We start from the raw sequence: 144,179 nt of genomic DNA on the forward strand, positions 1-144,179 counted from the left end.
GTTTCAGATAACCTACCCTATCCGTTTATAATTTATAGATTGTTTCAGATAACCTACCCTATCTGTTTATAATTTTTAGATTGTTTTAGATAACCTACCCTATCTGTTTTCTGTTTTTTAAGTTGTTTTACATAACCTACCCTATCCGTTTATAATATTTAGATTGTTTCAGATAACCTACCCTATCCGTTTATAATTTTTAGATTGTTTCAGATAACCTACCCTATCTGTTTATAATTTTTAGATTGTTTTAGATACACCACCCTATCTGTTTTCTATTTTTTAAGCTGTTTTACATAACCTACCCTATCTATTTTTTATTTTTTAGATTGTTTTAGATAACCTACCCTATCTATTTTCTATTTTTTCAGATTGTTTTAGATAACCTACCTATCTGTTTTCTATTTTTTTTAGATTGTTTTGGATAACCTATCCATTATAGTCTGAAAAGCAACATATAAGCTTCTCAACAGTAGTAATGCTACGAAAGCTATACATTGAAACAGAATCTCCAAAGGAGAATTAATAATAGTGACTCCCACACTGTATCGTCATTTCCAATAGAGACGTATTGTAATAACCGTTATGTTACCTAACGATTCATTCGCAAAGAATAAATATTACAATAACTGTTAAATTGTATCATAATTAACTGATAACAGGATACATTACGGTACCTTTTACACTGTATCATAATTAAGTGACAATAGAGATACGTTACACTAACTGTTACATTGTATCATAATTAACTGACAATAGCGATGCATCACATAACTGTTACATTGTATCATAATTAGCTGACAACAGAGATACATTACAGTAGTTATTACAATGTATCATAATTAGCTGACAACAAAGATACATTACATTAACTGTTGCATTGCATCATAATTTACTGACAATAGTGATACGTTACATAACTACTACATTGTATTACAATTAAGTGACAATAGCGATACATTACAGTAACTATTACATAGTATTATAATTAGCTGGCAATAGAAATACATTACAGTAACTATTACATAGTATCATAATTAGCTGGAAATAGAGATACATTAAAGTAACTGTTACATTGTATTATAATTAACTAGCAACAAAGGAACAAAGCAGAACGTACAACAAACATCTATTATAATAAGTAGTTCATTGTAGCAGAATTTACAGCACAGATTTATTACAGTAAGAATTATATTGTTGCAGACATTAGAATAAACATTCATTGTAATATTTATCACATTCTAGAGTAAAGTTCCTTTTTCATTTTACGAATTTCTCCAGTAAAACAAAATAAAAACAACCAAACAAATAATAAAGTAATCAAACTGACTCTTTTTAAAGTAATTACGAAATATCAGTCATTTGCACATCAGATTAAAATACAAATTATTCAAACTTCCAAAACTTTTAACAGTAGAAAGTAAAACAACTCTAATAAAAATAATCCATATCTCTGTAATGTGTGACTTTAAACAACAATTACCATTAGAGAATTAATATAAGACCAAGGTAGTGTTAAAAATTTGTTTTCAGAGCAAACCAAACTGGGCTAACTGCTGTGTTTTCAGAGGAGAAGTGAAACCCTAAGTTTGATTTTGTCAGTCCGTAAACTTCACGCCTTCCACTGGAGGACTTGTAAACAGTTGGAAAGTGTAAACACTTTGGAAATTCATATTGTAAAAAGTCCAGTAATTTTAATGTCTTTATGAATGTGTGACAATTTGTAAGTTTTCGTTTTGAAATTCGAACAAAGCTATACGAGGGCTATCTGCGCTAGCCGTCCCTAATTTATCAGGGTAATACTAGAGGGAAGACAGCTAGTTATCGCCATCCACTACCAAATTTTTGGTTACTCATTACCCACAAATAGAGGGATTCATCGTCATACTATAATGCCACCACAGCTGCAAGGGCGAGCATGATTGGTGGAACGAGGATTCGAACCCGCGACCCTCAGATTACTTCTCTTCTAACCATCACCACCTAAACACTGTTAATTGTTCTTCTCTTTTTACCATCACCACCTAAACACTTAATTGTTCTTCTCTTCTTACCATCACCACCTGAACACTGTTAATTGTTCTTCTCTTCTTACCATCACCACCTAAACACTATTAATTGTTCTTCTCTTCTTACCATCACCACCTGAACACTGTTAATTGTTCTTCTCTTCTTACCATCACCACCTAAACACTATTAATTGTTCTTCTCTTCTTACCATCACCACCTTAACACTGTTAATTGTTCTTCTCTTCTTACCATCACCACCTCCACACTGTTAATTGTTCTTCTTTTCTTACCATCACCACTTAAACACTGTTAATTGTTCTTCTCTTCTTACCATCACCACCTAAACACTGCTAATTGTTTTTCTCTTCTTACCATCACCACTTAAACACTGTTAATTGTTCTCTTCTTTCTTTTCTTACCATCACCACTTAAACACTGTTAATTGTTAAACACTTCTCTTCTTACCATCACCACCTAAACACTGTTAATTGTTTTGTTTCTTCTTTACCATCACCACCTAAACACTTAATTGTTTCTTTTCTTCTTACCATCACCACCTGAACACTGTTAATTGTTCTTCTCTTCTTACCATCACCACCTAAACACTATTAATTGTTCTTTCTTCTTTCTTACCATCACCACCTGAACACTGTTGTTCTTTCTTCTCTTCTTACCATCACCACCTAAACACTATTAATTGTTTTTTTCTTCTTTTTACCATCACCACCTTAAACACAGCATTCTTACCATTTCTTCTCTTCTTACCATCACCACTGCAACACTAAGCATTGTTAATTTTCTTTTTTCTTACCATCACCACTTAAACACTGTTAATTGTTTCTTCTCTTCTTACCATCACCACCTAAACACTTAATTGTTCTTTCTTTTCTTTCTTACCATCACCACTTAAACACTGTTAATTGTTCTTTCTCTTCTTACCATCACCACCTTAAACACTGTTAATTGTTCTTTCTCTTCTTACCATCACCACTTAAACACTGTTAATTGTTCTTCTCTTTTACCATCACCACCTAAACACTGTTAATTGTTTTCTTTTCTCTTCTTACCATCACCAGTTAAACACTGTTAATTGTTCTTTCTCTTCTTACCATCACCACTTAAACACTGTTAATTGTTCTTCTTCTTTCTTACCATCACCACTTAAACACTGTTAATTGTTCTTTCTTCTTTTTACCATCACCACCTAAACACTGTTAATTGTTTTTCTTCTCTTCTTACCATCACCACCTAAACACTGTTAATTGTTCTTCTTCTTTTACCATCACCACCTAAACACTTAATTGTTCTTTCTTCTTCTTACCATCACCACCTGAACACTGTTAATTGTTCTTTCTTCTTCTTACCATCACCACCTAAACACTATTAATTGTTCTTTTTTTCTTCTTACCATCACCACCTTAACACTGTTAGCATTGTTTTCTTTTTTTCTTACCATCACCACTTAAACACTGTTAATTGTTCTTTTCTCTTCTTACCATCACCACCTAAACACTTAATTAAACACTGTTAATTTTCTTCTCTTTCTTACCATCACCAATTAAACACTGTTAATTGTTCTTCTCTTCTTACCATCACCACCTAAACACTGTTAATTGTTTTTCTCTTCTTACCATCACCACTTAAACACTGTTAATTGTTCTTTTTCTTTTTTACCATCACCACCTAAACACTGTTAATTGTTGTTTTTCTCTTCTTACCATCACCACCTAAACACTGTTAATTGTTCTTTTCTTTTTACCATCACCACCTAAACACTGTTAATTGTTCTTCTCTTCTTACCATCACCACCTAAACACTGTTAATTGTTCTTCTCTTCTTACCATCACCACCTAAACACTATTAATTGTTCTTCTCTTCTTACCATCACCACCTAAACACTGTTAATTGTTCTTCTCTTCTTACCATCATCACCTAAACACTGTTAATTGTTCTTCTTTTCTTACCATCACCACTTAAACACTGTTAATTGTTCTTTTCTTCTTACCATCACCACCTAAACACTGTTAATTGTTCTTCTCTTCTTACCATCACCACCTAAACACTGTTAATTGTTCTTCTCTTCTTACCATCACCACTTAAACACTGTTAATTGTTCTGTTAATTGTTCTTTTCTTCCTACCATCACCACCTAAACACTGTTAATTGTTCTTCTCTTCTTACTTATCACCACTTAAAACTGTTAATGTTAATTGTTTTCTTCTTTTCTTACCATCACCACTTAAACACTGTTAATTGTTCTTTCTTCTTCTTACCATCACCACCTTCACACTGTTAATTGTTAATTGTTTTTTTTTCTTACCATCATCACCACTTAAACACTGTTAATTGTTCTTCTTTTCTTACCATCACCACTTAAACACTGTTAATTATTCTTCTCTTCTTACCATCACCACTTAAACACTGTTAATTGTTCTTCTCTTCTTACCATCACCACCTTCACACTGTTAATTGTTCTTCTTTTCTTACCATCACCACTTAAACACTGTTAATTGTTCTTCTTTTCTTACCATCACCACTTAAACACTGTTAATTATTCTTCTCTTCTTACCATCACCACCTAAACACTTAATTGTTCTTCTCTTCTTACCATCACCAATTAAACACTTAATTGTTCTTCTCTTCTTACCATCACCACCTTAACACAGTTAATTGTTCTTCTCTTTTTACCATCACCACCTAAACACTGTTAATTGTTTCGATCTCGTTAGCCATTTATTACGAGTCAAGTGTCTTAACCAGCAGGCATGTTGAAATTATTAACGTGCATTCAAACAAAACGAAGTAGACAACAGATAAATCAAACCATCTATTATTTTGCAGCACATACATTACGAAGATATTTCAGATTTACGCAACTTTCTGGAACTTCAAATGAAAACGTTTTTATCGTTTTCATAACAATGAAACGTTGTTCAAACGTTTACGATCACAATACTGTTTTATATGTTTTAGGGCTAATTTTATATTTACAAAATCTTGAACAATGTGTTTAATAATTATCAGTTATCAACTACAATTCGTGTAAGTAGAAATACTATTATAGTGACGTCACATTTTGTTACACCTGTTATAGTGTTATTTCTGAAATGTCATTGTTTACGATATTCTAACCAAATGGTAACAATCTTAGTAAAACAAACAAAGGAAACGCTTTTCAGTTTCGGTCAGTATAAGTGAAATATAGTTTTCACGGTCAAATTTAATCCATTTTTTTAAAATATCGAAATAATGGGTGAAAGGAATTTTACTGAATGATTTGGTATAATACATTACATAAACGAGCTGCCTGGCATGGATAGGTGGTTAAGGCACTCGACTCATAGTCTGAGGGTAGCGGGTTTGACTCCTCGTCACACCAAACATTTTCGCCATTTCAGCCGTAGGGGCGTTATAATATGACGACCAATCTCACTATTCGTTGGTAAAAGAGTAGCCCAAGAGTTGGCGGTGGTGGTGAAGACTACTTACCTTCCCTTTAGTCTTACACTGCTAAATTAAGGACAGCTGACGCAGACAGGCGTCGCGAGGCTTTGAGCGAAATTCAAAATAAACCAAACCGTAAAAGAACGAAGTATTTTAGTGTGTAGGAAGAAGTAAACAAGCACACAACTAACTTCGAGCAAATAACCGATAAATGAGCTGTTCGACTGGATCAGTTCGAAGATTATCGAACAATAAGATTCGTGCTTACTTTAAAAGTAACGTTATCGCAGTAAACTGAGAGTCAAGTATTCACCCTGAAAAACAGTTTCAGGCAACAAAATTATCCTTATAGATTTATATTAATTGCTTGGTTTGTTGGTGGCTGAGTATTTAATAACAGAAGGCACCAGGTATATCTGCGCCAAACAAGAAACAAAAGTTAATCTTCAATAGCCGCGGCACTTGAAATTCTTACAGGCATGAGTAGAATAAGTTAATCTGCGAAACCTTTCTTCCATTTTATTAACTATATTTTTGTGCGCCAGAACAAGAGAGGCAGAATAAAGATGACACAGAATGTAATTATGAATATCATTAAGTGTAATCAATATTATTCCAGGCCAACGAAGAGCAATGTTTATTTCGAATGGCGTGAATGGTAAATTATAGTTATACGGGCTCAAAAGTATTGTGGCAGTCTTTAAGCTCTGACAGCTAAGAATGCAGTGAAAGAGGTTAAAGGAAGTCCTGAATGGTGAGAAAGTCACTTTTGAAGGAAGTTGTTAATAACTTTCAAATCAACTACTCTTGATCATTGGAATGTAGGATGGAAAGAGGACGGAGGGTACGTTTCCCACTAATCTTTCACATATTGTCACAAACGACTTTGGAAATGATGGATGAAGAGATACTTGAAGCGAGATTAACCAAAGATTCCTAGTACTTTTGATGTGTTACCTGCCAGACGTGGATATGATCTCACTGAAAGACCAAGTGATTGTGAAGCACAAGATATCTATGGAAGAAATCCCAGGCCCGTTTCTAAAATTTCATTTCCTCTTGGCAGTCAGGAGCTCACCATAGACGAGGATACTACAGAAAGATACAATGAGTTACTACCTTCATGTAATGGTTAATAGTAGGGAGATTAATGACATCAAGATTAGAATCTAAGAGAATGGTGGAAGAGAGCCAGTCAGTCTGCTCCAACTTCCACCACACGAGTTAGGTGGCAATGCCTTCTACTAATCACCATCAGGATGATGGGAAAATGGTCACTCTCCTATGGGCCATTAACTGCCACCCAACAAAAAGAAGAAAGAAAAATAAACAGATTGACCTATGGTAGTAATAGAACGACTAGGGACATGAAAATGTATATAAGGACCATTACTGAAGTGAGAAAGAATGTGACCTGAGAATAACCCCTTCCTTCAATATCAGCACCACCCAAGTGTTGATTGCAAACATTAAAGGTTCCCAAGATAAAGAAAGGTAATAGCATCTGTTTAATAAGTATCAAGGTACTCTTCATCATAATCATTTCTCAGTGATAGGTAAAGAAAATAAATTGAATGTTATGGCCAATGGAGAAATGTATGGAAACAGCTGCCAGTGGCATACCGTGTGTCAAAATATAGAGGATGTATGCAAGACAACCAGGAATATCATATTGGCATGTACACTACCCAATCTATCTTTACTGAACAAGGACGTCTCATAAGCGGTTTCTATAAAGACGTCGTTTATGTTTGCTTTGAATTTCGCGGAAAACTACACGAGGGCTATATACTCTAGCCGTCCCTAATTTAGCAGTGTAATACTACATTACCACCCACCACCAACTCTTGGGCTACTATATTACTAAGGAATAGAGGGATTGACAGTAACATTATAACGCCTGATAGGGCGAGTATGCTTGATACGACAGGGATTCGAAGCCCCGACCCTCGGATTGTGAGTCGAGTGCCTTAACCACCAGGTCTTAAAGTAATCTAAATTACAATGGAAGCCTCAACAGTTTCACTGCATTAAAATAGGTATTTTTATTTAGATTGAGTAGGAAAACCAAGTGGAGGGCCTTTTTTTATTTTTGTTTTGACTACAACATAGAATAGGTCTATTGACCAGAGGCAGTGGTACACTGGCCTAGTGCTTCCATTATTTTTTATAGTATGCCGAATCCCCAGTTGGTGTCTTAAAACATCAGAATAAAAATGTAATCCATACCATATTCAAACACCAAATATTTCCGCGTCTATGGACCCGAGCCATGAATATTTTAAGTACCAAGCGACGTCTCCACTGTTGAGTTCAATGGATAATGCGTTAGGTCAATGGAGCATATGACTGTTAGATGAACAAAAATCGAGTGAGTGAATGTATGACCGAATAATGGTTCTGCATCTGGGGATTAATGGAGAAGTTACTGGATTCAGCTGTAGGGACAGAGGTAGGAGTATAAGTTGACCTGTCTACTCGTTTAACCATAGAGAGCAGAAGGCCTTTCACATGGTTAGAGAAAGGCTGTTGAAACAGAGTACAACAGCATGTGTCTGAGTTAGAAGATGGAAAAACAACTTCTGTATCTCACGTACTTAAAACTACTTAACGGCTGTTTCCTCTGTCTATTGAGGACCTGAATGAAAATAGGAAGGATGGGAACAATTACTGTTAACACAAGCGAGGCAATTTTATACTTTCGTGGCCTTCACCACCATAATAAGCACACGTCAAAGTACCACGACAATATGTGTTCAAGTGGTCAAGTTGCAGACACTGGAAACATTGGAGAGCATTTGAAACATATGGCCAGACCTTACAGTTAAACTAAAAACTAACCTGTCTTAACAGTGGAAGGTGTATGTGGTGAGGTAAACAACTCAAGGAGTGAATTAAATCACTTTAAACAATCACTCCTTTTATGGAATTCAGAGTATTGTATGGGTAATTCAGTAGAAATATCCTCAACAGACTTCGATTTCAGGAAGAAGTTGCTATGTGTTTCGACCAAGATGTGCTCATAACGTAATTTCTTTACACACAAGTACCTCTAATCTCTTCTAGATGGGAAAGGTAGAAGGTATCTCTGGCATTAAATGCAAAACCAGAGAGGAAGCTACAGAAATGCTAGAATACTGTGATTGTCGGGCAGAGTCTTCCATACGTGGTTGTTTTTTATATTTTTTTATTTTATTTAAGTTTATATTTTTCATTATTCATAAAAAAAAATCAGTATCCATTGGCCAGACACCCCATGAAGTTCTATAAAAGAATACTCTACACATAGTTTCGTGAGTACTATACTCTAACAACAGTATCGTATATAATACCCATAACAGACGTTGAAGACATCTGATATTGGCACTCGGCTGACTCTAGGCCTAAAAGACCATCCAACTGATCCTGGCGGGTCACCTCACAGCCACCAATTTACAGAAATTCAAAGTGTTGCAGGACCCCTGACACCATTCAGTCACTACGCTCCTCTTCTCCCCTTCACGGGTTCTCACACACGGCAAACAAGTGGATGGATGTTTGGATCCTCCAAGGAGGTAAACTATATAAGCAAAGCCTTCCCTGGGAAGTTCCCTCACCACGTACAGAAATCCACGTCGAGGGTATATAGAAAATCACTGGAAAAAATTTTATTATTGCAGTTATTGACGAGACGGCAGAAATTGTCTCAAAACTGAATACTTTTCGACCGAAAATGTTAACGCCTTGAACGTTACATGGTTCATCTTTATAACCTTGCATACTCCCAGTGTAAACTATGTATTTAAGTAGTTTTATTCCTAATGGCGTTAACGTTTAGTTCTGATCTTTACAGGTAGCTTGCCTTGTCAGAAATTGCTAATAATTCATTTAACAACTCGACAGACGTTTGTTCTTCTCCTAACCAGAGGAAAAAAAACCATTAAAACATAATATATACAAGATCTAATCAATAAATCACCATTGCAAAAGTAAAGGGCTACTGTCTATCGATTTACTATTGAAATTTCTCGATGTAAACCTCTTTAGTCACGCTTTCATAAAATACAAGTTGAAACACCTTTCCAAAGTTTGAATATAATACTTTAACTACTAAATCAAATCCAGAAATTATATTTACATAATTACTTTCACAAATAATTTACTTTACAACAACTTTATTACTTTTACTAAACTCTCTGTACAGTTCCACTGTTTGTTCATATTCCCGGTGTTTTTCCTTCTTCCTGGGCCACAGCATATTTCCTAATGGTTCTACACTTATAAACTGATCATGTGAAAAGTAAGGATATTTTAGATATGGCCGCTTTAAAGATCTGTGTGTGTTGGTCGCCATTTTCCATGGCAAACTTGTGAATATATGACACTTTTAATAAAAGAACGAAAAAATTTCCAAGAAAAACTCAACATAAAAAATTTAGTAATAGAAATTGGTCCAAACGTGTGGAGTTATTAGCCAATCAAACGTAGTTTTGCTGTGGACGTGGTCCACAATGCGTGGAGCCTGATTATAACCATTTTATGATAACGTTCTTAGTTCAATGTATCGTCTTATTAAGTTTAGTTGAAATTGGTCCAAAGATAACGTTTTTTGTTCAACTTGAAGCATGATAGTGGGTAAAACAATTCTATAAGTTTAGTTACCAGTTTGGCCGCCAGTCTTGACTTCATTTCTTTATGTCGCACACTCAATCCTTTTTTTGTCGCACCTTTTTTCACACCTAAGCTGTTTTTGATTAGATATCATAACGTTTTGTGAATAAACACCAACAAACAACAGCAAGCAAAAAAGTAACACTCGATAGAAAAGAACATTAACTTTAGGATCGCAACCGTATTATTTAGAACAGACCTATAATTCACAGACCAATCAGATTCTTTAACGTATTTGTGGTAGTTTTCTTCTCTAAAGCAATGTTAATAACTTTCTATAGTAACGCCATAGAATCTAGATTAATAGTTCCTTGTAACTACCCGCATGCACTCAGCACAGCAGTATAAAGCAGCATTATTTGCACTAATTACTTAAGCTAATATCATGTGACGCTAAATGTTCTTTAATTAAATTAATTTCATAAAATTTTAGCAGACTGTTACTTAGAGAATCAGAATGAATAATAACTGACCATCTGTGTAATTTTTTTGAAAACTTGAGTTAGAAACTGATAAACTGGTTTTCTTTGGCTAACAATACTTGTGCAATGCACGTGCTATCATCCAATGGTTTTACTACTCTATGTTAGCCGTCTTTAAGTTTAACGATACTAAACTGAAAACTGTCTACCTTTACAGCTAGGTGAAGTTGTGGTCAAAATTTTAGACCGACAGCTCATATGACATTTTGTAAAGACGTGTGCAAACCTTTTTGTCATATTTGAGCGGTATTTGTTGAATAAATTGAACATGTGAATTATACTTAGACTTTATTTGACACCTAATTTTCAGGTTCTAAATGTGTATCAACTTTGAAAAGTATCCGTATGAGATACATATGCTTTTCTATCAAATGCAGTGTTCAGCCTTTCTGGCAAAGAAAAAAAAAACCAGAATTGAAAGTTTTATACCTTGAAATTTGGTATGTGAGTTAAGGATCTAGTAGAACATACACACTGAAAATATGTCACATTTTAGATTACCAGAGCCCGAGATAACAGAGGAAAAACTCGCTTACTATCTCTTCTTTTAATAACACACAATAAGTCGTGCAGGTTGTTTTGGACGCACGACACCCTACCACGTTTTCGTGGGAACTAGACGCGAGCAACTACGTTTAATCAAAATTACAATTTGGTCAATAGATGGCAGTTACATTCAATGGTGATTTACGACCTTGTTACTCACATCTAATAACAATTTCATTTTAAATTAATAAATATATATATAGTATTCGTAATTGCGATTTCGACAGTTTTCTGATCTTCTGTAGAGTTTTAGAAAATGGAATAAAGAATAAATAATCGGAATCGTTCAGAACAGTGTACCCAAGAAATGTCCAAATACATAGATGTTTTCCTGTAAAAAAATCTAAAATTGTATCTTGTACAAGTGAAAAGTAATATCTAACTAAACATTGTTATCATATAAGTGTAAAATAATGCTCATTTCTTTTTTATGAATAATGGTTTAACAAAGCATTTAACAACTCAACATGTGTGTAGTCTATCCACCACTGAAATTCACAGATCAGTAGTAAATTTAAAAAAAAAATAATTTTGTTTGTTTGTGTTTGAATTTCGCGCAAAGCTACACGAGGACTATCTGTGCTAGCCGTCCCTAATTTAGCAGTGTAAGACTAGAGAGAAGGAAGCTAGTCATCACTATTCACCACCAACTCTTTGGCTACTCTTTTACCAACGAATAGTGGGATTAACCGTCACATTATAACGTCCCCACGGATGAAGGGCGAGCATGTTTGGCGTGACGGGGATGCGAAACCGCGACCCTCAAATTACGAGTTGAATGCCTTAACCACCTGGCCATGTCAGGCCATATACTTTTGACAAAAAAAACAACAAAACTTAAAAACATACTGTTCCTTATCGCATTGTGTTGAGGTGCCAATGCAATGAAGACAGTGTTATTTTAAGCTGGTTATTTATTAAATATCAAACAGACCACACGATTTTAACTAGTAAATGGTAAGCGAAGTATAGTTTTAGAATTTTCATATGAACTGCGTCTGGCTCTTTTGTATCAGATGACTGGGTTGACTCTCACTTTTATAAAGTGTCAACTGTTGAAGTTACGAAGTGCGTCTTAAAGCCGGAACCCTCAACCCGCAGTTCGTTGTCTCTAAATTTTTTCGCTCTAGGCCACAATGAGCACGAGCGAATAATTTAAGAAAACTTTCATAGAATTTAAGCAGCCTAAACTACTGGAAGTTTTGCACGACACTAAACCGTATCATTTGGAGTCCTAATGCTGTATGGATTAGGATGGAGGAACACGATACAGATGTATGCGCATGTGTTACAGTTTTCTAGGTAGGTTCACGTCTTTACTGCTTTTCATTAAAGTGATTATCTTCCTTCCTTTCTTTCTTTTTTAAGCAATTTAACATAATGTTAAATTACACATCATTCCTAAAGAGTCACACTTGTTCTTTTCAGCGCCATCAATTGGCTTGTTAAAGAATTAAATTATGTATAAATATATCCACCATTGGGAAAAACATCCGATTTAAGGGTTAGCTTATATATATATATACGGGAAAAAATTCTCTACTCATCTCTGTGTCTCCTAGCTCATTGTTTGCTGTTTCAGCAGTCTGTACATTGTTGATGCTCTGAAATGTTCCTCGACATCCAAGTTACTATTGCTGGTTCCACACGTGTTTTCCATTCTGAAATACACCGTAGTTCTGATGAGAAGGTTGACAAAAGGAAATAATTAGAAACGACACAAGAAATATATTCCAGTGAATGGTTTTTACTATATTTCGTTTCTAAAGATATGGTTTATGGTATTTTACGTTGAAAAACAACCTTCTTTAACTTTCATCAGTGAATAATAAAGTCTTTACTAGCAACAAGCAAACAGATATTAACTGTGCTACTATCTCCCACCAGGTGAAATTGAAACCTTTGAGAATTATTAAGCCTCTATAGGTTAGCTGTTCCCTCTCAGTAGGTCAGCAGTAGGCTTACCGACTTACAATGTTAGAATCAGAGGTTCGATTCCCCAAAATTAGTGAGCTGAAATAGCCAACTATACAGCTTTGCACTAAAACTAAATTACGAATCAAACTATAGGATAGTTAAGTTTGAAAGGACATCTTTAGTTTTAGCAGACATTACAAAACAATAGTCCATTCAGAATTAAAATTAACAAAGTCACGATATTTTAAAACGAAAAGTTATAACTTTTCAATTGTATATTAATTATCGATACAAGAAATAAACTAATACATCATTTTGCAAACTTTGAGCCTTAAGTTTCAGTTGGCACAGGAAATAACTGTTTTTAAATATAAATGTCACCAGGATATGTTATATTTAGATATCTCAAAGTAACAGGTTATGGCCAAGCGTGTTAAGGCGTGCGACTCGTTATCTGAGGGTCGCGGGTTCGCATCCCTGTCGCGCCAAACATGCTTGCCCTTTCAGCCGTGGGGGCGTTATAATGTTACGGTCAATCCCACTATTCGTTGGTAAAAGAGTAGCCCAAGAGTTGGCGGTGGGTGGTGATGACTAGCTGCCTTCCCTCTAGTCTTACACTGCTAAATTAGGGAAGGCTAGCACAGATAGCCCTTGAGTAGCTTTGTGCGAAATTCCAAAAACAAACAAACAAACAAGTAACAGGTCAATGTAGCTGATATTTAGAGTAAAATACAAAATGAAACGGAAAATCTTATTTAGACTTTCCAGATATTTAATAGACAAACATATTTCATGTATTAACACTAAACTGATGAATAATAAAAAACTTCTGAAAAACAAACCTAAATTATCTAATACGTTTCACTAGTTTCAACCAAATGTTGTGTGGGTTGAGAAATTGGGTTAGAATACTGTGAAAGAAATTGTTATAACAACTTGAACTAAACGACCTTATCAGGATTCTAATATCGTTTTAACCTATTTCTTAAAATAAAAAGAAAGTTTAGTGGCTATCAGTTGATGTCGTTAATTTTTGTTATTTATAAAAATGTATTTATTATATGTCACGTGATCATGATATGTGGTACGAACAGTACGTCATGTTGGTTTGTAACTTGATATGTGTTTGATATTAGTGTGAATTAGTTCATCTTTAGTTAAAGGTAAGACACAAAATTTGTACTTTCACGTAATTATAGTTACTGTTTGGAAATCGTATAACCAGTGGTATATAATATCATTCTATTATTTTGTCTTCTAGAGAAATATTATAAATCTTATGAAAGCATTGTAAGAATTTTCTGGACGTTTTCTACTTTTCGATTCTCGAAATGTATTATGTTTCTGGCGTTATGCTAAGTGGATGTTCTTTCTCTTTACCATCCTATTATTGCATTTCTGGGTCTACTTAAGCCTTGGCTTTTAAATTGTGTGTACTCCCGTTTTCCCCACAGCAAAACTTAGGCATTGGATTTTTAGATCCCAGCCCAGACAATTTTCTTGCCAGACCCTGATTCGGGTCGTTTGAGTTCGTGTTCATATTTACTTTGACTTCTGCCTTTCGGGACGGGACCTGGCCGTTCTCTTCGGTGCTGCCTTTGCCTCGGTCTTGGATAACATTAAGAGTGAACTCCTTCACCCAAAAAAAGAGTAAAAAATTATTTAATAAATAAATAAAAAAAAACAACTAAACCTAATAACCTTTCACGAAAGGGGACGAAGAGGAACCACAACGTTCCTGACCACCCCAGTTGGAGAGAGAATTCTTACGATTTCTCTCTCTCTAAACTAAACCCCTGCCACGTTAGTTTGCGTTTGTGTTACACAAACTAGCTGAAAAATACAGATATAATAAGTGTAGTGTAGTAGCATAGTTATTTTGTTGGCGAATTTTTTGTAGTTTCAAATATATTTATATAATTTAACTTCTTGTCCACGTAAAACGTTTATACAAACTTGAACACCTGTACACTGCAGTAAGTTGCTCTAAGCCTAAGTTACAAATGGCTTCAACTAATATAAAACAAACTAATTTATTTACATGAAGTAAGTATAAAATCTGAAAAACGGAAATAGTTTTATCAGATTTATAACGCTTAAAATGAGGCTCCTACGTTAACACTTACTGTGTGCAAGCCCACTAATATATTGCTGAAAACAATTTATATGTGAGAATGCCTGTTGTTTAACAAAACGTTTAAATAACGCACCCTACAACAACAACAAAAAAAAAAAACACGTAATTCTGAGTCACCCAATTAAACAAAAATTTACTCCAAATACGCAAATATAAAACAAAAAAGTTTGTTTGTTTGTAATTAAGCACAAAACTACACGGTGGACTATATTTGCCCTGCCCTCCACGAGTACCGAAATCCGGTTTGTAGTGCTGAAAGTCCACAGACATTCCGCTATGCCGCTAGGGACAACATAAAAATTTAGGAAAACTAACTATAACCACAATTAAGAGAGTTTATTTTTCCAATAAATAATATCGGGAAATATCTGACTCTTAAGTGGTAACTTCTTTACTGCAGATATGAAGATGACATCACCACACCCCCACCTCAGTGGTAAACGTGCATACTTAAAATACTAGAATCGGGGTTTCGATACTTGTGGCGGGCACAGTACAGATAGCCTGTTGTATAGCTTTGTATTTAAAAACGAACACATCTTTGAAGATTATATTTTTACTGTGAAACACAAGTCTGTGACATTTGTTTTGGCTAAACATCGGGTTTCGATACTCGTGTTGGGTACAACAAAGATTTCCCTTTGTGTAACTTTGTGCTTAACATCGCGAAAAGACACTTTAGGATACTTACTGCATACGCTTCCGTTAAGTTCACAGTTTTTGTTTCGATTAGTTATATTCATTAGAATAAGTGTGTTTAGTAGTTTGTCAAAATTATTAGTTCTAAAAATCTTCTGTTTCGAAATCCTACTTATTGTTCATGCATTAAATTAATTAAATAATTTTTGCAGAAATCTAGAAAAAAATTAAACTACAAAAATAATGGTTCGTATGCTAACCAGTAGATGACACTACACGCATTTATCGCCACTTGCCTGTTGAAATTAGTTAATTGATAGCTTTTATCAATTGCGTGACGTCTTCGAGATAAACGACAGCGTGTACCAACTAATGGAAGTCTTGGTGGAAAGTTTGAAAAGAAAAAAAAACATCAACAGTAGCTATTACTTCTTTTGTGATAAGTGGTAATATGCATGATCTAGATTCTAGTGTTATAGTCGAGAGGCCTAACTGGAATATTTAGGTGAGATTGCTCGAGGGTCTTAATTTAGCCATTAAGTTATTAGTTATAAGAATTTCTCTGCAGGTTGCGCTTTGCTCCCAAAAACTACTCTCGTGACGGGATTTTTCTTATTAGTCAAATGAGATTTAAATAGTCGGTTTATTTTGTAAACCAAGGAAAAACGGACTTTGAAATTCCTCAAGTCGTGATTGTGTATTGGTTCTTTCGAGTTTCTTCAGAAGACGTAATTTGTTGTTTCAAAACGCCTTGTTAACGACACCTTGACGTGAGATTTCAACGCATGATGTAATCATGATTGTTGTTATAAATGTATTTATTTTTCAACTTTATAATGTAGTTATTATTCACAAGATGTACCTGAATTTGTGTTTACCAACGTTTTGTGCTACATGTTAAGTCAAACATGTTAACTTTCTTTGCTTTTCTTTATCCTGTTATATTGCGGGATAAATAACGTTAATCGCCGAGCTGTACTACGAGTTTAGTGGAGTTTAAGCCGTGTTACGTTCCTTATAAAAGCAGCCTTTGTTTTGTGCTAAAGTATTCGCGTCTACTTAAACGTCGTATTGCAAATATAACAAAACCTTCGTGTGTTATTCCATTTTAGACATTAGTGATGTGTTGTACTACGGCAAGTTAAACGTGATTTTTTTTAAATTTTTTTATCGTGATGTTGGTAGTCAGACATTCGGTCGTAGTTGTGGATATTCAACGTCACTTTGTGCTTGAAAGTTAGCTTCATTTTGGGCGTTATGTTGAGTGCTGAACGTGAACTGTCGTTTGTAAAGTGAATGGTTTTCTGATGAATGCTAAATACGAAATTTTGCAGCTCACTACAAGGTACACTTTTGATTTGTGGTTAAGTTTACTGTCAATCCGATGATTAAACTTCAGCCTAAACTGAACGTTTGTTTGTACGTCAACTTTCGTCAGTAAGTGATGATTTTAAGTCTTGTCTTGTGTCTCAAAGCCAGCTTTATGTCGATGCTGTACTCTTGGTTCATTAAAGATTGCTTTCGTTTTTTTATTTTCAACTTGAATGTGCGCCGTTCTTCATGACATATTCTTGGCGCGATGTCTTATCACGTGACACCAGTATAGTTTTAATTTCGCATGTTGCAATGATCATGTTTCTTCCTAACATACATGACCAAGGCAACCTAACAGTTAACGAGGAAGTAAGAAGAGATCTGTAAATATAATGATAGCTGTGAGGCTCCTCTTGAACCCTACAGAGACAGAGGGCAAAATGCACGAGCAAAAGGTTGAACTTTGTCGTGTCCATAAGAACCCAAATAATCGTTTCAGGAAAGACACCGAGTCAGCACACTGTAAGAAAACATCAAGCAAATACTACAGTCACTGGAAACCACGTGATCTCTCTCACCTCACCCTCACCACCACTACCTCCCAGAATACAACGACAGAAAAAATTGAATCAAAATCTGGATACCAGAATTGTAAACTGGACAAAAGTTTCATTGTTCAAAAATCTCTCAACAGAGGTGACTGTTACTTGGATGCACCTGACCGATGGCCACTAGTAACAAAGTGGGGTTGTTGGAAAACGAGGGACGTGGACAGCGAGGAGTGTAGCGAGAACGTTTTACAGAATACGCCTGTAATCACCATCAGTGATTACAGTTGTCAGAGCAACGATATTCTTCTAGATCCTTCTCTTGATGACATAACCAGATACATGTCGGCAAAACGTAGACTATCCACATGCAGCACGTGTTCTAGCTTATCATCATTGTCGTGGGATGAGGAACTGACCAGTAGCGACTTTGGTGAGCGCTCAGAGACCGAGGTAGGTGAAATCGATGCTCTTTCTTATGAATTACGAAAAACAACAACACACATTTAGAACTGTGTATGTTCTTTTTGTCATGCCGCGCGGTCGTAATGTTATCCACAACGTGCTTTACTTTACGAGCGAAACTGAACTACTGGTTGCCGGCTTCTCTGTTATATGTGTCATCTGTTTGTTATCCGTAACTGTTTTGTTTTCTAGAAAATCGGTTACGGTTAATGTTTTCTGCAAAACACATTCCGTGGATTTTCCAAAAGACAACACTGATACACCCTTACATACCGCAAACAATCTTTTGAAACTTGCACTAAACAAGCCAGTTTATATATATATTATACTAGCGTGTATTAACTAATTTTGACATGCTTATGCTGTATAGTTTTCTGCTAGTTAGTATTACACTGTTTGCTGCTGGTCAGTGTATAATATATCGTTGTCAAAATAATACTGTAAGTGATATATATATATATATATAGTGGCCAGATCTTTTAATTATAAGACAGTTTTTGTTGTCTTTACAAAAGGTGTAGGGGAAACTAACTGGCCAAGGCGTTACTTGACAAATATTTTGTAGATGGTTCGAGCTCGTGCTGCGTTGCTCGTGAGCCTGTTACTCGTGAGCCTCATGTTTCGAGGTCCACTTTGACGTCATCATTGACGTCAATGCAAGAGGAAGAGGATTTCTTCCATTGTTGTTTGATAATAAAGTCCTGCTAAACTTCATGTGGGTAATTACAGTAAAGTAAACACAGGTCATATATAACTTCCTTAAAAGTTGATTCGACTGTTAATGTCAGCGTTCATGTTGGTTGATATACAGAAATGCTTGTGCCCTAATTTAAAGTTAGACAAGAGAAGAAAATGTGTTGCCTAATTGTCAGTACAAATATTAATGTTTTAAGAACCGTAGTACCCACGTGTTGCCTAATTGTCAGTACAAATATTAATGTTTTAAGAACCGTAGTACCCACGTGATGCCTAATTGTCAGTACAAATATTAATGTTTAAAGAACCGTAGTACCCACGTGTTGCCTAATTGTCAGTACAAATATTAATGTTTTAAGAACCGTAGTACCCACGTGTTGCCTAATTGTCAGTACAAATATTAATGTTTTAAGAACCGTAGTACCCACGTGTTGCCTAATTGTCAATACAAATATTAATGTTTTAAGAACCGTAGTACCCACGTGTTGCCTAATTGTCAGTACAAATATTAATGTTTTAAGAACCGTAGTACCCACGTGTTGCCTAATTGTCAGTACAAATATTAATGTTTTAAGAACCGTAGTACCCACGTGTTGCCTAATTGTCAGTACAAATATTAATGTTTTAAGAACCGTAGTACCCACGTGTTGCCTAATTGTCAGTACAAATATTAATGTTTTAAGAACCGTAGTACCCACGTGTTGCCTAATTGTCAGTACAAATATTAATGTTTTAAGAACCGTAGTACCCACGTGTTGCCTAATTGTCAATACAAATATTAATGTTTTAAGAACCGTAGTACCCACGTGTTGCCTAATTGTCAGTACAAATATTAATGTTTTAAGAACCGTAGTACCCACGTGTTGCCTAATTGTCAGTATAAATATTAATGTTTTAAGAACCGTAGTACCCACGTGTTGCCTAATTGTCAGTACAAATATTAATGTTTTAAGAACCGTAGTACCCACGTGTTGCCTAATTGTCAGTATAAATATTAATGTTTTAAGAACCGTAGTACCCACGTGTTGCCTAATTGTCAGTACAAATATTAATGTTTTAAGAACCGTAGTACCCACGTGTTGCCTAATTGTCAGTACAAATATTAATGTTTTAAGAACCGTAGTACCCACGTGTTGCCTAATTGTCAGTATAAATATTAATGTTTTAAGAACCGTAGTACCCTCGTGTTACCTAATTGTCAGTACAAATATTAATGTTTTAAGAACCGTAGTACCCACGTGTTGCCTAATTGTCAGTATAAATATTAATGTTTTAAGAACCGTAGTACCCACGTGTTGCCTAATTGTCAGTATAAATATTAATGTTTTAAGAACCGTAGTACCCACGTGTTTTTTGAATAAAGTAAAAAAAAATACTTCCTTTATTTCTTTTATCTACAAAACTAAATATCGATAACTAGTAGAAAAAAAAACCTAAAATAAACCCTACAAAACGAAGTCCATTCTACATCTATTATTACTGGAAATACAGCTTAACGCCTTTATAATAGCGGTAAATTTACATTTAGTGTAACAAGAGTTGTTTGTTTTTTTGCAAACTTTTATTCTACCGACAACATAACGGATTTTAAAAGTGCTGAAAGAACTGGGTTCTGTTAACAGATAGCGAAAATACACTGTGAACATGACATTACACTGTTTGTCCGCTGGTCAGTATTACACTTTTTCCCGCTGTTCAGTTTTATACTATTCACCGCTGTTCAGGATTACACTATTTCCTGCTGATCAGTATTACACTGTTTCCTGCTGGTTTGTATTACACTATTCACTCGCTGGTCAGGATTACACTACTTCATGCTGGTCAGTATTATCCTGTTGCCCCGCTGGTCAGTATTATACTGTTTTCCAGCACTTAGTTAAGTTATACAACCTTCCTGTTTCACAACCCGTTGCCGAAAAAATACATTCCGCACTTTTAGACCATAGGCGCTCTACACGAGCGGCGATAAATCTCAGTTTTCGATCAGAAAGGAGATACACCGAAGTTGGCGGAGGGTACTGTTGAGTAGCTGTCTTCTCTCTAGTGTGTCAATCCATAATTTGATAGACAGACCTTGTGTAGCTTTGGGCGAAGTTCTGGACACAAAAACAAAAATATTAGCTCTTCATAGGCTTTCAACTTTTAGTCCAAGAGCTGTTGGTTAGAAGGTCACTGTGTCCTTCAGCAATGAACTTCGTCAAAATGTTCCTTACTATACCTTGCTGTTAAATAGATATATATAAATTGGGGCTGAACCTGCGATGGCTTGGAATCCCATCCGCTTGTGACACACAAAACTTTAACAGTTACGTTCAAGTATTTCAGTCGGTTACAGGATTTGAACCAACATTTTAACATGCTACTTTATAATGATGAACCTTCAAAAACATGTAACACTAAATAAAAAAAACGTTTGAACGCATGCCTTAAGCTAATATGTGGTTATTTCATTATATTGTGACTAACTCTAAACACATAAAGCTACTTCTAAGTGTCTCGATTATTTATGTGATTTCTAATAACGTGTCATTATTCTAATCTACAGTAACTGTCCGTGTACAGCAATGTATAATACAGTCTAGTTGTCCTGTCAATATACATATAGTCTACAATCTAGTTATCCAAGCTTTATACCACAATGTAAACTACACTTTACAGTGTCCAAATGTCGCAGTTGTGTACATGCTTCAAACTAACGTCTAATTATTCTACCATACCTTCGTTAACTCTGAACACATAAAGCTAGGTTCAACTGTCTCAGTTGTGTATATATTTAAACTAACGTGTCATTATTCTACCCTATTTTGGTTAACCCTAAACACACAAAACTAGGTTCATGTGTCTCATTTGTGTATATATTTAAACTAACGTGTCATTATTCTATGCTTTTCCTTGGTTAACTTTAAACACACAACGCTAGTTTCAAGTGTCTCAGTTGTGTATATGTTTAATCTAATGTGTCATTATTCTACTTTTCCTTGGTTAACTTTAAACACACAACGCTAGTTTCAAGTGTCTCAGTTGTGTATATGTTTAATCTAATGTGTCATTATTCTACCTTTCCTTGGTTAACTTTAAACACACAACGCTAGTTTCAAGTGTCTCAGTTGTGTGTATGTTTAAACTAACGTGTCGTTATTCTACTCTTCCTTGGTTAACTCTAAACACACAAAGCTAGTTTCAAGTGTTTCAGTTTTGTATATGTTTAAACAAACGTGTCATCATTCTACTCTACCTTGGATAGCTCTAAACACACAAAGATAGCTTCAAGTGTTTCAGTTTTGTATATGTTTAAACAAACGTGTCATCATTCTACTCTACCTTGGATAGCTCTAAACACACAAAGATAGCTTCAAGTGTTTGAGTACTTTAGATGTTTAAATTAACGTATCATTCAGATAGCTAGACTGAATGGTTTCAGTTGTGTATATGTATAAATTAACGTGTCATTATTATACTTCTGGGTGAATATCCGTACACAACCATATAGACCAAAGCCAATTTGTTATCCGTATACTATCATACTGAGTGCAGTTAAATTATTTTAAACATGTACTGACAAGTGGATTACAGTTTAGTTATACTAACGATATATTTGTTATCCTCTAGACTTCATCCTAGTTCTCCTAATAATACATTACCGTTTAGACTAATGTTTAGCTTCTCTAACCATAAACTATCACCTACACTACAGTCTAGTTGTTCTAACCATACACTCCCATGTAGACTTACATCTAGCTGCCCTGTCTGTATGAAGAGACATAGAATGGAGTCTTCTTGTCCTGTTTAGTTTTTCTAACCATGTATAATCACGTAGTCTATTGTCCTGTCCGCATAGAGCCATGTAGTCTACAATCTAGTTGTCCTAACCATATACTTACACCACGTATACTATAGTATAGTTATCCCAACCATATATTTACTACCATGTAGATAGACTACAGCCTAGTTGTCCTAATCATATAATTACTACCATGTAGACTACAGTATAGTTGTACAACCATATACGTACTACCATAGACTATAGTCTAGTTGTACAACCATATGCGTACTACCATGTAGACTACAGTCTAGTTGTCCTGATGATATTCGTATTTTCATGTAGACTATAGTCTAGTTGTCTTAACCATATACTTGGTACCGTGTAGACTACAGTCTAGGTATCTTATCCATATACTTGGTACCGTGTAGACTGGAGTCAGTTTGCAGAGGTTTTCTAAAAATGTAACAAAAAATGTTAGCAATTAATTTCTGGACAACAAGACTGTAAAGGAAAATAAATAGCGTTTTGAATCTGTAGCTAGTTTTTGATCCTGACAGGATCTGTACACTATGTATAGTATATACATTTATGCATGACCGAATAAAGATAACGAAATATCCAGATTATCTTGACTTGTTCTAAGTAAATCAACTGTCAGGTTTATCACGTGGTAATGTAGACGATGCAGGATAATCAATAGTTTTACTTTATTCTTATCCTCTCTCTTGATTCCTAGCAATGAGTTTGTTTGTTTTTTAACTATATATTTCTGATGACACAAGTTGTTGTGAGAAACTAGCTGAATCAGTTGGTGGAGAAACTTGAGTGCCCCCCCAAAGAAATATCAAATTTAAATGAACAAGTAAACTTTCGTCCGATTACATTCTGGCAGCTATTTAAGTTTTAATGCCTTAAAGCTGTGAATCAGGGCCCAAGTGAGAGAGGAGGTTAATGGCAAAATACATGTAGCCGATGCCAAATGAAAGAGATGTTTAATGCCATAGCATGGGTACCCTTACACAGAACGAACGGTTTATGTGGTACAACTCATAATTGTGGAAGGGACCGGCAAACACTCCTATTTTTATCATCACTTTTCATGTTCTGCAGTTCCGGGTACTACTACTATATATATCAGGTCATCCCTTAAGTAATATCCGATTGTAGGTTCAGGAAAAGAGAAAGGATTTCAAACACTTTTAATGTTACTTAATCAATAATGTATGTTCTATTTTTATTACTTACTTCCTGCCAACGGTTCACAAGCTTCTGAATGTCTCTTCTATAAAATTCTTGAGATTTGTAGGAAATGAATGTAGAGGGTAGTTTTGACATCTTCATGTGGTCCAAGTTCTTTTCCATCAAGATAGTTCTCCAAACTTCAGAAGAGATGATAATCAGGTGGGGCAAGGTCTGAGGAATAAAGAGGACGTGGACGTTTTTACCAGTCTAGCTCTTCAGTCTTTGCACATGTGATCCTTGCTGTATGGAGTCGTGCATTATCCTGGTGTAACACAAGACCTTTACTATTGATCAGGTCCCTTTTCTTTCCGTGCAACATTCAAGTGTGCTAACTGTTGACAATAGAAGTCTGATGTTATCGTTGCTGCCACTAAATGGACATATTTTACAAGCCTTTTCTAGGATGAAGGTCCATTTTGGGCTGTGCTTCAGTCAGTTTACCTGCACTGAGCTATTGTCTGCGGCGCTTAACATTTTTATAAGATATTCATTTTTCATTTCCAATCACTAATCTGTCCCAAAAAGGTGAGTTATGTTCACGAGAGTGCAGAGAACTGCAAATGTCCACTCTTTCTCTATGGTTGGCTTCTGTCAAATCATGGGGATCCTTTTTCCAAGTTTTGCACCTTTCCAAGCTGTTGCAGATGACGGTGAACTGTTGAATGGGTTGAATTAAGCTTCTGTACTAGTTCTTCAACTGTTACAGCACAATCTTCATCAAGTGCATCCAGCAGCAAATCATCATTAAACTTAAGCTGTAGTCACCTGATCTAAACTTCTGAAACTACGTTCGGAGTTTACTTTTATTGAGAGACTCCGCACCATAAACATCTTGAAAGTTTATTGTACTTTCTGCTGCACTATTGCTTTTTTAAAACTCATAAAGCATTATATACCTAATATGCTCCTCAGACACATCCATCTTCATAAGGGTTTATTTGATAAATGGTCTGAAAAAGTGGAGTTGGGTTAGTTTCTTTTATTTGTCTAAACATTTTTATACACGTCCTACGACATATTTTAGTCATTAAAGCCTTCTACAAAGACAGAAATGATGATGCACTTTCTGTATTAAATTTTCGAAAATTACTTATGGAATGATCTGATGTATGTACATATATTCATATAACGTGTATCAGAACTACATTTTGTAATTGTTTGGCACAGTGGTTTGGTTTGTTTTGAATTTCGCACAAAGCTACTCAAGAGCTATCTGCGCTAGCCGTTCCTAATTTTGCAGTGTAAGACTAGAGGGATGGCTGCTAGTCATTACCACTCACCGCCAACTCTTGGGCTACTCTTTTACCAACGAATAGTGGGATTGACCATCACATTATTACGTCCCCACGGGTAAAAGGGGCGAACATGTTTGGTGTAACGGAGATTCGAACCCGCGACCTTCAGATTACGAGTCGAGTGTTTTAATCACCTGGCCATGCTGGGCCTTGGCATAGTGTACTGGCATCGTAAATTGGTCGCTTATGAGGTCGCAAAAACAAAATAAACAATGATATTGATACACTGAAGTGACAAAGGTGTGTTTAATTTGTGGATTTAGAATTTGATAGATTTGGATATTTCCTGTTTTTAACATAATTATATATATAAACAAACAAACACGAAATACGAATCAACCTGGCATCAGGAACATCTAGGACAAGATATAAAGAATTCGTACCCCAGCGTGGTAAACAAATTGTGGCGCCTTTTAACAGGTGAGAATCCACGAAGACAAAGTTCAGTGGCAAGCACTGTCCACGTGACCCAGACAACAATTCCCAACATTACAACGAAGGATTTGTGTTTGGAAAAGTGGTGAAAGTTATGTGTAGACACGTTTATTCTATGACGTGTTCGTTTAAGTGACACATACGTCAAGCAGTTGGGTATTGAAACGTAAAAAAGACGTAACAGTCAAGTCACCGGGTTTCTATATGTTTGGACTGTTTAAAACAAACGCTAGGGAAAAGTCGACCTCGTACACTGGGTAAATTATAAAAAAAAAAAAAAAGCAGGGAGGAGTGGTGTGATTTAGATACGACAATCGAACTACAAACCGTTTATAATGGAAACTACCTAGCACGACTATTGTAAAGATGCACTGTTGTCAGGTAGAGTATGACTGGGCGCGGCAACATGGATAACCAAGTTATAATACTTCACAACAGTTGTGAAATATCATATTCAACATTTGTATATACAAACATATGTATAATGTGACAGTTTGTATTTTAAAGTGCACGTTATAATACATTTCTATACTATTTCACCAAAATTCCTTTCTCAATGAATAGGAGGGAACATCTTTCCCCTCTTGGGTCACTTGCACTCGACCATCGGCAATTCATTAAGTGTAAAACAGTAAAAACACATATTCACGTTAAAACTGTATACTTTGTTGCTGTTGTTTTTTCTATCATTCTAGTCTCTGTCTTTCTTCAGGTTATCGTAACGATACTAATTATACGGGTAATGTAAGGCTTGGTTTAGTGAGGGTTTTTTTCGTATTCACACTTGAATTAATAAACCTAAAGAACCATTGTGAGGAACATGAAAAACAAAAAGACTTCATGATAAATAACGTTACCCACACCCCTGTCAGCACTGCTCGAGGTTTCTGAGACTGCTATTTTTGTCTTCTACCAGTACAGCAAGAAATCCCATGTGGGCGTGAGTCCCGGACCTTCCGGCCCTTGGCGACAACTACACAGCTGTAGATCAGCAAACAGCCCAGTAGATTACGCGAGTCTTTTCAAAGCCCGAACGAACAAAACAGTAACTGGAACTCCTACTAGATGATCAAGTTAAGCCAGCTTTTCTGAAACGGATAGTTGGAACTATGTGTGAATCGCATCAGCACGCGTTTTTGTCGGACTTTGGACACCTGATATGGTCTTGGAGACTAGCGTTAATCTGAGCAGTTATATCTGGAGCTCACCTTCATCTATTAGGTTATTATATTTATTAACTAACGGATCGTTATCCGGATGGTTTCCATTGCTACTGAGGTTGAACTGTATTTTAAAATCTGAACATATCAGTTGCGTTTCACTTCTGCGTTACGACATCCGGAAACAAAGTTTATTTGTTATTCTAACAGGATCATTACAGATTAATTTTCAGTTTCTATCTGAAGAAAGTTCTAGTCATTCTTTTTATCGGAGTGTACCACAGAAGCAATAACAAACACATGTAAAGACGCTGCTAAGTGTTCTGCGAAACTTCTCTTTACGATTTAATTTACTATGTAGATAAGGTCGGATTTAACAGACCCGATTTAATAAACAGTTACAGTCGACACGGACGTACCCGAGTTTATTATGGAACGTCAGCCACTGTTTGGTTCACAATAGTTAATGTGTTCTGTTCGATATTTTATCACAGAATTCCTTTTTTTTTAATGTCTGGTTCGGAATGTTCTTCTTACTCTATGATTGACAGATTAAGTCGGTGTTGCATCTTTTCTTACGCTATACTATTGTAGTATTATATTTCGCACATTATTCCATAATAACAAATTGAAAAATTTTCCATAAGAAACAACGTGAATAGTTTCTCTTGACGTTTTAGTCAAGAGCAACGAATAGTCCGGTATGTTGGTTTTAATTGGTGCACACTTGGAATCTCGTGACGTTCGACCGAGTAGAGAAACATCGTTCAAACTTAAAAACTCGTGAACAGTTTCAACCTACTGGAAAAGTTGAGTTCTTAGCTAATTTAATGGCTGGGTACTTGGAACAGAAAGATAGCTTCTGCTATTGTGACGATTGTTTGTTAGGCATAACGGACGCCCTCTGTGAAGTCACTTGTCTCAACTTACGTCAGCCTATAAAACGAAAGGTAAGGCTTCAACTGGTTAAGTACGTTAGTTTAGGTAAGTGCTGTTCGAATGCTTGTTTGTTTTTGAATTTCACGCAAAGCTACACGATGGCCATCTGCGCTAGTCGTCCCTAATTTAACAGTGTAAGACTAGAGGGAAGGCAGCTAGTCATCACCACGTACCGCCATCTCTTGGGCTACTCTTTTACCAACGAATAGTGGGATTGACTGTCACATATAACGCCCCCACGACTGAAAGGGCGAGCATGTTTGGTGCAATCGAGATTCGAATCCGCGACTCTCAGATTACGAGTCGAATGCCTTAACACACCTGGCCATGCTGGGCGTGTTCGAATGAAAGAAAAACTTTGTAATGATAAAGAATCATTACGTTCTTCGAATTGTGTATAACGTACTAAGTTTATAGAAACACGTACATTGGGAAAAAACAGCCACATCCATGAAAAAAAAAACATTGTTAGACGTACTACGATAAAAGAAATTAACCATTCGTTACTTTTGTTTTTATCATCTGTGTCGTGTTCCGTGCTGGTATCAAAACCCGATTTTTAGTGTTATAAGCCCTCAAGCTTAACGGAGGGCATTAAAAAAATTATCAACTGAAAATAGTAACATAACAAACTGATATGTGGTTCCAGGAATGGAGGTTGTCTGCTGCTAATAGTATCAATTTTACAAGGAGAGTGATAATAATAATAATAAAACATTTTGAAAAATTGTGACGATCAAACTACAGCCTCGCCACAGTAAACTTTTGGAATACTGACATTTCTAGACACGTGGTGAGTTATTTTATAATCTCGCTCAAAACTATGCACCTAACTATCCTAGTTATTTAATTAATGACCATCATCAACGTTTGGGTGTTCTTGCTTAATCAAATAGCAGTATTTGACAGCCACTTTTACAAACGCTCCCAGAATGAAGAAAGAACTTTTTTTTTGCAACGAGTCTCAAACCATGAATATTCGAATTCTTGGTCCTTGTAACTCACAACCCAAGTGTTTTGAAGCTTGTTTGTCGAATTTAATGCAAATCTGTCTCTAATTTAAAAGTGATAAACTAGAAGGAACTCAGCTTCTCCACACACCCCGAGCAAACCTTGGGCTACTCTAGTTATATAGTCAGATGGAGGAGTATGATCGGTGATAAGATTCGAACCCATGAGCTGCAGATTGGGAAATGAGCGATCTACTAACTACCACATTAACCAGTATTTTCTTATCTATCTCATAAAGTACCAAAGTAAATTTGATTGTGGAAGTGTGAGAATTTCAATCCCAATATGAATATTAAAATTTAAGAGCTATTTTTTGGGGACTGAATTAATGTTTTATGTTACTTTATTGCAAAAAAAATGCCAATTTTTATTTGTTTTTTCAAAAGCCATATTCTAACACTCTCGAGCATTCAGAATCTATCTACCAAAGCTAATATTGGTGTTGGAAGGTAGTGCTACAGAAGTGTTGTGTTGATCTTGACTGGAACTGCTACAGACGTGTTGTGTTGTTGTTGACTGGTAGTGCTACAGACGTGTTGTGTTGGTGTTGATTGGTACTGCTACAGAAGTGTTGTGTTGATCTTGACTGGTAGTGCTACAGAAGTGTTGTGTTGATCTTGACAGGTACTGCTACAGAAGTGTTGTGTTGGTGTTGATTGATATTGCCATAGAACTTGTTACGCATTACGATTTCAAATGGGCTAAAACTGAGTTGAATTGTAATTTAAGTGTTGAAATTAATTAAATGTCAATACGGATCAAATTTACGATGTTTGCCAACAAGATTAATACACACAATCTTCTATCTTAATACAAATATATTTTAATATACAAACAATAATACAATTTATAATAACGGTTATTAAGAATAGTTATTAACGTAGATAATAATTTATTTACAAAAGTTTTACAAACTTATAAACAGTGTTGAGTCTTCTATTTGATCGAGAACTTCATTAATATCTTGTCGAGGGTTCACGATGAGCGGATTAAATTCGAGACATAATTCTTTTAACTAGAATCTAGTTAGTTCATCGCTGATAACATGCGACTGAAGCTAGTTAGTTCATCGCTGATAACATGCGAGTGAAGCTAGTTAGTTCATCGCTGATAACATGCGAGTGAAGCTAGTTAGTTCTTCGCTGATAACATGCGAGTGAAGCTAGTTACTTCTTCGCTGATAACATGCGAGTTTTTTTGCGATTTTCGTTATATAATTCAGAAGCAGTTGTTTATGAGCCTTGGAAGGCTAGACATACACTAGTCACGAGGTTTCCTTGGTAAGTAAGTTTGTGGGAGGCTGTTCCTTTTACAAATATGTTTCATTGATTCTTACGTCACTTTCACACGCCCCCCAGTGGCTCAGCGGTATGTCTGCGGACTTACAACGCTAAAATTCGGGTTTCGATACCCGTGGTGGGCAGAGCACAGATAGCCCATTGTGTAGCTTTGTGCTTAATTCAAAACTACAACTACTACTACACTTTCATACTGCAAAGTACACATTGTCAGAATTAATCTATATTTCTACTTGCCCCGGGCTGAGTTATGATGTAGTGTTGGATCCCTTAAGGAACTGGCTGGGAATACAGAATACAATTAAAGATTGTGTTAGCAAAAGAGTTTTCTGCGTTGAAAGGAAAAACCTGATTTTATCAAAAGTAATAAGTTATTGGGTAACAAAATCCTTAAGTTGTGAAACCCACTTTGCGTAATTATGTCTGTGTCAGTACGTACATCGAAGATGTGTTAACGACTACATCACTAGTGTGTCAGTACGTAGATCGAAGATGTCGTAACGACTACATCATTACTTGTGTGAGTATGTAGATCGAAGATGTCGTAACGACTACATCACTAGTTGTGTCAGTACGTAGATCAAAGATGTCCTAACTACTACATTCCTAGTTGTGTCAGTACGTAGATCGAAGATGTCGTAACGAGTATTTCACTAGTTGTGTCAATTAGTAGATCAAAAATGCCGTAACATTTTATAAAAATATACTTTAAAATAATTCATTCGTCAGCTTTGTTTTTCTCAAAGATCTACCAATAATTAATCATTTCCAGACTTCACAGGCATTTCAAAATAACGTACAAAATAGCACCTGCAGGAAATTTCAGGTACTCGTAAATGCAACAAAAATTTCGTCTACTCTTAAACTTGACCTAACATTTAGGTTTAGTGTGTTGTTAAGCATAACTCTGAATATTTGGCTATTAGTGCTCTGGACACCACGGGTATCGAAACCCGAGTTTACTGTTTTAAGCCTTTAAACTTAGTGGTAAGCCACTGTTAAGTGATAGGTCGTTACATGTTTAGAGCTCTAATCAAAATCTAAGGTTCTTGGTTTTGGTGACATGAAACACATTTAGAGGTAATAAGTTTCAACATAGTATGAATGGATAATACATTAAACTTTATTTATTTACAAGTTTAACATAATTACAAATGTTTCGACAAGTCTTTCGATCACCAGATACAAGTAGTTGGTATATAACATGAATATACATATACATTATGAAAACAAGGAGGTCACATAACCAGCTTCGTAAAGGCAAGTCTGGCACCCCAGGGTGTTAGTTTATAGTATAGCTGGTTTGTTCAATCGGGACTGCTTCCTTAGTACTTCCTATGTTGACGTTGGTTCCCTGTTTAAGATTACAGTGTTTTTGACAGATGTATACTATGTTTTTTGTTACAATAGTGGTGAACATGGGCGGGTTTTTTATTATTATTTTTAGTGAATATGGTTTCTAATTTTCTTCCGGTTTCTCCGACTTACAATTTTGGACAGTTACATCACATCATTTTTATTTAGCAATGATTAAATATTTTCAGTGAATTTGAATCCGAAAGCAGTTGTTTGTTTAACGACAGATTTTGTTCAAGTGTGAACTATTCTTCAGGGATAATTGGGAAACTATGGTGGAATGTTTCGTTGGTGATTGGTTCATTAGTAGTAAGGGTGTTTGTGAATTGAGTTTCACGAGAAATTTATTCGTGTGAATGAATGGATGCTTTATATGATCAGTTGAGCAGAGTTTCGAAGTTATTTCTATTAGTTTTTTTTTTAAGTATTTAATTTTCGTTTGGTTAAATGAGCGAAAATCCAGTGGATGTAGAGGTCCGTGTCAGTGTTCTTCTTCGTTTGTTTTTTTTAATTTCGCGCAAAGCTACATGAGGACTATCTGCGCTAGCCGTCCTAAATTTAGCAGTGTAAGACTAGAGGGAAAGCAGCTGGTCATCACCACCCACCACCAACTCTTGGGCTACTGTTTTACCAACGAATAGTGGGATTGACCGTAACATTATAACACCCCCATGGGTGTAAGGGCAAGCATATTTGGTGTGATGGGTATGCGAACCCACAACCCTCGGATTACGAGTGCCTTTACCACCTGGCCATGCCGGGTCGCGAACCTTTCAACTTTAGAGAATTAACTTCGGATATTAGTATTTCTACGAAGAGATTAGGTATTATCATCATTGACAAAAATTACGTGTGTTTCAAACTATCAGAGAAGTGTATCTGTATAAAGTATTAATTCGCCCTCCATTAACGTCCATAAAAGATCCAGTTCCAGACCAGATAGAATATTCAATACTGTTTGGGAGTATCTAAAACTATAGTATATAAACCACCGTTTGTATGTGTGTTTTCTTATTGCAAAGCCACATCGGACTATCTGCTGAGCCCACAGAGGGCAATCGAATCCCTTATTTTAGCGTTGTAAATCCGTAGACTTACCGCTGTACTAGGGGGGGTGGCACCGTTTGTAATAACTGTTATTATAAATTGTATTGTTGTTTGTATATTAAAAATATTTATGTTAATAAAAAACTGTGTGCATAAATTTTGTTGGCAAATATCATAAATTTAACACATATTAACATTTAATTAATTTTCAAACTGAAAAATGTTTTGGTCATTTGAAATCATGATATATAACGTAAGTTACGTAACATAATAAAAGGGAGACTCGTTCGAGATAAATTATTATACGTAACATAATAAACAAATTCCTTCTCAATACTAATGAATCACGCTTAATTGGCAGAATATGTCTTATTCCAACCACAACTGGTCCTGAAGCTAGGTCTGATGTTAAGTAAATGTTATGTTAAGAAACATTAACAAAGCCACTCTCAATATCCTGAGTAATAACAGACTCAGCAGTAGTAGAACGTGAATTGAAAGGCAATTCACTTTCTAACAACAATGAATTTGTCACCCCAGTATCACGTACAGTACTTATGGGTCTGGGATTAACATCGTCGTTTGTCAAAGACACAGAACCAACAGACACACCAAGATCTAAATTCCCCCATAACTAGACCATCCCTTTGATCAGTGGCCAAATCAACAATATTGGGTGATCTGGTGAAACTACGTCCATATCTGGACACGAACGCATTGGCTGTTGACTCCTTTTCTTTCAAACTCCAACAACCAAACATAATACAACTAGGTTGTGACGTAACACGACTAGGTTGTGACGTAACACGACTAGGTTTGTTTGTTTGTTTTTTTTTTACAAAATGGTAGAAATATCTTGATAATTTTGACGAAGTTTTATTATGACTGTCTGAAGATCTCGGACCACAGGAGCTAAATTTTTAGAAGAATTCCCAACTTTAGTGGATTGTAGAGATAGAGGTTCTTGCTGAGATGATGGGAATTTTCATTGGAAAAGAAGGGATGGCTAGCGCAGATAGCCCTCGAGTAGCTTTGCACGAAATTCAAAATAAACCAAACTAAATGCCAGCTTTGCTGTTGTGTCACTTTTCATTGAAGCTCTCGCTAATGAAGCTTGTAACATTAAAATTGATCTCTACATTAATGACCCTAATCCGTTAATCCATATGCCCAGTACACTTTTAGTCTCTCTATTTAAAAGTTATAAGAACTAAGACCAACTTCATTTTAAACAACAAAAGTTTATCCATAAAGATGGTTTAAGTCTGGGCAATCCTGTTTCTTAGGTACTAAAACTTATCTTGAACTTATCTTATCTCCGATTTATTATGTTACGTACGTTACATGTTACGATTTCAAATGACCAGAAAATCTTATTTCAAATTCAGAAATTAATTAAATGTTGTTGTGTATCATATTTATGATATTTGACAACAAGACTGATACACACAGTATTTACTTTCTTAACATAAATATATTTTAATATACGAAAAACAATACAATTTATAATATTTTATATTAAGAGTTTTACAAATTCACAAACAGTACTAAGTATTCTATCTGGTGGGAAATTGAATCTTTTATTGGAGTTCACAGAGAGCGAATTAATTCTATGTTGATACGCAGGTACACTTGACGGCTAGCTAGCTTGAAGCACATGCAAGTTTTTTCACCAACGAAAAAATATAAAGTTCTCATAGAAATACTAACGCCCGAAGTTTCTTCTCTAAAGTTGAAAGGTTCGTAATGCTCGAAATCTTAAAACGTTTCTGGTCAAATGTCTGTAGTTTTTCGATTAATAAGTGTTAATCACAGTAACAGCTTCCGAGGCTTATACTATACTGACTGTAGCGACCAAACAATCTTCTAAAACTGTCTCTTAGCGTGTGATTTATAAACTTTAAGGCGAGGTATCTAGAAATTACAGTTGGCAATCGTACGTTGTTGATTCATACGCTCAAGAATATTCTACAAATTAATAAAATAAGCGGGACTTGCACAATACACCTTTAACAATATAAGTCACATAGATTTCTAAATATATATCAAACTTAAACAATTATAGACCATTTTTAACTAAGGTATTATATATGTACATACCTTGATAACAATTCATTAACTAAAATACATTGTCAAAGAATTGCACAATTTCAAAAGTCATGAAAGCACATAACCCAGCCATACAAATAGCATGATGCTAATAAAATTACATAGCACGTGAAAGTGCTTGAACACAAATGTCTTTTTATTGGCTTAACACAATCAACAATCATACAACTGAGGTGTGCTTCAAAAGTTGATATAGGTTTCAAAGAAATAATCAGAATTTTCTAGTTAGGTGTTCCGACCAATTGACATGTATGACAAGTTTTACCAAACTGAGAGACATCTTGCCTAACCTTTTGGCCAAAAGAAATGTCTCATCCGTTTGTCACATGTCTTGTTCGTACCTAAATGGCCTCCCATGAGGAGTTCATGGAAAACTTTCAATATTTCAAAATGATAAACTTTTGAAACAAGAATTTGATAAATTACAATCTAGTCCTCTGAAGCTGACACATTGGAGGTTTTCACTTTCTTATAACCACACGATTTTTGAAAAAATAACCATTTGGAACGTTCTCCAGTTCATTTTTTCGATGCATACTTAAATAGTGAAGAGATTTGTAGATCCTTTTCTAGCTCAGTGATCAGTTTGCTTCCAGCAAATGGAACTTCCCCAGGTGAACCATATCCTCATGTTTATCATTGTCACTTACCAAGGAATTGTCAGTAGAACAATATTCACGAGATTCTTGTCAGATAAAAAAAAATGTCTGAGACAATTCTATAATGTCTTCATTTGAACACCTGTCTATCATCTTTTTTAGCCTAATTTCTTTGCCTGAGCTAAAGTCACAGCACATGAGGGAAACACTGTGGATTTTCCTCAACAACATTATCCTTAAATGAAACAGTGATCGGCTTGCTAACCATCGTGGGCTGGGCAACAACTTTTCCTCCAAGCAAATTTCTTATCAATTCTAATGAATCACGCTCAATTGGCAGAATATATCTTATTCCAACCCTAAATTAGTAGTGTGAGATCAGAAGGAAGGCAGCTAGTCATCACCACTCACTGCTAACTCTTGGGCTACTCTTTGACTAATGAATAGTGGGATTCGCCGTCACATTATAATGCCCCCACGGCTGAAAGGGCGAGCATTTTTGATATGACGGGGATTCGAACCCACGACTCTCGGATTACGAGTCGAGTGCCTTAACCACCTAGCCAAATCATTTAGGCTTAAGGGTTTACTAAATTGTCAAACAGTCTGAGGTTATGTGACCTCTTTATTTCATACTGCATATATATATTTTACTGTGTTTATGTAAACTACTTGTATTTGATGATGAAAAATACATTTTCAATACGTTGATACATTTGTTACTACGTTAAATCTGTAATAATATTTTTATTACCCATTCAAATAGTTTACAGAGTTTAAGATACTGACCGAATTTTTTACGCATCCTGAGTTGTGACCGAAACTTCACGTACTCGAAATTTATAACTGAGTGCTGAAAGTTCAGGCAAGCGAAGCACGGGCGGAGAACACCAAATCTCCTATATTTTTATAATCATGAATCATCATTGTGCAATTAAATAACGTGACCTTATTTTGATTAAACATAATAAAAATGTTGCATTAACGCTTCATTAAACACATAGCACAGAGTGGAGGTAAATGTGAGCTACAAAAATTAAAAAAATGTTTGAATTTGAGATCGAAACAGTTAAAAATTAACGTGAAAGACGAATAATGGTTATAACAAATTGTTTATGACTAATTACTACTGTACTTAATATGTAGTGTTGGACCATTACCGAGTGTTGCATAGCTTTTATCACAGTAACATTATTCCGTTCTTCTATCATACGTGTGCCTGTGTGAAAATAATAAAACGAAAACTACTAATTAACAGTAAGTTTTGTTTATGAGCATATATTATTTACAGCTTTCATAAGTAACAGTTTCATTTGTGGTCGTTAGATGGCAGCACACGTTGTTCTTATATATCAACTGTTTGTGACTTCCTTCCACAAGCATAATATCTACCACAGAAATCTGAGCAAAACAAAATAAATAGTAACCTAAACTATATTCAATGTATCAAAGAGATCAAATATTGATGTAATTGACAGATCTGTGTATATGTTATTGATATCTGAGTTTAAAAACACCATTTGTTTAATTATCAAAGCAGTAGATTATATATCACTCTACTTTGCTTCAAAGCTTTAGTAAGGCCGATCGTAACAATTGTGTGTGTATGCGTAGTATGCAGTCAGTTTATGTTTGGGCTACCATTGTATGTCAGAGAATTCTGCCTCTTATATGAAATTTAGGGGCTATTTATCTTTCATCATATTTTATTGTTTGATAACTTGAACGTTTAATTTTTGGATTTATATGGAACAATAAAACTGAAATGGTTGCATACCTGACACATCACCTTTCACTTTCCATGGAGGTGTTGGTATTCTGGTGATTCCCAACAAGTGCTTTGCTTCACACATAGATTTAACAAAACATAGTATTAAATAACCAGTCACCCCTGTCATTTTCTCAGTTACTACTACAGAGAGTTTGGAGTCATTATTTTAGTACACCGAAAACTCTTTCCACCCTACCTATTTTAATCCCCCTAATAAATATACTTCAGTTTCCAGGACAGTTCATTTTCTGATGCTGTTGCTTTTGATTTTCATACCTAATCTGTTTCTCCCCTGTATCTTCTTCTCACCCCTTTCTCTCCTCTGAAGATGGTACAGAGGGCACCTTGCATTTCTTGGAACAAAGTGTGGCATCGTTTCACCACTGTCAATTTAAATCGATATGTATGTAATTTATGCTGACAGATTGTCCACAACATTCCTCCTCTGAGGGAACTACAGGATATACAACAGCTTCCTATCCTATTTGTAGAGACCCAGTGGAGTCAGTGTTCTAGTGCTGTGCCCTTTTGCAGCTTCAGTTTGACGATGGTTGGCTCGTATCTTCCATCTCCAAATTAATTATCAGACCATAATTTGCCATATACCCATTCCAGTAGATCAAACATACTGTTTTGCTTTTTCATACTGTTTAGCCTTGGTGAAGCATATATTGTAGCTTACATGAAATAATATGTTTTTGACCATTTTACTGATACCATTTTTAATGTGTTCCATCAGGTTTGATGTCATCTTTCCCTCTGGATCGAGGCTGACTTTCTGCGTCTTTCTTCTAGTCGCTTTACTGAATTATGGTGTCCAAGATACTCTCCTTTGTTTAAGATTGTTGAAGAATCTATCAACTTATAATTCCCATCTGCCAACATGTCATGTACACTTATTTACAGTTTTGGTATTTTATTTTTAAACCCGGTAACTTATTCACTAATCTGCATTTTTACTTAGTCGTGTATATTTTTGTACCTAATTTATGTATTTGTATGTGTGTATATGTGTCTAATTGTGTTCACTTTATAGCATTTTAATTTCCCTCCTTTTAATGGTCTTACCAGAGGTTTTGTTGCTCCCACGTGATACAACGGTATGTCTGCGGACTTACAAGGATAAAAAATGGGTTTCGATACTCGTGGTGGACAGAGCGCAGGTAGTCCTTTGTATACCTTTGTGCTAAATTACCAACAAACAAACTATTTGTTATTGTTATATTTAATTATTTCTCTTATGGATATTACTTATTAATTATATTTAAATCTGATATCGTATGTCATCCTTAATCTCTGGTAATTATCTTTTTGAAATAGTTCGTGTCTAGCAACTGCTTTGTTTTGCTCTAAGCCTCGTACCTCATTCTCTGAGTTGCATTTTTCGTATTTCATTTTAAGTAATGTTTGTTTATACCATTATGTTCATTTACTTGCATTATTCAATTGTATATTCTTCGTATTGTTTGTTTTTTGCACTTATTGTATTGTGTTTTTGTTGGGTTTTTTTGGAAGTGAATAAATAAATTCAAAACTGATACTATAATCTTCCATGGCCTGGAATCTGTTAGATATTCTCATATGCAGTAAGTTAAGGTGAAGTCAGAAGGAGTAGATTTTATAAATTTCTCCTGAACATCAGTCCAGCACTCTGGGGTACTGGAGGAGCCATTCCAGCTTCACTGACCCTCAGTGTAATCCAAAATTACAGAAATTGATATCATAATAGAAGTATTTATTACCAACGAATTATAAGAATATAATCAGGTGTTTACCTACCAACCTAATTTAATGAAATTGTTTTAAGAAACAAGGAGAAGCAAGTAATAAAAATAAATTGGAAAAAATAAAGTTTTATTCAAACCTGAATTCATGCAACTGACAAACATTCCACGTTTAGTTATGGATAAAAGTTATTTTTGTACAATTTTGTGTATTCACCTGTTTGTATTCATTGTGTATTCGTCTGTTTGAACAATTTTGTGTATCCATCTGTTTGTACAGTTTCGTGTATTCATCTGTTTGTATTCATTGTGTATTCATCTGTTTGTATAGTTTTGTGTATTCATCTGTTTGTATTCATTGTGTATTCATCTGTTTGTACAGTTTTGTGTATTCATCCCTCTCTTGTTTCTGTAACTTATGGCATTCTTATCCCTAAATCGTATATAATGTTTGCAATTTTTTGTTTATCATATAAATAGCCTTCCAGCCATTGGTATGTTTTATCGTATCCCAGCCGACCTGAAACAACTATGGTTTGTTTTTAATTTCGCGCAAAGCTACTCGAGGGCTATCTGTGCTAGCCATCACTAATTTAACAGTGTAAGACTAGAGGGAAGGCAGCTAGTCATCACCACCCACCGCCAACTCTTGAGCTACTCTTTTACCAACGAATAGTGGGACTGACTGTCATATTATAACGCCCCCACGGCTGAAAGGGCGAGCATGTTTGGCGCGACGGGGATGCAAACCCACGACCTCAGATTACGAAGCTTGGCCATGCCGGGCCGGGACTGTTCAACTCACACAATTAGTCCTGGCCACACACCAACAACGAACTTAACAACTACAGAATGTTCAAAAGCTCGTGATTACAATCGTTGTGTCTTTTATTCACATACAAACAAAGATTAACTAAAAACTAATCGTCAGAGAAACTTGGTAAAATCGAGCTGGGCTTGTCCTAGTCGTCAAGTGGCAGGCTGCGAATCTGAAGGCCATATAACACGTATGTAAAGTAGAAACAAACAATCGCGTGACTTAAATATTCTAGAAGTGAAAGTTCTCAACAGGTAGTGACTAAATTTATTCCAGAAACGCTGTAAATTTTATTCCATCCAACTGAAAGAACGAGTCTCATATTTACTGCGTTCTTTAACTTGACATAACCTCCCTGGTGTACACTCTTATAATTCAAACATTTTATATGTTTCTAGGCTTCTAATTTTGTTTGCTGCGCAACAAGCTACTTTTAATGTTTACCTTTCTTTTTCTACTTTTACAAGACGTTACATTTACAATCAGAACTGTATTCTGTTAAATGCTGTTGTATAGTCATTCTTTTATTGGTGGATTCTTTTGAATTACCAGTGAAAATAATTCAAAGTCCAGACAATATAAACTAAAATAATTTAGTTTATTTCCAGGCTTGAACACTTTTACGCTATCGAAAATTGTTGTAGGCCTGCATTACAAATGGCGTTAACTAACGTAAAATAGATTAGCTAATCTGTTCAAAGTGACAGGATAAAAGCAATAGCAAACACAGATCCAAATGCTTCGCTGAAATTCACTGATTGATTAAATTCTTTATTTTGAAAGATGAACTCTTTCCAACTGTCTTATATTTATAGTCTAGTTTCGAATATACTAGAAAAAATTGACGTCACATCTTAGAACGTTTGAGGGGTTTGGAAATATTTGTATTTCCTGTGTCCTGTAGTATTTCGATCTGACTACAGTCGTATATAAGGTAGTGCGAGCGGTGTGCCCTTACTGAACGTCGAACTTTATGAGTACAACGATTAGATTTTTATTTCATTTATTTTTTGGGAAGAAACGCGTAATTTCTATTTCGCACAAGGCGCCATCTACGATCGATTCGGCCTAGGATCTGAAAAAGAGCAGTTACTCAGACGGCTGCTTTACGGAATAAGCTTTCTTTAACTTTGAATAACCCATATTAATTGCCATTTCAGTTGTGTGGTTGTTATAATGTGACGGTCAATCCCACTATTCGTTGATAAAAGAGTGACCCTAGAGTTGGGGGTGAGTGGTGATGGCTAGCTGCGTTCCCTCTAGTCTTACACTGCTAAATTAGGGACGGCTGGCGCAGATAGCGCTTCAGAATCTTTGCGCGAAATTCAAAACAAACCAAATAAAATCTATATTAATAATCCTGATCTTGTGCGTTCGTCTATATAGGCTAAAATATGTATAGGACCTGATTTCAAAAACATGTGACGTTTCTCGTTTTTATTACGCCGTGATTGATGTATTATCTTTTTTATTTATTTTACTCCAATTAACTCTGGATTGATGTTGTTTTAAGAAGTTTCTAGTACATACGTCAGTGACATACACATTATTGTACATATGGTTATCCACTTTATTTCACAAATACAATGTTAATGAATCTTGTATGTATGCTGTGGAGATTGTATTTTCATCATTCGAAAAGTAAATTATAATAAAACTACGTAAATAAAGTTCTGCATACAGAAACTAGACGCTTACATCAGAGTAAAATAAATAAATAAAAATACTATATATATTAAAAGAATAAATAATTTTTACGCAAAAGTGGTTGGTGGCAAAATTTTTACATCATTTGTCTTAATGCCATATAAATTTTAAACGAGAGAAAATATTACACATTCTGCTGGGCCCCATTCCGAATTGTGAAACTGGAACTATTTCACTTACTTGGTCCCCAAGTGGGACAACGGTAAGTCTATGAATTTACAACACTAAAATCAGGGATTCGATACAATTGTTTCTTTGTTGTTAAACGCTAAGCTATACGACGGGGTATGTGTGCCGTGTATGATACGAATATAAAAAGCCAGTTTAACCGAAAGATTTACCACTGGAGGACTTTTATTTACAGATATGGCAAAAGACACTTGATTGCAATACATAACCTTAAATGACCAGGGAGGCGGCGACTTCAAGATTTAGGTATAACTGTCACTTACTCTGAGCTATTAGCCAGAAAGAGGGTAACCTATTTAGATGCGCTTAACCGACTAGCGTAATTAACCGTCACTTTTACAACATGCCAACTGCTAAAAGAGCAGAAGCGTGTGTAGCAGCACGTCATGGGCTCGAACTCTTGATCTTTGATTCACAGCTGAACATATTATGTACTAAGCCTCGCCTGGAGCTTTATCATTAAATATGACATTTAAATATTTTTAAAATGATGAGAAATAAAATGAGAAAAAGGAAGGATTAACGGATGATTTCCATTAGAAAGCATTATGTTCAGTAGGTGGCGCTAACATTCTGTTCATGTGATTTGTTTTGGTGTAGTTGCTGTTAAACGTAGAGCAGCTACACAGTGGACTACCTTATCACTGAGCCATCTGGAAAGCGGGGGAGAAAGGTATATACTGATACAAGTACAGAAATAAACTTGAACATTTACACTGTGAACAGTCTGGAAATGACGTCACAGTCTTTGATGTAAATGGAAAACTTCACGAATGTTATGTAATATGAAATATTAGTAATGCATATGGAAACGTTGTTCGAAAACACCTGTGTGAATATGTTGGAGTTTAGTACAGTTTGAAATCGGTCAAGGGCTAAACACCTATATACTAAAAGACTTAACTACGTACATCTGTGACGTCATGCTAATTTATTAGCATATGCTGAACGTTTTATTATCCCTCTCTGCAACAACTACAACACTGAACAAAGAATCATTTAAAAGATGTCTTCTCGATATTTCTCATCAGGGGTCAAATTTCGAAGAAAAAAAGAAGCAGCTCTTCCCCACACACACCAACAATAAAAACAAAAAACTCCACGACATTTCAGTGCTAGTTACAAACATTAGAGTTATGGGCTTGGACCGCATAAGATATAACTGTATAGTTCATTAAATATGTCTGAAAGGTATGGATTGCTTTATGTATGCAGTATTTTACTGTCTTTTCTCGGTACAACTTAGTTTTTTTTGTTGTTGTCTTTGTCCCTGTGGCTGCTAAGCTAATTTAGGTAGTAATATAATATACTACTAGACGATCCCGGTCGCACCAAACATGCTCGCCCTTTCAGCTGTGGGGGCATTATAATGTGACGATCAATCCCGCTATTCGTTGGTTAAAGAGTAGCCCAACAGTTGGCGGTGGGTGATGATGACTACAGCTTTCCCTCTAGTCTCACACTGCAAAATTAGGGACCGCTAGCTCAAATAGCCTTCAAGTAGCTTTGCGTGAAATTCAAACCAAACAAAGAAACAAACATTATAGACGAGGTAGGATTCTCATACTTGTTTATCAACTGTCTAAATCTTTTTACCACACAAGAGACGTAATCAGTGTTTATTATTTATAAATGACGTTTAAATCGTGACCACCTTTTTTAAAATAGAAGTTTTATTTCCAGAAATTTGACCTACCGAGATCAATCAGACGCTGTTTGCACGAACGTAACTTAAGTGTAAGTATACATATTATTAAACTCTCTTCAAAGGTTTACAAAATGACGGATAACACGAGCTGAAATACACGTACATTAACAGATACCATCACCTGTCCGTTATCATGTCCAAGTACTTCAAAGAATATGTTTCAACAACTGAAAGGTGTCATTAGTTGTTTACCTGCGATCCTATCGCCAACTGCAAAGCTTCCTTTTTTGTTTGTTTGTTTGTTGTTGTTTTTTAATTTCGCACAAAGCTACAAGAGGGCTATCTGTGCTAGCCATCCATAATTTAGCAGTGTGAGACTAGAGGGAAGGCAGCTAGTTATCACCACCCACCGCCAACTCTTGGCCTACTCTTTTACCAACAAATAATGGAATTGACCATCACATTATAACGTCCCCACGGCTGAAAGGGCGAGCATGTTTGGTGCGATGGGGATTCGAACCCGCGACCCTCAGATTACGAGTTCAACGCTTTAACCCACCTGGCCATGCCGGGGCCTTTTGACTTTGTCGATGTTATTTTGTACATCTTCAACATTGTCATTGCAAACTTTCCACGCTTCTTCTATCTTGTTGTGCTAATCTTTCTGCACTCATTGATCTTGTCTTCAATTGTTTTTTATTTTACCTCTTTAAATATACGTTTATTTGAACTCATATTTTAAATATATTGTCAACCTCTTCTTATTTATCTTTCAATTTTCTATAAATTCTTTCTTGGGTTTTTTCAATGTTTTGCTTTTGTCTTTTAATATTCTGTTTAGTTTTTCTTATCTTCTTTATTTTTCTATCTCTTTCTTCGGGACAATATTTTATTTTTATTTTGTAAATTTCTCCTGATCATCTTTTAACTTTCTTTTCTTTCTTTTAATTTTCATTTATTCATGTGTACAAATTTCCTGGTCTTGTCTTTAAAAATTTCGTCATCTCTGGATTCACGTTCACTGTTTGATCTCTTACTGGCCATATCTGCAGTTAAATTTAAACTGAAGTAATTCAAAGTCTTGTTTTCTGCTCATCAAAATCCCTCTCTCGGTGTGAAATTATGTTGTTGTTGTTTTTTTAATTTTTAGGTTATTTTAAATTAGCAGGTAAAACGTTCAGTCCATGTAACGAAACGATATTAGTTTATTTAATCTTTTCAACATTTCGACAAACTTCAGGTTGAATACCGTTGTAAAATGCTGTAAGATGTTTAGGCCTACAAATGAAATTATACCCCTCTAATAACAGTACTAGGACTAACGTTCAATCAATCCACTTAAACTTGTATAAAGTAGAACGGTAACTTTTTTTTCTTTTGTACTATAACTCTCAACTATCTCGAGTCTTTGCAGAACTTCATTTTTATAATACACCCTTGTTCTAGATATTTCTAGGGCTATCTTGAACTTGATGTTACATTAAATCATTATAAATTTTCAGCTTCGCTTAAGAAATATATTAAAACACTAAAAATATATATACAACAAAACGAAAAAGGGGAGATTCTAAGCTATTTCGATTAATAAATAAACATGTATGTTTTTCACACAGTTTGTCAATTTAATAAATAGTAATGAGTACTATTGATATTCATAGGCTAAAAAGTAGATTTCTAATTTTCCTATTGAGATGACAGGATCACGCAGTATGCAATGTATACGAGGGTTGTTCAAAAAATACGCGGACTGACGTCATAAAACAAAATGTACTTTATTTAGAAGTTACAGGTCTGGGCCCCCATCAAAGTAATCAAAGTACTCTCCTCCCCAACGCACACACTTATCCCAACGGTGTTTCCACTTGTTGAAACAGTCCTGGTACGCTTCTTTTGTAATGTCCTCCAGCTCCTTCGTCGCATTTGCCTTAATCTCGGGAATCGTCTCAAAACTTCTTCCTTTCAAGGGTCTTTTGAGTTTGGGGAACAAGAAAAAATCGCAAGGAGCATGGTCAGGTGAGTAGGGGGGGTTGGGAGAACAGTGATCGAGTGTTTGGCCAAAAACTCACGAGTTCTGAGGCACAAATTTCGCAGCAACGCGGTGCATCTTCAATTTTTCGGTCAAAATCTCGTAACAAGATCCAACTGATATTCCACACTCTTCAGCAAGCTCCCTGACAGTCAGACGTCGATTTGCCCGCACAAGGGTGTTGATTTTGTTGACGTGTGGGTCGTCAGTTGACGTGAAAGGACGTCCAGGCCGCTCATCATCTTCAATGGACTGTCGACTATCCTTAAAACGTTCATGCCACTTGAAACATGCCGTACGCTTCATAGCAACATCACTGTAAGCCGTGTTAAGCATTGCAAAAGTTTCAGTCGCAGATTTTTCAAGTTTAACACAAAATTTCACAGCAAGTCGTTGCTCCTTCAGGTCATTCATTCTGAAATCCGCCAAACGAAAAAATCGCACTTCACTTAAAACCGCGTAGCTAATACACAAATGAAGATATCTGCAATCGGGAAATGGCGTCGTAATCAGCTGATCTGTGTAAACCTAGCGACATCAAGCGGATTTCCCTGGAACCAACTGGAGCCGCGCAATTCAAACAGTCCGCGTATTTTTGAACACCCCTCATATATCTACACTGTGTATACATTTTAACCCAAATACTTAAAACCAGGTTTCAATACTCGTGGTAGACACAGCAGAGACAGTCCATTGTTTATCTTTGTGCATAATTACAAACAAGTATACTTCTGACACCATACACAAGCTTTGCTTTTTCGACGTCCTCTGCTGGTACAGCTGCAAGTCTTTGGATTTACAACGCTAAAATCAGGGGTTCGATTCCCCTCAGTGGTCACAGTAGATAGCCCAGTGTGGCTTTTGTTGTAAGAAAATACATATACACGCTCTTTCGGCTTTCAACGGAACTTTTTAAATCGTAAGTTGAAGCTGAAAGAATGCAACGGTAATTTGACTATGGTGCGAGAAATGAGTAATGTTGACAATACCGCGAGAGAAGTGTGTGCTATTAATATGCGGCGAGAAACGAACGCTAGTAACATCACGCCTTAGGTGAAAGTTGTGTAATTTAACCTTTAACAGTATGTCCTTGTTGTTAAGTCGCAGTATTTCTGCCTTATTCTATATCATTATAACACAGTAATCAGTTGCTGTAAGTTATACAAATTCTGCCTAGTTCTATATCGTTATAATACTGTAATCTCTAGTGGAAAATCACGTCTTATACCACGTCTCCATAATATCCTAGAAAGTAGGCTAGTGCATACACTATGCTCTTATAACATTTTAAACTATAAGAACTAGGACTAAGATACGTCCTCATGACATTGTAACCTGTAATTGCAAGCCAAGAATTAGTCATTTTTCATAGCCTGCAGGGATTACGTGTAACTGGTATATGTTTTATGTATATTTTTAAATTATGCACATGACTAGTCAAAGGTAAGTTGTTTTTTGTGACTGAAGAATAAATTCTCGAGAAATAGCGTTCTGTATAGGAAGTTTGTATTTAGTTATTTATTTTAAAATCTATAGTATTATGGTGTATAAGACAACCTTAAACTTTTACAGTTATATATACATATATATCAACATATTTATTATTATTATTATTTCGTATTTGTATCATATTAACTCCAATATGAATAATATTAAACCAGCCAGAATCGTTATTTTTCAACTTTAGGGTTAAAAACTTTAAAACTCTTTAACTGGTGTAACACCACTAAAAAGCCTTATTAATCAATTGAATTTGTGGTGAATTACATAAATACGATTTGTGTTCTGTAAGCCTGAAAATAGAACAAAAAAAAAAACAACTAACATTTCAAACTAAGTTGTGTCACCGTTTATGTTTAGGCTGTTTTAAATATCCCTACTTTATTTTTAATGTCTCGTTATGTGAAACTTGTTTTTCATCTTAAAATGCAAATTTTTATACAGTATACTTTTGTAGTGAATTGTACCTTCGTGTTGATTAAAAACAAATTGACATCATTGTAGTAAACTCTTCACTTGCAATATTATTACGAATATATACATGAATAATCATACATGTTTAACGCATACTAACTGATGTTAACGTCAAACGTCTCCATTTCGTTAGAATTTTACATTATTAAAAATAAAAAGAAAATAGATAAAACTTAATTCTGAAAGAAAACTGTTTGAAGCATCGTAGCTACACTTAAGCCTTGCCATTTTGGAAAAAAAAAGCCCTAATGTAATACACCCATACCCCCCGCAAAAACAACAACAACAACTAAACTTTATAGTTAGAACTAACTTCAAAGTAAAAAATGTATATTACGTGAGCGATCACATATTTAACGTCGGGGCAACGCACCAACACATCCGCCATATTGTGGGACCCCAATGTAATGCAAATTTCTATGCTTATAACTGAACAATAGGGAAGAGTTCCATAAGAAAATTACACTGGGTATTTTAAAATGCTAAAAACACCTCTGTAAATGATCAAATATGATTATTAAACTATTATTATATTAAAAATTACATCTTTTCCAGCAAGGCGTAAAATTATTTAGAATAAGTACGATGTTTTGATCACTGGTGGGATCATTTTCATGTATACAAGTTTTAACCTTTACCGTTAACACTTATATACTTAAAACTGATCGTACCAGAGATCGAAATGTCGTGTACGTCATAAAAAATATTATTCTTTACTGTAAATGTAACCTTTAATAATATAATAACAAAGCTATCATTCAAAATATTATGAAACATTATCTTCATTTGGGTTCTTGGGTTGACCTAACTTCGTCATCTAAAACATTTCAGATAACCATATACATACATACATATTTTAATCGCTTGTGTTTCTTAATTAAAGAACGGTCACACCATGCACACGTAATAAATTATTTATATTTTGTAGTAACAGTAATTAGGTCAGATGTATCTCCGGTAGGTGGCAGCACGTTCCATTTATGCCAGGTTCGTTTAATGATCACGTGCTTGACACTTGTCGAATGTATCTTCGTGACTCGCTAATAATACGAATCCTCTAACCAGTTTGACGTGTATAGGGGAGCAGGTATAACGCATAACACTGCGTCTCAGAAGTGAGTTTCTCATTATCAAGAACGCTTAACACTCCTCACATTTCTGATAATGGCTGGTTTGAGAGACTTATGATTTATCTGAAAAGCACACCAGTCGTTAGGTCGTACAACGCCCGTGTTCCCATTCTCAAGGCCAAACAAGTCTCTTCTACCTTAGCAACGGGACTAGTTAGATTTACCTTGTTTTACTGGACTAAGTTGTGCAACACCCTACTTGACAAAGAACCATAAAGATATCAGCCATCTTACCAGGTAGATAAGCGTATTACTCTAAAGTAGAGTACTTGAAAACTGCCCGAATTTCTTTCCAAATCTCACACACACAAAAAGAGTATAAACCAGGACTTTCGCTTGGTACACAACCGTTATGGATAACCAAGTGGGTTACGAGGTTTACCGGCAGAGCTTACCACCTCACAGTGAAGAATACACTGATGATAGCAGTAGTGACGATTTGAGTAGTGATTGGGAAACGGAGGTGGAAGACAAAATAGCAAAGGTCTGCGCATAAAACGATGTGTTAAAATTTTGTAATAACCCCTAGGATTGTAATGATTTAGTTTGAGTCATAGAAGTAGCTACTTCCATAGCCGTGTTTTTTGTTTTTTTAACATTTAGAACTATTATTAATGGTAATATTTACAATCTTAAGCCTAATTTGCAGTAGTATAGTGCTAGTGGTAAAAGCTGTAAGTTTTTATTTAGTTAGAATTATTTATAACTTTTACTGAACAATGAAGATGCGTAACTGTCTTTAAATATTTCGAAAGCTAGTTGTTGATTAGCAAGCAAAATTACCGAGAATTCATTGCAATAACATAATAAGATTGCTGACAAACGTTTCTGGTCGTTGTGTGACGATTTGCATTATGGAATATAAAATGAAATAGGGTTAAGTAAGTTATATCTTATTAATACTGTTTATGACAATGAAATTAGCTATTTACAGTATTTTTTGTTTCCCTTTTAAGTAATTTGTATATGACATTGCAGCTTTAGACAAATGTTTCTTATATTTTACTTAGTTTACAATAAGCTCAGGGGCGGTTTTAGTTATTCTGGAACCGTGGGAAGTAAATGGGGGCCCCCATAATGATGAAAAAACCCAGTGTGTGAGGCCACAACTAATTGTCCAGCTTGTCTCTGAGGTAAGACCATCCCAGCTACCAACAAACTAAAAAAATCACGTGGTTTTAACGTCAAGGTTCTTCAAAACACTCAGACGGTATAAATTCACACCAAGGTATTCATATACCTGGTAGTCTATGAGGATCGATACACATGTTTTCATCTCTCTGTGTATACTAGCGATATAAATCGAAATATTTCATCAGACTTTGATTAGGTTTGATAGAAAGGTTGAACGTTCATTCCCAAGGGCTGATTGGATGTACGTTAAAAGCCAACCACTTTCGTTACAATGGAAGCCAAAAGAGATTTTTATTTGTTTGTTATTAAGTACAAAGCAACACAATGGGCTCTTTTTGCTGTGCCTGCCACATTTATCAAACCTCGATTTTTAGCAGTGTGAGCCCTCAGACTTACAGCTGAGCTACTGGGAGAAGGGAAATGAAAAAAATAGACGTACATTTGTGTGACTGGGGTATTATTTGGAATATATCAGCGATTCCCAAAGTGTGGTCCGCGATTGATTTACAAAAAAATAAATTAATAAAATAAAATGCTTGTCTGCAGTAAACTAGAAAAATTAAATTCATTTTAACCTTTTCACTACCAACCGCCGTTTTTATACTTTCTCCAAGCCCTTGTTATATATTTTAAAAAATTTAATTAAACCAGTTAATATAAATATATTATAATAAAATTAATATTTTCCAATACATTATAATTTAAATTTTCATTTCATTTAACTTGGAGTTCTCAGTATTTTAACTAAACTAGTGTTAACAGGAAGGAAAATTGAAAGTTTGTACTTAAGGCTACAAAACTATAGAATGCACAACTTGATGTTTGCCTTTATATCTTCATTCTTCAGGAATTAAAGTGTTCTCACTTAGTGCAATTCCCAAGATTAAGTTTTACGGTGGTGATAATCTTGAGATTCTTGTGAATTGCCATAAATTTAAACATGTTAGATAGAAAAGTCTTCCTGCTGAGTTCAAGCCGCAGCAGTACTATAAAACACCTGTATATTTTATAATCAATAATGTATTGATAGAACTATTACTTCCAGCTTGATGTTAAGGCTTAGCCATGTCTTAGCGGGTTATCTAATTAGATATTTGAGGAGGTCGGGCCTCATGAAAAATTAAAAAAACAAAACAAAACAATCTCTAGATGGAAAAGTTTGAGAAACGCTGGTGTATACTGTACACTCTTGTGCAAATTAAATGAAACAATACGGAAATTTACGATTTTTTCAATGTTTTGCGTTTTATTTCTGAGAATCCAAAAATTATTCACAAATTAATACATGATATGACCGCCTTTATTTTTCAGAAGATCATTAATCCGCTTTGGCATCGAGTCCACGAGTTGACTGTAATCTTTACTAATTTTTGGATCGCAGTACCACACCTCAATTATGGCCTCAATTAGGCTTATCTTTCGTAGTACAGTCTTTTCCCCGAAGTCTTTCTTTACAAATCGCCCAAAGATTTTCAATAGGATTTAAGTCCGGAGAGTTTCCAGGCCAGTCCAGCACTTTTATTCGCGTTGTAGTCATAAAATTCTTCACAACTTTCGATGTGTGGCACGGAGCCAGAACTTGCTGAAAAATGCCAGATCCATCTGGAAATTTCTTTTTCAATTCTGGAACGACTCTTTTTCTGCAAAACTTCAATGTACTGTGGTCCTCGCATCATACCTTCTACGATATGTAAGCCTCCGACGCCATAGTAGCTGAAAAAGCCCCGAAACATCTTCTTCAAAGGATGCTTTACGAACTGATTGATGTGAGATTCTCGAAGTTTCTCACCTGGAGATCTGCGAACATGCAGACTTCTTTGACCCTGTACGAAGAAATGAGTCTCATCACTGAATAACACCTTCCTCCATTGTTCTTACGTCCAGTTCTTGTATTTCCGACCCCATCGATACCGTTTTTTCTTCATTGAGTTGGTAAGAAGTTGTTTTTTGACTGGTCTCCTTGCCCTTTTAACGCAATTTCGAATGACGTAATATTCCTCAAAATTTCGTCATATATCCCAAAAATAGATTAACCGTACTGCAAAACACAGCTAATGACGCCGTCTGTGTGAAAAATAACTATGAAAGGAAATCAGCGGGTCCAGCGAGTCTACACAGACCGCCATGCTGAAAATATTGTAAAATGACCATTTGTTTCAATTAATTTGCACAAGGGTGTGGGTTGGTTGCAAAATTCAGAAAAGATGTGGGGTGGGTTTACTTTCTGTGTACCTTTCTAGTTTTCAATCTTAATTTTCCTTAGAAAATTAATCATTTTTCAGTCATGTGATTAGTCACAGGAAGGTAAGAAATTAAGGGCATCATAGTAAATTAGAAAATAGTAAATATATATGTGTGTGTGTATAAGGTAGAACTGATATTGTTATTAATAACTTGAAATTTTAATCATATTTGTTTTGTGTTAACGTGTATATATATGTACACAGTCTAGCCGTAATTTAATTTCTCACTAAGATTTCTTTATAGCGATCACAACTTTAAAATCGTGCAACATGGATAGAAGTATAGTTTTGACTTTAATCCGTGACATGGTTAAAAAAAAATATTGCAAGTCACGTAATGTGTTAAACTTAGAAGTTTAAATGATGGCATTCCAGCAGTTTTTGAGAAAAGTCACAACTGTTTCCTAGTTCGTTTTGTGCAATAGTATTAAATATTTTACCCATTGTATAACCTTTGTTTTAATCTTCAAAAGTATGATATTTCACCACACATGAAGTTGGAATTTTGTACTATGATGAAGAATGGTTTTCTCTTCGAACTTTCCAAAGTTTAACAGTTTCAAGAAGTAACGAATAAAATGTAAAGATACGCCTGAAACTTGAAGTGTTCTTTATCTATAAAAGTGAAAGAGTGTGTTGCCCGAGAATAAACTCGTTTTTATTAAATAAAGGTAAGTCAATTTTACTATAATATAGTGTGTCACGTGTATCCCATAACTTACTTTCTTACCTCACGTTTTCAGAGGAAACTTTCTCATGGACGTCATGTGTTCAAACAAAGCTGACTAATGTCATAACCTCGACTTACGTCGCCTAATAACTATTCGACCGAGTTACAAGGAACTGTTGATAAACGTTTCACAACAATTTTTACCTACACAATTGCGAGGTTATGTTGGACGTGTGGGTTTCGCGATATCTGGCTCGGGCCCACGACAAACAGTTCGTGCATTTTAAAACGTTCCCGCTCTTCTGTCTGCTGTACTGATTGTTTGCTCGAATTTCGTGTTCTTTATTGTCAAATTTTGACTAAACATTGCAAATTTCCAATGGATCGTAAGTTTCTAAGTGATTTGATTCCTTGTATTAGAGACTCAGTGTGAGCTATAAATCAGATGTGTAAGAAACATCTGATTAATGTAGTGTTAACACAATACAGTAAAAGTCAATTTATGTTTGCTATTTTCATGGCATTAACATTTTTAACGGGAATTTTATCTTCACCACCATATATGTTGGAAACAGTTTTCATGCAAAAGCTAAAAGTGTTTATCGGAAATCGAGAATGTTTGTAACCTTGAAAAACGGATTCCCAGTTTGGTCATATTTAAAATACAACGTAAACAAAAAAAAAAAAAACTACTGAACTATTATTAACATTGCAAGGTTGGGTGTTTCACCAGTAAAAATTGGTCAGTTGACCAATTACGTATAATGATCAATAAACCTTTATTTTTTCTTCTCATTTTACGCGAGTTTTTAAATATATTGTAGTTCCCTTGCTAGATTATTCTGGAGTCATATTATGTAGAATTTGAATAAAGTGTTTTTATTTGTAATTGTAACAACAATCTCACTAATAAACCCATCAAAAGTATGTCAGTGTCATATTTCCCCGAAAGGGGCCAAAGGCTACCAGGAGTGATCGCCTGTCTTTAGCCCCACTCACTTTTATACTGTAGTGTATTGTTTGTTAGTCAGTCAGTAGACACTAAATTGGCGTTACAGTCATACAAAGGACGCCTAATATTGCAGTTTTTATTGTCATGACGTCAGTAAAACGTCTGTATGCCAGGAGTAATGATAGTAATTACGCACTGTTGGCTACAACACAACATGGTAATGAACTTAAAAAGCAAGAAGTGAACATATTCAGTACTTTTAATTTTGGTTTTATTTACTCTTGAAACAAAACACTTTTGGGGACCCTGCGGAAGTACATCTAGTCTGTAGGTGTTTTACTTGTCCAAGTTTCTTATTTTATTTTTGTAGAAACGTCCTTACCTCATTTTTACCCATTAAAGGTGAGAATTGCAAGATATCTGTAACATTTAAAAGATTCTAAACAACATGTAAAGCTTGTAATGAGATTTTTAAATTTTCTTCATCTCTTCGCAGATTTCGTCTTCCATTGTCATCTCACTAGTTTCTGATTATCACGCTTCTTCTCTCTCCCTTCTCTTTACTATTTTCAAGAACCTCATTCTTATCAGATACAAAACCAATCTGAACTTCTTCAGGGAGCATTCACATAATTTGGAAACTATGGTGGACAGTGACCGACATCTCAGCTTCAAACATTTGTTAATCATGTTGTATCATTGTTTATTAAGCACTGTTCCTTAAAGGATTAATTTCACAAAGTACATACTGTAGTGCAAGGAAGAAACATAAGGACGCTGGGTGTAGTGACTAAGAAAAGGAAGGAGGGCGGGGGGGAGGTATAAATCTTAACAAGAGAAGTTTTCATAGTAGGAGTCACATCTCTTATGGTTTTGCAGCCAAATGAATCGTGTCGTGATTGAAAATGAGATAACGGTGTAAGAAGAGTTCTTGTTATGATGAAGTCATTGTTATTCTCCACGACTTTAATGTGGTCACATCATGTAGTTAATCCCTTGACAATAAACTACAGTAGTTAGTTTCTTTTGTAATTTTGGGATATTGACCTTCTCAGCATTGGTGAGTGTACGTTTTTTTTTTTACTTGATCATGTATATTTTGTCGTATGATGAAGAGTTCTTGCTTGGCATCAAAACATGGAAGTTATTTGCTTCCATCCTTTAAGTTAGTTAACTAAAGTCTCAAGGGGGTTGGATGAGGTTCGAGTTTCTCCATCAGAACATATTTTTCTCGAGAATATCAGTTTGGATTTTTAAAGAACATCTACCAGATACTGTTTCTTCCGCTGTGTGGTTTTCCTACAGGTTTAAGTAATGGACGAAGCCCACCAAGGTTCTCAAGACTCATTAAGCTTCGATAGAATGATGAGGTAATGGAGAAGTCGATCCTTCAGACCGGATATTGGCACCTGTTTGTTTTTATTAACTTTACCTATTTCTTTTCCCTTCCGTAAAATCGATGACAATATTTGCAATTTATTAGCATCCTTGAAAAATAAATACATTGTATGTCCTACACACCCACAGTATTGGAAGTATGTTTACTCATTTTTCATTATTGGCTATATTGTCTGTCTCATTAGTTTCCAAGTGGTTTTCCTATTAGCTACATTAATTCGTCTCATTAATTCCCAGGTAGTCTTCTTATTAGCTATATTGTCTTGTGTCATTAATTACCAAGTGGTCTTCCTATTGGCTACGTTATCTTGTCTCATTGATTACCAAGTGGTCTTCTTACTGGCTATATTGTCTGTCTCATTAATTCTCAAGAGGCCTTCCTATTGGCTACGTTATCTGTCTCATTATTTCTCAAGTGGTTTTTCTATTGGCTACATTATCTGTCACATCACTTTCTAAGTGGACTTTTTAGTGGGTGCGTATTTGTTGCACCACTTCCCAAATAGCTTTTTTATTGGCTGCGTTATCAGTTGCAATAGACACTAGTTTGGATGGTCTCAACTCAACAGTACTGTTTGAAATAGATTTGTAATGTAATTTATAGGGTGGCGAAATTTGTCGGTGCTATAAATTAAATAAAGGACCAGCTTTGGACTGGTGCTATAAATTTATTGTTTCTTCATTGCAAACATCGTTTCAACCATAGCTGACGTGAAGTGAATTCTTGATTAGGATGCTAATATTCTGATGGGTATCGGTGTTTTGAACGCTGGAAGGTTTCTCGCTAGCTTGATTACAGCTTCTAAAATAGTACTACATATTTGAGCTTTAAACAATGCGCAAAAAGAGTAAAACAAACAACCAGGTTTTCGTTATTTGTCGTACAGAATTCTTTGCATTAATTTAGTTCTCAACGTCTGTAGTGGTCAGAAGCCATAGGAGAGACAGCAAGACCTAGTCTCATACTCAACTGAATAGTCATTCTACGTAGCTTTTAACTTTATTTCTATCTTGATGGTGAATAAAAGCTTCCAAAACATTGCTTTGTTTTATTTGTTCAGAAATAGGTTATCAGTACAAAACTTACACTTTCACTAAAAGTCACGATTACTTCTTATCTCTTAACTTTCTATGAACAAACACTCGGCTTTCATATAGAACGGTGTTTAAATGCGTACCTAATGAACTTCTTTTAGAAAAAAAAAATTCAACCAATAACAGCAGATTTAGAATCAATTTCATCCAGTAAACACAATTCCAGAGAGATCCAACTTTCAGATAAAACGTTCAACTAATAGCAGCAGTTTCAGAAATTTTCTCGACCGGTAAACGTTCAGTTCCAGAGAGATCCAACCACTTAAAATAAAATTATAACTCGCCAGCCAATCAATATGAAAACCTCCATATATATTTAAGTTTCTTAATTTTATTTAACTACCTGCAGTAACGTAACTCCAGTTAACAATCATTTCTCTCCCCCTTCCTTCAGTGGTTCATCGGTGAGCCTTAAAATTTAGGGCCCAACATGGATAGGTGTTTAGGGTACTCGAGTCGTAATCTGAGGGTCGCGGGTTCAAATCTGCATTAAACCATGGATGCTCGCTCTGTTAATCCAACTATTCGTTGGTAAAAGAGTAATCCAAGAATTGGCGGTGAGTAGTGATAACTAGCTGTCTTCTCCCTCTAGTTTTACATCACTAGATTAGAGACGGCTAGTGCAGATAGCTCATTGTATAGTTTTGCGCTTAGCAACAGACAAATTCTACTTGCTCGTTTAAAGAGTTTTTTAACTATTATGTTAAACAATCAACCCAGTATTCGAAGTATTGAATTGTATAAACGTTTTAACACTCAAATGTATTTAACAGTAATGTAGTATATCTTTGGAATGGTTCATCAAAGTCTAATCAGCTCTTTTAATTTTGTACAAATCACAGATATTTCTTTTTCATGGTGTTGTTTAACGTTCCACCACCAGGAAAACCGTAGGAGGTACTTCAGTTAAACAGCAGATGCCTATCTTTTAAGGATTAGCTGTAATTACCTAGTAGTACCTAGCTCAGAATCTACAAATCAGTCAATGTTAAAAGACACAAATATCCAATGTATATTTGTTTGTGTGATGAATACAAATATTCATACGTTTATTTTTTTGTAATGTGATTGGTAAAATTATGCTATGCTACTTATTTTCAACGATATAATTTGAAAGTATTAAAAACTTCATAGCGAACTGACTTACTAGTCCTTTGGAAACAAACAGTAATGGATACATACACAGCAAGCGAATTGAAATGTGTGGGTGAATTTGAAATTATGACATTTAAAACAGCTTGTTTTAGTTCTGTTCTGATTTCTTCTACTATTTATCAGTTGCTAACGAAAAGTGGTAAAAAACAACAACAAACAAATCAAATTACATAATGCATTCAGACACTAAGATTAAAATTACGTGTTGTTAGTCCAAAATTTGTTTGAAGGTGTTGGTGTACACGCGCATTAACGTCACAGCGTATAACGACTAATTCGAAAATGTTGGCTTCTACAGGCCTGACGTCAATAAGTTTTTTCTTTTTTGTTTTAAATCTCTCTCTCTTTCTTCCTTCTTGGAGCTTGTTAATTATCACCCAGTTGTTATCTTGACAAAAGAGAGAAAAGAAAAAGTTCAAAACCTAACTACGCTGAAGAAAAAGTTCAAAACCTAACTACGCTGATGTAACAAACAGTTATATTGCACCTCATAATACCAACATTTTTATCGAAAATAATGGATATTTTAGCATATGTTTAAAGTTTTAGTCGTGAAAGAAAATGCTTATCGTTTGTAAATCATGATATTTTATAATCTAGTAATATCCAAGATGCATGATAAAGCAAAATGTTTTTGATTTATTATCGTTTTACCGTCGATTATAAAATATTGAGAGCTCGAATCTTCAACATAGGCCTATTTTCTGTTTGTCGAAACGAATAAAACTGCCACGACTACACCAGTCCGTTAAAATATGTTTAGTTTCAAATTCATAACACAAACGCTATCTATTTACACAAGATTGAGTTGTATTAAATACATTTTTATCTGGTTGTAAATCTGAGTAATAGCAACACGAACATTTCGTGTTTTTAGTTGACGTACATTACTATATCTCCGTTATACATAACAAGAATGTCGCAACATCCACTTTAAACAAGTATTATTATTACTTGAAAGGCTTCGAAACATTTTATAACAATTGTGACACATGCCACAGACCAAACCAATGAACGTCTATGAGGTAATGAAGCAGTGCAATAACCTTAATTATGCTGGAATAAAATAATGTTTCTGAGCGGATAATTAAATGATAAACCAGGAGTTTGTTTGTTTGTTTGTTTGTTTGTTTTCTAATTTCGCGCAAAGCTACACAAGGGCTATCTGCACTAGCCGTCCCTAATTTAGCAGTGTAAGACTAGAGGGAAGGCAGCTAGTCATCACCACCCACCGCCAACTCTGGGGCTGCTCTTTTGCAAACGACTAGTGGGATTGATTGTAACACAATAACGCCCCCACGGCTGAAAAGGCGAGGATGTTGGGTACGAGGAGGATGCGAACCCGCAACCCTCAGATTACGAGTCGCACGCCTTAACCCACCTGGCTATGCCAGACCAAACTAAGAGTTAGCAGCTATGATAAATAAACTTGGTTTCTAAATGCCAGTCATCGGTTTGTATTCGGGCAACTGCATATTGAGTTACACCTTGTTAAAGTTTCCATTATGTGGTCGAAAATAAAGAAGTTTTAACGTGGTGTAAAGTTCTGTAAGAGAGGGTGGGTGGGTGTGTTTGGCGTTTTATGGCGCAAAGCAACTAGACTATCTGCGCCTCTAAGAGTAACTCTCCAATTTTATTAACCCGAGGACCCATTTTAACTTAATGTTTTTACACGAACAACTAATCTGTTGATGTTTCTTCTCGGGTTTATTTGAAGATTTCGTGTATATGAAAAGCTATATTCCAACATTACATGTTTAAATTTTCCAAAAAAATATATTTTTTTTATAAATCACATACTTTTAAATATTGTTATGAACTTCGGACGGGACTTCCGAATCCCAGCTAGACAAATACTGTTTTATAGTATATATTTTTAATTAACTAGATTTTATTTGTTTGTTGTTAAGCACAAAGCTATACGATGGGCTATCTATGTTCTGCCCTCCACGGGTATCTGAGCTTGGTTTCTATCGTTGTACGAGGTATGATCAAAAAGATCAAAGATTTCATTTTTATTCCGAAGAATAATGTATATACATCATTATTATATGCTATACCCTTCAAAGTAATCTCTCCCAGCTGATACACACTTGTTCCAACGTTCCTGCCATTTTCAGAAGCAATGCTGGAAGTCTTCATGTAACTACGTTCTGCATTCACATTATTATGGATGGTTGGAATGTCATCAAACCTCTTTCCTTTTAACTTCCCCTCGGTGTGGATTTCTGTACGTAGTGAGGGGTTCTCTCTCAGTAGTTGTTCTTATACTTTACTGCTATTGATCTCTCAATTTGCTCCCTTCACTATTCTCCCACTTTTAATGGAGGGTTGACAATAATCCACGAGGCAGTGACCATTTTCCTATAATTTTGAGAGAGACTGGCCGTGGTCGATGCCATCCGACTCGCGTGCCCCAGTGGAACCTGGATCAAGCCAACTGGCCCTATTTCACTGAACAGTAGGCGACTGTGTAGCAGCAGTGACTGACTGTATTGTACAGGCAGCTGTTCAATTTTTCCTAAAACCTCGACGCGCTTTCCATGATATCCTCGTCCGTAGTGAAATCCTGCCTGCCACATGGCACGAAAAGTTAAAAAACGGTCCTGGGATAATTTTCATAGATATTCCACACTCTCGAACCGCATCACTTTCCAGCAAGCTTGGCAGGTAAGACGTCAAAGCCAGAAGGAATCTTGGATTAAGTTCACAACCAGCATCTCTTTTACCACCAGTTCCAAAGTCATATGGGACAAGATTAGAAAGGTCAGTGGGCAGTATACTTTTGTTCCCCATTCGATCTTGCTCTCTGTTGGCCAGAAAGTAGCTGATAAGCAGAGCATCGCCGATACTCTCGGTAAAAGCTTTTGCCAGGTATCTAGCACTTTTTCTTCATCCTCCACATTCTTAGCCATCAAGAATTGAGCAGAGCGATCACCTCTTTCCTTTGGGGCTGATCGTCTCTATGACTATAATCGCCTCTTTACACTGGTAAAACTCAAATTGGCCTTTCATCGGTTTGGCAGTAAATTGGTCAGACTTGATGATATAACCAGATGCTGCGCCATCTGTCTTCTGCTTTTCATACTATTCTCTTTATTGTTTTTAATTGGATCTGGCAGAAGAATGTTTTTCCTGATGCCTGGTGCCAGGCTGTTGTCCTACCTTTCTCTAAGCCTGGGAAGGATCCCAAAATTCCTTCAAACTGCTTTGACGAGCTGTCTTAATAAGACCTTAGAGAGGATGTTTAATGGATGTCTTGTTTGGTTCTTCAAATCAAACCTCCTTTCGCCCACCCAGTAAGGGTTCTGATGACAGTGCTCCACCATGAACCACCTGATTCGACTTGAAACATCAATCAAAGAAGCCTTTCTCAAACGACAACATCTTGTATCAATATTCTTCGACCTTGAGAAGGATTATGATACTACATGGAGGTATGACATTTTGCCAGACCTCCATATATATGGGTTACGTGGCCATTTGCCCATTTTTATTAAAATTTCCAAGAGATTCCAAGTTGGTATGGGTTCGATACTTCCCCGTTCTTTTCTACAGGAACTTGGAGTCCATCAGAAACTTAAATACTGTTTACTAGTCATGCTTTGGGTATGTGTGTCGTATTGTAAACAGCTTTGTTTGGTTTTTTTAGTCATGCTCATGATATTTTTAATCGAGCTAATGTTATTGTGATGAAAATCACAAAATGCACGCGCACACACACACGTATAAATTATTGCACGACACTGGGCTTTGTGAGCCTTGAGCAACGTGACTTTCCAAGACTGCTAATAGATCAGGTCTTGAGGTCACCTATATATACGTAAAAGTTATTGTCAGTACGGCTGCTGTTAGAATTTCTATTTCTATTTGAATAAACATCAAATGTTATTTTGAAGTGTAAAGTTTAAATATTTAAAATTTTCTGTTTTCATTCACTGGGAAGTGAGATTATTGAAGTACTTCATTTGTCTCGTTATCGTACAAAAAGTCTTAAAAACTGATTTAGAAATATGACTCAGAAATGTTATGATATTGTTGTAATTTCTTTCTCAAACAACCAGAGGGGCCTGATGGTTGGGACACTCGACCCGTATTCTGAGTGTCTCGGGTTCGAATCCCTGTTACCGAACATTCATGCCCTTTCAGCCACGAAGGCGTTATAATATTACTGTTGGTCCCATTATTTCTTGGTAAAAGAGTAGTCCATGAGTTGGTGGTGGGTGGTGCTGAATAGCTGCCTTCCTTCTAGTCTTATCACTGCTAAAGGAGAATAACTGAGAATTAGTTGAAGTACAAAAGAGCTTCAGAAAGTCGCAGCAAACGGCTGACTCCCTCAGTCAATGGTCTCAGGTTTCGAATGTACTAAACAGACCCACCACGAGGCGTTTTTCACTGATTATCTAACTTTTTGAACAATAAAAAAAAAACGTAGGATTAATTTGGGAGAGGGAACCTGCTCAGATTACTTTACTTCCGAGGCAGGTGTGCCCCAGTTTTCCTATTTTATTCATCGTATATGTAAGCGACAAGCCATTAATAGTCACGAATTCTGCCTCAGTTCGTGATTTGCAGATGACGTGGCAATTGGTTGGAGTTCCCCGACACCGTCCATAGCAGAAACTTACAACCCGTGTTAAACCAAACAGTAGAGTGTTGCAAAAAAACAAACAATATAAATGAACGTCCCTAAAACACCAACAGCCTTACATTGTTTAAAAGTTCCAAAAAACACAAAATCTGTATCCGAATGGAACTTTCCTCCAGCCTGCCACGTCATATATTTTTTTCGGTATTATATGTTGCTCTAAATTAAATCAGAAAACCCACATTAACCAGATTCGAACCAAATCCAAATTATTTGAAGATCATGTCAGGTAAGATCTCGGGAACTTCCCCATAGAACATTAATAAAATATACAAGCAGTACGTATGGCCAATAATAGAATATAATAGTCGAACATGGATAAACATTTCACTAACCCTAATCAAAAGACAGTTACAACCCATACAAGACTTGATACTTTTGTAGCATATAAAGAAGTAAGAATTACAAACTTGTATTTCTCACACAGATACTGAAGTATACAGACAGTAAACAGCAGGCTCTGACAGCGCTTAGAAAATCATTTTAAGACAGATACGAATAAGAACTAGTTACTGTTTCACGATATTATGTTAAAAATGTCACATTTCTTATCAGTTTGTGTGCTTTAAGAATAGCAAGAGGTCACCTAGCGCTAAACTTTAAACATTTATGTCTGATTCTCTTGTCATGAATTCTTGGAATGTGTGTGTGTTCCGATGTATGGGACTATCATGTATGGGTATATACACACCTAGAGAAGAAATGTATATTCCGATACAACGTGTTACACGTGGCCTATGAATGGACACGGCTTTGAAAGGGATTGGTATAAGACCACAAACAGTGCACAGCCCTTGAATGTAATTCGTTTAGCATTTAGCAAAACACACGATGGTGTATCTTAACACCAACTATGCAGAAGGGAAGAAGAGGTCTCCGAAACACCTGATCTTCCCAGATCCCGACAGAACGACACAAAATTACATTTGGTGGAGTCAAAACAGAGATTTGAAGTTTGAATAAATAAGGTTTCCAGTATCTCCAAATTTTCCCCTACTTTGTTATATTCCCTGTTGTTTTTTTTATCAACCTTGTTTGCTGGCTGTTCTTATGCTCAGTTATAGACAAAGAATTACATGACATGGTAGTTGACTTTATACGTTGTAATTATAATAAGCATACCTAGTATCTAGTCAATACGGTTTTCGCTTCATACGTAATGCAGGGGTTGGTTCCTTGAAGATACTGATTGTATAGTGTACAGAGTATTGAGTGTCTACACGTTGCAGCCGTCTGATGTTCATGTATGGTGATTCAATTTCACCCTACACTTAAGGTTTTAAAGGAACAAGAGATGTTTGTAAGAAAGCTAACATCAAGGGGTAATGATAGCAACATTTATAATGGAATTATGATGTTTTTGTTTAGCGTATGTAAGATATAGGAGAAACTAATTGACTTTTCAATAGACCTACGACTCTTGTATTATCTAATTTAGTATTCTACAGAAGATTTAGATACAATGTACCAAACCATTTTGTTGTAGGTGGCAATAAAACGATAATGAAAAGAATTATAAATGGCTATTTTGAGCGGATTATTTTCTCCTTGTAAAGGTAGCAAGTGTACTTTTTGTGGATTTTTATATGTGCTCAGCTTTATCAGCCACTATTAGTGGTTTTAAAGTGTTGTTTGAACTGAATCTTTACTGTCTAAGGCGCTTTTTGTCTAAACGTTCTATTATTTCCTCAGTAGCATAGCGGTATGTCCATGGACTTACAAAGCTAGAAACTAGGTTTCGATACCCGTGGTGGGCAGAGCACAGATAGCCTATTGTGTAGCTTTATACCTAACTAAACAAACAAACGTTCCATTAAAGTTTAGTGTAATTCCTTAGCGATCCATCCATATTATGAACCACTATCATGGTTTACGATATTCTTAAAATTTTATGTTTGAATTATACGTTCCATATTAGTGTAGGTTTTGGTTTCAGTTGATCTCCAGGTATGTGCCTTTGTTTGGCTTTAGGAATATTTCTAACAGAGATTTCATTTGACTTCTGTATCAAATTATTATTTCACTGTAAAGTTGTAGACCTACTGATACGAATAAATCATCATATTATGTACAAGTTTAGAACGTTACAGACGGCACTACATTTATTGGATCATTGTGACTGTTACGTTAGGTTAAACAGTTACAGACGGCACTACATTTATTGGATCATTGTGACTGTCACGTTATGTTAAACAGTTACAGACGGCACTACATTTATTGGATCATTCTGTCACTATATTCCGAACTGCTATTCTATTCATAGAATTAAATACAAGGAAAAAGCTTTTCTTGTATTTTGTGTGTCTGTGTGTATTTGACTACGTTCATATTTGTATTTTTACCTGAAATTAAACACTATGGCTTCGGATGGAGAAACATGGCTAAACCAGTTTCTCATTTTTTGTGTAGCCGTATATGGTTTCTTTGGGTGGCATTTCTTACTGTGTTGAAGATAATCGAACCTGTAGTTTTTATTTCATTTTTATATTACCCATCCCTTAAGGTATTACGTTTCATTTTGTAGCGAAACTTTCCACACTTCGGTTGTCAAAATATCATCAAATTATTTCAGTATGTTAAACCTGTTACAGGCAAGGTTGTAAATCCGGTCTCCTCTGGTTACTCCTGTCATATTTTCATCTCAAATTTCACCATGAAACTACTGAAGTGTTGCTGTTGCTTGATTCAGAACACAGACAAAAGATGTTTTAAACCAGTTCGACGTGTTTACACTTTATAACAATGCGTGCTTTAATGTATCGAATAAATACCTATTAATACCGCATTAGAGGTACAGTAAATATTCAATTACTTTGGTGTAGAAATGATTTGTTGGTGTAGGGTGGTATTGTTATAGAAGTATTTTGTTGGTGTTACTGAGTATTGCTATAGAAGTGTTGTTAGCAGGTATTGGTGTAAAAGTGTTGTGAACAAATATTACGATAGAAGTGTGTTGGTGTGTGTATAGAAGTGTTGTTTATTGGTGTATGTGAACAAATATTACGATAGAAGTGGTAATGTTAGTATAGAAGAATGTTGTTGACTGGTACTGTTGTAGAAGTGTTATGCTGGTGCTGATTGGTATTAGAATTTCAAATGGGCTAAAACTGAGTTAAATTGTAATTTAAGTTTTGAAGTTAATTAAATATCAATACGTATCAAAGTTATGTTATTTGCCAACAAGATTAATACACACAACTTCCTTCTTAATACAAATGTATATTTTAATATACAAAGAATAATACAATTTATAATGACGATTATTAAGAAAAGTTATTACCGAAGATAGTAATTTATATTCAAAAGGTTTGTTTGTTTTGAATTTCATGCAAAGCTACACGAGTGCTATCTGCGTTAGCCGTCACTAATTTAGCAGTATAAGACTAGAGGGAAGGCAGCTAGTCATCATCACCCATCGCCAACTCTTGGGCTACTCTTTTACCAAAGAATATGGGATTAACCGTTACTCTGTAATGCTCCCCACAGCTGAGAGGGCAAGCAAGTTTGGTGTGACGGAGATTCGAACCCGCGATATTCGGAATACGAGTCGAGTATCTTAAGCACATGGCCATGCTAGGTCTTATAAACAAAAGTTTTACAAACTTATAAACAGTATTTGATCTTCTGTCTGATCCGGAACTTCCTTAATATCGTATCATGGGATCACGATGAGCGAATTAAATTCAAGTTGATATAGACACAATTTTCTTATTTAGGAGCTAGCTGTTTCTTCGCTAATCACAACCGAGGTTTTCACAGTTGAAGTTATATAATGGCTTCTTAAAAATACTAACTTCCGATGGTAATCTGCTGAAGTTAGATAGTTTGTATGGTTGAAATCTATAAACGTTCCTGGTCAGATATCTAGTTTCCTGATTAGTGAGTGTTAATCACAGTTATAGATTCCGAGGTTTATAGTATACCAAATTTAGCTAACCAACATAAACTGTCTCCTGGCGCCTCGCATTGGTTATGTTTTATAAGCGTTAGGCGAATTTCTAGAAATACTGACGATACGCTAGTACTTTCGTAAAACATATACACTGCTGGCCAAAATCTTAAGGCCAATGAAAATAAAGAAAAAAATATGCATTGTGCGTTGTTAGACTCAACCAATTATTTGAGTAGAGCTTCGAAAGATGAAAATAAGAAAATGGAAAATAAAAATAAAAAACTTTTTTAGCATTTAATAGGGAAAATGTGAACACTCTGAAATTAGCCTAAATACTAGCTGGTCAAAAAGTTTGAGATCATACTGAAATGAAGCGTTAATCGGTAAACACGTAACGAAATTTAGTCATTTGTGTTCAAGCATTAGCGTTGTCAACATCTCCCATTGACATCTCCTGTGTTATATTGGGTAAAAACATGGCAAAGGCTAAAAAGTTGACAGAGTTTGAACGTGGCAGAATTGTCGAGCTGCAAAAACAAGGTCTCTCTCAACGTGCCATCGCTGGTGAGATTGGGCGTAGTAAAACTGCTGTTGCAAATTTCTTAAAAGACCCTGAGGGAAAAGGAACGAGAATTTTTTAAAGTGGTCGGCCCAAGAAAATTTTGCCGGCGTTAAGCAGGAGGATTCGACAGGTTGTCCGGCAAGACACCAGCCGATCGTCGAACCAGATTAAGGCCTTTACGGACGCAGAATACAGCTCCAGAACAATAAGACGGCATCTACGAGAGAAATGCTTTACAAACCGTAAACGTCTTCAAAGGCCACGCCTTCTTCTACACCACGAAACAGCTCGGTTAAACATTGCTGAGGAAGTACCAAACATAAGGCGTAGAAAAGTGAACGAAGGTTTTGTTCTCTGATGAGAAAAAATTTAACCTGGATGGTCCAGATGGCTTCCAACGTTACTGGCTGGCATGATATGGATACCCCACCGGAGACATTTTCTACAAGACATAGTGGAGGAGGTTCCATCATATCTGGGGTGCTTTCTCCTTCCATAGAACAATGGAACTTCAGGTTATACAGCGGCGTCAAACAGCAGCTGGCTACATTGGCATGTTGGAGAGAGCATCCTTATTAATTGAAGGCCCTCGCTTGTGTGGAAATGACTGGATCTTTCAGTAGGACAACACTGCAATCCACAATGCCCGTAGGGCAAAGGACTTTTTTTTATCGCGAATAACGAGATTCTTTTAGACCATCCAGCGAGTTCGCCCGAACTGAATCCCATTGAAAATGTTTGTGGGTGGAGAGAAATGGACGTCAATTTCAAACAGTGCATGATCTTCGTGAAGCCACCTTCACCACTTGGAATAACATTCCAGCCAGCCTTCTGTAAATGCTTATATCAACCATGCCAAAGCGAATGTTTGAAGTTATTTGCAATGACGGCCGTACAACTCAATAGAGACCTCTTGTTGGGCATTTCCTACCCTGTTTAGGACTTCTTTTTGGTATGGTCATAAACGTTTGATTGCTAGTATTTAGACTAATTTCACAGTGTTTACATTTTCCCTATTAAATGCTAAAAGTTTTTTTCTTTTTTCTTTTCTTATTTTTATCTTTCGAACCTCTACTCAAATTATTGGTTGAGTCTAACAACGCAAAATGCATATTTTTTTCTTTTTGTTCATTGACCTTAAGATTTTGGCCAGCAGTGTATTGTTGATTCTTACACAAGAGAATCTACAAAGTTAGTGAATAAGCGAGAATTTCGCAATACACATTTAACAGTACAAGTTACATTACACTTTTAAATATATATTTAACTGAAAGAAACATCGATATTAAAATAAATATGTAACAATAAATCCGTCACAAAGTGTTGTGTTCTTGTTGACTGGCATTGTTATAGAAATTTTGTGCTATGTTGATTAGTGTTGCAGTAGAAGTACTGTGATGTTAACAGGTATTGTTGTATTGCTGTTGATGGTGTTGCTACAGAAGTGTAGTTTTGACGTTGACACTTATTGATACTAGCATAAATTACAATAATTGTATACTGAAAGCAAGTTTTATATACTGTTTTTAATTTAGTAACGTTCTTTATTTTTATTCATCTAAAACGTTTAAAAAATCAACGTTGTTAAAGTTTGGTCCAGATATGATTTCCTTCTCTCTCTCTGTATGTCTGTTTTCTTATAGGAAAGCCACATCGGGCTATCTGCTGAGTCCACCGAGGGAAATCTAACCCCCTGACTTCTTTCTCTTTCGTTTCAATGTGCTATGTATCTGAAGGGCCTGGCATGGCCTAGCGCGTTAAAGCGTGCGCTTCGTAATCTGAGGGTCGCGGGTTCGCGCCCGAGTCGCGCCAAACATGCTCGCCCTTTCAGCCGTGGGGGCGTTATAATGTGACGGTCAATCCCACTATTAGTTGGTAAAAGAGTAGCCCAAGAGTTGGCGGTGGGCGGTGATGACTAGCTGCCTTCCCTCTAGTCTTACACTTCTAAATTAGGGACAGCTAGCACAGATAGCCCTCGAGTAGCTTTGTGCGAATTTCAAAAACAAACAAATGTATCTGAATGTCTGGAACTAGACAGGATCTATTAAAGCTAGCTTACAGTTGTATGTGTTGTGTCTGAAGTATTAGAATATCAAATGTTTTGAAAAGAAGGGTTCCATGAGGTTTTTCAAACTCAGCGAACACCACGTATGTGGTTTTTGGCTCATTGTTAATGAAGTCATTTTTTTTTCATGCGCCTTGAATACAATTATACCAACTTGAAAGTGTATTAAAATAAGAAGTAGAAGGTACGTCAGTTCCGTTCTTTCTGCTTCTGTTTTGCATCGGAATTTCTAAAGGTATAAAATGGAATTCGTTGTTTGGTTCTTATTACGGACTCCATATAAGTGTAAGGGAATGCGTGTGTATAGTAAAGTATTATGGTACACACACACAGAAATAAATTTATAAAATAATATGTACTTGGATGTATATGTGCAACAAAGTGGTTGTGGCTTTCTTTCCGTTACCACAAATATATCTAAAAATATATCCGTGCTCTGGTCTTTCAGTGAAGTCTTACCCTCGTTACGAACTGTGCCAGTGTTCGGTGTGGGTGGTATTGACTGCCTTCCCTATAGTCTGTCACTCCAAAATTAGTAATGGTTTTCAACAAATCCCAAATTTAACAAACAAACAATATACGTAAGAAAGAGTTGTCCCTCTAGCGGGAGTCACAAAGTTTTGCCACGGATTTGTTGAACCAGTTTCGATAAGATATGGCAGAAAATGGGAAGGAGCCCGAAAGATTGAGTTGACATAAGCGACCTGTCAGATGTTTCGAGTTTGGCTGCCTTAATTAACACAGTGAACGAGGAATCGACTGAGAGAGGAATACTCTCCTTAGATACCCGAGCTTAGACCGGTTGAGTTGCTTGAGATCTATTTTCTTAAAGTAAAGTGAGTCACGTTTGTTATTTTACTCACCAGATGATGATAAAATTTAAGAATATTGCGACAGTGTATACGTAGCTTTCGTTTTGTCTCATAATCTGAAGGTCGCGGGTTCGAATCTCTATATCACACTTAACATGCTCTTCCTTTCAGTCGTGGGGGCGTTATAATGTGACGCTCAATCCTACTATTCGTTGGTAAAAGAGTTGCCCAAGATTTGGTGGCGGGTGATGATGATTAGCTGCCTTCCCTCTAAATTAGGGACGGCTAGCGCAGATAGGCCTCGTGTAATTTTGCGCGAAATTCAAAACAAACAAACAATTCAGGTAGACATTGGATTTTGGCAATGTAATGGAAGGAGGAAGAGGTCTTGGTGTACCTAACCCTTCTGGGTATAAAAATTATATATACCCAAGTACGAGAGACAGACAGACAGCCATTGGAGTCCCGTGGTTCGAGAAAACTAAATTGTTAATTGGAGTAGAATCAGATACGTGAGTGGGAACTCTGTATGTTTTTCATTTGCTCGGACATCGCTGAAATGCAACAAAATGATAAGTACAACGAACCTTCTTTGCCGCAGCGAAAAACATAGAAACGTGTAGATCCATCCCTAGGTGATGGTGAATCTAATATGATCACAACTTGTTTTATTTTCGTTATGCCCTCCCCAACCCACAGTGGCACAGCGGTACGTCTGCGGACTTACAAAGCTAGAAACCGAGTTTCGATACCCGTCGTGGACTTTGTAGCTTTGTGCTTAACAACAAAACAAATTTCATAATTCTGTCATTTCCTAATCAGCTTCATTCTTTCTCTCTTTAATTTGTTCCTCAAGTATTTCTTTACTGTAAACACTTGTATGTGTGTGTGACACGAAATGTTCTTGTATACTTCTGTGACACAAAAACAATGTTTGTCTATATCACACGAATCTTGCTTAGCTATTTCTATCATACGAAAACTGCTTGTGTAAGACATCGATCGTTGCGCTTGGCGACTCGTATTATTTTATTAAAGGTACAAGAAACATACTAAATGTTTTCTTTATACGAAATATTCTGATATATTCCAACTTTCTGGCGAAACGCGTGAGCCACAAGTGCTGATAAAACACTTCAGTCAAAACTCTTTAGTCGTAACTACTTCAACTAATTATAACAGTTATCAAAACCATTCTAAACAAACTGAATTTGACAGTAGAGATAGTACATGTAACGTCATTGAGAGACACCAATTTGGAAGATGGTTACTGATCTTCATGTTGACTATGTTGTTAACCTCACATTGTCTAATCCATCATTCAGTCCTACATGTTCTAATCAGTGCACCCTGTTAATAATCCGTCTCTGGTTCTTTCTTCGTGTTCTGTCTTGTAAACTTTGTTTATAAACATACCTAACCAGTTACCGTACCTGGTGTGTATATTATTTTTGCTAAGATCAACAGTTATCGTTCAGAGTTGTATTAGGACTGAATTAACTGTGCTAATAAGTGTTTACATTCTACTAATCCAAGGTAGTGTTCAGGAATGTTTATAGTTAACTATCCTACATCAGGTTATTTACCTGGATATTATTACTTTGCTTGTCTATAACCATGGTAGTGAACAATGTTTATAGTTAACTATCCTACATCAGGTGCACATACCTGCAGATTATTGTTTTGCTTATCTATAACCATGGTAGCGAACGATATTTATAGTTAACTATCCTATGTCAGGTGCACATACCTGCAGATTATTGTTTTGCTTATCTATAACCATGGTAGTGAACGATGTTTATAGTTAACTATTCTACACTGGGTTTGTCAATAAATTAAAATTTTTATTGGTGTTCAGGTCGGTGACCTTCAGGGGTCACAGGTGAAGTATTGAACTCTACACTTCCTGGTAAGAGTGTTAAAGTTCACACTATTTCTTCTGGTATTGTAATATATTAACTTTGTAGATAAGTGAAGGCCCGGATTTGTATTTACTTGTGAACTGAACGCTTGAATGTTTTTATCCGGGGAAGTAATTAGCACCCTTTACATTTCAATCTCTCACACGGGTTTTCAAACTTACCAAGTTCCACTATCGGACGTATGCAACTATAGCGACATGAATGTTGCAAAAGCTTGTTATATTGACTTGCCTCTTATTATAACAAAAGGCACGAGCATTTGACAGGTTTGTTATTTTACAATTTTAAAGCAAAATATTTAATATTGCTATTATTTGAGCTCAAGGGGTTTGCATACTATTATTTGCCTTATTTCATATTAATGAAGACAGGTGATGAATTCAAAACTTATATATTGTTAACAAGTTCCATGTGAACAGGTCTGTGTGAATATATCATTCAAACAGCTGATTGCTTGTGACAGAAATTTCAGCAATGATTAACATAAAAAATCTTCCGAGTTTTTAGATTTTGTTAAAACTATTGGAACTTCATTATTTTATATATCAGTCACACCCAACATGCTTGCCTTTTCAGTTGTAAGGGCGTTTAAACGGAATGACCAATCCCACTATTCGTTGATAATAAGAGTAGCCCAAGAGTTAGCGGTGGGCTATGATGACTAGCTGCCTTCTCTCTAGTATTTCTCTGTTAAATTAGGGACGGCTAGCGCGGATAGCTCTCGTGCAGATTTGCACAAAATTCTAAAGAGCGATCATTGTTTAAAATACATTAACTTAATTATATAGTAACAAACATTTGATATCTCCTAGCAATAGTCGCAGTTACTAAAGTAATTCTAAGCAGTTATGTGTATGTCTAATTCTCTCTGTCCTTTATATCCAGTGCTATCAAGACCTTTTTCTTATTACTATGGGCCCCTCACTAGTACAGCTGTAAGTCTGCGGACTTGCAACGCGAAAATAAGGGGTTCGATTCCCCTCGATGGGCTCAGCAGATAGCTCGATGTGGCGTTGCTATAAAAAACACACACACCCATAATACTAGGGTTCTTGAGGCAGACAAGAACTGGTCGGATAAACATTGGCTGTTTGTTGTACGGCATATCTCTGGTAATGAACAAACAAACAAACTGTGTTAAACATTAAACTGTGTCTTACGTTTTCAGCCGATGCTGGTTGAGATACGTTATCGTAACATGCTATAAAGAGTACTTTTACAAACATCGTAATCAGAGTTTAAGATAGTCCATATCGCAAAACCATGACTTTCGAATTACCACTTTGGCTTTATATCGTTCACGACTGGTAAGGAATGAGTCGAGTGCACTCGATAGGTCAGCGTTGAATTACGGTTACTAAAATCGGGGGTTTAGATTCCCGGCAGTGGACAGAACGCAAATAGCTCAGGGTGGATTTGCGTCAAAACGAACACATTTCTATGTCCTGAATTGTATTTACTACAGCCTAGATTTTATTAAATGCCGTTGGTATTGATAAAAGTAAAATATGTTTAGGCACCAAGCTTGGCGTTAGTGTCTTTGTTTCTTTCTTTATACATTGTAGTTTGACTCAGTAGAAGTGTTCTGACGTTTCTGTCAGTTTGTCTGTTGTGTCCGATTAAGCTGTGGTAGGATACTCTTTTTAACATAATGATTAGATTTGCGATAATTTTGACGTTGTTTAACGATTGTAATTTCTTATTTTTATCTCATATATACTATCAATATAATATATAAATATGTTATATGTACAAAATACAACAATTGATTTTAAATCGCTTAGTATAAAAGTTACAATCTCCGATATATATATATATATATTACATAGTGCGTTATAGTAGCGCCATCTTTATTGCAAAAGATACAATAAAAGAAATAGCTGAAACGTCTGATTTATATAATACAACATTTAACAAAATTACGTGAAGATCCTTCATTACTTCTCAATTTTCTTTCTGTAGTCTTTTAACTTACTGTTTATGATTAAGTGGATTGAATATATATATATAACAGAAACGAAATGCCTTTGCTTGATCTTATATTTATAATAAATAAACGTTTTATAATAATATTTGAACACCAGATTCCGCGGCACATGTGTCATAAAACTGTGTGTTTATGTTAAAACATCATGCAAGAATTTCAGATCAGTCGAACACTTTTTGTTATAAACTGCGTTAGATTAGCTTCAAATTTATTGATTTTGATGTATCTACCCACATATTTGTGCTATTAAAAATATTCATAGTATATTTTTATCAACTTGAATTTAATTATTTGATTTAAATACTTTTTTGGCGTTGCTATTATTTGTACCTTTTCTTGTCTTTCAACCCATATTTTATTAAAATTTAGCCATCTGCATGGAGAAAAGTAAGAAATGTTGTCCATTGGTCACCATTTGTACAAACTTACAAGAAACAGAAGTATCCATGGGTACAGCTGGCTGGACATCAAGGTAAGACTTTAGTTGTTTTTTTTTTACATTGATATTAAAGTATGGTGTAACTTGTTTTTTCACCTGACATGACAGTAATCTATAACTTGTTTCTCATCTGGTTTTAATGGTAAACTGTCACTTATATCTCACATGGTTGGCTCTCTGATGGCTTATAATACCCAAAACTGAGTTTCAATACCCATAGTAGGCACAGTACAGATAGCCAGTTGTATAACTTTATACTTAGCTACAAACAAACAAAGTAACTCATCTGATTGTTACGGTGAGCTGTTGTTTGTTTTTAATCTGGTTGTATAGACAGTTGTATAACTCTATACTTAGCTACAAACAAACAAAGTAACTCATCTGGTTGTTACAGTGAGCTGTTGTTTGTTTTTCATCTGGTTGTTAGGGTAAGCTGCTATTTCTTTCTCATCTGGTTGTTAGGGTGAGCTGCCATTTGTTTCTCCTCTGGTTGTTAGGGTGAGTTGTCATTTGTTTCTCCTCTGGTTGTTAGGGTAAGCTGTCATTTGTTTCTCATCTGATTGTTAGGGTGAGCTGTCATTTGTTTCTGATCTGGTTGTTAAGGTAATGCTGCACTTTGTCTTCATCATGTCTTCAGTCTAAATTTTATTTGCTTCTGTATATTCTTCAAAAAAGATTGTTGCAAGTACTTTGATTTTCATTATATTAGTTTGGTTTTTTTTAATAAGCAATTAAAAAAACTGTATTCCATTACGTTTTTTAAATCATGTGATACAGATAACTTTAGTTTGAACAACTGCCATGTCAATTTGTTTACTGTAATCGATAAAATTACATAAAGCTATCAACTGTTAGAGTGGGTAGTAATTTTATCACTAAACAACTTTGTAAGAATTTGTTACAGTTTTGAGCTGATATAACATGTTTTGGTAGAGATTCTACATCTACTTGCTTTCATTATAAATGAGCAGTGCTGTTTGACTAACAGTCATGTACACTATGATTGGTATTTGTAACCTTGTAGGGAACTTCAAGTCAGGAGGACAGGGAACAATCCTGAAGAAATTATGTGGACAAGAAGAAATATGTCTCCATCAATTAATAGGTGATGTGTTACAGCCATTTGTTCCTGATTTTAAAGGAAGAGTGGAAAGCGATGATGGAGAAAGTATCTTCTTCTGCAAGGTTTACGTTTTGTTTTCAAGGATTGTGATACGATTAAAATAATAGATTAACACAGTGTAAAGTATTCCAGTTCTTGGACTTCTTATATTTGATTTAAGGGTAGATGATGCGAGAGAAGTGTAGAAAATATTTCAAAACATCAGTACTTACGTTGTCATTAGTGGCTTGAGGATTCTGGAAAACACTAATTTCTCAAGTAACTGATATTTGGAACCGTTGACACTTGGTGAAACTTTCTAAGTACTGATGTTTGCCAGTAAAGGCATTGTTAGGTATAGACTGAAATATTCTGTAACAGGTTTATATATGTTTAAACAAAGAACCTTGACATCGACCTAGTGACAAGTTGGGTAAGAAGTGGGAAGGAGCTCAACGTAACCATGGTCATGAATAAATGATGTATTTGTGAAACATAATTGTCATGTTTTTTATCCCCAGTTTTGTTCTTGTTTCTTATTGAAGTAGTATAGATGGAGCTATAAACTTTAATTTGTAGATAATTCATTTTCCAGGGTAATGCAGATTAAGGTTTCAAAAGCTGCTACATCAGGTTGATTTGAAAATTCTCATAATAAATTATATAATAACAGTGACATTAGAAACCTAAAAATTCAGTGAAAAATATGCAGAAGAAGTAATAAGGGACTTGACTGTAATTCTCTTCAATCACAGATATTTATTTAACAGTAACCCCAATAATTTTTTCAGGGATTGGGTACATGTTGGCTCTGTGGTTGAGCTGGGAAATTTGAAGCTCTTGAGCTGAGATCAAATCTGAGGGATAACTGTAAGCTGTGGGTTCATTATAAGAGTATCAGTCAGTCCCCTAACTGATACAGTAGAGTGCTGCTGACTGGCTGCATTACTTCTGGTTAACAGTTCAAAATTAGGGATGGCAGCAGATAGCCTTGTTATCTTTGCCAGAAATACAAGTATTCAAGGATTAGGGTTAGCATCTTAACTATATGTCTTGTTAAGAGAAACTCTGATGTATCAGCACATGAGTTCAAACTAATTCTTAAATAATTTATTTTAAAAGTCTAAGGAAAGTTTGATTACTATATCCTCTCCACATGTTCACACATTATAACCAATAAAAGGATTGGTTCTACTAGTTTCAGACAGGAGATATCTCTTCTAGTGAAAAAGAAAATGCTTGATTAATTGAATTATTATAGAGTTATATTGTAATGAATTTACCATCATTTTTCAAACAAGACTTTTAATTGCTTGAGCTTACCCATACCTGTTACTGGTCTTTAGTTGAAGCACACCTTTCTTTGTGCCTGCAAACACACCTGTAGGGTACAAGAGGTAATGTTGATTTAGTTAACATATCAGAACTATTTTATTAGGTAAAAGGTTTTGTGACAAAGTTCCTGAACTAAAACGTCTCAGTTTATCTTGAGCTTCAGGACTTGTTAGCTGACTTTGAAAGTCCATGTGTCATGGATATCAAGATGGGTGTTCGAACATACCTCGAGGAAGAACTGGCCAAAGCAAGGAAAAGTCAAAACTCAGAAAGGTGAACCTTGGACTTGAAAATCTATTTTGTACAGAGTACATTTTTGATGAAACGAAGTCCAACATAATTAATGTAGTGATATATTCCTGTTAAACAGTGTACATAGTACTTTTAGAAGTGATTTCCATTGTGTTTTCAAGATAAGAAAGCAAGTATAAAAGAAAGGATAGAAAGAAATGGTTCAATTATGTAACCATTATAGGACAACTTGATAAAAAAAAACCAGTAATAATGGGATGCATACAGGTATTAGAGTTGAAGTAAATGGATGATATAAAAATTGATTAAAGGTAAACAACTGAGGAATGGTAGACAAAGTGCATCAATTATCATAAATAAAAATAAACTAGCTGGTAATTTATTTTAAAATGTTTATGAAATATTAATGGTACTTGACATGTAATTTCCTACTGAGAACAAAAAACAAATTCTTTGAGTAATTTTAATACACAATATTAATTCCTTCCAGGACATGTATGAGAAGATGGTTCATATCGATCCTGAAGAGCCAACAGAGGAGGAACACAGAATGAAAGCTATTACAAAACCTCGATACATGGTGTGGAGGGAAACCATTAGTTCAACAGCCTCCCTAGGATTTCGTATTGAGGGCATAAAGGTAAAAATCTTTGATGAAACTGTTAATTATTTACACTTAATTATTTACTGGTGTGGGAAGAATAATACCAAACAAAAATCTTAACTTGAGTTAATCTTTATTCAAATATCCAGGAATTGTAGCTATCTATCTGTTTATTACATAATTAATTTATTATGTTAAAATGTCATTATCTACCTTCTGAAATATCTTACTTTTTTCTTTACTAAAGCTCTTCATTGGCTTTATGAAAACATTTGCAGTTTTATAAAAGCATTAAGTATAGGCTTACATATTTTGTTTTAGAACAACAACCTTTCAGTAAAAAATTAAAATTATATTTTTTTACATCCTTTATGTACCTACACATTTTACAAAGAAATTCCCAGCACCAACCAAAACATTTATTTTGTTAGCTTTATGTAGATGGTGAGATTGCCATCTCATCTTTTGCTATCACTAAACCAGCAAGAAGATTCTATGGTGATCAGTGGTTGGAAAATTAGAAAAACAGATATACAGACATAAGTTATTTTATTGTATATGTTATAAAGATATCCTTTAGTTACTTTATTAGATAACTTTGATATTGATGGCTTGAAATCATGTCTACATTTTAACATAGGCTGATCTACAGACATTTTTTGAAAAGAAAATTATTTAATAACCTGATAATGAAATCACAAGATACAGCAGTTTATTCGCTTTATGAGAATTGTTACATCAAATTTCTTATTAGAAAATTAATGAATCTGTATTATAGCTCTCTTGGAAGACTAAAAAAAACTTTATTTTTAAACAAATTTTATAAGATAAAACAGTAATGGATGCAAGATGGATGATTTTGTTTTCAACCTATAAATTAATACTATACATTAAATGCAACTTCAGAAAGAAATCTTTATTTTATATATCCTAATGTCCTAAAAGTGACATTGATCTTAGAGTGAGAACAGCACACGACTAGTTCCACATTTTATTCTACATAACCACTTGTGGAACAAAAGTAAATTATGAACTAATGAGATACTTCTTCTGAGTATTTTTCAGGTACTTGAATTAAATGTTTCTCCTATATTCATTTTAGCATGGTGATGGAACATCCACTAAAGACTTCAAGACAACAAAAACAAAAGAACAAGTTGCTAAAGCAGTGCGATTATTTACAAATGGTTATCCTGGTGTCTTGGTATGTATATTGTTATCTCTAGAACAAGTTGCTAAAGCAGTGCGATTATTTACAAATGGTTTTCCTGGTGTCTTGGTATGTATATTGTTATCTCTAGAACAAGTTGCTAAAGCAGTGCGATTATTTACAAATGGTTATCCTGGTGTCTTGGTATGTATATTGTTATCTCTAGAACAAGTTGCTAAAGCAGTGCGATTATTTACAAATGGTTATCCTGGTGTCTTGGTATGTATATTGTTATCTCTAGAACAAGTTGCTAAAGCAAAGGATTATTTACAAATGGTTATCCTGGTGTCTTGGTATGTATATTGTTATCTCTAGAACAAGTTGCTAAAGCAGTGCGATTATTTACAAATGGTTATCCTGGTGTCTTGGTATGTATATTGTTATCTCTAGAACAAGTTGCTAAAGCAGTGCGATTATTTACAAATGGTTATCCTGGTGTCTTGGTATGTATATTGTTATCTCTAGAACAAGTTGTTAATGGTTATCTAGATATCCTGCCATGTATATTGTTATCTTTAAAACAAGTTGGTAATGGTTATCTTGTCTAAATATTGTTATCTCTAGAACAAGTTATTAATGTTTATCTACATGTCTTGTCTTGTATGTTTTTCTTTCTGTGTTTAGGACCCATAGCCTAGAAAGATCAGTCATAACTTATTTTAATGATATGGTAAAGGCCAAAAGAGTTTAATTTCAGAGCTGCAAGCAAGGCAGAACTATGAAAATGATGGAGTTTAATATTTCAGAAACTTTTACAGAAGAAAAAAAAGGAACAAATAGAGATGTATTTGTTATCTGAACTTATTAAAGTGTAAAAAATTAAATTATATATATTTAAAGAACAGACATAGGAGTTTGGTGTGGATAGTGTATAGTATATATAACTCAGAAGCTTAACAAATGAGACTCTGAAAGTGTTTTTGTTTTTCATTTTGTTAAATCCTAAATATATTTTATTGTAGTTTTAGCCCAAGTTGAATACTTCTGGTGGGCAAATTGTGAAGGATTTCAACTTTTTTTCCTTTTTAAAATTCAGTTATAATTAATAATAGAATCAAATGGCAAGTAATGGAAGTTATTAGTAAATATACTCTGTTACAGTATTTACTTATTTTACAGTGTGTTTAACAACCTGAAAATTCACTTTTTTAAAAGAATTCCAGAGCATAAAACTATAATAATCTGATTATTGTAACAGCATACTTAATACAGTGTAATACTTAAGCTAAAGAACTGATGATGTATGATTATTCCTTGACATATCTCCAACAGAAAAGATACCTCAAAAGACTGGAAGCAATTCTTCTTGCTTTGGAATCTTCTGTTTTTTTTGCAAATAATGAGGTGAGATTTATGGGTTTTTGTGTCCTTTTTAACTCATTGTATAGTAACCTAAATTAATTTAGGTATATGTGTAATGTAATGGCATTGTGCCAAACTTATTATCCAATGTTATAGAGGGGATCAACTGTTTTGCTAATCCAAACTGTACTGATGAGCCTTAAATAGGTAACACTGCAATTTATAGTAGAAGGTGCAGTGAATCAAGGGTGAAACTAGACCTTTAAGTCATTGTTTATATTTCCCATTTTACTATTGGTGAAAAGAAAGGAAATCCTTAATATAATTAGTAAAGACTGTTTTCATAATCCTCTAACTTATATCAGTTCATTAATGATGATAATAATGTTAATAGCTGAGGTTAAGGTAGGAGGCAAGCTCCTCATTATGGATGACACAGATATTTGTACAAAGTGGTATGAGTTAATGAGGATTTTATCCCATATAATTGTTACTTGGAATAATTGGTTGCATATGTAGCATTGGATTATGATTTACCATACTTTATTGTTTTGTCTTAATTTTGATATGTTAAGTCTGAATTCCTTATGTCCTTTTCCAGTAAGGACATTCTAGGAAATCCTCTCATTATAGTAGCCAATAAGAAACAAAGAAAAAGTATAATCTGGCCAGTAGGTATGATGGAGAGCACATTATACTGAATAAAGATTTTGTTTATGAGTTCACTTTTATTTGTTTCTTTTCCTGGATGTCTGTTTCTTTGACTAACTTCCTGAACCTGTAGTTTTTTAATACACTTGTTGGATGTCAGTGGATCTAAATACAACAGTCAAAGCACCATGTTTCATTACTATTTTGGGAATTGATCGAAGACACAAGGATTAAGAACTAATCCATGTTTAATGTGAAAGCTACAAAAGTTATTTCAGCTGTTTTGTGTATATTGTGCTAATATATATTAGCAAGAACAAACTGTAAAACTAGTATAGGAAATGTTGTGTAGATATGAGCAACTAATACCGAAGCTTGTTACTACCTCATGATGGATGTACTAAGTGAAGACTACAGTTATTATTCTGTAATAAATTATGTTTTATACAGCTACTACATTATTATCAATTAAATATAGAAAAGTTTCCTTTCATTAGTTACACTGATGAAGTTGGCTGGTGTTTTTCAGAAACTAACTTGAGTTTAATTTTGTTACTCGGTTGTATATTTTCCTTTTCAACTACTAAATAGTGATATTCAAGCTACATTTCTGTAAATATATATTCCCCATTTACCATTTTTTATTTTTTACAGGTTCTTTTAAAGTACTGTGTGTTTTGTTTCAATTGTTTCTTCTTTTCTTTAGCTGATTGGTAGTTCTCTCCTGTTTGTTCATGACAATCACACAGCTAGCATTTGGTTGATTGATTTTGCCAAGACCCATCCAGCTCCAGTTGATATGAAACTTTCTCACAGGGATCCTTGGCAGGTGGGAAATCATGAAGATGGATACCTTATAGGTATCAACAGCCTCATTGAAATCTTCATGGACATTTTGGAGGAGAAATGTGATTAGATAGTGTCCTTCAGTATGCTGCAACAAGAAATCTTTCCTCAGTGAGAAGTATTGAGATTCATATATGTTAAGGTCATTTCACAGCTCAGACTTCCATCTGGAATAAACCTGGTTGTGGTTCTGGATGAATGGTGCTCAAAAGCCCAGTGATATTGGAGTGCATAACAAAAGGAGAAATAAAAACATGAACAAGTATTGTGAGAGCATCGGTTGTAGAGAAGGAGTCATAGACAATGTTAACATGTTATTAATCAAAAGAAAAAATAAAAGAACAATTAATTATGTTGAAAATTAAGAAGGAAAACTTGAATTAATTTGTGTAAAATATCTTATTCTTGGAATTCCAATGTTATTGCCCAAAAACCATGGACTCCAATTGGCTGGATAATAGCTATTGGGCTCTAGTGGAGTGGACATTATAGCAGCTGCTGGGATCTGGTGGTAATTATACAAGATATTGAGTCCCAGTTGCCACTACAACAGCTGTTGTGTACTAGTGGCCATTACACCAGCATCTGGGCTCTAGTGATCATTATAACAGCTGATGGATTCTAGTGGCCATTACACTAGATGTTGAGTGCAAGTGGCCACTACATTAGCTGTTAAGCTCTAGTGATCAATGTATAACAGCTGTTAAAATCCAATGGTTATTAAAGCAGCTGCGGGGATCCAGTGGCCATTACACCAGCTGTTGGGCTCTTATGATCACTGCACCAGCTCCTCAGCTTCAGTGGCCACTAAACCAGCTTTTGGGCACCAGTGATCATTACACTAGATGTTGTGCTCCAATGATAATTTAATCAGCTGATGGGCTCCTTTCACAAGAGGTTTGATGTCAGTTGCACTTCTGAACATAACTGTTAGGAGACTAAGTGCATCTGTATTGTAAGTTCTATAATAATCAATATTCTTCTTGGCAGAGAACACTTTTTTCAGTTTTAGTGGTATTTTAGTATGTATATAATTCTTTTTTTTAATGAATATTGACCAATAAAACATGACAACTAAATATCCCAAGCATTTTTCTATTGTCAGATATGTACAAAAGCTGAGTTTTTTGTTTTGAAAGTGAACATTTTTTAAATTAATGCAGTGCAATTTAAAAGTTGGAATCAAGAACCTCCACCGTACCATGTGCTTAGTATTTTATGCTTTTAAGTTACCAAAATGAACAATTATTATAAACATGGCAGTTGTTAGCAGCTTGGTGTGATTCATATGATAATAATATTGAGAAAAATATTCAAACACTATCTCATTTTTTATCTGGAGTATGCACTGTTTTGTAGTTATACATTTGTTGATTTGTTTATCATAAGAGTTTAATTAGTGATAAGTCTGCTGTTATGTGAAAATAAAAGTTCCTTTAATAGTAGCATTCTTAATTCTACAAGTTAACAATACACTGATTAAATTTGAGCATCTTTTCAGTCAGTTTATTAACTCTGCTGTACAGTAAACCTTTAATTAGAAGTGATTAAATCTGTAAATATAATACACACCCAATGTAGTTGAGATAAACCTTGCCCTTAGTAAGAAATGTATTCTTTCAAGTTTGTTTAATTTCTCACAGGATAGCTACACTGAGTCTGTGTTAGATTTTACTCGATTTGTGTTCACACCTTTTACACTTAAATATAAGATTCTCCCTTGTGTATTTTACTAAACCATTTGGTTATACCCTTATCTGGTTGATACAAGGACCATCTGGTTAAAGTTTCATCTGTATGATTCAGAACTATTTAGTTAAATCTTTGTCTGCATGGTTCTCTAACTGTCTTGTTACATTCTTGTTTGTCAATTTCAGAACTATTTAGCTATACATTTTTTATGGTTCCATCTTTTCTTTTATATACAATAATCAACTGTCTACACCCAATATTTTGGGCATTAAAATTGCCTTGTTACACTCTTCCCTGGATGGTTCCAAAACTTTCTAGTTATACATTTGTCTGTATTATTCCAGAACTGTCTAGTTACATCCTTGTTTGGATGATTGCAGAATCAAAGAACATAAAAATACCCCTTCACACATTTTTGAACACTATAAGTGAAATAAGCACAACATAACCATAGAAAACACCAACATATTAAGTAGGGAAATGAATACAAACAGATGCAAAGTGAAAGAAACCCTACTTATACAAGAACCCAAATCAAAATTAAAACAGTATAAAGGAACACCTAATATTTAACTAGTATTCTTTTTACAATCTTATACTCATTTGCACTCTTGTCTGTAAGACATGCACCCACCAATGGTCAGTTGCAAACTCTCTGTTAACCTGAAGATAATCTAAGAAGGTTGAACCATTGTTCTGTACTTTATTTTAATTAAAGTTTTGGTGCTCATACCAGCCATCTTAAGAATACATTGATAGCAGAACTGTCTAGTTATCCCCTTGTCTGGTCGATTCCAGAACTATCTAGTTACACCATTGTCTGTATGATTGGAGTTGTCTGGTTACATTCCTATCTGAATGGTTCTAGAAGTGTTTAACTGTGTCTTTTTTCTATGTTACACGTTGATTGATTTGGCTTATTCTAGATCTATTTAGAACACTCTTGTCCAAGAATTTCCTATTTGCTTAGCCAGGATTTTATAATATGACTTTGCAAATGTAAGAAAAAGCTATTATCAAAGAATTAATACTTAAGCATAACTTATCAATCAAATTATAACATACATTGAGATATTTGTCCTCTTTGAAGTGTGAATTATGATGCTCCAGTTTAGTTTTTACACCAGTAAATGATGTGAATGTTTGTTAAGTTCATTAATATGTTTAGTAGGTGACTTGAAGAATAAAGTGTAATATTTCTGTCAGTAAAACATAAACATGTATATGTATACATATATTTTCTGAGTCATGATTGAGAGAAAATTGTACTAGTTAATTCTTTAACAAATGTAATTAGAAGGTAATTCATGAAATGCTCATTCATTTTCTGTTTTGACATTTTACTTTTTCTTTCTGTTTTTATTTCTCTTTTCACGTGTGGTATGTACCTATTTGTAATGTATATGTTGTTGAAATAAATACACCCATCATCAGTAGCAGAGTATTCCATTCTGTTGAGTATTTGCGTTTTTAAAGATGCACTTTTTATTTTTTTTATGGGTATTAAGTAATTATTTTAAATAATTGTACTTAGTATTTCTTTTCCTGGGTCAGACGTTCCCATGTGGTTAACCTGAATTTGAAGATTAATGATTCTTATCCTGCTTCTGCAGAAAATAGTTTCTTTCCATCATTTGAGGTTGTAGATGCACTATAAGAATGATAATCAAATTTCACTATTTGGATGCTGTTGATTAGGCACGCCTAGCAGTTAAGATACCCAACTTTAAATCTGAAGGTCGTGGTTTTGAATCACTGTCAAGCCAAACATACTTATCCTTTTAGTTGGGGGGAAATTATAATTTCATGGTCAAACTCACTATTTGCTGGTTAAAGAATAGCCCAGGAATTGGCTGCTAGTGGTGTTGACTAAATATCTCCTCTCTAGTCTGTCATTGTTAAGTTAGGGACAGATAACCCTAATGTAGTTTTGCATGAAATTCAAAACCACATCGTTCTTTAGTTGTTGTCCATCTACTTAGTCAGCTTACAAATAGGTAAGCTTTTGTTTCTTTGCACAAAAATTCTCAAATAATCTTATTTCCCTTTCACTTTACACTGTTACTCATCACCCAAAGGGTGCTGAAAATGGCAAGTTGAAAGTAACTCCAATAGAGGTAAAAATAATTTAACCCTTAAATTACTGACTTTTTTTTTGTGCCCTCCATTCTTGTAATGTTTGTTATTTGTAGGGCTCATGTATTGCAACATAATGAGTAATTTTATTACACATTTGATGAAAAGAATTGATCATAAAACTGGGGGAAATCACTCCATTTGGTGTATACAGTACAAGGGTATTTCAGCAGTAATTAGTGAGACTAGCTGTATTTTTTTGGGTGTTATTCTTATGCTATCATCCAATGAAGGTATGGTATAAGTAGATTAGAGAAACGAGTTTTAAAAAGTAGATTGAACTCAAATGCCTCATCCTCAGATTAACAGTAAGTGTTGAAGAATTTAAAAGGATTGTTAATTTCGTAAGGTTTGTGAGCAAGTTATGATTTGATAAGAAACAAGAAAAGAAAGTTGGCCATAAGACTTTGGGTTAAAGATGAGATATCAACTCTTCTACATTCTTCTATTCACTGTGGTAGTTTCATGGCCATGTCTGCTGGTAGTGAAAGGCATTGAAAGATATATTTCTTCTTCTTGTTTCTGATTATGTAGGTATCTTGTTTTACCACATCCTTGAGATGTACGCATCTTATCCCTCCACTTATTCACCAACATACAAGTAAAAATTACTTAACCTGCAGAAGAAAACTATATAAACATCTGAAATATTTGTTCTACACCTTTTTATGCAATAAAACATTTTTACAGCAAGTGCAGTAATATTGTCTGCCAGCTGTGCCTCCTATTTTCAGAGACTGTAAGAACACAAAATAGCCTGTACTCATTCTTGGGAAGTCTGTTAGACCAAATTATCAGGTTGCAACTACCACCATATTGTTAGTCAAACTGGTTCATTTCACACATTGTAATGTTGTTTATGGAAATTATTCATTCCCTACATTTTAACTAGCTACATCTTGTTTGCACATCATAATTAACAACATATTGTTAAAGAATTGGATTCATTAACTGTATTAACTAAAATGCACCACAGTTTCTGTTCTATTGGGTAATTGGTAGAGAAATAAATTAACTCTAAAACACTTTTTAATGTTTTGGAATATTTTATGAAGCTACTGATGTTAGAAAAATAATTCGTAGCATTCAAATTGTGAAAACATAACAAGTTTTTATTTTCTACATGTAATATTGGTGTTTTTAAAACAAGACAGACATTAAAGTTATGATTTTGTTTCAAAGTTCATAATAATTTTGTTTGTGAACAATGTTCATTAAAAGTTACCTGATGAAAGACCAACTGATATGCTTCTTAATCCATTATATGTTTCATCTTATTTTGATCATTATATGAATTTATTTCTGGAGAGATTTTTATAGGGGGACCATTTCTGTGGAGCATTCGCTCTTCCTGTGGTTAATATCATTTGTTTATTTTTGGAATAAGACAAAAATATGAAATGTGTAGTCAGTGTTATTTGAATAGTTATCAAATAATGTAGGAAATAATAAGAGGAAAGGATCTTGAGACAGACTAATTTGTACATTTTAACCTTCAACTCTTCCGGGGTTTAACTTCAAAGGTTCCCCACTCAAACTTGCCTGCCTTCATTGCATTGAAAATGATGCTCCTTCATTTCTAGATATTTGTTTATGTGATACAAGGCATGAATTTAGGGATACAATCATGTCCTCTTGATATACCATTTGCCATATTTGCTGTAGGCAGTGTGTTTTTGATTGTTGTGCCTGTGCTTGTGTGCTTAACTGTTGTTGCTGTATTACAATTCCTTCTTCTCCATTTAACCTTAATCTTATCTAGTTTTGAAGTTAGCCATTCGAGTATTTATTATTAGCCAATAATTATTTTTTTACACTTGTGTGTCTGGGCCTGACAGCAATCTTAAAGGGTGAGCATGATGTTTGGTGATGGAGATTTGAACCCATGACCCATAGATTACTCAGAGTTGACCACCAGACCATTTCAGATCCTGTTGGTATGGTTTATTTTCTTCCTACATTATGCTGTTGTTGGTTTCAAGTACTGTCTGTTTCAATTTATAACAAAGCTTCTAAGTAAAAGTTGGATTCAGTGTGACAGTTTTTGGGATGGTGTAATACATTAACAAAAAAAATGAATTTTATTCAGTAGTGTTGTAAAAAAAAAATGTTATTCTCTTGATAGAACATTTTCATTGAGTTTAGTTCATTTTTATCACTAAAGTAATGTCGCCAGAGTCATTGTTCACTTTGGTTGTTTACTAACCATTTCTATGCTCCACTGCTTCACAAAGCATAGCAATGAATGGAGGTTTATCCCTGTTCATCTCTCCCAGTTTTATTGACAAGTTATCTTAAGATTTGTTGAATGGATTTTAACCCAACTTAAACAACAAGTATTAAATATAAAATTCTAAACATGATGAAGTTTTTAAGGTCATGTGTCAAAGGTTAATCATATTGGGGTTAAAGGTATATTGTAGCACAGTGCACACTTATTTGTTTTGCTTGTTTTCTTGCCAAACTTTCATAGTTGTTTTGCCTACTGATCAAAATTTATCTTCACATTTTGTTTGAATACTTGGAGAATACTGCCATGGTCTTTGTTGTTACTTCTTAATAATGTTATATTCTTCTCATATCATTGTATATTTTGTAAACACGTCAACCTTGTTCAGCGAACTTAATTTAACTAACATTTAACTAAAGTTAACATTTAACTAACGTTTATTTATTATTTACCAGTGTTTTACAATCTTATATTGTTCAGGCTGTATTTTTCCTTTATGTGTTTGGGTAGTAGCATGTACAATTACCTAAAACTAAATATTAATTACCTGATTTTTTTATTAATTACTAACTAGCTGTCAAAGTATTAAATTACAAAGGGCGTAGGCCTAACATCTGTAATACAAATTACTTTAATTGTAAATATTTGTTTTTTAATTTTGCGCAAAGCTACATAAGGGCTATCTGCACTAGTCATCCCTAATTTAAAAGTGTAAGACTAGACGGAAGGCAGCTAGTTATCACCACCCACCATCAACTCTTGAGCTACTCTTTTTACCAAGAAATAGTGGGATTGACCATCACAGTATGGTGCCCCAACAGCTGAAAGGACGAGCATATTTGGTGTGACTGGGATTTGAATCCATGACTCTCGGATTAAGAGTCTAATGCCTTAAGCAGCAGCCATGCCGGGCCTGCAGATATTTGAAAACATTGTACTTACCTTGTAACAAAACAATGTGTACAAATAGTATTTCAGATCTATCTTTAGTCTTCCACAAATAGCATTTAAAATTATTTCGTCTCTCATTGTCCAGTCCCTCTGATGAGTTGTGGCATTGAGCCAAAGGCCTGCTGGCCAGTATTTTATGAGAGAAAAAATATAGGCATTAAACTCTATATTTACCCACTTTTGGTTCGGAATCCATAATGGACAAGTTAAGAAAAATATGAAAAAGTAACATCACTAATTAAAATAATTTTTGTTACAAATGTTAGGCTTGTTTTATTTTCCATTTTTGTTGAATAATTTTTGATGAAGTAAATGTGTAAGAAATATCTATTTTAAGACTAACAGTATTCATAATAAGATATCTTTTGATGGGTCGCCAATAGATTTATGAGCATGTAACACTAAAATACGAGGTTTGATTTACCGAAGTAGATATAATACGCATAGCCCATCATGTAACTTTCTATTTAATAAACAATAACATGGTGAGACTTCTGTTAAGTTATCTTAAATGTGTTGTGCTACTTCAATTTAGATGTTAAGTTACTCTAAATGTATTGTAGTACTTTACTACATATGTTAAGTTATTCTTAAACACCTTGTAGAACCTTGGTTTAGATGTTAAACTAACGTTAAATTGTTGGAGTTTGTAATAGTGTATAAAACAAACTGGTAGTTGGTGATATTGTATGAAACAAACTGGTAGTAGGTGATAGTGTATAAAACAAACTGGTAGTTGATAATAGTGTATAAAACAAACTGGTAGTTGGTGATAGTGTATGAAACAAACTAGTAGTTGATAATAGTGTATAAAATAAACTAGTAGTTGGTTATACTGTATAAAACAAACTGGTAGTTGGTGATAGTGTATAAAACAAACTGGTAGTTGGTGATACTGTATAAAACAAACTGGTAGTTGGTGATAGTGTATGAAACAAACTAGTAGTTGATAATAGTGTATAAAACAAACTGGTAGTAGGTGATAGTGTATAAAACAAACTGGTAGTTGGTGATAGTGTATAAAGCAAACTAGTAGTTGATAATAGTGTATAAAACAAACTAGTAGTTGGTGATACTGTATAAAACAAACTGGTAGTTGGTGATAGTGTATGAAACAAACTGGTAGTTGATAATAGTGTATAAAACAAACTGGTAGTTGGTGATACTGTATAAAACAAACTGGTAGTTGGTGATAGTGTATGAAACAAACTGGTAGTTGATAATAGTGTATAAAACAAACTAGTAGTTGGTGATACTGTATAAAACAAACTGGTAGTTGGTGATAGTGTATGAAACAAACTGGTAGTTGGTGATAGTGTATGAAACAAACTGGTAGTTGGTGATACTGTATAAAACAAACTAGTAGTTGATAATAGTGTATAAAACAAACTAGTAGTTGGTGATACTGTATAAAACAAACTGGTAGTTGGTGATAGTGTATGAAACAAACTGGTAGTTGATAATAGTGTATAAAACAAACTGGTAGTTGGTGATACTGTATAAAACAAACTGGTAGTTGGTGATAGTGTATGAAACAAACTGGTAGTTGATAATAGTGTATGAAACAAACTGGTAGTTGATAATAGTGTATAAAACAAACTGGTAGTTGGTGATACTGTATAAAACAAACTGGTAGTTGGTGATAGTGTATGAAACAAACTGGTAGTTGATAATAGTGTATAAAACAAACTAGTAGTTGGTGATACTGTATAAAACAAACTGGTAGTTGATAATAGTGTATAAAACAAACTGGTAGTTGGTGATAGTGTATGAAACAAACTGGTAGTTGGTGATAGTGTATGAAACAAACTGGTAGTTGGTGATAGTGTATAAAACAAACTGGTAGTTGGTGATAGTGTATAAAACAAACTGGTAGTTGGTGATAGTGTATGAAACAAACCGATAGTTGCTGATAGTGTATAAAACAAACCAGTAGTTGATAATAGTGTATAAAACAAACTGGTAGTTGGTGATAGTGTATGAAACAAACTGGTAGTTGGTGATAGTGTATAAAACAAACTAGTAGTTGATAATAGTGTATAAAACAAACTGGTAGTTGGTGATAGTGTATAAAACAACCTGGTAGTTGGTGATAGTGTATAAAACAAACTGGTAGTTGGTGATAGTGTATAAAACAAACTGGTAGTTGGTGATAGTGTATAAAACAAACTGGTAGTTGGTGATAGTATATGAAACAAACTAGTAGTTGATAATAGTGTATAAAACAAACTGGTAGTTGGTGATACTGTATAAAACAAACTGGTAGTTGGTGATAGTGTATGAAACAAACTAGTAGTTGATAATAGTGTATAAAACAAACTGGTAGTTGGTGATACTGTATAAAACAAACTGGTAGTTGGTGATAGTGTATGAAACAAACTGGTAGTTGATAATAGTGTATAAAACAAACTGGTAGTTGGTGATACTGTATAAAACAAACTGGTAGTTGGTGATACTGTATAAAACAAACTGGTAGTTGGTGATACTGTATAAAACAAACTGGTAGTTGGTGATAGTGTATGAAACAAACTGGTAGTTGGTGATACTGTATAAAACAAACTGGTAGTTGGTGATAGTGTATAAAACAAACTGGTAGTTGGTGATAGTGTATAAAACAGCCTGGTAGTTGGTGATAGTGTATAAAACAAACTAGTAGTTGATAATAGTGTATAAAACAAACTAGTAGTTGGTGATACTGTATAAAACAAACTAGTAGTTGATAATAGTGTATAAAACAAACTAGTAGTTGGTGATACTGTATAAAACAAACTGGTAGTTGGTGATAGTGTATGAAACAAACTGGTAGTTGATAATAGTGTATAAAACAAACTGGTAGTTGGTGATACTGTATAAAACAAACTGGTAGTTGGTGATAGTGTATGAAACAAACTGGTAGTTGATAATAGTGTATAAAACAAACTAGTAGTTGGTGATACTGTATAAAACAAACTGGTAGTTGGTGATAGTGTATGAAACAAACTGGTAGTTGGTGATACTGTATAAAACAAACTAGTAGTTGATAATAGTGTATAAAACAAACTAGTAGTTGGTGATACTGTATAAAACAAACTGGTAGTTGGTGATAGTGTATGAAACAAACTGGTAGTTGATAATAGTGTATAAAACAAACTGGTAGTTGGTGATACTGTATAAAACAAACTGGTAGTTGGTGATAGTGTATGAAACAAACTGGTAGTTGATAATAGTGTATGAAACAAACTGGTAGTTGATAATAGTGTATAAAACAAACTGGTAGTTGGTGATACTGTATAAAACAAACTGGTAGTTGGTGATAGTGTATGAAACAAACTGGTAGTTGATAATAGTGTATAAAACAAACTAGTAGTTGGTGATACTGTATAAAACAAACTGGTAGTTGATAATAGTGTATAAAACAAACTGGTAGTTGGTGATAGTGTATGAAACAAACTGGTAGTTGGTGATAGTGTATGAAACAAACTGGTAGTTGGTGATAGTGTATAAAACAAACTGGTAGTTGGTGATAGTGTATAAAACAAACTGGTAGTTGGTGATAGTGTATGAAACAAACCGATAGTTGCTGATAGTGTATAAAACAAACTAGTAGTTGATAATAGTGTATAAAACAAACTGGTAGTTGGTGATAGTGTATGAAACAAACTGGTAGTTGGTGATAGTGTATAAAACAAACTAGTAGTTGATAATAGTGTATAAAACAAACTAGTAGTTGATAATAGTGTATAAAACAAACTAGTAGTTGGTGATACTGTATAAAACAAACTGGTAGTTGGTGATAGTGTATAAAACAACCTCGTAGTTGGTGATACTGTATAAAACAAACTGGTAGTTGGTGATAGTGTATGAAACAAACTGGTAGTTGGTGATACTGTATAAAACAAATTGGTAGTTGGTGATAGTGTATAAAACAAACTGGTAGTTGGTGATAGTGTATAAAACAGCCTGGTAGTTGGTGATAGTGTATAAAACAAACTAGTAGTTGATAATAGTGTATAAAACAAACTAGTAGTTGGTGATACTGTATAAAACAAACTAGTAGTTGGTGATACTGTATAAAACAAACTGGTAGTTGGTGATAGTGTATAAAACAAACTGGTAGTTGGTGATAGTGTATAAAACAAACTAGTAGTTGATAATAGTGTATAAAACAAACTAGTAGTTGGTGATACTGTATAAAACAAACTAGTAGTTGGTGATACTGTATAAAACAAACTGGTAGTTGATAATAGTGTATAAAACAAACTGGTAGTTGGTGATAGTGTATGAAACAAACTGGTAGTTGGTGATAGTGTATGAAACAAACTGGTAGTTGGTGATAGTGTATAAAACAAACTGGTAGTTGGTGATAGTGTATAAAACAAACTGGTAGTTGGTGATAGTGTATAAAACAAACTGGTAGTTGGTGATACTGTATAAAACAAACTGGTAGTTGGTGATAGTGTATGAAACAAACTAGTAGTTGATAATAGTGTATAAAACAAACTGGTAGTAGGTGATAGTGTATAAAACAAACTGGTAGTTGGTGATAGTGTATAAAGCAAACTAGTAGTTGATAATAGTGTATAAAACAAACTAGTAGTTGGTGATACTGTATAAAACAAACTGGTAGTTGGTGATAGTGTATGAAACAAACTGGTAGTTGATAATAGTGTATAAAACAAACTGGTAGTTGGTGATACTGTATAAAACAAACTGGTAGTTGGTGATAGTGTATGAAACAAACTGGTAGTTGATAATAGTGTATAAAACAAACTAGTAGTTGGTGATACTGTATAAAACAAACTGGTAGTTGGTGATAGTGTATGAAACAAACTGGTAGTTGATAATAGTGTATAAAACAAACTGGTAGTTGGTGATACTGTATAAAACAAACTGGTAGTTGGTGATAGTGTATGAAACAAACTGGTAGTTGATAATAGTGTATGAAACAAACTGGTAGTTGATAATAGTGTATGAAACAAACTGGTAGTTGGTGATACTGTATAAAACAAACTGGTAGTTGGTGATAGTGTATGAAACAAACTGGTAGTTGATAATAGTGTATAAAACAAACTAGTAGTTGGTGATACTGTATAAAACAAACTGGTAGTTGATAATAGTGTATAAAACAAACTGGTAGTTGGTGATAGTGTATGAAACAAACTGGTAGTTGGTGATAGTGTATGAAACAAACTGGTAGTTGGTGATAGTGTATAAAACAAACTGGTAGTTGGTGATAGTGTATAAAACAAACTGGTAGTTGGTGATAGTGTATGAAACAAACCGATAGTTGCTGATAGTGTATAAAACAAACTAGTAGTTGATAATAGTGTATAAAACAAACTGGTAGTTGGTGATAGTGTATGAAACAAACTGGTAGTTGGTGATAGTGTATAAAACAAACTAGTAGTTGATAATAGTGTATAAAACAAACTGGTAGTTGGTGATAGTGTATAAAACAACCTGGTAGTTGGTGATAGTGTATAAAACAAACTGGTAGTTGGTGATAGTGTATAAAACAAACTGGTAGTTGGTGATAGTGTATAAAACAAACTGGTAGTTGGTGATAGTATATGAAACAAACTAGTAGTTGATAATAGTGTATAAAACAAACTGGTAGTTGGTGATACTGTATAAAACAAACTGGTAGTTGGTGATAGTGTATGAAACAAACTAGTAGTTGATAATAGTGTATAAAACAAACTGGTAGTTGGTGATACTGTATAAAACAAACTGGTAGTTGGTGATAGTGTATGAAACAAACTGGTAGTTGATAATAGTGTATAAAACAAACTGGTAGTTGGTGATACTGTATAAAACAAACTGGTAGTTGGTGATACTGTATAAAACAAACTGGTAGTTGGTGATACTGTATAAAACAAACTGGTAGTTGGTGATAGTGTATGAAACAAACTGGTAGTTGGTGATACTGTATAAAACAAATTGGTAGTTGGTGATAGTGTATAAAACAAACTGGTAGTTGGTGATAGTGTATAAAACAGCCTGGTAGTTGGTGATAGTGTATAAAACAAACTAGTAGTTGATAATAGTGTATAAAACAAACTAGTAGTTGGTGATACTGTATAAAGCAAACTAGTAGTTGATAATAGTGTATAAAACAAACTAGTAGTTGGTGATACTGTATAAAACAAACTGGTAGTTGGTGATAGTGTATGAAACAAACTGGTAGTTGATAATAGTGTATAAAACAAACTGGTAGTTGGTGATACTGTATAAAACAAACTGGTAGTTGGTGATAGTGTATGAAACAAACTGGTAGTTGATAATAGTGTATAAAACAAACTAGTAGTTGGTGATACTGTATAAAACAAACTGGTAGTTGGTGATAGTGTATGAAACAAACTGGTAGTTGGTGATACTGTATAAAACAAACTAGTAGTTGATAATAGTGTATAAAACAAACTAGTAGTTGGTGATACTGTATAAAACAAACTGGTAGTTGGTGATAGTGTATGAAACAAACTGGTAGTTGATAATAGTGTATAAAACAAACTGGTAGTTGGTGATACTGTATAAAACAAACTGGTAGTTGGTGATAGTGTATGAAACAAACTGGTAGTTGATAATAGTGTATGAAACAAACTGGTAGTTGATAATAGTGTATAAAACAAACTGGTAGTTGGTGATACTGTATAAAACAAACTGGTAGTTGGTGATAGTGTATGAAACAAACTGGTAGTTGATAATAGTGTATAAAACAAACTAGTAGTTGGTGATACTGTATAAAACAAACTGGTAGTTGATAATAGTGTATAAAACAAACTGGTAGTTGGTGATAGTGTATGAAACAAACTGGTAGTTGGTGATAGTGTATGAAACAAACTGGTAGTTGGTGATAGTGTATAAAACAAACTGGTAGTTGGTGATAGTGTATAAAACAAACTGGTAGTTGGTGATAGTGTATGAAACAAACCGATAGTTGCTGATAGTGTATAAAACAAACTAGTAGTTGATAATAGTGTATAAAACAAACTGGTAGTTGGTGATAGTGTATGAAACAAACTGGTAGTTGGTGATAGTGTATAAAACAAACTAGTAGTTGATAATAGTGTATAAAACAAACTAGTAGTTGATAATAGTGTATAAAACAAACTAGTAGTTGATAATAGTGTATAAAACAAACTAGTAGTTGGTGATACTGTATAAAACAAACTAGTAGTTGGTGATACTGTATAAAACAAACTGGTAGTTGGTGATAGTGTATAAAACAACCTGGTAGTTGGTGATACTGTATAAAACAAACTGGTAGTTGGTGATAGTGTATGAAACAAACTGGTAGTTGGTGATACTGTATAAAACAAACTGGTAGTTGGTGATAGTGTATAAAACAAACTGGTAGTTGGTGATAGTGTATAAAACAGCCTGGTAGTTGGTGATAGTGTATAAAACAAACTAGTAGTTGATAATAGTGTATAAAACAAACTAGTAGTTGGTGATACTGTATAAAACAAACTGGTAGTTGGTGATAGTGTATAAAACAAACTGGTAGTTGGTGATAGTGTATAAAACAAACTAGTAGTTGATAATAGTGTATAAAACAAACTAGTAGTTGGTGATACTGTATAAAACAAACTAGTAGTTGGTGATACTGTATAAAACAAACTGGTAGTTGATAATAGTGTATAAAACAAACTGGTAGTTGGTGATAGTGTATGAAACAAACTGGTAGTTGGTGATAGTGTATGAAACAAACTGGTAGTTGGTGATAGTGTATAAAACAAACTGGTAGTTGGTGATAGTGTATAAAACAAACTGGTAGTTGGTGATAGTGTATGAAACAAACCGATAGTTGCTGATAGTGTATAAAACAAACTAGTAGTTGATAATAGTGTATAAAACAAACTGGTAGTTGGTGATAGTGTATGAAACAAACTGGTAGTTGGTGATAGTGTATAAAACAAACTAGTAGTTGATAATAGTGTATAAAACAAACTGGTAGTTGGTGATAGTGTATAAAACAACCTGGTAGTTGGTGATAGTGTATAAAACAACCTGGTAGTTGGTGATACTGTATAAAACAAACTGGTAGTTGGTGATAGTGTATGAAACAAACTGGTAGTTGGTGATACTGTATAAAACAAATTGGTAGTTGGTGATAGTGTATAAAACAAACTGGTAGTTGGTGATAGTGTATAAAACAGCCTGGTAGTTGGTGATAGTGTATAAAACAAACTAGTAGTTGATAATAGTGTATAAAACAAACTAGTAGTTGGTGATACTGTATAAAACAAACTGGTAGTTGGTGATAGTGTATAAAACAAACTGGTAGTTGGTGATAGTGTATAAAACAAACTAGTAGTTGATAATAGTGTATAAAACAAACTAGTAGTTGGTGATACTGTATAAAACAAACTAGTAGTTGGTGATACTGTATAAAACAAACTGGTAGTTGATAATAGTGTATAAAACAAACTGGTAGTTGGTGATAGTGTATGAAACAAACTGGTAGTTGGTGATAGTGTATGAAACAAACTGGTAGTTGGTGATAGTGTATAAAACAAACTGGTAGTTGGTGATAGTGTATAAAACAAACTGGTAGTTGGTGATAGTGTATGAAACAAACCGATAGTTGCTGATAGTGTATAAAACAAACTAGTAGTTGATAATAGTGTATAAAACAAACTGGTAGTTGGTGATAGTGTATGAAACAAACTGGTAGTTGGTGATAGTGTATAAAACAAACTAGTAGTTGATAATAGTGTATAAAACAAACTGGTAGTTGGTGATAGTGTATAAAACAACCTGGTAGTTGGTGATAGTGTATAAAACAAACTGGTAGTTGGTGATAGTGTATAAAACAAACTGGTAGTTGGTGATAGTGTATAAAACAAACTGGTAGTTGGTGATAGTATATGAAACAAACTAGTAGTTGATAATAGTGTATAAAACAAACTGGTAGTTGGTGATACTGTATAAAACAAACTGGAAGTTGGTGATAGTGTATGAAACAAACTGGTAGTTGATAATAGTGTATAAAACAAACTGGTAGTTGGTGATACTGTATAAAACAAACTGGTAGTTGGTGATACTGTATAAAACAAACTGGTAGTTGGTGATACTGTATAAAACAAACTGGTAGTTGGTGATAGTGTATGAAACAAACTGGTAGTTGGTGATACTGTATAAAACAAATTGGTAGTTGGTGATAGTGTATAAAACAAACTGGTAGTTGGTGATAGTGTATAAAACAGCCTGGTAGTTGGTGATAGTGTATAAAACAAACTAGTAGTTGATAATAGTGTATAAAACAAACTAGTAGTTGGTGATACTGTATAAAACAAACTAGTAGTTGGTGATACTGTATAAAACAAACTGGTAGTTGGTGATAGTGTATAAAACAAACTGGTAGTTGGTGATAGTGTATAAAACAAACTAGTAGTTGGTGATACTGTATAAAACAAACTGGTAGTTGATAATAGTGTATAAAACAAACTGGTAGTTGGTGATAGTGTATGAAACAAACTGGTAGTTGGTGATAGTGTATGAAACAAACTGGTAGTTGGTGATAGTGTATAAAACAAACTGGTAGTTGGTGATAGTGTATAAAACAAACTGGTAGTTGGTGATAGTGTATGAAACAAACCGATAGCTGCTGATAGTGTATGAAACAAACTAGTAGTTGATAATAGTGTATAAAACAATCTGGTAGTTGGTGATACTGTATAAAACAAAGTGGTAGTTGGTGATAGTGTATGAAACAAACTAGTAGTTGATAATAGTGTATAAAATAAACTAGTAGTTGGTTATACTGTATAAAACAAACTGGTAGTTGGTGATAGTGTATGAAACAAACTGGTAGTTGATAATAGTATATAAAACAAACTGGTAGTTGGTGATACTGTATAAAACAAACTGGTAGTTGGTGATACTGTATAAAACAAACTGGTAGTTGGTGATACTGTATAAAACAAACTGGTAGTTGGTGATAGTGTATGAAACAAACTGGTAGTTGGTGATACTGTATAAAACAAATTGGTAGTTGGTGATAGTGTATAAAACAAACTGGTAGTTGGTGATAGTGTATAAAACAAACTAGTAGTTGATAATAGTGTATAAAACAAACTAGTAGTTGGTGATACTGTATAAAACAAACTGGTAGTTGGTGATAGTGTATGAAACAAACTGGTAGTTGATAATAGTGTATAAAACAAATTGGTAGTTGGTGATAGTGTATAAAACAAACTGGTAGTTGGTGATAGTGTATAAAACAGCCTGGTAGTTGGTGATAGTGTATAAAACAAACTAGTAGTTGATAATAGTGTATAAAACAAACTGGTAGTTGGTGATACTGTATAAAACAAACTGGTAGTTGGTGATACTGTATAAAACAAACTGGTAGTTGGTGATAGTGTATGAAACAAACTGGTAGTTGGTGATACTGTATAAAACAAATTGGTAGTTGGTGATAGTGTATAAAACAAACTGGTAGTTGGTGATAGTGTATAAAACAGCCTGGTAGTTGGTGATAGTGTATAAAACAAACTAGTAGTTGATAATAGTGTATAAAACAAACTAGTAGTTGGTGATACTGTATAAAACAAACTAGTAGTTGGTGATACTGTATAAAACAAACTGGTAGTTGGTGATAGTGTATAAAACAAACTGGTAGTTGGTGATAGTGTATAAAACAAACTAGTAGTTGATAATAGTGTATAAAACAAACTAGTAGTTGGTGATACTGTATAAAACAAACTAGTAGTTGGTGATACTGTATAAAACAAACTGGTAGTTGGTGATAGTGTATGAAACAAACTGGTAGTTGATAATAGTGTATGAAACACACCAGTAGTTGGTGATAGTGTATAAAACAAACTGTTAGTTTGCACGTGTTTTGGAGTTATATTCTCTTTCATTAAGAAGTTTCATTAACAGTTATTAATTAAAATGTTAATGTATAACATTTTATGTATTTGTTATTCGTATACAGAATGAATATTATATATAGAGGGATGAGTACCTTATATTAAGGCGATTTTGGAACAGCACATTGATATGACTCGTGTCTGGTCATGTTCTGTCTGACGATCCTGCAGCTGGACAATAGTTCTTCAGTACAGTTGTCACTTCTGAAAGTTCCATCTTTAGACTATCGTGTCAAAAGCACATCCCTACGTCATGCTTGCTTTCCATAATACATCAGGTATGCGTGGAAGTAACTTATGTGCACATGACTCACGTGGTTTCTCCAGATGGAGGTCTTCTCGCTGTTGTCGAAGGCATGTTGACAGATTTACTTCTAACCTTTTTAATCATGAATTCACACCTTTTACAAATTGCGTACTTTGCTTATCATTGTTGTAGTATGATTTTTGTGTTTCTCTCGATATACTCCGAGTATTTCATTGTTAGTCATCTTCGTTTGTAACACAGTGACGTCAGGTACAATGGATTTCCTCACCGGACCAATGTTTTGAATTAACTATAACAATAATGTCTGGGGGAAAAGAATTACGTACATCTGCGTGTGTTGGGGACTGGCAGTTTGCTTGAAATCCCACTTTATGTGAATCGAAAATAGTGGTACAGCTAAAGTAATAACTGTACTAATTTGCAAATAGCCTCAAAGACAGAAAAATGCATAACCTTTAAAAAATAGCAGCGAGGGTTTCTTTATCCCATATACCATCATATAACCCTCTTTTCATTTGTTAAGATCCTCATCAGTCGGCTAATTACAATAATAATTAAAATGACGTATAGTTAACCGTAATAATAACCATAACTAGAATCAAACTATTAATTATAAGTGACTAACACAAAAGGTACAAATCCTTAACTGCAATTAAAAAAATTGATCCGAATACATTTTAGTCTCCGAATATTTTGCACCTGAAAAGACTGTTACACAGACTTCCCAAAGGCAGTCAATTTACACCGACATCCTTCTATCTACGAAACGCCAACAAATGTCAAAAATTCTCTGATACATTCCAATTCGTCGTGACTTTATGGTTGTCACATGGCTTATTGGTTTGCTTACTCAAAGTTGTTTTAAAATGAAGTGCTTAACCACGTATTTTATAGATATTAGTGGAATTGCCCAACTGATGAATCAATGCATTCTAATTATTATTAGGTTATTAGTTTCATGACTACGAACTCATAGTAAGAACGGTGTATTAAGTAATCCCTGTTTCGTACGAGGATAACTTGTACTTCAGACTTACGTGAATAACATTCTTAGGTTCCTGTTAACAATTACACAATGTAACAAAATTGTTACTTTTTCTTGTTCCTGGGCAGAAAGTGTTAATTTTCAATTGCTTAAGCCTAAAGTAAATGGAAAAGACCTATTTTTCTCTTCAAACTTTTCTTTTGTGACCTGGAAGCGTATAATGAAAACATGATGGGAGACTGTATTTGGAGGCTGTTATGTGAAATTGATTTACATTACAGCCGCAAATCTCGAAAAACTACTCACTTCTAAACATCTTTGTATAACTTTAGTATAAATACGTGTAAATCTTGATTCATATGTTGTTTTATTCAGACCTTATGTAAATGAAAATGTGCAAATTTGCCTGTTTTTACATAGAAAATAGGTTAAATATATATTTCATTATCCAGGTCACAAAAGCAAAGTTTGAATGGAATAATGGCCATTTTCTGTACTTTCACAACATAAGTACTTAAGAAATAACACACACTATCCAGGAACAAAATTTATATTACATAGTGTTATGTGCTGTTCACATATATCTCTGTATTAAGCGAAACAGATGACAAAGGAAAAGAATGAATAGATTGCAACCTTCTCTCAATAACAACTTTTATTTTCAAACGATTGCTCAACAGATTCGAAGAACGTAAACTAGCCGAAACGTGAGGTAGAGAAATTTTTTCTCTGACTGAAGAACTGGAGGCCCGGCATAGCCAGGTGGGTTAAGGCATTCGACTCGTAAGCTGAGGGTCGCGGGTTCGAATCCCCATCGCACCAAACATGCTCGCCCTCTCAGTCGTGGGAGCGTTATAATGAGAGACTCAATCCCACTATTCATTGTTAAAAGCGTAGCTCAAGAGTTGGCGTTGGGTGGTGACGACTAGCTGTCTTCCCTCTAATTTTACACTGCTAAGTTAGGGACTGCTAGCGCAGATAGCCCTCGGGTAGCTAGTTCAGTTTGTAAACCTACTTAGCACTCGAATTAGTTCGAGATCATCACAAGGTTTTCGTGTGCCGTTTCTTGTTATTTCTATATTTTGCACTATTGTTTTACATCTACAATTAACTAAATAACGTCGTGGTTCTAGTATATTGATAATAATTAAAGTCTGCGATAGAAATATACGTTTTTGTAAAAGATTTTCGAAATACAAGTGACATGCAACCAATCCGAGAGTTGAGTTCTCACAAAAAGGAAAAAAAAGAAGAACACAGTTTCAGCTATATCTAATCGAATAAGTACATCAAACAAGAGAATGATCATTTGTATCTCAGAACGGATGTTATGGGTATTAACACTTTTATTGGTAAGAAGAGAACAACGTAGATGACCTTCCTTCTATATCTTTTTTGTTGTTTTTTTTTAGGAGAAAGTTTCAATTTCTGGACTGAGATTTTATCGTTTAATAGATTATTTACTCGCGTCTGTGAACTTTCAAGAGTTCCGGTATATTGAAGGGTATTAAAGTAACGAACACTTTAGTAACTACTTACTACTGTTGCTAGCGCCATCTCTTGATCGTATCACTATTTTTGTTTAATAGTATGCCGAGACTTGGTGTCATAATAAATCACGTAAAAGTTGACTTACCTAGATTAGGAAATTGAAATAAACCTGTGAAGCAGGATTTTAAAAGTGATCTATTAATGGTTAAGAAAGACAAGGGTGGCTAAAAAGAATTGTTCGTATGGAAAAATTGAAATGATGGTAAAAATATATTCTTAATTGCAATGTGTTCAGAAACAAACATTAAGTTTCCTTGACATCAGGTTGTGATTCAAGATTCTGTCTCGTGTGGGCCAGGTGGTTAGGGCGCCCAACTTGTAATCTGAGGGTCGCAGGTTCAAATCGCCGTCGCACCAAAATGCTCGCCCTATTATACTTGGGGGCATTATAACGTGATGGTCAATCCCACTATTCGTTGGTAAGAGTAGCCTACGAGTTGGTGGTGGGTGGTGATGAATAGCTGCCTTCCCTCTAGTGTTACACTGCTAAATAGCCCTCGTGTAGCTTTGCGTGAAATTTCAAAAATAAAAACTATCTAGTGTGTCTGGCACCAGGATTAAAGGATTCCCCTCGGGGGACTCAGCGGATAGCTCAGTGTGGCTTTGCTATAATAAAATACACAAACACACACAGGATTAAAGATGACCAGACAAATAAGAAACGTTTGATGGTCTGAACTCTAAATGTACTGACCCGGCATGGCCAAGCGTGTTAAGGCGTGCGACTCGTACGTAATCTGAGGGTCGCGGGTTCGCATCTGCGTCGCGCCAAACATGCTCGCCCTCCTAGTCGTGGGGGCGTTATAATGTGACGGTCAATCCCACTATTCGTTGGTAAAAGAGTAGCCCAAGAGTTAGCGGTGGGTGGTGATGACTAGCTGCCTTCCCTCTAGTCTTACACTGCTAAATTAGGGACGGCTAGCACAGATAGCCCTCGAGTAGCTTTGTGCGAAATTCCAATACAAACAAACACTTTAAATGTACTTGTTATAAAATATTTAATAAATATATCTTATGGAGTGTTATGTTTACCGGAATTATAAATGTAGCACATATTTCTTTTTAGAAAGCAAATTCTACGAGCATATTAACTCTAAAATTATAAACTGCCGAAAATCCAGTTTTACAAGAAAATAATTTCTAACATTAATTCTGTGAAGTCATCACACCAGCACTGAAAATGTTTCTAAGAGCCTTTGTACTATTACGTTGTCAGACGGGAAGTTAAGGGTTCTCGACTCGCAATCTGAGGGTCGCAAGTGCGAATCAGCCTCACACCAAATATGCTCGCTCTTTCAGCCGTGGGGGCATTATAATGTTACGGGCAGTCCCACTATTCGTTTGTAAAAGAGTAGCCCAAGAATTGGTGTTGGGTGGTAATAACTAGCTCCAACCTAGTCTTACACTGCTAAATTAGAAACGGCCATCGCAGATAGCACACGTGTAGCTTTGCGCGAAATTTAAAACGTACAAACTAATTATAAATTAATGTCACGCACGTGAGCAAAGCACATAGCAACTATGAAACAACACTGCCATACGTGTCATATTCTTGCCAGTTTCTGAGGTTGGCCATGTTACTAAAAAAAATTGAGAAACAGTGACCTAACTCATGTTGATGAAATTAGGCGGTATTTCATTCTGTATTTAATATTAATTTTATTGACAGTATTTGAAAATGCGTAATGCAAATATTTTTTTTTCATTTATTATGTACATATATATATTACAAGAAGTGTTTTCTATTGATAGCTGAAGTATATCAGATTAGGGCTAACATAAACCTAAAGTAGTAGACTCTTGAAAGGTATTATTGAAATGTAGGCCCGGCATGGCCAAGTTTGTTAAGGCGTTCGACTCGTAACCCGAGGGTCGCGGGTTCGAATCCTGGTCGCACCAAACATGCTCGCCCTTTCAGCCGTGGGGGTGTTGTAATGTTACGGTCAATCCCACTATTTGTTGGTAAAAGAGTAGCCCAAGAGTTGGCGGTGGGTGGTGGTGACTAGCTGCCTTCCCTCTAGTCTTTACACTACTAAATTAGGGACGGCTAGCGCAGATAGCCCTCGAGTAGCTTTGCGCGAAATTTAAAAAAAAATAAAATTGGAATGTAGGTTAGCAATGTTTTGGGAGTTTTCGCTTCTAACACTGTAATGATTATACTAATTTACCGTATATTTTCTGCGCACTAATTTTATTTTATGGGAGTAACAACAGATACAAGATATATTTGTACTTATGTTAATACTTTGTAAAGAACACTTAATATTCTGTACGAAATTACCACACAAACTACTAACAGTTCTTTCTGGTATGTTTTGAATTTCGCGCAAAGCTACACGAGGGCTATTTGCAGTGTAAGACTAGAGGGAAGGCAGCTAGTCATCACCACCCACCGCCAACTCTTGGCTTCTTTTTTATCAACGGACAAAATATTTTATTTTTTCTGATGATTAAATTTCAAGACAGTGCAGTTATTGTGCTTTGTGCATGTTATTAATCTGTGTTCATAGGTGTGTTGTATCTGTAATAATAAAAAAAAGCTTGTCTGTGCGTGTGTGTGTAGATGTGACCGCCATAAGTTCGTGAGAAAAGTACCTAGAAGCCTTAAATTACTAAGTGGACCCTTATTTATTCACGTTCGCGCGCGCATGTTTTAATCAGGAAAGACAGCAAAACCACATAGAAAAGAATATGAAACCAACCTAACTCCAGAGGGAAAGATCCTAGATACTCTAAATTTTGCACCCATACTGAGGGTGTGGACCTGAGCATTATTACTTATGTACGTATATGTGCGTCGTTTTTTGCGAAAAACGATACAGAAAATAAATATGCCAACCATAGCTCAAAGAGTAAAGAACCCCAAAACCTGAAATTTTGCACTCAGACTCTGAGGGCGTGTAATTTTGTATTATTACTTATATCTACGTGGGCGCTCATCTTTTTCATGAAACGAACTAGCAAAAAAGAGAAAAGTATAAGAGAAGCGATCAATAAAAAACAAACATTTTAAAATAAAGTTTTAGTTATTCTCGTATTCTTTAGTTTCGTAGTGTAGCAATTGTTATTTGATAGTTGATATACATCTAATAGAAAATGTACCCCCACCGCTCTGGGCCACCACATCATCATCATTGAGAGTCGTGATTTGCAGCGTAGATGAACATGTCCCTCCGCCCTTCACGGTTAATTAAACTTTCCAGAATCTTCTCTCGCTCTCTGTCTGTCTGTCTCTACTCCTTTTGTCTACACATTTCTCACCAAATGTTACCTTTTGTCTACACAGTTCTTACCAAATGTTACCTTTTGTCTACACAGTTCCTACCAAATGTTACCTTTTTTCTACACAGTTCCTACCAATGTTACCTTTTTTCTACACAGTTCCTACCAAATGTTACCTTTTGTCTACACAGTTCTTACCAAATGTTACCTTTTGTCTACACAGTTCCTACCAAATGTTACCTTTTTTCTACACAGTTCCTACCAAATGTTACCTTTTTTCTACACAGTTCCTACCAAATGTTACCTTTTGTCTACACAGTTCTTACCAAATGTTAACTTTTGTCTACACAGTTCCCACCAAATGTTACCTTTTGTCTACACAGTTCTTATCAAATGTATCCTCCCATTTCTTCTTATTTCTCCTTCATTTGTTTTTTGTTCTTTGTGACGGTCAATCCCACTGTTCGTTGGTAAAAGAGTAGCCCAAGAGTTGGCGGTGGGTGGTGATGACTAGCTGCCTTCCCTCTAGTCTTACACTGCTAAATTAGGGACGGCTAGCACAGATAGCCCTCGAGTAGCTTTGTGCGAAATTCAAAACAACAAACGTACATCTATGCGAACTATACATATATCTGTATTGTACAAATACATAATATAGTGTTATAACAACTTATCATATAATTAATAACCATTACGTAATACACTTTTGCTCGAATTGGTTCAACTGCCCCAAAGTTCGTTCCAATAGTTAAGAAATGTCCTTTCCAAAATGACGACACCTAGTTATTCGTTTGGAATAATTCTAATACACATAGTTACTTGTTTGGAACACTTCTGTTTACTTAGTTATTCGTCTGTGATACTTCTGCCACTTTGTTTTTATGTGGAATATTTCTACCTTACATATTCATTTGTCTGGAATAATAACTGTATTACACTCAGTTCAATGTTTGGAGTACTTCTTTCACACATTGTGAACTTTAAAATGTCACGTTGTAGACAGATGGAGCTAGTGGTTTAATAAAATTTGAGAACGCGATCTGAATCGTAAAAACGAAAAGGAACATTTTTTTATTTTAACAAAAAAAAACATCGCAGTAATCTCCAATGTTTTCATTTGACGTGTTAAGTTTTAGAATAGTAAAATAAACAGACACCGAGGAATCCTACAGAAAATTGGCACGGAATCCACATTTGAGGTATAAAAATTACAGAAAAGAGAAAACTTGAAAACTTCTATTGTTTTCGGGCCTGCCTAGTGCAGTAAAACGGTTCATTTTTGCAGCTTTAGTAGTTTATAATAAGGAAATATTCCTTCGTAAAAGAAATATACGATAGCCATTAAAGTCAGAAACCGTGAGACTAAATCTCACTTTGTACTGTTTGTGATTTTAGAAGAAATCCTCTGTTCCACATAATATTGACTTTTGAGATAACGTTGACTGTTGCTGCACACCGTAGGATGGCGCTACTGTACGTTTTAGTAATATAGGCGATACAATCGGTAGATAACGCCACGAAGCATTTGGATCGATTTAATGCAATTTCTCAGGCCAATACCCTTTTATTCTCTGAATTTCAGAAAGTCCTTTGGTAATAACCTCCCTTCGATTTGTTCTAACTGCGGAATAATATTAATAAGCATTCCTTAGACGCGTAGAAATAACGCAAACTGTGAGTATTATAATATAACCATTATTTCACCTAGAATAAAACGTTTCAAATGCCAACCTCAGGTAAGATGACACGCGCGTCTTTACAGTACAACCGAACCACAGCACTAACGTGTTTGGGACTTGTGTTTGAAGTGCCGTTGATATTCAAGATGAAGGACCAATGTGTGCAGTATTACCAATCACACGAATGTTATGGCAGGTGGCTGATTTATCTCTGCATGCCATAAACCGTACGGGATATGTGTTATCACTTTTGCACTACCGTCAACCAAAGCGTGTTCAAATATTCTATACGTAGAAGGTTCACATGCCTGTATTTTAATCACAAATGAAGGGAGTGTTAAGAATATTCAAGATAAATACTGGTAATTGAGATTCTCAAAAGAAATGTAAAGAACAACAGAGTCTTAACAAAGAAACACTTGATGCAACCATAATGCTTGCTCATAAAAAATAATAATAATGTGAGAGAAGACGGATTTTAGTGTGATAAGTTCTTACTAGATGGCAGAACAATATCAATGTATGTAACGTTTGTTGATTTGAAAAAAATCTATATAATCTAAAGAAATGAAATAAATCACATACGGCATATAACAGATGATAGCACAAAATCAAAAGTATGCAACGTTTGTTGAAAATTTTCATTTAAACTAAAGAAATGAATTCTGTCACAAATAACTTTTAGCTGAAAAGAAGAAGAAACAAACAAACAAAAGAAGCAGGGATAATGAGTTAATATAAAAGTTAATTGTCTTAACATTCTACAGGATTCCACAAATAATCTTAACACAACCTTTCAATACAAATACAGTTCAATCAGTTCTGTGGATAATAATATGAACATTCATTTCAATGATTTTATTTATTTATTTATCCAAAGTTTAACATTCGTAACGAACAAGAATCGTTATGTATTAATATTCACTGTTGACTACGGATAATATTCTGCAAATTAATAATAATCAGTTTAATATTTTAATTATATTTTTAAAATATTCCAACAAATCCACCATATATGTCACACAACAAATTACTGAAATATGAACGCTATCACAGCGCAAGATGAAAAGGAAACATTTGAGCAGCGTTTCAGGAAATATGGCGGGCTTATAAACGTGGGGTATGACTAATGACCACAGAGTGGCTGACCAGTTTCAAGCTCCAATTTTCACTTGCAGTCCTTTATCATATTTTTATGGACTGATACTAAAAAAATAAAATCTTCAATTAAAAATATTCACCATCTTTTAAGGCTTTAGGGCTTTACAAAATCTAAAAAAATCGGATATTCGTTTTTTAATACATGTTCGAATCAAGTATTCTTAAGTATGAGAACAATCACTAAGCCTTATCTTCACTCCGTTGTTTTTCTTAATTTTTTAATAAGTAAAACGCTTGAAGGCGTGACTGTTAAAGACAGTGAAATTGATTTTCTTCACGTGGTAACGGTTTCCAAGACAACGTGATCATCAGCTGTCTGTCAAGAGCGCAAAAATACTAGTTAATCGACATTTTAGTTGGTGGGTCCGTTATTGTTTCTCATTGAATTATAAGAACAGACCAGAGTCCTTTTATCGAAAAACAAAGAAATTAATTTTCCTTTTTTTTTCGCAATAAATACACAGATGAAAATGGTTTGAAACAAGAAAGCTTTTTTATTTGAATTTTTTTCCAAGTTGCTCATTGAGAAAATAACACCTAACTTTCAGAGTTAACATTGTTGTCCCTAAAACAGAAAAGGCTTATCCGAAATCGGTGTAACTTTTAACAAGTTTAAGAAGAAATGACCTGTGACGAAACCTTGACAAAAGATGATTAGAATCCAACCCGGGGTTTCTTTAATAAGTTCGACTGTCAAATGCTACATTAATTAATAGATTGATTATTTACTCTCTTGCTTAAAAGAACCCAAAAAGGTTTCTGTTTTCTTATTTTAACGTTAGGCGTCTAGCTGCAGCAACTGAATAGTTAATATTTATTTCCTTTGAAATTACTAGTTTTTAATTAAAATCTCATCAAATATATAATATCACACAAATTTCTATCACTGATTTTATCACCTTTATATAGAAAAAAGCAAGTTAATGATTTCCTGTCACTCGGAGCATGCGTGATCATCTAGTTTCGTAATATAAATAAAATAAAGAAATATTCTCTTGAAAGTCAGACATTTTTTTCTTAATTTTACTGAATTGTTAAGGTTTATTTTTATTGTGTAATATCCTTCTTACAAGTGATATGTCTAAGGTTTTATTAGTATTATATCCTTGTTACAAGTGATACGTATAAGGTTTTTATTAGTGTAATATCTTTATTACAAGTGATTTGTAAAGGTTTCTAATAGTGTAATATCCTTGTCACAAGTGATCTCTCTAAGGATATTATTAGTATAATATCCTTGTTACAAATGATCTATCTAAGGATTTTATTAGTGTAATACCCAGATACAAGTGATCCCTCAAAGGTTTTAAATAGTGTAATATCCTTGTCACAAGTGATCTCTCTAAGGATATTATTATTATTAGTATAATATCCTTGTTACAAATGATCTATCTAAGGATTTTATTAGTGTAATACCCAGATACAAGTGATCCCTCAAAGGTTTTAAATAGTGTAATAACCTTGTCACAAGTGATCTCTCTAAGGATTTTATTAATGTAACTTCCTTCTTCCAAGTGATCTCTCTAAGGTTTTTATTAGTATAATATCCTTGTTACAAGTGATCTATCTAAAGTTTTTATTAGTGTAAAACCCAGTCACAAGTGATCTCTCAAAGGTTTTTATAAGTGTAATATCCTTGTCACAAATGATCTATCTAAGGTTTTTATTAGTGTAATATCCTTGTTAAAAGTGAACACTCTAATGTTTTTGTGGTTGTAATACCTTGTCACAAGTGATCTCTCTAAAGTTTTTATTAGTGTAATATTCTTGTTACAAGTTATCAATCTAAACTTTATATTACTGTAATATCCTTCTTACAAGTGATATATCTAAGGTTTTTATTAGTGTAATATCCTTGTTAAAAGTGAACACTCTAATGTTTTTGTGGTTGTAATACCTTGTCACAAGTGATCTCTCTAAAGTTTTTATTAGTGTAATATTCTTGTTACAAGTTATCAATCTAAACTTTATATTACTGTAATATCCTTCTTACAAGTGATATATCTAAGGTTTTTATTAGTGTTATATCCTTGTCACAAGTGATCTACCTAAGGTTTTATTAATGTAATATCCTTGCTAAAAGTGATCTCTCTAACGTTTTTATTATTGTAATATCCTGTCACAAGTGATCTCCCCAAGGTTTTTATTAGGTTAATATACTTGTTACAATTGATCTGCTAAGGTTTCTATTAGTGTAATATCCTGTCACAAGTGATCTTTCTTAGGTTTTATCAGTGTAATATTCCATTTACAAGTCTTCTATCTAAATTTTTAATAGTGTAATATCCTTGTGACAAGTGATATATCTAAGGTTTTTTTTTTGTGTAATATTCCTGTCAGAAGTGCTATGTCAAAGGTCTTTATTAGTGTATTATCTTTGTTACAAGTGATCTATCTAAATTTTTTTATTAGTGTAATATCCCTGTCACAAGTGATCTATCTCAGTTTTTATTGGTGTAATATCCCTGTCACAAGTGATCTATCTGAGGTTTTTATTAGTGTAATATCCCTGTCACAAGTGATATAACTAAAGTTTAAATTAGTGTTATATCCTTGTTGCAAGTGATATATCTGAGGTTTTCATTAGTGTAATATCCTTGTTACAAGTGATCTATCTAAGGTTTTCATTAGTGTAATATCACTGTAAAAACTGATCAATCTATGGTTATTATTAGTGTAATGTCCTTGTTACAAGTAATATTTGAAATTTTTTTTTAATGTAATCAACTTGTCACAAGTGATATATCTATGGATTTCATAACTATAATATTCTTGTTACAAGTGATCTATCTGAGGTATTAGTGTAACACCCTGTCACAAGTGATCTATCTAAGGTTTTTATTAGTGTAGTATCGATATCACAAGTGATCTCTCTTAGGTGTCTCTTAGTGTAATATCCCTGTCACAAGTGATCTGTCTTAGATTTTTATTAGTGTAATATCCTTGTCACAAGTGATCTCTTCAAGGTTTTAATTAGTGTAATACACTGTCACAAGTGATCTACTTAAATTTTATTAATGTAATACTTTTCACAAGTGATCTCTCTACGGTTTTTTCACTGTAATATCCCAGTCGCAAGTGATCTATCTAACGTTTTTATTAGTGTAATATTCTTGTTACAAATGATCTCTCTAAATTTTTTATTAGTGTAATACCCTGTCAGAAGTGATCTCTCAAATTTTTTTATTAGTGTAATATCCTTGTTACAAGTGGTCTGCTAAGGTTTCTATTAGTGTGATACCCTGTCACAAGTGATCTCTTTAAGGTTTTAATTAGTGTAATACACCTATCACAACTGAGCAATTTAAGGTTTTTTAGTGTAATATTTTTGTCACAAGTGATCTCCCTAACGTTTACATAATTGTAATACCCTGTCACAACTGAGCAATCTAAGGTTTTTTTTAGTGTAGTATTTTTGTCACCAGTGATCTCTAATGTTTTTATTCGTGTAATATCCTTGTGACTAGTGATCTCTTTAAGATTTTTTTAGTGAAATATCTTGTCACAATTGATGTATATAAGATTTTATTAGTGTAATACCTTGTCACAAGTGATATATCTAAGGTTTTATAGTGTAATATCCCTGTCAGAAGTGATATGTCAAAGGTCTTTATTAGTGTATTATCCTTCTTACAAGTGACCTACATAAATTTTATTAGTGTACTATCTTTGTCACAAGTGATCTGCCTAAGATTTTATTAGTGTAATACCCTTTCACAAGTGATCATCTAATGATTTTATTAGTGTAATATCCTTTTACAAGTAAACTCTCTACGTTTTTCTTAGTGTAATATCCCTGCCACAAGTGATCTGCAAAGGTTTTATTAGTGTAATACCCTGTCACAAGTGATCATCTAAGGATTTTATTAGTGTAATACCCTGTCACAAGTGATCATCTAATGATTTTATTAGTGTAATATTCTTCTTACAAGTGATGTATTTCAGGTTTTAATTGGTGTAATACCCAGTCACAAGTGATCCTTAAAAGGTTTTTATTAGTGTAATATTCCTGTCAGAAGAGATGTATGTAAGATATTTAATAATGTAATATACTTGTTGCAAGTGAACTCTAAGGTTTTTATTAGTGTAATATTCTTGTCAAAAGTGATCTATCTAAGGTATTATTTAGTGTAATATCCTTGTTACAAGGGATCTGTCTAAAGTTTTATTAGTGTAATATCCTTGTTACAAGTGATCTATCTAAGGTGTCTCTTTGTGTAATATCCTTGTTACAAGTGATGTATTTAAGGGTTTTAATAGTGTAATATCCCAGTCATAAGTGATCTATCTTTGGTTTTTATTTGTGTAATATCCTTGTCACAAGTGATCTACCTAAGGTTTTATTAATGTAATATCCTTGTTAAAAGTGATCTCTCTAACGTTTTTATTATTGTAATATCCTGTCACAAGTGATCTCCCCAAGGTTTTTATTAGGTTAATATACTTGTTACAATTGATCTGCTAAGGTTTCTATTAGTGTAATATCCTGTCACAAGAGATCTTTCTTAGGTTTTTATCAGTGTAATATCCCAGTCGCAAGTGATCTATATACTGTTTTTAGTTGTGTAATATTCCAGTCGCAAGTGATCTATCTAACGTTTTTATTAGTGTAATATCCTTGTTACAAGTGATCTCTAAAATTTATCTTAGTGTAATACGCTTATCACAACTGAGCAATCTAAGGTTTTTTAGTGTAATATTTTGTCACAAGTGATCTCTCTAAGTTTTAATAGTGTAATATCCTTGTCACAAGTGATCTCCCAAGGTTTTATTAGGTTAATATACTTCTTACAATTGATCTGCTAAGGTTTCTATTAGTGTAATATCCTGTCGCAAGTGATCTTTCTTAGGTTTTATCAGTGTAATATTCCATTTACAAGTCTTCTATCTAAATTTTTAATAGTGTAATATCCTTGTGACAAGTGATATATCTAAGGTTATTTTTGTGTAATATTCCTGTCAGAAGTGCTATGTCAAAGGTCTTTATTAGTGTATTATCTTTGTTACAAGTGATCTATCTAAATTTTTTATTAGTGTAATATCCCTGTCACAAGTGATCTATCTCAGTTTTATTAGTGTAATATCCCTGTCACAAGTGATATAACTAAGGTTTAAATTAGTGTTATATCCTTGTTACAAGTGATATATCTGAGGTTTTCATTAGTGTAATATCCTTGTTACAAGTAATATAGCTAAGATATCTATTAGTGTAATATCCTTGTTACAAGTGATCTATCTAAGGTTTTCATTAGTGTAATATCACTGTAAAAACTGATCAATCTATGGTTATTATTAGTGTAATGTCCTTGTTACAAGTAATATTTGAAATTTTTTTTAGTGTAATCAACTTGTCACAAGAGATATATCTATGGATTTCATAACTATAATATTCTTGTTACAAGTGATCTATCTGAGGAATTAGTGTAACACCCTGTCACAAGTGATCTATCTAAGGTTTTTATTAGTGTAGTATCGATATCACAAGTGATCTCTTTTAGGTGTCTCTTAGTGTAATATCCCTGTCACAAGTGATATATCTAACGTTTTAATTACTGTAATATCCTAGTTACAAGTGATCTGTCTGAGGTTTTTATCAGTGTAATATCGTTGTCACAAGTGATCTATCTCTGTTTTTATTAGTCTAATATCCTTGTTACAAGTAAACTCTCTAAGGCTTTAATTAGTGTAATACCCTGTCAAAAGTGATCTCTCAAACGTATTAATTAGCGTAATACTTTTCACAAATGACTCTCTAAGGTGTCTCTTAGTGTAATATCCCTGTCACAAGTGATCTATCTAAGGTTTTATTAGTGTAATATCCCTGTCACAAGTGATCTCTAAGGTGTTAATTTGTGTAAAATTCTTGTTATAAGATAGTCACAAGTGATCTATCTAAAGTTTATATTTGTGAAATATCACAGTCACAAGTGACCTGTCTGAGGATTTTATTAGTGTAATATCCTTGTTACAAGTAAACTCTCTAAGTTTTTTCTTAGTGTAATATCCCTGCCACAAGTGATCTGCAAAGGTTTTTATTAGTGTAATACCCTGTCACAAGTGATCATCTAATGATTTAATTAGTGTAATATTCTTCTTACAAGTGATGTATTTCAGGTTTTAATTGGTGTAATACCCAGTCACAAGTGATCCTTAAAAGGTTTTATTAGTGTAATATTCCTGTCAGAAGATATCTATGTAAGATATTTAATAATGTAATATCCTTGTTGCAAGTGAACTCTGAGGTTTTATTAGTGTAATATTCTTGTCAAAAGTGATCTATCTAAGGTATTATTTAGTGTAATATCCTTGTTACAAGGGATCTGTCTAAGGTTTTTATTAGTGTAATATCCTTGTTACAAGTGATCTATCTAAGGTGTCTCTTTGTGTAATATCCTTGTTACAAGTGATGTATTTAAGGTTTTTATCAGTGTAATATCCCAGTCGCAAGTGATCTATCTAACGTTTTATTAGTGTAATATCCTTGTTACAAGTGATCTCTCTAAATTTTTTATTAGTGTAATACCCTGTCACAAGTGATCTCTAAGGTTTTAATTAGTGTAATATCTTTGTTACAAGTGATCTCTAAAATTTATCTTAGTGTAATACGCTTATCACAACTGAGCAATCTAAGGTTTTTTAGTGTAATATTTTTGTCACAAGTGATCTCTCTAAGTTTTTAATAGTGTAATATCCTTGTCACAAGTGATCTCCCTAACGTTTACATAATTGTAATACCCTGTCACAACTGAGCAATCTAAGGTTTTTTAAGTGTAGTATTTTTGTCACCAGTGATCTCTTTAAGGTTTTATTTGTGAAATATCCTGTCACAAGTGAGCTTTCTGAGGTTTTATCAGTGTAAAATCCCATTTACAAGTCTCCTATCTGAGGTTTTACTAGTGTAATATCCTTGTCACAATTGATGTATATAAGGTTTTAATAGTGTAATATCCTTGTGACAAGTGATATATCTAGGGTTTTATTAGTGTAATACTCTGTCACCAATGATCTATCTAAATTTTTAATCGTGTAATATCGTTGAGACAAGTGATATATCTAAGGTTTTAGTGTAATATCCCTGTCAGAAGTGATATGTCAAAGGTCTTTATTAGTGTATTATCCTTCTTACAAGTGACCTATATAAATTTTATTAGTGTACTATCTTTGTCACAAGTGATCTGCCTAAGGTTTTACTAGTGTAATACCCTTTCACAAGTGATCTCTAAGGTGTTTATTAGTGTAATATCTTTGTTACAAGTGATGTATTTAAGGTTTTATTAGTGTAATATCCCAGTCATAAGTGATTTATCTATGGTTTTATTTGTGTAATATCCTTGTTACAAGTGATCTCTCTAAGGTTTTAATTAGTGTAATACCCTGTCAGAAGTGATCTCTAAGGTTTTAATTAGTATAATATCTTTGTTACAAGTGATCTCTAAGGTTTATCTTAGTGTAATATCCCTGTCACAACTAAACAATCTAAGGTTTTTTTAGTGTAATATTTTTGTCACAAGTGATCTCTCTAAGTTTTAATAGTGTAATATCCTTGTCAAAAGTGATCTCCTAACGTTTACATGATTGTAATACCCTGTCACAAGTGATCTCTTTAATGTTTTTATTAGTGTAATATTTTTGTCACAAGTGATCTCTCTAAGGTTTTTATTAGTGTATTATTCTTGTTACAAGTGATCTGCTAAGGTTTTTGTTTGTTTAATACCCTGTCACAAGTGATCTCTAAGGTTTTATTAGTGTAATGTCGTTGTCACAAGTGATCTGTCTTAGATTTTATTAGTGTAATATCCTTGTCACAAGTGATCTCTTCAAGGTTTTAATTAGTGTAATACACTGTCACAAGTGATCTACTTAAATTTTATTAATGTAATACTTTTCACAAGTGATCTCTCTACGGTTTTTTCACTGTAATATCCCAGTCGCAAGTGATCTATCTAACGTTTTATTAGTGTAATATTCTTGTTACAAATGATCTCTCTAAATTTTTTATTAGTGTAATACCCTGTCAGAAGTGATCTCTAATTTTTTTATTAGTGTAATATCCTTGTTACAAGTGGTCTGCTAAGGTTTCTATTAGTGTGATACCCTGTCACAAGTGATCTCTTTAAGGTTTTAATTAGTGTAATACACCTATCACAACTGAGCAATTTAAGGTTTTTTAGTGTAATATTTTTGTCACAAGTGATCTCCCTAACGTTTACATAATTGTAATACCCTGTCACAACTGAGCAATCTAAGGTTTTTTTAGTGTAGTATTTTTGTCACCAGTGATCTCTCTAATGTTTTTATTCGTGTAATATCCTTGTGACTAGTGATCTCTTTAAGATTTTTTTAGTGAAATATCTTGTCACAATTGATGTATATAAGATTTTTATTAGTGTAATACCTTGTCACAAGTGATATATCTAAGGTTTTATAGTGTAATATCCCTGTCAGAAGTGATATGTCAAAGGTCTTTATTAGTGTATTATCCTTCTTACAAGTGACCTACATAAATTTTTATTAGTGTACTATCTTTGTCACAAGTGATCTGCCTAAGATTTTATTAGTGTAATACCCTTTCACAAGTGATCATCTAATGATTTTATTAGTGTAATATCCTTTTTACAAGTAAACTCTCTACGTTTTTTCTTAGTGTAATATCCCTGCCACAAGTGATCTGCAAAGGTTTTTATTAGTGTAATACCCTGTCACAAGTGATCATCTAAGGATTTTATTAGTGTAATACCCTGTCACAAGTGATCATCTAATGATTTTATTAGTGTAATATTCTTCTTACAAGTGATGTATTTCAGGTTTTAATTGGTGTAATACCCAGTCACAAGTGATCCTTAAAAGGTTTTTATTAGTGTAATATTCCTGTCAGAAGAGATGTATGTAAGATATTTAATAATGTAATATACTTGTTGCAAGTGAACTCTAAGGTTTTATTAGTGTAATATTCTTGTCAAAAGTGATCTATCTAAGGTATTATTTAGTGTAATATCCTTGTTACAAGGGATCTGTCTAAAGTTTTTATTAGTGTAATATCCTTGTTACAAGTGATCTATCTAAGGTGTCTCTTTGTGTAATATCCTTGTTACAAGTGATGTATTTAAGGGTTTTAATAGTGTAATATCCCAGTCATAAGTGATCTATCTTTGGTTTTTATTTGTGTAATATCCTTGTCACAAGTGATCTACCTAAGGTTTTATTAATGTAATATCCTTGTTAAAAGTGATCTCTCTAACGTTTTTATTATTGTAATATCCTGTCACAAGTGATCTCCCAAGGTTTTATTAGGTTAATATACTTGTTACAATTGATCTGCTAAGGTTTCTATTAGTGTAATATCCTGTCACAAGAGATCTTTCTTAGGTTTTTATCAGTGTAATATCCCAGTCGCAAGTGATCTATATACTGTTTTTAGTTGTGTAATATTCCAGTCGCAAGTGATCTATCTAACGTTTTTATTAGTGTAATATCCTTGTTACAAGTGATCTCTCTAAAATTTATCTTAGTGTAATACGCTTATCACAACTGAGCAATCTAAGGTTTTTTAGTGTAATATTTTTGTCACAAGTGATCTCTCTAAGTTTTTAATAGTGTAATATCCTTGTCACAAGTGATCTCCCCAAGGTTTTTATTAGGTTAATATACTTCTTACAATTGATCTGCTAAGGTTTCTATTAGTGTAATATCCTGTCGCAAGTGATCTTTCTTAGGTTTTATCAGTGTAATATTCCATTTACAAGTCTTCTATCTAAATTTTTAATAGTGTAATATCCTTGTGACAAGTGATATATCTAAGGTTATTTTTGTGTAATATTCCTGTCAGAAGTGCTATGTCAAAGGTCTTTATTAGTGTATTATCTTTGTTACAAGTGATCTATCTAAATTTTTTATTAGTGTAATATCCCTGTCACAAGTGATCTATCTCAGTTTTTATTAGTGTAATATCCCTGTCACAAGTGATATAACTAAGGTTTAAATTAGTGTTATATCCTTGTTACAAGTGATATATCTGAGGTTTTCATTAGTGTAATATCCTTGTTACAAGTAATATAGCTAAGATATCTATTAGTGTAATATCCTTGTTACAAGTGATCTATCTAAGGTTTTCATTAGTGTAATATCACTGTAAAAACTGATCAATCTATGGTTATTATTAGTGTAATGTCCTTGTTACAAGTAATATTTGAAATTTTTTTTTAGTGTAATCAACTTGTCACAAGAGATATATCTATGGATTTCATAACTATAATATTCTTGTTACAAGTGATCTATCTGAGGAATTAGTGTAACACCCTGTCACAAGTGATATATCTAACGTTTTAATTACTGTAATATCCTAGTTACAAGTGATCTGTCTGAGGTTTTTATCAGTGTAATATCGTTGTCACAAGTGATCTATCTCTGTTTTTATTAGTCTAATATCCTTGTTACAAGTAAACTCTCTAAGGCTTTAATTAGTGTAATACCCTGTCAAAAGTGATCTCTCAAACGTATTAATTAGCGTAATACTTTTTCACAAATGACCTCTCTAAGGTGTCTCTTAGTGTAATATCCCTGTCACAAGTGATCTATCTAAGGTTTTTATTAGTGTAATATCCCTGTCACAAGTGATCTCTCTAAGGTGTTAATTTGTGTAAAATTCTTGTTATAAGATAGTCACAAGTGATCTATCTAAAGTTTATATTTGTGAAATATCACAGTCACAAGTGACCTGTCTGAGGATTTTATTAGTGTAATATCCTTGTTACAAGTAAACTCTCTAAGTTTTTTCTTAGTGTAATATCCCTGCCACAAGTGATCTGCAAAGGTTTTTATTAGTGTAATACCCTGTCACAAGTGATCATCTAATGATTTAATTAGTGTAATATTCTTCTTACAAGTGATGTATTTCAGGTTTTAATTGGTGTAATACCCAGTCACAAGTGATCCTTAAAAGGTTTTTATTAGTGTAATATTCCTGTCAGAAGATATCTATGTAAGATATTTAATAATGTAATATCCTTGTTGCAAGTGAACTCTCTGAGGTTTTTATTAGTGTAATATTCTTGTCAAAAGTGATCTATCTAAGGTATTATTTAGTGTAATATCCTTGTTACAAGGGATCTGTCTAAGGTTTTTATTAGTGTAATATCCTTGTTACAAGTGATCTATCTAAGGTGTCTCTTTGTGTAATATCCTTGTTACAAGTGATGTATTTAAGGTTTTTATCAGTGTAATATCCCAGTCGCAAGTGATCTATCTAACGTTTTTATTAGTGTAATATCCTTGTTACAAGTGATCTCTCTAAATTTTTTATTAGTGTAATACCCTGTCACAAGTGATCTCTCTAAGGTTTTAATTAGTGTAATATCTTTGTTACAAGTGATCTCTCTAAAATTTATCTTAGTGTAATACGCTTATCACAACTGAGCAATCTAAGGTTTTTTAGTGTAATATTTTTGTCACAAGTGATCTCTCTAAGTTTTTAATAGTGTAATATCCTTGTCACAAGTGATCTCCCTAACGTTTACATAATTGTAATACCCTGTCACAACTGAGCAATCTAAGGTTTTTTAAGTGTAGTATTTTTGTCACCAGTGATCTCTTTAAGGTTTTTATTTGTGAAATATCCTGTCACAAGTGAGCTTTCTGAGGTTTTTATCAGTGTAAAATCCCATTTACAAGTCTCCTATCTGAGGTTTTACTAGTGTAATATCCTTGTCACAATTGATGTATATAAGGTTTTAATAGTGTAATATCCTTGTGACAAGTGATATATCTAGGGTTTTTATTAGTGTAATACTCTGTCACCAATGATCTATCTAAATTTTTAATCGTGTAATATCGTTGAGACAAGTGATATATCTAAGGTTTTTAGTGTAATATCCCTGTCAGAAGTGATATGTCAAAGGTCTTTATTAGTGTATTATCCTTCTTACAAGTGACCTATATAAATTTTTTATTAGTGTACTATCTTTGTCACAAGTGATCTGCCTAAGGTTTTACTAGTGTAATACCCTTTCACAAGTGATCTCTAAGGTGTTTATTAGTGTAATATCTTTGTTACAAGTGATGTATTTAAGGTTTTATTAGTGTAATATCCCAGTCATAAGTGATTTATCTATGGTTTTATTTGTGTAATATCCTTGTTACAAGTGATCTCTAAGGTTTTAATTAGTGTAATACCCTGTCAGAAGTGATCTCTCTAAGGTTTTAATTAGTATAATATCTTTGTTACAAGTGATCTCTCTAAGGTTTATCTTAGTGTAATATCCCTGTCACAACTAAACAATCTAAGGTTTTTTAGTGTAATATTTTTGTCACAAGTGATCTCTCTAAGTTTTTAATAGTGTAATATCCTTGTCAAAAGTGATCTCCCTAACGTTTACATGATTGTAATACCCTGTCACAAGTGATCTCTTTAATGTTTTTATTAGTGTAATATTTTTGTCACAAGTGATCCATCAAAGGTTTTTACTTGTGTAATATTATTGTCAAAAGTGATCTCTCTAAGGTTTTTATTAGTGTATTATTCTTGTTACAAGTGATCTGCTAAGGTTTTTGTTTGTTTAATACCCTGTCACAAGTGATCTCTCTAAGGTTTTTATTAGTGTAATGTCGTTGTCACAAGTGATCTGTCTTAGATTTTTATTAGTGTAATATCCTTGTCACAAGTGATCTCTTCAAGGTTTTAATTAGTGTAATACACTGTCACAAGTGATCTACTTAAATTTTTATTAATGTAATACTTTTCACAAGTGATCTCTCTACGGTTTTTTCACTGTAATATCCCAGTCGCAAGTGATCTATCTAACGTTTTTATTAGTGTAATATTCTTGTTACAAATGATCTCTCTAAATTTTTTATTAGTGTAATACCCTGTCAGAAGTGATCTCTAATTTTTTTTATTAGTGTAATATCCTTGTTACAAGTGGTCTGCTAAGGTTTCTATTAGTGTGATACCCTGTCACAAGTGATCTCTTTAAGGTTTTAATTAGTGTAATACACCTATCACAACTGAGCAATTTAAGGTTTTTTAGTGTAATATTTTTGTCACAAGTGATCTCCCTAACGTTTACATAATTGTAATACCCTGTCACAACTGAGCAATCTAAGGTTTTTTTAGTGTAGTATTTTTGTCACCAGTGATCTCTCTAATGTTTTTATTCGTGTAATATCCTTGTGACTAGTGATCTCTTTAAGATTTTTTTTAGTGAAATATCTTGTCACAATTGATGTATATAAGATTTTATTAGTGTAATACCTTGTCACAAGTGATATATCTAAGGTTTTATAGTGTAATATCCCTGTCAGAAGTGATATGTCAAAGGTCTTTATTAGTGTATTATCCTTCTTACAAGTGACCTACATAAATTTTTATTAGTGTACTATCTTTGTCACAAGTGATCTGCCTAAGATTTTTATTAGTGTAATACCCTTTCACAAGTGATCATCTAATGATTTTATTAGTGTAATATCCTTTTTACAAGTAAACTCTCTACGTTTTTCTTAGTGTAATATCCCTGCCACAAGTGATCTGCAAAGGTTTTATTAGTGTAATACCCTGTCACAAGTGATCATCTAAGGATTTTATTAGTGTAATACCCTGTCACAAGTGATCATCTAATGATTTTATTAGTGTAATATTCTTCTTACAAGTGATGTATTTCAGGTTTTAATTGGTGTAATACCCAGTCACAAGTGATCCTTAAAAGGTTTTTATTAGTGTAATATTCCTGTCAGAAGAGATGTATGTAAGATATTTAATAATGTAATATACTTGTTGCAAGTGAACTCTAAGGTTTTATTAGTGTAATATTCTTGTCAAAAGTGATCTATCTAAGGTATTATTTAGTGTAATATCCTTGTTACAAGGGATCTGTCTAAAGTTTTATTAGTGTAATATCCTTGTTACAAGTGATCTATCTAAGGTGTCTCTTTGTGTAATATCCTTGTTACAAGTGATGTATTTAAGGGTTTTAATAGTGTAATATCCCAGTCATAAGTGATCTATCTTTGGTTTTTATTTGTGTAATATCCTTGTCACAAGTGATCTACCTAAGGTTTTATTAATGTAATATCCTTGTTAAAAGTGATCTCTCTAACGTTTTTATTATTGTAATATCCTGTCACAAGTGATCTCCCAAGGTTTTATTAGGTTAATATACTTGTTACAATTGATCTGCTAAGGTTTCTATTAGTGTAATATCCTGTCACAAGAGATCTTTCTTAGGTTTTTATCAGTGTAATATCCCAGTCGCAAGTGATCTATATACTGTTTTTAGTTGTGTAATATTCCAGTCGCAAGTGATCTATCTAACGTTTTATTAGTGTAATATCCTTGTTACAAGTGATCTCTCTAAAATTTATCTTAGTGTAATACGCTTATCACAACTGAGCAATCTAAGGTTTTTTAGTGTAATATTTTGTCACAAGTGATCTCTCTAAGTTTTTAATAGTGTAATATCCTTGTCACAAGTGATCTCCCCAAGGTTTTTATTAGGTTAATATACTTCTTACAATTGATCTGCTAAGGTTTCTATTAGTGTAATATCCTGTCGCAAGTGATCTTTCTTAGGTTTTATCAGTGTAATATTCCATTTACAAGTCTTCTATCTAAATTTTTAATAGTGTAATATCCTTGTGACAAGTGATATATCTAAGGTTATTTTTGTGTAATATTCCTGTCAGAAGTGCTATGTCAAAGGTCTTTATTAGTGTATTATCTTTGTTACAAGTGATCTATCTAAATTTTTTTATTAGTGTAATATCCCTGTCACAAGTGATCTATCTCAGTTTTATTAGTGTAATATCCCTGTCACAAGTGATATAACTAAGGTTTAAATTAGTGTTATATCCTTGTTACAAGTGATATATCTGAGGTTTTCATTAGTGTAATATCCTTGTTACAAGTAATATAGCTAAGATATCTATTAGTGTAATATCCTTGTTACAAGTGATCTATCTAAGGTTTTCATTAGTGTAATATCACTGTAAAAACTGATCAATCTATGGTTATTATTAGTGTAATGTCCTTGTTACAAGTAATATTTGAAATTTTTTTTTAGTGTAATCAACTTGTCACAAGAGATATATCTATGGATTTCATAACTATAATATTCTTGTTACAAGTGATCTATCTGAGGAATTAGTGTAACACCCTGTCACAAGTGATCTATCTAAGGTTTTTATTAGTGTAGTATCGATATCACAAGTGATCTCTTTTAGGTGTCTCTTAGTGTAATATCCCTGTCACAAGTGATATATCTAACGTTTTAATTACTGTAATATCCTAGTTACAAGTGATCTGTCTGAGGTTTTTATCAGTGTAATATCGTTGTCACAAGTGATCTATCTCTGTTTTATTAGTCTAATATCCTTGTTACAAGTAAACTCTCTAAGGCTTTAATTAGTGTAATACCCTGTCAAAAGTGATCTCTCAAACGTATTAATTAGCGTAATACTTTTTCACAAATGACCTCTCTAAGGTGTCTCTTAGTGTAATATCCCTGTCACAAGTGATCTATCTAAGGTTTTATTAGTGTAATATCCCTGTCACAAGTGATCTCTAAGGTGTTAATTTGTGTAAAATTCTTGTTATAAGATAGTCACAAGTGATCTATCTAAAGTTTATATTTGTGAAATATCACAGTCACAAGTGACCTGTCTGAGGATTTTATTAGTGTAATATCCTTGTTACAAGTAAACTCTCTAAGTTTTTTCTTAGTGTAATACCCTGTCACAAGTGATCATCTAAGGATTTTATTAGTGTAATACCCTGTCACAAGTGATCATCTAATGATTTAATTAGTGTAATATTCTTCTTACAAGTGATGTATTTCAGGTTTTAATTGGTGTAATACCCAGTCACAAGTGATCCTTAAAAGGTTTTTATTAGTGTAATATTCCTGTCAGAAGATATCTATGTAAGATATTTAATAATGTAATATCCTTGTTGCAAGTGAACTCTCTGAGGTTTTTATTAGTGTAATATTCTTGTCAAAAGTGATCTATCTAAGGTATTATTTAGTGTAATATCCTTGTTACAAGGGATCTGTCTAAGGTTTTTATTAGTGTAATATCCTTGTTACAAGTGATCTATCTAAGGTGTCTCTTTGTGTAATATCCTTGTTACAAGTGATGTATTTAAGGTTTTTATCAGTGTAATATCCCAGTCGCAAGTGATCTATCTAACGTTTTTATTAGTGTAATATCCTTGTTACAAGTGATCTCTCTAAATTTTTTATTAGTGTAATACCCTGTCACAAGTGATCTCTCTAAGGTTTTAATTAGTGTAATATCTTTGTTACAAGTGATCTCTCTAAAATTTATCTTAGTGTAATACGCTTATCACAACTGAGCAATCTAAGGTTTTTTAGTGTAATATTTTTGTCACAAGTGATCTCTCTAAGTTTTTAATAGTGTAATATCCTTGTCACAAGTGATCTCCCTAACGTTTACATAATTGTAATACCCTGTCACAACTGAGCAATCTAAGGTTTTTTAAGTGTAGTATTTTTGTCACCAGTGATCTCTTTAAGGTTTTTATTTGTGAAATATCCTGTCACAAGTGAGCTTTCTGAGGTTTTTATCAGTGTAAAATCCCATTTACAAGTCTCCTATCTGAGGTTTTACTAGTGTAATATCCTTGTCACAATTGATGTATATAAGGTTTTAATAGTGTAATATCCTTGTGACAAGTGATATATCTAGGGTTTTTATTAGTGTAATACTCTGTCACCAATGATCTATCTAAATTTTTAATCGTGTAATATCGTTGAGACAAGTGATATATCTAAGGTTTTTAGTGTAATATCCCTGTCAGAAGTGATATGTCAAAGGTCTTTATTAGTGTATTATCCTTCTTACAAGTGACCTATATAAATTTTTATTAGTGTACTATCTTTGTCACAAGTGATCTGCCTAAGGTTTTTACTAGTGTAATACCCTTTCACAAGTGATCTCTCTAAGGTGTTTATTAGTGTAATATCTTTGTTACAAGTGATGTATTTAAGGTTTTATTAGTGTAATATCCCAGTCATAAGTGATTTATCTATGGTTTTATTTGTGTAATATCCTTGTTACAAGTGATCTCTAAGGTTTTAATTAGTGTAATACCCTGTCAGAAGTGATCTCTCTAAGGTTTTAATTAGTATAATATCTTTGTTACAAGTGATCTCTCTAAGGTTTATCTTAGTGTAATATCCCTGTCACAACTAAACAATCTAAGGTTTTTTTAGTGTAATATTTTTGTCACAAGTGATCTCTAAGTTTTTAATAGTGTAATATCCTTGTCAAAAGTGATCTCCCTAACGTTTACATGATTGTAATACCCTGTCACAAGTGATCTCTTTAATGTTTTTATTAGTGTAATATTTTTGTCACAAGTGATCCATCAAAGGTTTTTACTTGTGTAATATTATTGTCAAAAGTGATCTCTAAGGTTTTATTAGTGTATTATTCTTGTTACAAGTGATCTGCTAAGGTTTTGTTTGTTTAATACCCTGTCACAAGTGATCTCTCTAAGGTTTCTATTAGTGTAATGTCGTTGTCACAAGTGATCTGTCTTAGATTTTTATTAGTGTAATATCCTTGTCACAAGTGATCTCTTCAAGGTTTTAATTAGTGTAATACACTGTCACAAGTGATCTACTTAAATTTTTATTAATGTAATACTTTTCACAAGTGATCTCTCTACGGTTTTTTTCACTGTAATATCCCAGTCGCAAGTGATCTATCTAACGTTTTTATTAGTGTAATATTCTTGTTACAAATGATCTCTCTAAATTTTTTATTAGTGTAATACCCTGTCAGAAGTGATCTCTCTAATTTTTTTATTAGTGTAATATCCTTGTTACAAGTGGTCTGCTAAGGTTTCTATTAGTGTGATACCCTGTCACAAGTGATCTCTTTAAGGTTTTAATTAGTGTAATACACCTATCACAACTGAGCAATTTAAGGTTTTTAGTGTAATATTTTTGTCACAAGTGATCTCCTAACGTTTACATAATTGTAATACCCTGTCACAACTGAGCAATCTAAGGTTTTTTTAGTGTAGTATTTTTGTCACCAGTGATCTCTCTAATGTTTTTATTCGTGTAATATCCTTGTGACTAGTGATCTCTTTAAGATTTTTTTTAGTGAAATATCTTGTCACAATTGATGTATATAAGATTTTTATTAGTGTAATACCTTGTCACAAGTGATATATCTAAGGTTTTATAGTGTAATATCCCTGTCAGAAGTGATATGTCAAAGGTCTTTATTAGTGTATTATCCTTCTTACAAGTGACCTACATAAATTTTTATTAGTGTACTATCTTTGTCACAAGTGATCTGCCTAAGATTTTTATTAGTGTAATACCCTTTCACAAGTGATCATCTAATGATTTTATTAGTGTAATATCCTTTTTACAAGTAAACTCTCTACGTTTTTTCTTAGTGTAATATCCCTGCCACAAGTGATCTGCAAAGGTTTTTATTAGTGTAATACCCTGTCACAAGTGATCATCTAAGGATTTTATTAGTGTAATACCCTGTCACAAGTGATCATCTAATGATTTTATTAGTGTAATATTCTTCTTACAAGTGATGTATTTCAGGTTTTAATTGGTGTAATACCCAGTCACAAGTGATCCTTAAAAGGTTTTTTATTAGTGTAATATTCCTGTCAGAAGAGATGTATGTAAGATATTTAATAATGTAATATACTTGTTGCAAGTGAACTCTAAGGTTTTTATTAGTGTAATATTCTTGTCAAAAGTGATCTATCTAAGGTATTATTTAGTGTAATATCCTTGTTACAAGGGATCTGTCTAAAGTTTTTATTAGTGTAATATCCTTGTTACAAGTGATCTATCTAAGGTGTCTCTTTGTGTAATATCCTTGTTACAAGTGATGTATTTAAGGGTTTTAATAGTGTAATATCCCAGTCATAAGTGATCTATCTTTGGTTTTTATTTGTGTAATATCCTTGTCACAAGTGATCTACCTAAGGTTTTATTAATGTAATATCCTTGTTAAAAGTGATCTCTCTAACGTTTTTATTATTGTAATATCCTGTCACAAGTGATCTCCCCAAGGTTTTTATTAGGTTAATATACTTGTTACAATTGATCTGCTAAGGTTTCTATTAGTGTAATATCCTGTCACAAGAGATCTTTCTTAGGTTTTTATCAGTGTAATATCCCAGTCGCAAGTGATCTATATACTGTTTTTAGTTGTGTAATATTCCAGTCGCAAGTGATCTATCTAACGTTTTTATTAGTGTAATATCCTTGTTACAAGTGATCTCTCTAAAATTTATCTTAGTGTAATACGCTTATCACAACTGAGCAATCTAAGGTTTTTTAGTGTAATATTTTTGTCACAAGTGATCTCTCTAAGTTTTTAATAGTGTAATATCCTTGTCACAAGTGATCTCCCCCAAGGTTTTTATTAGGTTAATATACTTCTTACAATTGATCTGCTAAGGTTTCTATTAGTGTAATATCCTGTCGCAAGTGATCTTTCTTAGGTTTTATCAGTGTAATATTCCATTTACAAGTCTTCTATCTAAATTTTTAATAGTGTAATATCCTTGTGACAAGTGATATATCTAAGGTTATTTTTGTGTAATATTCCTGTCAGAAGTGCTATGTCAAAGGTCTTTATTAGTGTATTATCTTTGTTACAAGTGATCTATCTAAATTTTTTATTAGTGTAATATCCCTGTCACAAGTGATCTATCTCAGTTTTTATTAGTGTAATATCCCTGTCACAAGTGATATAACTAAGGTTTAAATTAGTGTTATATCCTTGTTACAAGTGATATATCTGAGGTTTTCATTAGTGTAATATCCTTGTTACAAGTAATATAGCTAAGATATCTATTAGTGTAATATCCTTGTTACAAGTGATCTATCTAAGGTTTTCATTAGTGTAATATCACTGTAAAAACTGATCAATCTATGGTTATTATTAGTGTAATGTCCTTGTTACAAGTAATATTTGAAATTTTTTTTTAGTGTAATCAACTTGTCACAAGAGATATATCTATGGATTTCATAACTATAATATTCTTGTTACAAGTGATCTATCTGAGGAATTAGTGTAACACCCTGTCACAAGTGATCTATCTAAGGTTTTTATTAGTGTAGTATCGATATCACAAGTGATCTCTTTTAGGTGTCTCTTAGTGTAATATCCCTGTCACAAGTGATATATCTAACGTTTTAATTACTGTAATATCCTAGTTACAAGTGATCTGTCTGAGGTTTTTATCAGTGTAATATCGTTGTCACAAGTGATCTATCTCTGTTTTATTAGTCTAATATCCTTGTTACAAGTAAACTCTCTAAGGCTTTAATTAGTGTAATACCCTGTCAAAAGTGATCTCTCAAACGTATTAATTAGCGTAATACTTTTTCACAAATGACCTCTCTAAGGTGTCTCTTAGTGTAATATCCCTGTCACAAGTGATCTATCTAAGGTTTTTATTAGTGTAATATCCCTGTCACAAGTGATCTCTCTAAGGTGTTAATTTGTGTAAAATTCTTGTTATAAGATAGTCACAAGTGATCTATCTAAAGTTTATATTTGTGAAATATCACAGTCACAAGTGACCTGTCTGAGGATTTTCTTAGTGTAATATCCCTGCCACAAGTGATCTGCAAAGGTTTTTATTAGTGTAATACCCTGTCACAAGTGATCATCTAAGGATTTTATTAGTGTAATACCCTGTCACAAGTGATCATCTAATGATTTAATTAGTGTAATATTCTTCTTACAAGTGATGTATTTCAGGTTTTAATTGGTGTAATACCCAGTCACAAGTGATCCTTAAAAGGTTTTTATTAGTGTAATATTCCTGTCAGAAGATATCTATGTAAGATATTTAATAATGTAATATCCTTGTTGCAAGTGAACTCTCTGAGGTTTTTATTAGTGTAATATTCTTGTCAAAAGTGATCTATCTAAGGTATTATTTAGTGTAATATCCTTGTTACAAGGGATCTGTCTAAGGTTTTTATTAGTGTAATATCCTTGTTACAAGTGATCTATCTAAGGTGTCTCTTTGTGTAATATCCTTGTTACAAGTGATGTATTTAAGGTTTTTATCAGTGTAATATCCCAGTCGCAAGTGATCTATCTAACGTTTTTATTAGTGTAATATCCTTGTTACAAGTGATCTCTCTAAATTTTTTATTAGTGTAATACCCTGTCACAAGTGATCTCTCTAAGGTTTTAATTAGTGTAATATCTTTGTTACAAGTGATCTCTCTAAAATTTATCTTAGTGTAATACGCTTATCACAACTGAGCAATCTAAGGTTTTTTAGTGTAATATTTTTGTCACAAGTGATCTCTCTAAGTTTTTAATAGTGTAATATCCTTGTCACAAGTGATCTCCCTAACGTTTACATAATTGTAATACCCTGTCACAACTGAGCAATCTAAGGTTTTTTTAAGTGTAGTATTTTTGTCACCAGTGATCTCTTTAAGGTTTTTATTTGTGAAATATCCTGTCACAAGTGAGCTTTCTGAGGTTTTTATCAGTGTAAAATCCCATTTACAAGTCTCCTATCTGAGGTTTTTACTAGTGTAATATCCTTGTCACAATTGATGTATATAAGGTTTTTAATAGTGTAATATCCTTGTGACAAGTGATATATCTAGGGTTTTTATTAGTGTAATACTCTGTCACCAATGATCTATCTAAATTTTTAATCGTGTAATATCGTTGAGACAAGTGATATATCTAAGGTTTTAGTGTAATATCCCTGTCAGAAGTGATATGTCAAAGGTCTTTATTAGTGTATTATCCTTCTTACAAGTGACCTATATAAATTTTTATTAGTGTACTATCTTTGTCACAAGTGATCTGCCTAAGGTTTTTACTAGTATAATACCCTTTCACAAGTGATCTCTCTAAGGTGTTTATTAGTGTAATATCTTTGTTACAAGTGATGTATTTAAGGTTTTTATTAGTGTAATATCCCAGTCATAAGTGATTTATCTATGGTTTTTATTTGTGTAATATCCTTGTTACAAGTGATCTCTAAGGTTTTAATTAGTGTAATACCCTGTCAGAAGTGATCTCTCTAAGGTTTTAATTAGTATAATATCTTTGTTACAAGTGATCTCTCTAAGGTTTATCTTAGTGTAATATCCCTGTCACAACTAAACAATCTAAGGTTTTTTAGTGTAATATTTTTGTCACAAGTGATCTCTCTAAGTTTTTAATAGTGTAATATCCTTGTCAAAAGTGATCTCCCTAACGTTTACATGATTGTAATACCCTGTCACAAGTGATCTCTTTAATGTTTTTATTAGTGTAATATTTTTGTCACAAGTGATCCATCAAAGGTTTTTACTTGTGTAATATTATTGTCAAAAGTGATCTCTCTAAGGTTTTTATTAGTGTATTATTCTTGTTACAAGTGATCTGCTAAGGTTTTTGTTTGTTTAATACCCTGTCACAAGTGATCTCTCTAAGGTTTCTATTAGTGTAATGTCGTTGTCACAAGTGATCTGTCTTAGATTTTTATTAGTGTAATATCCTTGTCACAAGTGATCTCTTCAAGGTTTTAATTAGTGTAATACACTGTCACAAGTGATCTACTTAAATTTTTATTAATGTAATACTTTTCACAAGTGATCTCTCTACGGTTTTTTCACTGTAATATCCCAGTCGCAAGTGATCTATCTAACGTTTTTATTAGTGTAATATTCTTGTTACAAATGATCTCTCTAAATTTTTTATTAGTGTAATACCCTGTCAGAAGTGATCTCTCTAATTTTTTTATTAGTGTAATATCCTTGTTACAAGTGGTCTGCTAAGGTTTCTATTAGTGTGATACCCTGTCACAAGTGATCTCTTTAAGGTTTTAATTAGTGTAATACACCTATCACAACTGAGCAATTTAAGGTTTTTTAGTGTAATATTTTTGTCACAAGTGATCTCCCTAACGTTTACATAATTGTAATACCCTGTCACAACTGAGCAATCTAAGGTTTTTTTAGTGTAGTATTTTTGTCACCAGTGATCTCTCTAATGTTTTTATTCGTGTAATATCCTTGTGACTAGTGATCTCTTTAAGATTTTTTTTAGTGAAATATCTTGTCACAATTGATGTATATAAGATTTTTATTAGTGTAATACCTTGTCACAAGTGATATATCTTAGGTTTTATAGTGTAATATCCCTGTCAGAAGTGATATGTCAAAGGTCTTTATTAGTGTATTATCCTTCTTACAAGTGACCTACATAAATTTTTATTAGTGTACTATCTTTGTCACAAGTGATCTGCCTAAGATTTTTATTAGTGTAATACCCTTTCACAAGTGATCTCTCTAAGGTGTTTATTAGTGTAATATCTTTGTTACAAGTGATGTATTTAAGGTTTTTATTGGTGTAATATCCCAGTCATAAGTGATTTATCTATGGTTTTTATTTGTGTAATATCCTTGTTACAAATGATCTCTCTAACTTTTTTATTTGTGTAATATCCTTGTTACAAGTGATCTCTCTAAAGTGTTTGTTCGTGTAATACTCTTACACAATTGATCTCTCTAAGGCTTTTATTAGTGTAATATTTTTGTCTCAAGTGATCCATAAAAGGTGTTTATTTGTGTAATATCCTTGTCACAAGTGATCTCTCTAACGTTTTTATGATTGTAATACCCTGCCACAAGTGATCTCTCTAAGGTTTTTATTAGTGTATTATTCTTGTTACAAGTGATCTGCTAAGGTTTTTGTTTGTTTAATACCCTGTCACAAGTGATCTCTCTAAGGTTTTTACTAGTGTAATATCCTTGTCACAACTGATCTATCTAAGATTTTAATTAGTGTAATATACTTGTTACAAGTGATGTATGTGAGGTTTTATTTAGTGTAATATCCTTGTTACAAGTGATCTCTTTTCGGTTTATCTTAGTGTAATACCCGGTCACAAGTGATCTCGCTAAGATGTTTATTCGTGTAATATCCTTGTGACAAATGATCTCTCTAAGGTTTTTCTTAGTGAAATATCCTGTCACAAGTGATCTTTCTAAGGTTTTTATCAGTGTAAAATCCCATTTACAAGTCTCCTCTCTGAGGTTTTTAATAGTGTAATATCCTTGTCACAAGTGATGTATCTAAAGATTTTATTAGTGTAATACCTTGTCACAAGTGATGTATCTAAGGTTTTTATTAGTGTAATATCCTTGTCACAAATGATGTATCTAAAGATTTTATTAGTGTAATACCTTGTCACAAGTGATGTATCTAAGGTTTTTATTAGTGTAATACCCTGTCACCAGTGATCTATCTTAATTTTTAATAGTGTAATATCCTTCAGACAAGTGATATTCCTACAATTTTTTAGTGTGATACCCCTGTCAGAAGTGATATGTCAAAGGTCTTTATTAGTGTATTATCCTCGTTACAAGTGACCTATATATAATTAGTGTAATATCTTTCTCAGAAGTGATCTGTTTAAGATTTTTATTAGTATTATACCCTTTCACGAGTGATCTACCTAAGGTTTTTATTAGTGTAATACCCTTTCACAAGTGATCTACTTCAGGTTTTTATTAGTGTAATACTTTTCACAAGTGATCTCTCTAAGGTTTTTATCAGTGTAATATCCCAGTCGCAAGTGATCTATATACGGTTTTTAGTTGTGTAATATCCCAGTCGCACGTGATCTATCTAACGTTTTTAATTAGTGTAATATTCTTGTTGCAAGTGATCTATCTAACGTTGTTATTAGTGTAATGTCGTTGTCACAAGTTATCTATCTCAGATTTTTATTAGTGTAATATTCTTGTTACAAGTAAACTCTCTGAGGTTTTTATTAGTGTAATATCACTGTCGCAATTGATCTGGAAAGGTTTTAATTAGTATAATATCCCTGTCAGAAGTAATATGTCTAAGGTTTTTATTAGTGTAATTTACTTGTCATAAGTGATTTTTCTCAGTTTTTTATTTGTGTAATATCCCTGTCACAACTGATCAATCTAAGGCTTTTTTTAGTGTAATATTTTTGTCACAAGTGATCTCTCTAAGTTTTTAATAGTGTAATATCCTTGTCACAAGTGATTTCCCTAACGTTTACATGATTGTAATACCCTATCTGAAGTGATCTCTCTAAAGTATTTATTCGTGTAATATCCTTGTGACAAGTGATCTCTTTAAGGTTTTTATTAGTGAAATATCCTGTCACAAGTGATCTTTCTAATGTTTTTATTTGTGTAAAATCCCATTTACTAGTCTTCTATCTGAGGTTTTTATTAGTGTAATATCCTTGTTACAAGTGATATATCTAAGGTTTTTATTAGTGTGATATCCTTGTCACAAGTGATTTACCTAAGTTTTTATTAGTGTTATATCTTTGTCACAAGTGATCTACATAAGGTTTTTATTAGTGTTATATCTTTGTCACAAGTGATCTACCTAAGGTTTTCATTAGTGTAATACCGTTTCACAAGTGATCTCTCTGAGGTGTTTATTAGTGTAATATCTTTGTTGCAAGTGATGTATTTAAGGTTTTTATTAGTGTAATATCCCAGTCACAAGTCATCTACTTAAGGTTTTTATTCTTGTAATGTTCTTGTTACAAGTGCTCTCTCTAACTTTTAATGGTTTTTATACCCTGTCACAAGTGATCTCTTTTAGGTTTATCTTAGTGTAATACCCTGTCACAAGTAATGTATCTAAGGTTTTTTTAGTGTTTTATCCTGTCTGAAGTGATCTTTGTAAGGTTTTTTTAGTGTAATATCATTCTTACAAGTGATGTATCTAAGGTTTTTATTTTTGTAATATCCTTTCACAAGTGATCTCTCTAAAGTTTTTATTAGTGTAATATCCCAGTCACAGGTGATCTATTTAAGGTTTCTTTTAGTGTAATATCCCTGTTACAAGTGATCTATCTAAAGATTTTATTAGTTTAATATATTTGTTACAAGTGATCTATCTAAGGTTTTTATTAGTGTAATATCCTTGTTACAAGTGATCTGTCTGGGTTTTTTTTAGTGTATTATCCTTGTTAGAAAGGATCTCCCTAACGTTTACATGATTGTAATACCCTGTCACAAGTGATCTCTCTAAAGTGTTTGTTTGTGTAATATATTTGTTACAAGTGATCTATCTAAGGTTTTTATTAGTGTAATACCCTGTCACAAGTGATCTCTCTAAAGTGTTTATTACTGTAATATCCTTGTCACAAGTGATCTATCTAAGATTTTAATTAGTGTAATATCATTGTTACAGTGATGTATCTGAGGTTTTTATTAGTATAATATCCTTGTTACAAGTGATCTATCTAAGATTTAGTTAGTGTAATATCCTTGTAACAATTGATCTCTTTTCGGTTTATTTTATTGTAATACCCTGTCACATGTGATCTATCTAAGGTGTTTATTTGTGTTATATCCTTCTCTGAAGTGATCATTTTTAAAGTTTTTCTTAGTGTAATATCCGATCACAAGTTATCTTTCTAAGGTTTTTCTTAGTGTAATATTCTTGTTACAAGTGATGTGTCAAAGGTTTTTATTAGTGTAATATTCCAGTCACAAGTGATCGATGTAAGGTTTTTATTATTGTAATATCCCAGTCACAAGTGATCTATCTAAGGTTTTTATTTGTGTAATATCGTTGTCACAAGTGATCTATCTAAGGTTTTTCTCAGTGTAATATCCTTGTTGCAAGTGATCTATCTAACATTTTTAATTAGTGTAAAATCTTTGTTACAAGTGATGTCTCTAAGGTTTATCTTAGTGTAATATCCCTGTCACAACTGATCAATCTAATATTTTTTTAGTGTAATATTTTTGTCGCAAGTGATCTCCCTTAGTTTTACATGATTGTAATACCCTTTCACAAGTGATTTCTCTAATGTTTTTATTAGTGTAATATTTTTATTACAAGTGATCTTTTTAAGGTTTTTATTAGTGAAATATCCTGTCACAAGTGAGCTTTCTAAGGTTTTTAACAGTGTAAAACCCCATTTACATGTCGCCTATCTGAGGTTTTTATTACTGTAATATCCTAGTCACAAGTGATCTCTCTAAAGTGTTTATTAGTGTAATATCCTTGTTACAAGTGATCTCTCTCAGGTTTTTATTAGTGTATTATCGTTCTGACAAGTGATCTTTCTAAGGTTTCTATTAGTGTATATATCCTTCTTACAAGTGATATATCTAGGACTTTTATTAGTGTAATATCCTTGTTAAATGTGATCTTTCTAAGGTTTTTATTAGTGTAATACCGTGTCACAAGTGATCTATCTAAGGTTTTTATTAGTGTAGCATCCCTATAATAAGTGATCTCTCTAAGGTTTTTATTAGTGTAATATCCTTGACACAAGTGATCTACTTAAGGTTTTTATTAGTGTAATACTTTTCACAAGTGATCTCTCTAAGGTTTTTATCAGTGTAATATCCCAGTCGCAAGTGATCTATATACGGTTTTTAGTTGTGTAATATCCCAGTCGCACGTGATCTATCTCAGATTTTTATTAGTGTAATATTCTTGTTACAAGTAAACTCTCTGAGGTTTTTATTAGTGTAATATCACTGTCGCAATTGATCTGGAAAGGTTTTAATTAGTATAATATCCCTGTCAGAAGTAATATGTCTAAGGTTTTTATTAGTGTAATTTACTTGTCATAAGTGATTTCTCTCAGTTTTTTATTTGTGTAATATCCCTGTCACAACTGATCAATCTAAGGCTTTTTTTAGTGTAATATTTTTGTCACAAGTGATCTCTCTAAGTTTTTAATAGTGTAATATCCTTGTCACAAGTGATTTCCCTAACGTTTACATGATTGTAATACCCTATCTCAAGTGATCTCTCTAAAGTATTTATTCGTGTAATATCCTTGTGACAAGTGATCTCTTTAAGGTTTTTATTAGTGAAATATCCTGTCACAAGTGATCTTTCTAATGTTTTTATTTGTGTAAAATCCCATTTACTAGTCTTCTATCTGAGGTTTTTATTAGTGTAATATCCTTGTTACAAGTGATATATCTAAGGTTTTTATTAGTGTGATATCCTTGTCACAAGTGATCTACCTAAGTTTTTATTAGTGTTATATCTTTGTCACAAGTGATCTACATAAGGTTTTTATTAGTGTTATATCTTTGTCACAAGTGATCTACCTAAGGTTTTCATTAGTGTAATACCGTTTCACAAGTGATCTCTCTGAGGTATTTATTAATGTAATATCTTTGTTGCAAGTGATGTATTTAAGGTTTTTATTAGTGTAATATCCCAGTCACAAGTGATCTACTTAAGGTTTTTATTCTTGTAATGTTCTTGTTACAAGTGTTCTCTCTAACTTTTAATGGTTTTTATACCCTGTCACAAGTGATCTCTTTTAGGTTTATCTTAGTGTAATACCCTGTCACAAGTGATGTATCTACGGTTTTTTTAGTGTTTTATCCTGTCTGAAGTGATCTTTGTAAGGTTTTCTTAGTGTAATATCCTTCTTACAAGTGATGTATCTAAGGTTTTTATTTTTTAATATCCTTTCACAAGTGATCTCTCTAAAGTTTTTATTAGTGTATTATCCCAGTCACAGGTGATCTATTTAAGGTTTCTTTTAGTGTAATATTCCTGTTACAAGTGATCTATCTAAAGATTTTATTAGTTTAATATATTTGTTACAAGTGATCTATCTAAAGATTTTATTAGTGTAATATCCTTGTTACAAAGGATCTCCCTTACGTTTACATGATTGTAATACCCTGTCACAAGTGATCTCTCTAAAGTGTTTGTTTGTGTAATATATTTGTTACAAGTGATCTATCTAAAGTTTTTATTAGTGTAATATCCCAGTCACAGGCGATCTATTTAAGGTTTCTCTTAGTGTAATATCCCTGTCACAAGTGATTTATCTAAAGTTTTTATTAGTGTAATATATTTGTTACAAGTGATTTATCTAAGGTTTTTATTAGTATAATATCCTTGTTACAAGTGATCTGTCTGAGGTTTTTTAATGTAATATCCTTGTTACAAGTGATCTGTCTGAGGTTTTTTAGTGTAATATCCTTATTACAAGTGATCTGTCTGAGGGTTTTTAGTGTAATATCCTTGTTACAAGTGATCTGTCTGAAGTTTTTGTAGTGTAATATCCCTGTCACAAGTGATCTATCCAAGGTTTTTACCACTGTAATATCCTTGTCACAAGTGATCTCTTTTAGGTTTATCTTAGTCTAATACCCTGTCACAAGTGATCTTTCTAAAGTTTTTTTAGTGTTATATCCTGTCACAAGTGATCTTTTTAAGGTTTTTTTAGTGTAATATCCTTCTTACAAGTGATGTATCTGAGGTTTTTATTAGTGTAATATCCTTGTTACAAGTGATCTGTGTGAGGTTTTTTAGTGTAATATCCTTGTTACAAGTTATCTGTCTAAGGTTTTTTTAGTGTAATATCCTTGTTACAAGTGATCTGTCTAAGGTTTTTATCAGTGTAATATCCATGTCACAAATGAGTTATCTAGGGTTTTTATTAGTGACATATCACTGTCACAAGTGATCTATCTAAGGTTTTTATTATTGTAATATCCTTGTCAGAAGTGGTCTATCTGAGTTTTTTCTTTGTGTAATATCCCTGTCACAAGTGATCTATCTAAGGTTTTTATCAGTGTAATATCCTTCTTACAAGTGATCTATCTAAGGTTTTTATTAGTGTAATATTCTTGTTATAAATGATCTATGTAAGTGTTGTTTACAACACACCAGACTGAAATGACATTCTTTAAATGTGCTACAGGTGGACTTTCGTTTGACATCGCTTGTAACAGAATAGCTTAATGAATTTTACAACGACATATCGTCTGAAAGAATATTATATCTAAGCTGTTTGTTTGTTTCAGAATTTTTGCGCAAAGCAAAACATGGAATATCTGCGTATAAGCTTCCCTGTTTTCGGGAATGATAGATTAGAGAGAATGCATCGAGTTACAAAACGCTTATTGCCAACTATTTGGGTAAAGAAATTTTTTTTTAGTTTCGGTCCTATTTTGGTGTTTCAGTTGCTTAAAAGTCAACCAGTGGCACATAATTATGTCTTCCGATTCACATCGTTGGAAACTGGGTTTCGATACGCATGGTGGGCAGAGCACAGGTAGCTCTTTGTGTAACTTTGTGTTTAGTTCCAAAACAAGTAAACAGTTCCCTAAAATGTTTTTTTGTTTTGTTTTGTTTTCTCTTGCCTCTTGTTACTACAAAAATTATTCTCTAAATCAGGATGAGAAAACCTCCGTAACTGTTTTAATGTATTTGTGTACGTTTTTAGGTCATATAACTGAATGTTGTTCAAGTTTAAATATACAATAATCTACAAAATAGAGAAAAATAAATCTTGCTACATTTTCAACCACAAGAGATTAATCGTAATCTGAGGATCGCGGGTTTGAATCCCCGTTATGCCAAACATACTCGCCTTTTCAGCTGTGTGGGGCGTTATAAGGTAACGGTTAATCCCATATTATTTGGTAAAAGAGTAGCCCAAGAGTTGGGGGTGGGTGGTGATGACTAGCTGCCTTCCCTCTAGTCTTATATTGCTAAATTAGGAACGGGTAGCGCAGATAGCCCTCGTGTATCTTTGCGCGAAATTCAAAACATACAATCAAAGAGATTAACATTATTAGTGTACAAGAAAGGACTACATAACGTTCAATATGTCAAAAACCTATAAATTTATTTATATATATGGCATTAAAATTAATAAATAATAATACAAAATACACGATACATTTATTTATTCATAAAACAACTTATTCCCAACTAATATTTTGGCGTCAGATTGTTAATTCGATTTGATGGATTTATCCAGAGCACAAACCAGTGACACGTTTACATCTATGTGAAGAAAATGTCTGTTTCAGATGTCGGGAAGTCCGAATACCTCGAGTAAAAACAGTGTGACAGAGACACAGAGCAGGTGAGAGTGCCATTTCATTTCACTAAGCCTAACATAACGTATTACAAATAGACATATTTTGATAAGGTTCTTGAAATTTTTTGAAAAATGTGATTACAATTACTTTTTTTGTTACGTCATGGTTAATACGACATCTGAAGGTGCTAGTTTTTGTTAAATTACGCCGCTAGAGGACTCGTTCCATGTTGAGGTCGTTTTTTTGCGGCATGTCTGGGAACTTACACTGTTAGAAACCAGGTTTCCTTACTACATTGGATAATAAATTATTCACGTAGGCTTTGATATCATTAACTAGAATCTTTCATTCTGTCTTTAGGGCTTGTTAAAGATATTGGCGTAGCAACATCATATGGCGTTACATTTTGTGTTAAAATTAACATACTGTTAATTTCGGTTACATTATAATGTGAGTACTTTAATTATAATGATTATAATAGATTTGTGAGGACTGTTTTGCCCTTATATTAGCCTGCCCCCAGTGATACAACGGCATGTCTGCAGATTTATATGCTAGAAACTGGGTTTCGATACCCGTGGTGGGCAGAGCACAGATAACTCATTGTGTAACTTTGTGTCTTATAACAAACAACCCTTATGTTGGATGGGTATAATATGTGAGTTAGAAAAATGGTTTATTGGTTAACTGAGCAAACGGTTTGCAGTATTGAACTCCCACTACACACGCGTGTCAAGAACATGATACTTCTCACTTCCGGGGTCTGAAGAACAGAATCATATATGGGTTTGTTTTGTTTGTTTTGAAGTTAAGCCCGAAGATCTACAATGAGATATCTGCGCTCTGCCCATCACGGGGTATCAAAACCCAGTTTCTAGCAATGTGAGTCCGCAGAAATACTGCTGTTTCACTGGGGGCCGTGTGCTGGATTGATTCCTGAACAGTCATGTGGATAAATCTCAGCTCTGTGAATAATTCAGATTGGTTTCTGAATAGTTATATAGATAACTCTTGACTCTGTGAATAATTCAGATTGCTTTCTGAATAGTTATATAGACAACTCTTGACTCTGTGAATCATAACAATCTGAATAATTCAGATTGCTTTCTAAATAGTTATATATATATATAACTTTGACGATATGAATAATTCAGATTGATTCCTGAGTGGTCATATAAATAATTCAGACTAATTTCTGAGTTGCCGTCTGAATAAAGAGCTCACGAGCTTCATCAGAAACATTAATTGGGCCATTTATTCCATCAGAAACATTAACTGGGTCAGTTATTCATGGTTCACTAAATGTAATTATCTAGTAAGTATGGAGTTCATTATTCTGACTTAAAACCACAAGTGACAAAAAGACCAAACACCAACTAACTAATATTCATTCCAGCACTTTTACAAGTCAGCTCTTCCGGTAGAAGCACTGCCGTTGAACTAATATTCATTCCAGCACTTTTACTAAGTCAGCTCTTCCGGTAGAAGCACTGCCGTTGATGATCGAAAACTTTTTAATGAGTTTTTGAAGAAAATGAACGTTTTTCGAAGTGAAGACAAAGGAGAAGAAAGTTTGAACACAAGGTGAATCGAACCAGAGAAGTTCAAGAAAAACAAAGAGAGAGCGAAGTCTTCAGAAGATGTGTAGTTACGAACCGAGTAACACTAACGGTCACTGCAACTAATTCAAAAGGTTTTTTCGTGTTTCAGTCACGCAAAGGTCACATTAATGTTTGTCTCGATAGTGGCAGTAGAGGACTAACGACTCCAGAACTATTGTTGTTGGATTGTAAAACTCACGAATGGTATTAGTTTAATGCAGAAAACATCACACAAAAAGGAAATTTAACCTAGTTTTTACTTCCACGTTGATGATAGAAACACATGAAATAAAAGCCACCTTAGATTTGGTGTTTTTTATTATTATTATTTTAAAAGAAGAAAGAAAATAAATTTCTATAACATTACATGTTAATGAATGTTGGCAGTGGTTTATAAACCTAGAGTAATACGTAAAAACATTATTTATTTGTGTTCTCTGTTCATGTGCAAAAACATTATATATTTTGCCAACAGTGTATTAAATTAAGAAAGTCATCTCGAATTTAAGAATATTTCACACTACTTATAACATAGGTATTAAATATACACAGTGCTTTAACTAGTGCCCGGTTTAATAACCTAGCGGCCCTTCAGAAAAATATTACCTTGTGGTCCCCAAGGTGGAAGTCAAAACTAAGGGCCTATAGTCTCGTTTTCAAAGTTATTCAATTACAACTAAGAGAATACTATAAATTTTAATATAGTTAGCGTATATTTACACAATTTCGCAGATTATCAGCACACATTACAAGGCTTTCGTTTACGAAATATCAGATTCTGGAATCAAGTTTTAAGATTTTTTAAGTAATGATTTGTTCGTGTATTTTTCTCGAATGTTGACTGTCCAACGTGTAAGTGGTTTTGATTTTAAGATTAAAAATACTTTCATGCATCAGAAAATTGTGAAGTTTCACACGCGAAATCTTTATAACTTCCTAATAACTTCAGATAATTGTCAAACGTTTTTGTGTAAAAAAAACACTATATTTTATCTGTTATTTTTACTGCTTTTTCTCTGTATGGTAGTAGTCGATTTGACCAACCTTGTAAACACCATTGAAAATTAGGTAATAGTTTAAAGTTTTTAATATGCCTCTGAACATACTCATAACAAAAAACATCGTTTTAAAAAGCACAGTGTCATTCTTATAGAATTAACCTTAGTGTTTCTTACTTTATAATCTGATGTTTTCCAAAGTAAATCGACAGTTTGTCAGTAGGTCTTTCCCAAAAGCCAAAACTTGCTAGTAAGAGGCCTGTTACGTATGACCTTACTCATGACACATTATCGTGTCGAAACTCATAACGTTGATACTTCTCTGTTTAGCATATCGGGAAGAGATTGTCCCCGATCACACTGTTTCAGATTTCAGGCTCTAAGTCGCTTTTCTTCTCTCGCAACTGGGGAGGGGTCTGCAGGTAACTAAACACAGCATTGGCTCTAATAGTTACAGAATGTATCATGAGATAAAGCATATATATTAAAAATACAGAATGATCTACTACTTACAAAATATCTCTCATGAATTAAAATATAGGCATTAGATACAGAGAATGTTCTAATACTTAAAATCATTGTAAACAGTTTTCTTTCGTAACTCAACATCTTGAACGTAAAGTTATTTTCATGGATTACATTATACATAGTATAAAATAATCGAATCTTCTCATTTAGTAATACCAACATCTGATATTCATTGCTCTGACACTTCTGACATTTAGTTAAACAGATGTGGCTCTATTGATCTGTGTCTCAATACTGTAAAATGGCTAACAGAATTAACCAGTTTACCACTGTGAGTAATGACCTAGGTCAAACTGTAAAGTGTGAATCAACAGTTATTATTTCATTGCAAGAAACAAATTAGTAAGCAATTCATTAGAAATAACTAAAGAATCAACAATACGAATATGTAATTATTTCAAACAGACAAGGTTTTCTGAACAGTGATATGGATTTACTTCAAACAGACAAGGTTTTTTTTTTAACAGTGGTATGGATTTACTTCAAACAGCGCCAAAAAGAAACAAAAACAGTATTCTCTTAGGGATGTGAGAACAGAGAATGGAACTTCTTAAAATCAGCAAAAAGAAACCTAAGCTACTATTTTCGGTAAAAACTTAGAAAGAACAAGAAAAAAATCATTCAGCTTTTAGATAAAACTTCATACTTACATTACATCAAATCCATCTCCGTCTAGAAAAAAGATAGAAAAACTAAAAAAACTCATTTTACGTTTCTTCCGCATCTGTACTTGATTTCTTTTTTTTTCTTCTACGACATTTCAGACACCAAGCTAAGCCTAACATAACCACGAAAAGGAAGTCAGTATGAACACGAAACGTTGTTATAGAGCCAGATAAGTAAGACCTCCATGCTAACTTCCGCATCTTCATTTGATTTTTTTTTGATAATATCATTTGAAACACCATGTTTTTGATAATATCATTTGAGACACCAAGCTAAGCCTAACATGGCTGCGAAGAGGAAAGTAGCAAGAACATGAAACTCCATTACATATATAGATAAGAAAAATCACATACTCTAATTTATCAACGTATTTATGTTAACATACTGGCTTAATTTATGTTGAAAACCTTAAAGAGGAGGGATAAGGGAAAAATACATTGTACAACAAAGTTTTTGCTTCTTGAACACTTTGGGCGTTCTTTATAGATTTTTGGCTGTTGAACACGAAAATCACATCCAAATTTGCCCATCACATACCGTTTCATCAAAATCTTGGTTTCACCAGGACATTGATACAATAGAAAAACGATATCAGAGCAACTGGAATCCGTCAATGCTTGCTCACTACTGTTGTACACTGCAATGTGAGTCACCAGACATTGAATACAAACGAAAATCAGGAGCAAAACACTTTTAATTATGTTGAACTTAATAGCGTATTAGAAACATAAACGCAATTAAATACGTTATTGCCGATAAACAGTTAACTGTCTATTTCTTAGAGTTCCTACGTGATGAAGCAAAACACCAAAACTATATTTGTACATACCCACCAGGTACCTGTCACAATCAGCAAAAACTTTTCAGGAAGCAAAGCTTTTCAAAAAAATTGTTGTGCAGTGATATCAACTTCAAGCCATTTGTAGGGTGCATTTCTCCAATAAAACAGGGTGACTTTCGGTTTCATATGAATAAGTTTTCGTATTAATTTATTAAAGAAGTTTAACCTTATGTTGTTTGAAATATATTTTAAAGCATTTTAAAGAAGGAATGTAAGAACAGAATATTTAGACTTGACTGTTGAGATGTAAGCAAGTTGTGAATGTAATTTATTTAAAAGTTTCCCCAGGCTTTATTTAACACTTTCATTATTTATTGGCCTTAATGAGAGATTCTCCCAAATTGCTATGTTGAAGAAATTGTCTCCAAAACTCTGAATTCCCAAGCGGCACAGTGGTAAGTGTAAAGGTTTATAACGGTGAGCGATTTTTATTACCTGTGGTGGGCATAGCGAAAATGGCTAATTGTGTAGCTTTGTGCATATCAGCAAATAAGACTCTGGTAAAGCAAGATGTAAAAAATATCGACGAACACAAGCATAAGAATTACAAGACAATGAGAGTGTGAACAGCAAGCTAAGTCTTGAATTACAAGACAATGAGTGTGAACAGCAAGCTACGTCTTGAATTACAAGACAATGAGAGTGTGAACAGCAAGCTAAGTCTTGAATTTCGTCTTTGTTTCTTATTCCCACGAAGGAAGCTACACTATGAGTTATCAGTTGTGACTACAAAGAAATCGAACCTCGAATTTTAAAGTTTTAAACCCCCAACCTTACCGCCGAAGTACTTGAGGGCTGCATGTCATGATTTGTGTCTAATAAAGTGCGTGTGTGTTTTTCATATAGCAAAGCCACATCGGGCAATCTGCTGAGTCTACCGAGGAGAATTGAACCCGTGGTTTTAGCGTTATAAATCTGCGGACTTACCGCTGTACTAGCGGGGGGCTAATAAAGTGTAAAAATAAACAAAGATTAATAAATAGAAACATAAAAAAGTAGCTGCATATGTTAATTGATTTTGATGGTAGCTGTTTCCAATTCTCATGGGATTAGTTTTACAAATAGTTTACACAAAAAGAAATGTGATATTTCAAATGAAACTCGTTTTTTCTTTCTATATCTTCTATATACAGTTAGTGATTCAATGAAAAACAAGTGATGTATTACTTCCTGTCAGTTAATTAATTTAACAAACATTGCTTAGAAACTCATCACACTTCCTAGCATTATAACTACACAACTCTTTGTGGCCCGGCATGGCCAGGTGTGTTTAAGGCATTCGACTCGTAATCTGAGGGTCGCTGGTTCGAATACCCGTCGCAGCAAATATGCTCGCCCTTTCAGCCGTAGTGGCGTTATAATGTCACGTTCAATCCCACTATTCGTTGGTAAAAGAGTAGCCCAAGAGTTGGCGGTGGGTGGTTGCGACTGACTGTCTTCTATCTTGTCTGTCTTTTCGAAATTATGGACAACCAAAGCAGATACTTCTCAAGACGTTTTACGCGAAATTCAACAGATAAAGAAACACAAAGTTTTACGCAAAATTCAACAAATAAAGGAACAAACGAAATCAGAATAGTGGAATTTGACCCTCGC

General features: G+C 33.8%; 1 long non-coding RNA gene and 1 pseudogene across 2 annotated transcripts; both read left to right on the plus strand.

The window, feature by feature from the left end:
* Positions 1-16,336: 16,336 nt before the first annotated feature.
* Positions 16,337-83,492, plus strand: LOC143226552 (inositol-trisphosphate 3-kinase A-like; annotated as a pseudogene). The gene is made up of 8 exons (XR_013014668.1): positions 16,337-18,140; positions 72,993-73,095; positions 74,087-74,230; positions 75,646-75,772; positions 76,242-76,391; positions 77,458-77,559; positions 78,838-78,909; positions 80,225-83,492. The product of XR_013014668.1 is annotated as an inositol-trisphosphate 3-kinase A-like (transcript).
* On the plus strand, positions 47,927-53,062 carry LOC143226553 (uncharacterized). The gene is made up of 2 exons (XR_013014669.1): positions 47,927-48,572; positions 52,209-53,062. It is a non-coding gene; the product is annotated as an uncharacterized LOC143226553 (long non-coding RNA).
* Positions 83,493-144,179: the final 60,687 nt, after the last annotated feature.

The sequence above is a fragment of the Tachypleus tridentatus genome, chromosome 9 (assembly GCF_004210375.1).
Source record: "Tachypleus tridentatus isolate NWPU-2018 chromosome 9, ASM421037v1, whole genome shotgun sequence".
NCBI lineage: Eukaryota > Metazoa > Arthropoda > Merostomata > Xiphosura > Limulidae > Tachypleus > Tachypleus tridentatus.